The 144,179-nt window shown below is 46.8% G+C and overlaps 7 protein-coding genes, 1 non-coding gene and 1 pseudogene across 9 annotated transcripts; 6 read left to right on the forward strand and 3 right to left on the reverse strand.

The window, feature by feature from the left end:
* The first annotated feature begins 931 nt into the window (after positions 1-931).
* LOC123409597 (splicing factor 3B subunit 2-like) lies at positions 932-23,133 on the forward strand. The gene is made up of 16 exons (XM_045102453.1): positions 932-1,129; positions 1,186-1,283; positions 7,119-7,176; positions 7,351-7,548; positions 7,734-7,841; positions 8,939-9,014; positions 11,129-11,202; positions 14,442-14,456; positions 16,400-16,495; positions 16,584-16,679; positions 16,889-17,007; positions 17,125-17,215; positions 21,908-21,993; positions 22,065-22,158; positions 22,363-22,916; positions 23,028-23,133. The coding sequence occupies exons 1-16, from the start codon at positions 932-934 to the stop codon at positions 23,131-23,133; spliced, it is 2,067 nt and encodes a 688-aa protein (XP_044958388.1).
* Positions 23,134-24,735: 1,602 nt separating this feature from the next.
* LOC123407168 lies at positions 24,736-29,140 on the forward strand. The gene is made up of 12 exons (XM_045100245.1): positions 24,736-25,046; positions 25,126-25,338; positions 25,823-25,906; positions 26,024-26,142; positions 26,227-26,328; positions 26,653-26,772; positions 26,882-26,947; positions 27,340-27,406; positions 27,526-27,579; positions 28,052-28,144; positions 28,429-28,461; positions 28,562-29,140. The coding sequence occupies exons 1-12, from the start codon at positions 24,930-24,932 to the stop codon at positions 28,658-28,660; spliced, it is 1,167 nt and encodes a 388-aa protein (XP_044956180.1). The 5' UTR covers positions 24,736-24,929; the 3' UTR covers positions 28,661-29,140.
* Positions 29,141-30,558: 1,418 nt separating this feature from the next.
* On the reverse strand, positions 30,559-33,052 carry LOC123407167. Its single transcript, XM_045100243.1, has 2 exons — positions 31,814-33,052; positions 30,559-30,885 (listed from the first exon to the last, which is right to left on the reverse strand). Exon 1 carries the CDS (start codon positions 33,036-33,038, stop codon positions 31,818-31,820), a length of 1,221 nt encoding a protein of 406 aa, XP_044956178.1. The 5' UTR covers positions 33,039-33,052; the 3' UTR covers positions 30,559-30,885; positions 31,814-31,817.
* A 33,555-nt stretch (positions 33,053-66,607) lies between these two features.
* LOC123411351 lies at positions 66,608-69,723 on the reverse strand. 2 transcript variants are annotated; one of them, XM_045104283.1, is made up of 2 exons: positions 68,338-69,723; positions 66,608-67,378 (listed from the first exon to the last, which is right to left on the reverse strand). In XM_045104283.1, the coding sequence occupies exon 1, from the start codon at positions 69,710-69,712 to the stop codon at positions 68,342-68,344; it is 1,371 nt and encodes a 456-aa protein (XP_044960218.1). In that variant the 5' UTR covers positions 69,713-69,723; the 3' UTR covers positions 66,608-67,378; positions 68,338-68,341. The 2 variants fall into 2 exon arrangements, with proteins under 2 accessions (XP_044960218.1, XP_044960217.1); XM_045104282.1 differs by lacking the exon at positions 66,608-67,378 and adding an exon at positions 67,440-67,930.
* A 4,203-nt stretch (positions 69,724-73,926) lies between these two features.
* Positions 73,927-74,686, forward strand: LOC123413489 (protein DMP7-like). Its single transcript, XM_045106429.1, has one exon. The coding sequence runs from the start codon at positions 73,930-73,932 to the stop codon at positions 74,650-74,652; it is 723 nt and encodes a 240-aa protein (XP_044962364.1). The 5' UTR covers positions 73,927-73,929; the 3' UTR covers positions 74,653-74,686.
* Positions 74,687-80,691: 6,005 nt separating this feature from the next.
* Positions 80,692-83,015, reverse strand: LOC123411781 (thioredoxin 1-like). Its single transcript, XM_045104744.1, has 2 exons — positions 82,769-83,015; positions 80,692-81,232 (listed from the first exon to the last, which is right to left on the reverse strand). The coding sequence occupies exons 1-2, from the start codon at positions 82,974-82,976 to the stop codon at positions 80,919-80,921; spliced, it is 522 nt and encodes a 173-aa protein (XP_044960679.1). The 5' UTR covers positions 82,977-83,015; the 3' UTR covers positions 80,692-80,918.
* Positions 83,016-83,117: 102 nt separating this feature from the next.
* Positions 83,118-83,189, forward strand: TRNAP-UGG. The gene has a single exon. It is a non-coding gene; the product is annotated as a tRNA-Pro (tRNA).
* Positions 83,190-96,979: 13,790 nt separating this feature from the next.
* Positions 96,980-98,140, forward strand: LOC123412681 (annotated as a pseudogene).
* A 6,990-nt stretch (positions 98,141-105,130) lies between these two features.
* LOC123411717 (NDR1/HIN1-like protein 12) lies at positions 105,131-106,075 on the forward strand. The gene has a single exon (XM_045104681.1). The coding sequence runs from the start codon at positions 105,225-105,227 to the stop codon at positions 105,858-105,860; it is 636 nt and encodes a 211-aa protein (XP_044960616.1). The 5' UTR covers positions 105,131-105,224; the 3' UTR covers positions 105,861-106,075.
* Positions 106,076-144,179: the final 38,104 nt, after the last annotated feature.

Here is a 144,179-nt window from a genome sequence, read left to right on the forward strand (position 1 = left end):
AGATTTTCCTTCCACCAGAAATAATAGGCATCACGTCCACATATGCTTATCCTATAAACAGTTTGACCAGGTGCCTAGCCTATAATTGAGGGAGTGGTTGCACAACTCGCCGAATTATTTAATAATAAAACTTGAATAGATGTTCTTATTGGATTGCATAGGAACCCGTTAACCAGATTCATCCTATCCTATTGGCTTGCTCCTACGTAGAGTGTGGACACGTGGAGATCAGTTAGCCAAGTGGTAGTTACCACTGCTTGTATATATATATATATATATATATATATATATTATTTGCTGGACTGGGGTCTCTCAAAATTATGGGGCCTGTGCGGTCGATCAATTTGGCCTTCCTCGTCAACAAGCCTGCATAAACCTCATAAGTACACTCCATATACGAAATATCTCTCCATGGACCAGACACCGATTCATAGAGGCAAGCGAATGCTTGCGTGTGCATGTCTTCTAGGTTCTCGGTGACCCAGATAAAGACAAACTTGAGTTATCTTGAGGTAAGTCGAATGATCCTTGAGTAGTTTCTCTAGAGGTATGGGTTAAACCAACAACCTAATTAGTGTTTCTTTCCGAGTCATTTGTTGGATATAATAGTTTTCACACGAAAAAAATATCATGTGTGAGATTTCAAGCATATGTTGTCATAGTTCTTATGTCTCCCATACTTCCATTAATATAGGAACCCATTAATATATATATATATTTATAAATAGTCGGTGAAATTTATGGGTTTTATCCTACAAATGTTGTAGCCGATAGATATCGTAAATGTTGGAGCCCAACTTGGATTGGGCCCAACAAACGACCCAAACCCACACACACACACAAGTCATCAAGACCGACGAGCACAGTCCACAAGCTAGAGCAAAAAGCCCGTCTCTCCTCGATCTCGTCGCCTCTACTGACCACGACGATCATGCCCCCCGCCACCCCGACCGCCGTCGCCACCGCGGCTAGCCCCACGCCGCGGGACAGCGGGCGCGGACACCCCCACCGCCTCCGCCGCCGCAGGCCGAGGAAGAGAAGGGCCGCGGGCGCCAATGCGGGGGCTGGCGAGGGCTCCGACGAGAGCGCCCGCCCCGCCTGCCCGACCCCCGCCCGCAGGCGAGCTCCGGTTCCGCCGCCCCGTAATCCGCTCGAGCCGCAGCCTAACGCCATGGCCCCTTGCAGGTGGAGGTTGAGTACGTGCCGGAGAAGCCTGGCCTCGGCGCCGACGACCCCCTCCTCCTCGGCGCCTTCGCGACCGTCTTCGAGAAATTCGGCCTCACGGACCTGTCACACCCTACCTAGGAATTTCAGCAAGAATGCGATGAACTCGTTCACAGATCGAAAGAGGAAAGGGGAAAGTAGCCCCTCTAGGGTTTATATTGATATAAAGTGTACTGTAAAGTAAATAAGCTTCTTAGCAATTCTCAATGCTCATTACAGACGCGAGCACCTGGCTTTATAGCCTGCTGGCCACAGACAACGGCAATCGGCAACGGAACTTAAACAGTAACGGCAAGTGAAACGGTACAGTGACGGCGAGCTGTGCGAGCCGTTGGATTCAAGCGATCTCGGTCGTTCATTAACTGAAGATGGCGCCACACTGGTCTTGCAGGTTCAATACTGACAATGCCCCCGGGAAAGATCGAACTTGTCCTCAAGGAGGTCAGCGATTGAACCAGCGATCGACAGTAGCCTTGAAAAATGCTGGAAACGTCTTCTTCATGAATGCGGCATCTTCCCACGAGGATTCATCCGGAGGTAGGTTTGCCCACTGGACGACCGGCAGGTTGTTGCGAGGAATTTGGCGTGTCTCCAGAACCAGGACTGGCTCGGTGAGGATCATCCCATCGAATCGTACCAAAGGAAGTTCTAAGCAAGGAATCGCCTTAGGTCCCACGTGCTTCTTCAACTGGCTGACATGGAAGACTGGGTGGATGCTGGTGCTCTCTGGCAGAAGGAGCTTGTAGGCGGTAGGCGACGTGTCCCACTTTGGCAATTATGCAGATAGGGCCGTAGTACTTGCTCTGGAGCTTGATGTGGGTACGCAGTCCGAAGGCATTAAGGCGATAGGGTTGCATTTTGAGGTACACCATATCTCCAACTTCCAAGATCTTTTCTGTGCATTTCTTGTCAGCATATTTTTTCATGCGAACTTGAGCAGCAATGAGGTTTTCCTTTAGGTGCTGGAGAAGTGCTTCTCTGTTAGAGAAAAACTGATGTGCATCTGCTGTCATATTGTTAGACAGAATGTTCTCACATATGTTGGGTGGTGGATATCCATAGGCAGCCTCGAAAGGTGTTTTTTGGAGGGAGTTGTGGTATGCTGTATTGTACCAATACTCTGCCATGGCCAGGTGTTTTGCCCATTTCTTGGGCTGCATTGAGCTGAGACAGTGAAGGTAGTGTTCTAGGCATTGATTCACACGCTCTGTTTGTCCATCAGATTCAGGGTGGTAAGCAGAACTGTATCTTAGGTTAATGCCCATGCCCTTAAAGATGTCCTGCCACAGCTGACTTGTGAAGATTCGATCTCTGTCAGATACAATGGCCAAAGGAGGACCATGTAGTTTAATCACATTATCAATGAAGGCTTGGGCAACTGTTTGAACAGTGTATGGGTGAGATAAAGGAATGAAGTGGGCAAATTTGGATAGTCTGTCTACTACCACTAATATAACATCATGTCCATTTGATTTAGGTAACCCCTCAATGAAATCCATGCTCAAGTGTGTCCACACCATATCAGGAAGTGGTAGAGGATCCAGATATCCTGGGTAAGGGCAGTTTTCTCCCTTGTTTTTCTGGCACACTGGGCATGTTGCCACAAAATTGTCCATTGCTTGTTTCAGCCCTGGCCAGTAAAATATCTGTTGATTCTGTGATAAGTTGCTTTTCTGCCAGAGTGACCCCCAATAGCTGATGAATGAAGGGTTGTGGGTAACTTTGTTCTTAGTTCCATGTCCTTCCCCACATAAATCTTCCCCTTGTGCCTAATGATCCCTGAGTGTAAGCTGTTTTGGTTTTCAGCATGGTTTGGTGAAAGTAATAGTCTCTCCAACAGTGCTTGACATGTGTTATCTTGGGTATAAGAGTGTTCAACTGCAGAGATCCATTGGGGTGTAACTACAGAAATAGCCATGATAGAATCTCTTCTAGACAGTGCATCAGCAACAATGTTCTCTTTTCCTTTCTTGTATTGCAGGGTGAAATTGAATTCCAGCAGTTTGAGCATGAGCTTGTGCTGAATGCCTGTGGAAATCTTTTGGTTTGTAATGAATTGTAAACTTTGATGATCAGTTTTGATGATGAGATCATTCCCCAAAAAGTAGTGTCTCCACCTTTTGAGAGCAACAATGATTGCAAGAGCTTCTTTTTCATAAGTTGATAGTGCAGCATTTTTGGGACAGAGAGTGGAACTGTAATAAGCTAGTGGCCTTCCCTTCTACATCATGACTGCTCCTATTCCCTCTCCAAAAGCATATTTTTCCATGGTGAATAGCTCAGAGAAATCAGGAAGTGCTAGTATTGGTGCCTGAATCATAGCTTGTTTTAGGTTAGAAAAAGCAGTGTTTGAAGAGTTGTCCAGTTGAAACTGTCTTTCTTCAGAATATCATGCAGTGGCCTAGAAAGGGTACCAAAGTTCTTAATAAACCTTCTGTAATATCCACAGAGACCTAAGAATCCTTTGAGTTGCTTAACTGTAGTAGGAACTGGCCAATCAGCAACTGCAGTGATTTTGGCAGGGTCAGTTGATACCCCTTCTCGAGTGATGATGTGGCCCAGGTAGTCCACTTGTCTGGAAGCAAACACACATTTAGATTGTTTAACAAAGAGCAGGTGTTCCTTTAGGAGCTGGAGAACAATTTGTATGTGCTCCAAATGTTCAGAAAGGGGTTTGCTGAAAATGAGGATATCATCAAAAAATACCAATACAAACTTCCTGAGATATGGACCAAATATGTTGTTCATCAGAGCTTGGAAAGTCCTAGGTGCATTAACTAGTCCAAAGGGCATCACCAGGAATTCATAGTGACCAAAATATGTCCTAAATGCAGTTTTGGGTATATCTTGCTCATTCATTCTCACCTGGTGATAGCCAGATCTTAAATCCAATTTGGTGAAGTATGTAGCTCCCTGGAGTTCATCCAGAAGATCCTCAATCACAGGTATGGGAATCTTATTTTTTATGGTTGCAGCATTAAGTTTCCTATAGTCAATGCACATTCTCCAGGTGCCATCCTTTTTCATGAGCAAAATTGCAGGGGAGGAATATGGACTTCCATTGGCTCTTATAATCTTATCTCTGAGCATGGAGTCAATTTGTCTCTCCAGATCATTCCTTTGCATGTGTGGTACTCTGTAGGGCCTAGAGTTTGGTGGTACTGCTTGGTCCTTAAGGGGAATCTTGTGGTCATGGTCTCTCTTTGGAGGTAATCCCTTTGGTTCCTGAAAAACTTCAGGGAACTGTTGTAGTACTTCCTGAACTGGTGGTGGAATTTCCTATGGAGCTGGTACTTTGAGAGAAGTGTCCCTGATGAGATGCAGAACATACCCAGATGCCCCTAGAGCTAATAATTTGTCCACTTCATTTGCTTCTATGGGGGTTGCATCAGCTAGTGTGTCACAGGCTCTAATTGTCACTAGAGTTTGCTTATCCATCATAGCAGAAATCTGTCTTGGGTTTTAATGAAAAGCCACAGGGCTATGTTGTTCCATCCAATCACTGCCTAGAACTATATCATGTCCAGAAAGATCCAGTACTCTGAACTGTTGTGTAAATTTGGTATTGCGTGCAATAAAAGTTGTGGGTGGAACATAGGAGCCAGACCACAGTGTCCCTCCTCCAGCAACAGCTACTGCCCTCGAAGTGTCTTTCAAGATGGTACAGTTAGTAGATAGGGAAAATTTGAGGCTGATGAAGGTTGAGTTGCTTCCAGAATCTACTAAAGCAATCCCCTGTTTTCCTCCAATCTGCACTAACAGAGATATAGTGTTGACATCGTCAGATTTCATTGCTTGTGCAGATAGTGTCATACAATTCTCCTCTTGTTGCAGCTGTACTTCCATCTCATGTTCCTTCACCTTTTCAGTATATTTTGCTTGTTCAGTGGGATCTTCCCCAACCAATACATTTAGTGCAGGAGCCATTTTGCATTTATGTCCATGAAACCATGCATCCCCACATCTCCAACACTTACCAGGTTCCCTGGCTCTTTGGTTGACAATAGCAGGTTTAGATTCAGTTGGTTTCTCCTGCAAGGCAGTGGTAAATTTCTGATAACCAGTGGTAGACTTAGTAGTTCCAGAGTAACTAGTGTAGGATTTCTTCTCAGCAGCTCCCCTTTCTAGGCCCACTGCTAACCAATAGGCCTCTGTTAGCCCAGTAGGTCTCAAGGCTCTAACTTGGAACTTGATTTGAGAACGCAACCCATTGACATAGCACCTTACAAACCAACTTTCATCCATGATAGGGTTATCAGACTGGACCTCTACCATTAGCTCTTCAAATTGGTCAGTATATTCAGACAGAGTGAGAGTGTTCTGCTTGAGGGTGTTAAATTTGTCAGTTAGGTCATAAGAGCTAGCTGATGAGAATCTGCGCAAGATCTCTTCACAGAATTGTGCCCAGGTTAACTGCTTTTTAAGGATCCCAGAGCGTCTTAACCAAACATTAGCTCTTCTTGTCACATAAAGATGTGCTAAGTTAACCTTGAATTCAGCTGGTGCTCCAGCCATCTGGAAGTATTTCTCACACTGTCTGATCCACCCTGCTGGGTTATCTCCATTAAAGCGGGGGAAATCCATACATGGACCTTTAGTGATGCTCTTCAGGAATTGTGTACACATCTCTTGGTCATGATGCTTCTGGAAGTCATCCCAGCTCTGACGAACTCCTGGTGGTTGAAACCCATGGAAACCAGGTGTTCTGGCCGTCTTATATGCTGCAATAGGAGTGGCATTTCCCGAGTGTATTTCCACTGGTTGATTGGCTCCGAACCCTGGTGGAATAGCAGGCCTGGGTACCTGGATGGGTGGTAGATGGGATCTGTGCTGCGGCCAGTCTTGATTTTTCCTGTTCCATCACCAGTCGTCGTCGTATTTCTTCAGACATGGCTCTTTCCACTGTTGATGTTTCTTTTTGTGGCAGATCAGGTGATGATTTGCCCTGTTGTGCTGAACTTGAGGATTCCGTGGATCGAAGGGATTTGAGAACATCTGCCATAGTCGACAGGTGTGAACTGAGGGTTGAGACTGCTTTCTGCACTCCATCAAGAACAGAGACCATCGTGTCCTGTTTGAGGTTTATGTTGTGGACGTCTTTCCGCAAGTCATCAACCTCGCCTCTCAGATCTGCAGTTTCTTCCCGATGCTGGATGAATCCGCCCTTCATGGCGAGTAGATCCGCAACTTCCGACTCCTCCAGGGTAGATTTGGAACGCCCCATCGTGATACAGTGGCAGAGAGAGGAATTTTACGGCCGGAACAGCTCCGGTAACCTGATCTGGCACTGAATCTTGCCGCCGCCTGAGAAAAACGCCGCCGAAACAGCACCACCCGTTGCTTGACGTGGGATTTTACTGGAGGAGCAAGGTGCTCTCCAACCAGTCTTGCTCAACGAGCTGCCGTCGAATTAGTCTACCGCCGCCATACCCGCCGACCCCGCCACCATCGTCGCCAAGTCTGCCGAGAACAAGGGAGGGAAGGGTGGGAAATTACTTGTGGTAACTACGATATATCTCTTCTCCGAGGAAAGACAGTGCTCATGATACCAATTGTCACACCCTAGCTAGGAATTTCAGCAAGAATGCGATGAACTCGTTCACAGATCGAAAGAGGAAAGGGGAAAGTAGCCCCTCTAGGGTTTATATTGATATAAAGTGTACTGTAAAGTAAATAAGCTTCTTAGCAATTCTCAATGCTCATTACAGACGCGAGCACCTGGCTTTATAGCCTGCTGGCGACAGACAACGGCAATCGGCAACGGAACTTAAACAGTAACGGCAAGTGAAACGGTACAGTGATGGCGAGCTGCGCGAACCGTTGGATTCAAACGATCTAGGCCATTCGTTAACTGAAGATGGCGCCACACTGGTCTTGCAGGTTCAGTACTGACAGGACCCCGATGTCGCCACGCCCGCCATGGTTTCCAGGGCCGCCTCTCCCCCCGCCCAGGTATCCAAGCCTTCCTCCTGCCTCCCCGTCCATTTCAGGGGAAATTTGGTAGGGTTTATGGTGGGGTTTTGGCTGGTTGTTCTGGCCGCGAGGGTTTGGTGCCTGGAACAGCAAACCTATTCTCTGGTTGAACTGGAGTTGCGACTGAAACGAGCAAAATTTTGTTGCTCGTAGGGCGGGGAGAATGAGAAGGAAGGCGTCGCAGATGCCGCGATGAACCAGGGGCCAGCTGTTGCTGATGCTGATGCCGAGCAGGTGGCCCAAATTAAGGAGGAGGAAGCAGTTGTCTTGTCGAAGAAGCAGAAGAGGCAGCTGCGGAGGATGAATATTGCAATGCTGAAGCAGATGTGCAGCAGGCCTGATGTTGTTGAGGTGCTTTCCCACTTTCAATCGCTCTTCTGTAACACCAATGTCGATGATTCGTTGAACTTTTACCTATTGTGCTCTGCCATACTGCCATCTATGTTGACATGTTGACGCTGTCGGCTAGCTGTGGTATGTTTTCATGAATGTGCTCTTCATCTCACATGTGATTTGTTGTTTGTCTCCCTTGCCAGGTCTGGGATGGGAACGCCCCTGATCCAAAGTTGCTCGTATGCCTAAAGTCCTGCAGGAACACCGTGCCTGTTCTGAGACACTGGTGCCAGAAACGAAAGTACTTGCAGGTTTATCAGTTGTGGAACATTTAAATTTTTTAGTATGGTAACCAAGTTTTGTGAAATTAGTTGCTCGGTGAGTCAGTATGCAGAAGATGGCTGCATTTTCTTCCAAGTCACCCAGGGAGCAGGTGTGGGAGCATGTGCCTCGGGGAGGCTTGGTTGGCCTGTTTTGTCCTACCATAAACTTGTAGTGTCCCTAAGATTTGGTCGCTGGGCCTAATTCCAATATTTAGCATGCTCTGCAATATTTTGGTTGTGCCAAGGCTTTTGTTGGTGCATAGTAGGAAAACTCAACTCATGGGCACGCTTGCTGCTTGTGCCCTTTTTGCTGACATAGCTAAGAGATAGTTGGTTATACTAATTAGTTATTTAATTGAGGCCCCCTTTTGCTGACATGGCTATAGATAGTTGGATGTACTAAATAGTTATATATCTGAGTAACAGGCTTTAAAAATTATTTTTTCTGAAATGTCAATCCAATTTGTGACCCGTTTGAACAGCTATATTCCTTGTGATTTAATCAGTAAATCAAGACCTGCATTGACTATGTTTTGATGAGAAGTAAATGTGGGATCCATGTGCCACATCAACAACTAGAGAAGTTGTCGTTGGCTGCAGTCCAATAATCTCAACCTTACTGGCATTTTGGAGACGTCTTGGTTATGCTTTACCAAATTTGTGGCTTGGCTACTTGGGGCAACAAACCAAACTATGCCCATAATGTCCAACATGTTTCGCCCTTCTTATATGGATGTGTAATTCTTGCAGGGACTGCTGTAACAATCGAGGAGGCTGGAAATGGTGTTGTACTACTTGAATGGTTTCTGTAGTTTATACAGGATTTTGTTTTCTGGTGGGGGTATATAGCATAATTGAATCTTGTGTGCATTCATTTGATGCATCTTGTGCTGTACATATTAGAGTCCATCTAGAGTCCTTGGCTTTTGATATTCCGTGCATTAGAATCAGATCATACTTCTTGAACTGTTATCTTTTTCTTGAGGACTACAAAATTCTAAACTCAAGATAGGATCTAAGACTGCCATATTCACCTATTTCTCTGTTCATATTTTTTGGATTCATGCATTATGTTGCTGTTTCAGGGAAAGAGGGATTTTCAAAAACAACCGTTCAAGCTTCCTGACTTCATTGCTGCAACTGGAATTGAAAAGATAAGACGGTGTTGGCTTTTCGCCACAGGATCGATCACATCAAAATATCACGAACACACGGGATAAACACTTTTAGCCAAGGGTGCGTCTCGCATCCTCTAATGCATCTCTTTATTTCTCATTTTCTCAAGTTATAGTTTTCTCCTTTACAACTCGATACGTTACAAAGCTATAGTCTGTCCATGTATTTATACATGTCCTGTCAAGCTCTTATGGTAAAATCTATCCTAATCTGACTCTATATTCTAATCGGACTCATACTAGTATTAGGAAAGTACAAACCAACTAAACCTAGATTCCTAAACTAATCATCCGGCAGCGTTGATCACACTACTAATCCTAACCGGACTCAATGAGCTAGCCTCGTTTGGATTATCCTACGTTCACCCCCTAATCCAAACTATCATACTCTTTACTCTACAAAACACGTATAAGACCGCATGTTCATCTTGTCATGTCGGTCGCCTCCAGTGACGCGGCTTACCGGACCGCAACTTTTATGTTCTTCAACGATGGCCACCACTTCATCGTCATCTTTTCTCATGCCGACGTGAAAACTGAAACCAACGATTATTCGAACTATCAGCCACGCTGCCACATCTTAGCATGCTACATGCAGACTAAACGCATAGCCTCATGTAGTAACTCGACTTAACTGGACCACACCCATCTTCATGTTGATCTTCATCTTCACGTTGCGACACGGAGATATCCCGCCATCTTGTCTCCGTGCACGTCTTCACCCCTTGGAGATACACCTTCATTGGAGCACCTCGACCATGACGTCTCATGCCTTCACGCCATGAAGATGCATCTCATCGGAGTCCCTCGACCATGACAAACGTCTCGCAGACTAGTACTTGGACCCAACTCCACACCTTATTCTTGTTGTCGGTGACGCATCTTACCAAACAACACTTCGCGTCCGGCGGCAACACAACTCGTCATGTACGAGCAACACATCTTTCCGTACATGAACTCGCCAGAACTTGTTAATCACAGACAGAAACGCAGGGCACAACTTCCCTTTTCCATCCTCTCAAGCTCTTAATTATCCTCCGCCAGTGACGCATCTCAACTGCAGCAGAAGACTCACACACCTGAGGTCTTGGACGCGCCTTACAAGAACTCACGTGCACACCTTGACAACGGCACATAACTTTTACCGTCTCCTCCTTGCACTCCCCAACGATGATCTCAATGAGATTCCTAGTGCCACAGCTTCAGCACCTCCGCAACCATCAAGGATCACCATTTCCTTGCCGACGACAGCATGTCGCCCTACTCCAAGTCGTTCCGTCGAACGACAATCACCTGCCGCCTCGCTTTCGACAAAACCCTCACCGCCTTCTCGTCGTCGCTCCGTCAAACGACTATTGCACAATCCTCCTCGTCGCTACACCAACGACTGTATCGCCCGCCCCGAGGCGCTAGTGGGGTTGCCACCCCGGGGCAAGCACAACCTCACCTCAACCTTGCTCTAATACCAATTGTTGGCTTTTCGCCACAGGATCGATCACATCAAAATATCACGAACACACGGGATAAACACTTTTAGCCAAGGGTGCGTCTCGCATCCTCTAATGCATCTCTTTATTTCTCCTTTTCTCAAGTTATAGTTTTCTCCCTTACAACTCGATACGTTACAAAGCTATAGTCTGTCCATGTATTTATACATGTCCTGTCAAGCTCTTATGGTAAAATCTATCCTAATCTGACTCTATATTCTAATCGGACTCATACTAGTATTAGGAAAGTACAAACCAACTAAACCTAGATTTCCTAAACTAATCCGGCAGCGTTGATCACACTACTAATCCTAACCGGACTCAATGAGCTAGCCTCGTTTGGATTATCCTACAGACAGGTAACTTACTTTCTTGGAGTTGAAGAAAATACATGGTGTTTGTGTTGGTTTCAGTGAAGCTACTATTCGGGTTTATAGGCTGACTGGCTGGTAAATCCAGTGTTATATTGGTAAGCTAGTGTCAGTGTCTGTTCTATCATGGGAAATGTTGCATGTTGGCTCAGTCCTGTGGCAAGTTGGTAAATTTTTGAAACTTGACTGCAAAAAAAGGAAAGCCTAATTGATTTTCTAAATGTTTATGCAGGGATACGTTGAGAAGGAGAACAACAAGGCATTGACACAGAAGCAACACAGACGGATGCTGCCCAAGAGGGGGAATATGGATATTGTAGAAGTTAATCATGTTGTTTTTTTAGGATTAGAAAAAAAATGCCAAACCGAGTCCTAGTAGTATTAGGATTCCTAGTCCTAGCCTATTTCCATAGTCCCTTGTGGACGTGTATAAAAGACACCCTAGGGGTGTTGATTGTAACACCAGAAAAACGAAAAGCAATACAAAGGAAAGGCTCGACACAGGCCTTTAGCCATCAAATCCATCGATCAGTTTTATTCGTGTCGCTAGTTACGCAAGTTCCGTCAAGTAGCCGGCCGAAGCAAGAATCGCGTAGGCACGCCTGTACAGCTGCATACGCACATTCAAAAGCCAACAATTGGTATCTAGAGCCTCGACGATCTACGATCTACAATGACGGACAGCGACGCTGAGTCGGTCAAGTCCGGCAGCGGCAGTGCTAAGGCGAACAAGAACGGCGACAAGGTGAAGAAGGGCGTCAAGTCAGCAACCAGTGGTGGAGGAACGAGCGGCGCCAACGTCCAGGCGCATCGCAACATCCCCATCCAGTACCCGATGCTCACCGACGCCAACTACGGCGTGTGGGCGGTGAAGATGAAGATTATTCTCCGAACCCTTCGAGTGTGGCAGGCAATCACGGACGACGATGTCGATGACGAGTCCGACGAAGGTGCCATGGCCGCCATAGCCCAGTCTGTGCCGGATTCCGTGCTGATGACATTGGCGGAGTTCGAGACGGCAAGAGAGGCGTGGAACGCACTCAAGGAGATGAGGATCGGAGAAGATCGCGTCACCAAGGCAAGGGCACAAGTGCTGAAGCGCCAATTTCACAAGTTGCAGATGGAGGAAACTGAATCGGTGAATGACTATGCCATGCATCTTACTACTTTGGTGGGAGAGATCCGCGCGCTTGGTGCAAAGCTCGATGAGACCGAGATCGTGGAGAAGTTTTTCAGTTTAGTCACTGATAAATTCACGTACATCATCAGCACGCTCGAGCAGCTTTACGACATCGACGACATGACCATAACGGAGGCGATCGGACGATTGCGGACATGGGAAGAGAATGCTCGTGGCTGTCGGAAAGGCAAAGGAGGAGGTAGTGACCAACTCATGTACTCGCGCGCAGATTGGGAGGCCCCAAGTAGCAAAGGAAGGTGTGACGGTGGCGAAGGCTCAAGCAACACGAAGGGCGATGGACAAACCGGAAAAGGCAAAGGAAAAGGCAAACCACAAGGTCGTGGTAAGGCGGGCCAATCTAAAGAGCAGAAACCACGGAACTTGGACTTGTCCGAGGTCAAGTGCTATAACTGCAATAAGATGGGTCACTTTGCGAAGGATTGTCCAAAGCCTAACAAGCGGGAGATCAAGGCAAATTTGGCAAAGCAGGAAGACGAAGGTCCAGGTATTCTGATGGCCAAAGTTTGTGATCTCGCTGAAACGGTGGTTGTGAAACCAAGCCGGAAGGTGCTACTTCATGAGGAAAAAGTGACACCAAAGTTATCCGGTGATCACAACGTGTCGTGGTATCTCGACACGGGTGCCAGTAACCACATGACGGGGTGCAAGGAGAAATTCCTCGAGCTGGAATACGGTGTTGAAGGCTCGGTCAAGTTCGGTGATGGTTCAGCTGTGGAGATTTGCGGGCAAGGATCTGTCCTCTTTGAGGGTCTCACAGGCGAACATCGCATACTCATCGGAGTGTACTACATCCCACGGCTGCGCAACAACATCATCTCTATTGGGAAGCTTGACGAGAATGGATGCAAGGTGAATATCGAGAGCGGAGTGATGACGATCTTCGACAACCTCCGAAACGTGCTAGCTCGTGTTAATCGCACACGGAATAGGCTCTATATCCTCAACCTTGATCAATCTCAACCGGAGTGTTGGCTTGCCAAGAGTGATGATGATTCGTGGTTATGGCATGCTAGATTTGGACACGTTAACTTCTACGCCTTGAAGAAGATGTCAAAGATGGAGATGGTATCCGGGATGCCAGTTATCGACCATGTTGATCGAGTATGTAACGGGTGCTTGGTTGGAAAACAGCACCGCAGGCCATTCCCTGCTCAGTCTACCTATCGTGCAAGTGATGCACTCGAGCTGCTCCATGGTGATCTATGTGGCCCTATCACCCCGACAACTCACGCTGGAAAGAAGTATTTCTTCCTTGTGGTAGACGACTACTCGAGATATATGTGGGTCATTCTCCTACGATCTAAAGATGAGGCGTTTGAAGCGTTCAAGAAGTTGAAGGCTGCAACGGAGATGGAACACAAGCTGAAGGTTCGCGCTCTACGGACAGATCGCGGCGGAGAGTTTACGTCGAATGAGTTCAACGACTACAGCGAGAAGATTGGCATAAAGAGGTTCCTCGCGGCACCTTACACGCCGCAGCAGAATGGGGTCGTTGAAAGGCGCAATCGAACCGTCGTTGACATGGCAAGGAGTTTACTCAAGAGCAAGAACCTGCCGGGGACCTTTTGGGGAGAAGCTGTCTCGACGGCGGTCTATCTTCTCAACCGGGCTCCAACGAAGGCGGTGGTCGGCAAGACTCCGTATGAAGCAATTTACGGACGTAAGCCGAATGTGTCTCATCTACGGACGTTCGGGTGCGTGGCACATGTGAAGACGGCGGAGCCACATCTCTCGAAGCTTGCCGATCGTAGCACCAAGATGGTGTTCATGGGATACGAGAGCAGTTCTGGCACCAAGGCATACCGTTTCTACGATCCACAAACCAAGCGTCTACGGTTTTCACGCGACGTCATGTTTGAAGAAAACCAAGCGTGGAATTGGAGCGCCGCAGCCGACGATGCTCCAAACAGTAACATATTTGCAGTTGAATTTCCAACTGACGATGATGCAGGAGAAGATGTCCAGGTGGTTGGCAAGACGCCGAACCAAGGTGGCCATAATGGTAGTGATCATCATGGTGCCGACACCGACGACGACGTGCATAGGTCGCAAGGAGATAGCGACAACAAAGCGCACGACACGGGTGGAGATCTCGATGACAACATCGACAACGAGGCGCATAGTGACGACGACAATCAAGATGATGGTCATGGTCACGACGACTACGCCGACGACATGGATGTCGATGACACACCAGGGTCTCAGCCGTCTTCCTCAAGTGCATCAACACCGACACAATTTGTGTCGCCTCCTTCGCAAGCCACAACAGATTCCTCAGGGCCTCGTCGCTACAAGACCCTCAAGAAAGTTTACAAGCTCAAGAAGGCACTTTACAGGTTGAAGCAAGCGCCAAGAGCTTGGAACTCAAAGTTAGACCGAAGTCTGGTCTCGCTCGGGTTCAAGAGATGTCCCCTCGAGCACGCAGTCTATACAAAGAACTCCAAAGGCTCAAACCTGCTAGTTGGAGTTTATGTCGACGATCTGATTATTACCGGAGATAGCGTACAAGAAATTGAACGTTTCAAGACGCAAATGAAGAACAAGTTTAGCATGAGTGATCTGGGATTACTCAGCTATTACTTGGGCATCGAAGTGAAGCAAAGCTCCGGGGAGATTTCCCTATGTCAATCGGCTTACGCGGTCAAGTTATTGGACAAGTGTGGCATGTCAGATTGCTACGCGACACAAGTTCCAATGGACCAACGTCACAAGTTGAGCAAGCGTAGCTCAAATCCGCCAGTGGACACCACAATGTATCGAAGCGTTGTGGGTAGCCTAAGATACTTGGTGCATACCCGACCTGACTTGGCTTATTCAGTCGGGATCGTGAGTCGTTTCATGGAGAATCCGACAACCGAACACATGAGCGCGGTCAATCAAATTCTACGCTATGTGAAAGGCACAATTAATCTTGGCTGCACGTATAGAAAGGGAAAGGAAGGATTGATCCTTCGTGGATATTCAGATAGTGACATGGCAGGTGATGTTGATGACCGAAAGAGTACAACGGGCATGGTTTTCTACCTTGGCCCGAATCCGATTAGCTGGAATTCTCAGAAGCAAAAGGTGGTGGCACTGTCTTCATGCGAGGCAGAATACATAGCGGCAAGCACGGCGGCTTGTCAAGCAGTGTGGCTGAGAAGACTCCTAGCTATTCTTGCAAAGAGGGAGGTGCAGAAGGTGTCACTGAAGATCGATAACCAAGCTGCAGTCTCGTTGTGCAAAAATCCGGTTCATCACGAAAGGAGCAAGCACATAGATACCCGGTTCCACCATATCCGGGAGTGCATTGAAGAAGGGTTGATCGAGGTTCAACATGTGAACACGAAAGACCAACTTGCCGATATTTTCACCAAGTCCCTCGGTCGACAGAAGTTCATCGAGATGAGGAGGAAAGTCGGAGTGCAAGAAGTGAAGTCAAGCAACAAGATTAAGGAGGTGAATGTAGAAGTTAATCATGTTGTTTCTTTAGGATTAGGAAAGAAAGCCAAACCGAGTCCTAGTAGTATTAGGATTCCTAGTCCTAGTCTATTTCCATAGTCCCTTGTGGACGTGTATAAAAGACACCCTAGGGGTGTTGATTGTAACACCAGAAAAACGAAAAGCAATACAAAGCAAAGGCTCGACACGGGCCTTTAGCCATCAAATCCATCGATCAGTTTTATTCGTGTCGCTAGTTACGCAAGTTCCGTCAAGTAGCCGGCCGAAGCAAGAATCGCGTAGGCACGCCTGTACAGCTGCATACGCACGTTCAAAAGCCAACAGATATGGATTATCAGGTCAACATACCCACCTGCATATCATAGTAGTTTAGTTATGTTGCCACAGCTGCAAATATGAAGCCATTTGTGGGTTTTGTTTCCTCTGTTTTCTTCCATACAACCATGAGTACATATATTGCTACTTTTTAGTTCCTTCTCTAGTTTTCTTGCTGTGTTTGTATTTGAGGCCCTCTTTTTATACAAACTTAAATCCTCTATGAACCCATCAGAGTAACTCCCTGAGTGCCATTCTATTGTTTTGGGAACTTACACAACTAATAATGTTGATCTGCCCACAGTTATTAGTTTGTACCATGGTTCTCATTCAAGGCTAATAATGTTAGGCATTGTTTTCCACAGGTTTTGCATGATGCATTCTTTAAATATCAAACAAAACCCACATTGACTAGTTATGGTGATCTGTATTATGAAGGGAAAGAGTTTGAGGTACGTAATCTTCAATATTTACACAACAAGAAACAACAGACACCATCCATGAGTCCATATATGGTTCTGATGCTAAGTTCTACTTGCACATTCGACAGCCGAAGCTTAAGGTAATGAAACCAGGTGTGCTATCCGAGGAGCTTAAAAATGCTCTTGGTATGCCTGATGGTGCCCCGCCCCCATGGGTTACCAGGATGCAGGTATGTATTTTCTAATCTATGTTTGTCTGGTTTTCGTACTGACAGTGCTTTCATCATTAGCCAGTTGACCCCAATTCATTTTTTCCAGTTCTTTGGTCCTCCACCCTCTTATCCTTATCTGAAGAACCCAGGTTTTAATGCTCCAATCTCTCGTGGAGACAATTTGGATGATGTGCCGGATGAGGTACCTTATCTAAATTTTTTGCTTTTCACACCATTTAATTATTTGTACACGTTCTTTCTAAACCTGTCATTGTTTCTTTGCACCATATCCCAGTATATGAAAAGGTTTTTTGGATTCCTGCAGCAAGGCAAACCTTGTAAAGAAAGTTAGTTGCAGTGTATTGTGGTTTTCGTGAGCAGAACTAACATTTGCTTTCTGCGATTATCTAGGAAGAACCTCGTGACCGCAGCAAACACTGGGGAGATTTGGACGAAGAAGAGGATGAAGAGGAAGAGGAGGAGGAACTAATTATTCATGAGGAAATACAGTCTATTGACACCATATCAAGGTCTATACTTCTGCCTCTTGTTGCCAGCTATTTTGGTTGTCAGTTACCAGTTCTTATATTTGAATTAAATAGTGTAGTAGACGCTTGAGTATTTGATTTTCCTTATTTCTGGCACAGTACTCTGGCTTGTGTGGAAACACCTATTGTTATTGACCTTTGGAAGTTGAGCAAGGAGCCAGATAACCAAGCAGAAAGGCCATTATACCAGGTAAATAAACTACTCTCTATGATCGAGAAAGTAATTGGTGTTAATCTTTTTTATACTCCCTCCGTTCCAAAATTCTTGTCATACATTTGTTTAGATTTGAATGTATCTAGTCACGTTTTAGTATTTAAATACATCCATTTTTAGACAAACCTAAGACAAGAATTTTGGGACGGATGGAGTATATAATTAAACCATTCTGTTATGAGAAAATTGCCACTATACCACTAATGGAAACCGCAAGTGCCAAAATACCACTATAAAAAACCAAAGTGCCAAAATAACACTGCTCTCTTAGTTTTTCAGACCAGAATAACACTTCCGTTAGATGTCAAACATATTCTGTTAGTCAAACCGTTAGCATCTGTCAGTTTTTTTGGGTATTTCCAAAATGCCCCTGATCTCTAAACCTAGTCCCGTATTCCCCATCGTTCTGCTCCCGGTCTCTATCCATGGCGTGCGTCCGCTCGCCCCGCCGCCCTCCCGCTCGCTCCGCCGCCCTCCCCTAGCTTCGCCCCCGACGACGCCGCCCTCCCGCTCGCCCCCGACGACGCCGCCCTCCCGCTCTCCCCCGACGAGGCCGCCCTCCGCTCGCCCCCGACGAGGCCGCGGCTCGCCCCCGACGAGGCCGTCCTCCCGCTCGACCAGGCCCTCCGCTCGCCCCCGACGAGGCCGCGGCTCGCCCTCGACGAGGCCGTCCTCCCGCTCGACCAGGCCTTCCGCTCGCCCCCGACGAGGCCGCGGCTCGCCCCCGACGAGGCCGTCCTCCCGCTCGCCCCCGACGAGGCCACCCTCCCGCTCTCCAGGGTCCCGACGCCGCCCTCCCGCTCGCCCCTCGACCAGGCCCTCGACGGCCTTGCTGCTGGCCCTCCCGCTCGCCCCTCGACCAGGCCAGCGACGGCCTTGCTGCTGGCCCTCTGGGTGAATATCTGATGCTTTAAATCTGATGTTTTTATTCTAAATGATGATCCTCTGTTTCCATTTTTAGATTCGATGGGCGATTTCAAAGTAGAAATAGATGTTCAATCTTACTTGACGGTTGTAGACGGCAGAAAAGTGTATACAAGGGGCAGAACATGGAATTTTCTGGCTGGTCGGGGCTTGTCCATTGCGCGGATAAAGGAGGTTGTGGAGGGGAGGTACACATGGTCTGCTGATCAGAGAATGGTCATTTGGTATGGATCCGGAGGTAACACCGTCCCATTGATCTCTGAATCAGAGATAGCTCAATTGTTTGACATATGTTCTAACACAAAAATAGTAAGGTTCGGTGTGACCATTGAGAGTAAACAACAACAGAATGAACCAGCCCATGTTATGACCGAGGAGATGGATGATCAGCCAGTTCAGGCTCCATTCTTTGCTTGGCCTAAGCAAGCCTATGAAGGGGAGTACGAGGATGATGAGCCTGTGGGATGCAACGAGGAGAGCACCTATTTGCATGAGGAGAATGTTGAGTCAAAGGAGAATGCTGAGCCACAAAAGAATGTCGAGCCAAAGGCTGCAAGAGTTCCATTGGGAACACTGGATGTGGACAACTCTTATGATCCACAACATGTGCGAGGGGATGATGAGGCTTTACTTGCGAACAATATGGCTCCTACTTATATCCATGATAAAAACAATCCTCGAATTGAAGTAGGAGCCACATTTCCTAACTCTAAAGCATTTAAAGTTGCTTTGAGACAATTAGCAATTAGAGAAGATTGGTCCTTTGGCACGCAGTATAGTGACCCTCAAAGATTTAGGGCTAATTGCACTGATGAGGATTGCCCATGGAGGATACATGCCTCAAAATTACCTAACACAAAAACTTTCATGGTATTGTATAGGAGCTCTCATTGTATAGTGACCCTCAAAGATTTAGAGCTTATGTTATTGTTGATTTCTTTCTTTTTACTGTTGTTTATTTGGCACTTATGTTTCTTAATGTTATTGTAGGTAAAAAAACTCCCTTTTGGCCATACTTGTGGGAGTACCAATTGCAGCAAAGGAATGGCAAATAGAGATTGGCTTGCTGATAAAGGGAATGTTGCACTTGAGGAGAATCCCACGGTGAGTGCAAAACAACTTAGAGAAACTTTGCAAAAGGAGTATGATATTAAGCTTCAGTACACCGATGTTTGGAAAGGAAGAGCTCGTGCAAAGGATCAATTGGAAGGTACATATAAGGAGAATTTCAAGCAATTGTGGAACTTTAGAGCCGAATTGTTGGCAACCAATCCTGGAAGTATATTTGAGATAGACATAAAAACAACTACCAACAAAAGGAGTGACGTTGTGCATGTTTTCAATAGGTTGTTCATTGCCTTCAAGCCATGCATTGATGGGTTCTTGGCAGGGTGTAGACCATATTTGGGGGTTGATGCAACATTTCTTAGTGGGAAATATACCGGACAATTGGCAGCCGCAATTGGTGTGGATGGGCATAGTTGGATGTTTCCGGTAGCATTTGGAATATTTGAGAAAGAAAATATAGAAAATTGGGTATGGTTCATGGAGCAGCTGAAATTGGCTGTTGGAGAGCCACAAGGGCTTGTAATCCATACAGATGCATGTAAGGGGTTGGAGAATGCCGTTTCTAAGGTCTACCCAAATTGTGAACATAGAGAATGCATGATGCATCTAATGCTTAACTTCAAGAAAAAGTTCAAAGGTGACATACTAGATAATATGTGGCCTGCAGCTTGGACCTATGAAGTAGAGAAGCATGCATCTAGGATGGCAGAAATACAAGCACAAAGTGTTGAAGCAATAGCCTATTTGAATATGCATCACAACCGTGTGTGGACAAGAAGCAAATTTTCAGCAATGACAAAAGTTGAGTATGTCTGCAATAATTTGGCAGAGGTCTTCAATACTTGGATTAAGGACATGAAGCAACTTGCACTTGTTGAGCTTTTGGACAACCTGAGGGAAATGATAATGAAATTGTTCGAGAAAAGGAGAGCCGTTGCCGAAACGCTGCTAGGTTACATACTACCTAGTGTGATAAAGGAGTTGAATTTGAAAAGCAAGGGGCTGCACTATTTGGAAGCAAGGGCATCACCAAATATAGCTGAGATTTCAGGAAATGGATGGAGGCACACCGTTAACTTGGAGAAAAACGAGTGCTCTTGTAGAAGATGGCAGATTTGTGGTAAGCCATGCACACATGCTCTTCGGTTCATATTCTCCAAAAAAGCCAAACTAGAGGATTATATTGATGAGTGCTTCTCAGTGGCAAGGTTCAAAGCGGCATATGAGGGAATTCTCATGCCAATTAGGGGTAGGTCCCAATGGCCCAAGGTAAATCCTGGATTTGATATGATCCCTCCCAAGCTTACCAAGAGTGCTGGACGTCCAAGAACTAGGAGGATAAAGAATTACACTGAAGGTGGAACTGGCAGAAAACACAAATGCAAAAGGTGTGGAGCATTAGGTCATCTTCGAAAGACATGCAAGGAGCCAGAGATTGAAAGTGACGCGGACCGAGATGCTACTCCTCCACGGTAATTATTTCATGAGTCAAAATTTCTTTCACTTGCTGCCAAATGTCTTGCATATTAATTGTATTGAACTGTAGGAAAAAATCAAAGGTTGAAGCAAGCATCACAGCTACTTCTTCTCCTAAGACACCAACTAAGCAAGGTACTCAGCTTGGTAGTCCTACAAGTCCAATGACAAGGCAAAGGGCAACAGCTATTGCAATTGCTTCAACACCTCCTAGTGCATCTACAAGGAGCAAAATTGCTGCTCCTAGCCCTTTTCTGTGAGTTCAGTTCATTTGATTGTGAGAAGCATGATTTTTCTGTGAAAACATTCGGATTCCAAATTGCCTTCATCCTGATCTTTACTTTGTTTTCTCTCAAAACAGCAATGCCATGTGAAGGAGGATATCAGGAAGCTTTTGGATGTTGACCGTCCTAGATTATAACTTGTAGTAGATTAATTAGATGTTATGTAATCGGAGTCAGTACTAAGACTGTTTGCAACCGTGTATGCATGCATAGTAGGCACAATGGTGTACAGGAGGTGCTCTTTTGGTATGCTATACTGTGTTGTGACTTATATGAACCATTTTGTGTCTGTTTTCTATGTTGAAGAGGTAAGGGCATTCAAGTCTTTTTCAGATGATGTTAGTCTCAGTTATGAACCAGTGCTATTTTGGCAAGTTGGCTTTTACTAGTGGTATTTTGGCATGTTTGGTTTTGACTAGTGGTAGTTTGGCTATTGGCTCTTCTGTTATAGCACTATTTGGCTTGGCTAGTCGTAGCTATTAATCGAAAGGCTGAAGCCGATCTTTATTAAGATTAGAAAGAACAGTTACAGAGCGGCGATGGACGCCAGGTGTACAAACAGGGCAAGTGCCACAGCGAAGCCTCGAGGCCAAGTGCCTAAAACACAGGACGCCATAAAACAGAGAGCCCCTACCGGCAAGGCAAGCAAGCCATGACTCAGACCTGCTGCTGCAGCACAAGCACAACGTGAGCACGCCATCTAAAAGGCTAGCAGCCTGCCTCACGCCAGGATCGCAGATCCTCAATGATCGCTTCGACCACCCTGTCCGGAGACGATGCGACGCCATCAAAGATACGAGCATTACGCTCCTTCCAGAGATGCCAGTGCACCAGAATCACCACCGCATCAAAGTCCCTCTTAAACCGTTCAAGACGTAGCTATTAATCATCATTACTTTGTTTCTTCACTATGAAGGTTCTTGAACAAAAAGAAGTAAGGATCACCCATAGGGCGTTGTTCGCGTCGAGCCATGCATATGTTTCCCTGGCCAAACCTACCGAGTAATCCTCCCCCGAGTCCCTTCTAGTTTGTTAACCAGGGAATTCACACGCCTCATGTGCTCACTTTGCAGGTACATGCTGGTTGGAGCGCAAGATACACCGTCATCATCAGGCGGCAATTTCAGTGATGGACCTCGGGAGTTGGGAAAGCTTCCAATTGACGAGGTAACTTATCTACTTAAATGTTACTTTTTACACCATCTAATTAATCCTACGTTTCTTTTGGAAAGGAAACCTGCTATTATTTGTTGCCAACAGCCTAGGCACCCAACCCAGTATGCGAAAATGTTTTGGGATTCAGCACGACAAACTTTGTAAATGAAGTTAGTAGTGAGTAGAACTAACATTTGCTTTATGCAAATTATGTAGGGAGAACCTATTGATCGCAGCAAATGCTGGGGAGAACTGAACGAAGAAGAAGAGGAAGAGGAGGAATTGGAAGATGGTAAAATAGAAAAAGGCATTCTAGAAGAAGAGGAGGAGGAGGAACTGGAAGAGGGGGAAGCAGAAGAAGGCACTCTGGAGGAGTTGGACGAGGAGGGGGAACTGGAAGATGGGGAAATAGAAGAAGCTACTCGGCAAGCAGAAGAGGAGGAGCTGGAAGATGGGGAAATGGTACAAGGTATTCGGCAAGAAGAGGAGGGGGGACTGGAAGATGGGGAAATAGTGGAAGGCATTCAGCAAGAAGAGGAGGAGGAACTGGAAGAGGGGGAAATTGTAGAAGGCATTCAGCAAGAGGAAGAGGGAGAGGAGGAACTGGAAGAGGGGCAAATTGTACAAGGCATTCGGCAAGCGGAAGAGGAGGAGGAGGAACTGGAAGAGGGGCAAATAGTAGAAGGCATTCGGCAAGAGGAAAGGCAGGAGGAGGAACTGGAAGATGGGGAAATAGTAGTAGTCATTCGGTCTGGTGACACCATCTCAAGGTAATTCTATATACTTGTGTTCTTCCATTGCGAGTCACCATATTAAATTTTGTTTTCAATCATATATTGCATTAGACACTTGGTATTCACTTGTCCTTGTGGCTGTGATAGCAGCACTCCAGCTGGTGCGGAAACACCTTATGTTATCGACCTTCAGAAGCCGTGGAGGAAGGAGCCCGAGAAGCAGGCAGAAAGGCCATTATACTGTTGGAACTAAACCCGACGTAGTATGTCGCCGTATCCGGATTGTATACGGAGCAGTCTCCTATTAGTAGTAGGATTGAAACTTCTATACGAGGAGGCTAGAGTGGATCGGTCCTAGCTACTATATGTACGCAGCTATACCCCTGTACTACAGATTAAAGCAACAGATATCGACAGGACCGAGACGGTCCTTTAGCTATCAATCTTGTATTCTAGCTTGCGCGTGTCTTGGCGAGTTGCAGCGTCGTTCGAATCAGCCGACGGCTGGTTGTTCACGTATGTGCATGTGCTGCGTACCGTGAGAATCCATCCACCTCCTAGCCAGCCTGCTAGCTCCTCGTGCTTGTACAGCCGGCTGATTGCTAGCTTGATCTAGCTAGCTTTACACTGGGTCGCGGTCGTCGTCGTTCATCGTCGTCGTCGGAAAGTACTCAGCGTCGAGATCGCATATGTACCAACATATACAAGGTGATGTAAAGTGCTCTCTCTGTCAGAGAAAGCAATCAAATGGTGTTGATAATCAACAAAGTGCTCCATGTTTGGGTTTGCTTGCTAGTCGGTGCTGATAATCGTCAATTCGCTGTTTCTTTCTTGCATGTGAAGATTCTTGAGCGCAAAGAAGAAAGTGTTGCCTCTGCCGGGTCGCTGTATTTGTCGAACCACAGGTATATATGAATGCTTCCCTAACCAAGCCCTTATCGTGCAATCCTTCCTTGATTCCCGCTTAGCTTTTGAAATGAAAAACATAGATAAAAGCCATGCGCCGCATGCACGCGCACCCTTGCTTTAATCACATGTACGTGCTGGTGGGAGCGCAAGATAAACCGTGGACATCAACATCATCATCACCAGGCCCTAAAAGTAAAAGGGTGAGCCGATTATTGGAGTTCCCTCCCTCATCGATCGTCTGTTTCTTGCCTGCCGCTGACGGTCACTTGTTAGTTGAGGTTCTGACGTTTCTGCCTTTTCTTTCCAACCCTCGTGCTGCCGCTGCTTCTGCTGCTGGTAAGAAGCAGAGGCTGGATATTGTGGACGTCGCGATCCACCCCGACCAGATCGACGCCGTGGAAGACGCCCTGGCGGCCAAGTAAGGGCAAACAGCCGAACTCATTGGAGCAGATAGATGAGTGAGCCATCGATCAGAGACGCCCCAGATGACTTGGCGAACGTGACCCGCATGTTGCGCAATTTTTTGTTTTAAAATATGTCTATATAGATCCGTACGTAGTTCACTAGTAAAATGTAATGTTTACAATGACTTATATTTAGGAACCTCGGAGGGAGTACATAGCATGCGACGCGATGGCATTTGGCCTACTCCGCTAGACACAAGGACCCATCGTCGTCATTAGCAGGACACGTGGTAGCAGGACACGGCGTCGTTCATACAAGTAGTCGTCGGCTCACTGCCACTGACGGGGACACCTGTCCGTCCCGCACCATCTCTCGCTGCCACTAATAACAAAATTCATTACGCAAGTTGGGCCACCGACTGCGGGCCCGCCACGACAAACCAACCCACTCACGAGCACTGGGATGCCGACCCACCAAAAGTACGGTACGAGGACGTCATTTGTTTAAGCCCAATTCGGACAGACATCGGTCCGATTAAGCATTAGGCGCGCGCCGGACCTCCACCCACCTCCTTCTAGAACCCTCCAGAACCTTCCTTCCCCCGCAGCCCTGCTCCCCCCGAACTCCGGCGAGGGGCGGCGGCGCGCCCCAGAGCCACGGCCTTCGCCTCCCGCGGCGGGGGCGGAGGAGCCAAGGGAGAGACTGCCGGCGGCGGCGGCGGCGGCGGCGCCGGGGATGAAGTACCCGCCCATCCCGCCGCGCCGGGCCGCCTCCTGCGGCTGCGGGTACCTGGCCGCCTTCGTGGCCCTCATCGTCATCACCTCGCTCCAGATCCAGCACCACCACCTCAAGGTCGCCCACCACCTTTCCCTTCCATTTTTAGCTCCCTCCCCTTCTCCCACTCAACTCAATCACTCACTCTGACTCACAGGTGGATCTCGGGAGGTCCGACTACGCCGCGGCCACGGCCACGCAGCGGCGGGAGGGGAACGGGAACGGCGGCAAGCAGGGGACGGCGGCGGCGGCGTCCCGCTGGAACCGGAGGACCGGCGCCGAGGGCCTGCCGCGCGGGATCGTCGAGACCAGCTCCGACATGTTCCTCCGCCCGCTCTGGGACTCCACCGCCAAGCACGCCAGCGCCAAGGTCCGCCCCCGCACCTCTGCCCATCCCCCCCAACTCTCAACTGCTACTGTTACTCTTGCGGTTGCTGTCATCAAATTGCTTGGCTCTCTTAGCTGAAAGAAACTCAACCACACTGAATACATGAACGAACGAATGACACTGTCCCCTTACTAACAGATAATCTACGCCATGCCTCCCGTGCTTACAGTTACCACGACTCATTACCAGTTAGTTTGTTTACTTCGCTGTAAGTGAACTATGCTGAAAAAATGGATCAAAGTATCCACTCAGAATACTAGCTCCACTCACCCCTGCTCTAACTGTAGTTAACATACGGGGTTGCGGCCAGTTCAGTTCAGTTCTCCGACCGTTGCTTTACCGGACACATCCCTGCGTCCTGGCATCATAATTTGCAAACCTCCAGGATCCGCAATTCCAGTTGCAAGCGGCCGACTCGTTGGCCCATCCCGTTGCTAACGTGTGCGCTGCTCATCCATACGTGCAGAATAAGCATGACCAACACAAAGCTCTGTTGGCGATGGCGGTCGGGATATCGCAGATGCAGAATGTGGACATCATGGCTCGTAAGGTCCGTGCTCGTCTCGGCCTCTTCCCTTCCAGCATACAACCGCTTGTGGTTGTTTGCTAAGAGGAAGGTTTTAATCTGTTCTGTTCTGCTGCTCACCACTCTCTTCTTCCTTTTTAGTTTCTCAATGAGAGCTACACGGTCATGCTGTTCCATTACGATGGAAATGTTGACGGGTGGCGTAGTCTTGAGTGGAGCGATAAGGCCATACACATACTTGCGCCCAACCAAACTAAATGGTAAACCCCTGGTAGTTTCCCTCTCTTTTGCTGCATTAGGTAACCACCACTTTTGGAATGACTGTATGTATGTTCCTGCTGCAGGTGGTTTGCTAAGCGTTTTCTGCATCCTAGTGTTGTGGCTATCTACGATTTCATCTTTTTATGGGACGAAGACCTTGGAGTGGAAAATTTTGATCCGAGGAGGTATGGGACACGCCATTTTGTTTCATTTTTTTGAAATCATCTTCTTTTTTAGTTCGCAAATGCTAATTTTTGTGATGGCCTGAGAGTTATGAAACAGCCATTTTGACAATGGTTCAGTTTCTTTTGTTCTAGCTATACAATTATTGTTTGTGAGATATAATTGTTCTTCTGCACATTTTCGGGGTATGGATTTCTTATTGACAACATATATTTGGAGTGGATATTGACTTGCTTTGGTGATCGTTGCTTTTGCGAATATATATCCTGCTGTGTTTTGTATTTTCTATTGAAAGACACCTTCTCTTTTTCATGTTGCTGGTTTAGGTATATTGATATAATGGTTTCCGAAGGCTTAGAAATCACACAACCTGCATTGGATCCTGATCTATCAACAGATATTCACCACAGAATCACAATCCGCAACAAGCTGACAAAAGTGCATAGGTGCTTGCTTGTGTCTTTCTTATTCTCACATCTCAGAATATGAATTATTTTCTCAGTTATTTTTGTATGAGCATTCGCTAACATTTTTAATTCCTCATTTCTTCTGCAGGAGAGTATATGACAATCGTTCAAGCATGAACTGTTCTGATGATAGTAGAGGACCTCCATGCACAGGGTAAAAATTGAAGCTTTGGCATTGCATAGTAATTTGTGTGGCTATTCTAAATTATACTTGGCCATCGTAGTTTGTTCTCTAGACCTCTTGTTTAGCATGTCCAATGACAAAGAGTGTTAATTTTTGCTATACTTTATTATTCTGTGATTGAAAAAGACAGTTACCTTGCAGAGTTACGGTCATATTCTTTGAACCGATTTATGTTTTTATTCAGCTATCGTAGAGCCAAAAATCAGAATACTGCTTTGTTTGATAGCATTCTTTTGTGTGTGTGATCAGCAAAATAAAGTTATATCATCCAACTGATTGATTGTTGAGGAAAATTCTGCTGATCTTGTTCTAGTAAACTAGCCTGATTGATTTCTAGTCTTGTAACTCGCATTCTTTGATAGGTGGGTTGAGGGCATGGCTCCAGTTTTTTCTCGTGCTGCCTGGAAATGTGTATGGCATCTAATACAGGTACGAATTCTGACAATCTAAACTACTCGATAATCCATCATATCGTCTGATCTACTCAGTGTGACTGGAGGATCGTAACTCTTCATAGCACATCCAGTTTTAACGTCTCTAACTTGCAGAATGACTTGATTCATGGATGGGGCCTTGACATGAAGCTTGGTTATTGTGCTCAGGTACTTAAGATAGTTCAAACCCCATGACGCTTTGCTCTATTCAAGCTTTACAACCTATTTCACTTCTTTTTTTCGCATTTCAAGTGTGCCGTGCTATGTTACTTCATTTTATGAGCTGTCTATTTTTTAGTATAAATGTGTAGCTTGTTAGTATGCTCTAGGAAGATTACTCTGTGTTCAGTGTTTGACACCTATGGATCAAACTTAGCTATACATATGCTAACACAAGGATTAGATTTATGGGCTCACAATTACAGCATGGCTTTTAGTCCTCTAGCTGATAGTACTAATGGCTTCTGTCTTGTTTTGCATTATTTTTGTTGCGATGTGTTCTTCTGACACTTTGCAGCTTAATTATTTCTGGTGTTTTAACTATCACCTGCCAGATTAAGATTAATGCTTTATTAGGGATGAGTTTGTAGGAATGATAAGTAACCAAAATACTGATGCATGTAGTGGTATGTGATTTCAGGGTGATCGAGCTGAGAAGGTCGGTGTAATTGACAGTGAGTATGTCGTCCATCAAGGGATACCATCATTAGGAGGACCGTCAGATACTAGCAAGGTCTGTTTGTCGTCATATTTTTTGTAAAATGCCGTAAATGTTTACAATGTGATTTGAAATAAACTTACAGAGAGAAAAAATGACTATTGTTTCCGGATTCATCTCTAAGGTTACAACATCTAAATTGCAACTAACCAACACACAGATTGGATCTTTTAATATGATAATGGGGTATCAGTTCAGATATCTAACTTTAATGGTCATCCTTTTAGCCTTGATTTATCGATGCCTGCAAGATAACTACCAGTATTATCATCTGATCATCAATTTCCTTCTTGCTGCAGTTACCTCGAAGATCTATGGATTTGCGGACACACGTGAGTATAACATATGTTCTCTTCCCTCTAAACCTAAATCAATATGTTTCTCCTACATATTTTGTAACGTTAATTGCACTCCTCTTATTTCAATCAACAGATTAGAAGACAATCGTCAGCTGAGTTGGAGATGTTCAAAGAACGGTGGGAAAAAGCCGTGAGGGAGGATGACGAGTGGATGGATCCTTTTGACGCCTGATTACTTTGGAAGAATTATTATCTGACATGATGATACAAGGCCCACAATACATGGGTGGATGCGTCCACATTCATCATGGCGGTTGGAGCCGAGATCATGTGGGCCTCATAGCAAAACAGTTACTCTTTTGCTGACTTACACACACCACTCTGCCCTCAAGAGCTAGAAGAACAAGTGGGAACGGCGTCGCTAATACATGGAGAGACTGAGCAAGAACCCTTATACCACCAGTGACTGACACAGTATCTTGTAATCTTAATTCGATTCTCCAATCACCGAGGTTGTATAGTGACAATGCATATATGTATGTGCAGTTATTTTAGCAAAATAATTATTTATACTAGAAAGAAAAAAAAGCTTGTCTCATAGTCTACTGTGCCATCTTGACAATAAGCCACGACATGGTTAAGTCAGTTGTAAGGCGGATTGTTTGGCAGAACAATGTGAACGATATGGCGTCATGCAGGCCCTCAGTGATCAGCAGGAGCAGTCTACTGATAATTCTCGTTTTACTGGACCGAGGTTAGTACATGATCACTTTCTTGGGTGTGTTGCTGTGATCACTTACCTGGTAATCCAGCTGCACTTGTCGTGAAAAAAAGATGAAGCAGGAAGCAGCGGTTGATGCTGATCGGGTGTGTTTTGCTGCACTGCCCGCAATCGATAAGTTTGATGCCATGTTATCCAAAAGCAACACTTATGCCCCAGAAGGTACGATGCTGCTCTGTTTTTTAGCCTGATTTTCCCTACAAGTTTTAACATGGATGCTTCATTTCCTACCTCTGGTTGTTTGTTATGTATGACGCTCACGTGCAAGTGATGTGGCGTTGCAGCTCTCTACGGATGGGGCAGCAGCGATCCCTATTGCAGTCTCGGAATAACAAGGAGAAGATAAAGGCTGCTGGAGCAGGCAAAGAGACTGTTCCAAGACGTCCTGCATGTAGAGAGCAACAACAAGATGGTACGGGGAGCGCTGTCGTCGTGCATATAAGAGCTTAGCTACCATGGACGATGGCTGTAACGAGCTGGCATTTCTTGGGGAGTGCCACTAGCTAGGCCTGCGCCGTGTTAGGACTGAAGACATAGATGAGTGAAATAACATGAAGCAGGCTGAATGCATCAAGGTTTGGTTACAGAAATCCTTCGCTTTGACGAGGAGGTTGCTCCTGTAAAACTAGAATTGAAGGGATTAGCATCAGCAGGAAGGAGAAGAACCTTTGCACATGAGCTTTACATATGAGCAAGGATCCCAGGATTGGTTTCTGAAGTCGTATGCAAGTTCCAGTCCGTGTTTGACAGATGATTTGGTTTGATACTGATCATCAATTCATCAGGCAGGCATGCAAGTAACAGAAATGAGAAGCTCTGTAAGCCGATGCCGTCTCCTTGCTGTCTGTGGCCTCTGCGCAGCATCTATCTAGTTGATGCCTTATTAGAATGTGGGTTCCCAAGTTGGTGGTGGTGGAGGAGGATTTGCGAATATTGGTTGAACCGTTGAGAAGATGGTCTTCTTCCAAACTTCCCTGTATCGCACGATCTGCTGCGCATGGAACTTGTACAGAGCCTTGGCGCCATGGAGGAGCTTGTCCATTATTCATCGTCCTTGAACACCATGGAAGCTCAAGCTGGGGTGAGAGCGGCGACCATCCCATCGGCAATATCCATGCAGGCGATGCACTCATACGCAAAATAAAGTCCCATGTGCAATGCAATGCAATGATAGCATGTGATGAGAAATCAACTAGTCCAGTATAACAAAAAAGAAGCTTTGTATTTCTTCAGAATCAACATTTACTCCAACTCGTTACAGGTGTGGTCCAGTCTATAAACCTCGCATTCTTGTCAATAGCAATAGGCGCAGGGGAAGGAAGAGGTCTCCTTTCCCGCAAAAAGGATAATAAAGATTGGAAAGAAGATCTCTTCTCCCTGATGTGGGCCATGAGTACACTGTTAGTACATTACTGAGCGTCAAGATGAAATGAAACATACAAGTTAACGGAACAACAGGACACTTACACGTGCTAACCAGAATTAACACGATGTGCATACATAAGCATACATGGTTCCATCCAGTCCACCAAATAAGAGGAACGAAGCAACTTAATCACCATTGCTGCTGCTGCTAGGCACTCCATCAATTACCGGCCGGCTTGGCACTATGACATGGATCAAGTCACTAACAGTCCAGACAGAGTCAATTGGTCCTGTACCCAGCAGATTAAGCCCTACAACGATGATAATAGTGTGTGGTCAGAAACCAACCACTCTAGTTAATCAGACGCAACGAAAATATATATTTCAGATACTCAAACAGGACACATTCATATATTGTGCTGATGAAAATTCGTTTGGTGCTTCAAACTTCTCTACCCCAGTAAATCAACCATGCATAGGACATGCAAAATACTCCCTCAGTTTCTAAATATAAGTCATTTTAGAGATTTTACTAGAAGACTACATACGGATGTATATAAACATGATTTAGAGTATAGATTCACTCATTTTGCTCCGTATGTAGTCCTTTAGTGAAATCTCTAAAAACACTTATATTTAGGAACGGAGAGAGTAGATGCACGAGGACACGCAAAATAGGAATCCACCATCAACGCATAAACTGCTGTCATGCATAGGACACGACGTATCATATCATTATTAGTGGTGGTGAGCACCATTTTCTTCTTATATAAAAACTGAACCGTGAGTCTCACACTACCAGAATCCCAATGAGCATTCATCAGACATGGCGAGCACAACAAAGCACAACAGCATTCAGAGATAGATGGTTGCCAAGTGTTATTGTTGATCATGAAAGATGGTGCTTGCTGCTACTAATGCCGCGATATATACTCAGTCTTTACACAATCTTATCTAGCTACAAAGGTACTCCCTTCGTCCCATAATATAATTCTATTAGCATACTTTTACTATAAATTAACCATCAGAATATGATCTAAATGCCAATAGGTAACCGAGGATTACAATGCACATGACATAACTTGGACAGCCCCTCTGTAGTGAGGATTGTTTGCTAAGATTAGCAGAATGGCAAAGCAGAGTAACACCAAACTAACTAATACTTGCATCATATAGCAATGTCGACCCTCTATATTTCATATGAACAACAATAGAGGCAAAAACTAGGAGCAAGCTTACCCTTTCAAATGGTTGGTGGAGACAAGTACGGCGGGAAGCCCGAATACAGTTGGTTCCGCGCTGATATTATGTCCCTACCCCGAGAGAAGCGCTCAAGATCCATAGTGCGAAGATTCAGTGAAAAGCAGCCCGCGTCAGGCACTTTATTCGGAGGGAACGAATCCGGGTCGTCTGTAACCACATATAGCAGCAGGTACCCCCCAGCTACACCAACGATCTGGTAGCAGTAATCATGGGACAATGTGACTACCTCTTTCTTTTGCCACTGCCCTGGATCATCCCCAGTGGTAACCAAAATGGAATACCGGAGGCGAGGCACAAAGTGTATGGGAAGTTGGCTGAGAGCGAACATCCCAAGCCTCCCTTCGCTTGCTTCCACAAAGGCCACCTCGTGATTCATGAGGTCAGGATCAAGGTTGACGGAGGAGAACTCCATGGTAGCCGTGTCGAGCAAGAGCAACTTGTTGATGGCACATATCGCCCAACAGAAGGACCCGTGCGCGTAGTAGCACTTTCCGAACGCAGCAGAGGATTGCGCATGGTCACTGGCTCCCGCGAGGAGAGCGGTCCAACCATCAAATGTGACGGTGCGCCATTGCCCGGCATGGGGACCTGATGAAGAGTAGACGTAGAGGACCAAGTTGGTCTGGCATTTGGCCAAGCACATGACTCTGAATCTGAAGGGAGCGTCCGCAGCAGTGTCTGCGCCCTCGTCTCTGACGGCAGGAGCAAGGAAAGGGTCCAAGTGATTGACCAGATCGGACAGGTCCTGGGGGACGGGAGGTAGCAGGAGGTAGCGCCGGTGCAGCGGGTCACAGACGGCGACGTCCCTGACCATGGCACGGCCGTCGGTGTGGACGCAGAGAAGGGCGCGGCCGTCGCGGAAGTCGCAGCGGCGCCAGCGCTGCTCGCGGGAGGGGAGGAAGGAGCAGGAGAAGTCGGTGCCGGCGAGGGTTTGGGCGGCGGCGGCGGAGGGGTGGGGCGCCTCGGCTGGGAAGAAGCGAGCCGAGAGTATACCTAGGAGGGGCGGCGGGTGGAGGGCGCGGAAGCGACGGAGGAAGGAGTGGTCGGCGACGATGCGGCGGAGGGACGGGCCGGCCACGGACGCGCTGGCGAGGTCGGCGGCCGTGCGGAGGCGGAGCAGGATGTCCTCCGTGAGGTGGTCCGGGAGGGGCGCCTGCGGAGCCGCCGGGGCATCGGGGCAGGGCGGCGGCGGCGACGCCATTGGGGTGGAGTGGAGTGGAGTGGGGTGGAGTGGAGTGGAGTGGAACGGAACGGAGGGGATTGATTTTCCTTCGGGGCTTTGGTTTTTCCGTTTATGGAGGTGGAAAACGTACTTCCTCTTCTTCAGGTGAAACCAGCCTTTCCCTTCATGCTGCACGGTCCACGCTTCCTCTTTCCGTGCGCCCTCTCGAACCCTTGGATAAAACCCTAACTCCTTTGATCGCCGTTCCTCCTCTGCTTCATCTCTTTGCCGGCCCTCATGGTCTGGAAGTTGAAACATTGCCACAAGGGGAGGCACGGCCACACGACGTTGGTTCCTCCTTCACCCGTCGTCGCTCCATCAGGGGTGGGGTGGAGTGCAACAGAAGGGAAAGGATTGATTTTGGGTCCTTTGGGGGTTTGACTTTTCCGTTCATGTTGGTGGAAAACGTACGTCCTCTTCTGCAAGTCAAACTCGCCTTTCCCTTCATGCTCCACAGTCCACGCTTCCTCTTCCCGTTCGTCATCAGGCGCACGTGTCTGACCAGCCACCTACTTTCCATCAAACCCATTTAAATTGCACGGTAGGATTGAACCCGTCTATCAAACACACGATCGCCTCCAGCTGCACCTTTTTAATGTGGAAGCCTGGATAAACGTGTCCTCACTCGCGTAAACGTGTCCTTACTCGGTTTACATAAAGTCACTCGGATCGCCTTACGTCAGTCGGACGTACCTCGACACTTGGACCACAACAAGGCGAGTACATCGAAGAGGATGCAACGGCTTTGGACTTAAACTATCACATGAAGTGAGTGAATACATGTGTTACCAGTAACGCATGAGTTATAGCTGTCATTTCCAGTAACTTCCGTAGTTAATGGCATTAACTCACCTTGTAATGAGGCTCGGTCGACCGTGGCGTACTCTATATAAGCAACTCCAGGGCTCTTGCTCAAGGGTCCAGCATTCTGTAATATCACATACCCCATAAGAAAACATCAGCCTCTGGGCTCGAGACGTAGAGTTCTTACCACTCCCGAATGGGGCCCAAACTCCTACATCCGAGTGTATCCACTGCGTTTAGCTAGGCTTTGCCCCTTCATTCGTACCCCCAGTATTATTGTTAGGATCATTCCCACGATAGTTGGCACCCACCGTGGGGCTGCGCATTTAGCAAATTCAGGTCATGTTGACACTCGGCGGAGAGATCCTCTTCGGCTCCCTCAGCTTCGTCGTCGATGACTCAGCGTGGCTGCAAGACGCACCACTGGACACCGATGCCCTTCCCACTCGAGGTACGTCACACTTCAGCAAGGTTGCGCACGGGGTCTTGATCAGGCAGTCATCGGTGTTGTATCATTCTACACCTCCACGTGTCGCCGTTGTCGTGGGTATAAGCCTGACAGTAGATGTGTAGGGTACGAAAAGGATGGGCAGAGTCCCAGCTACGGCGAGGTTGTATGAGTTCAGGCCCCTCTACGGTGGAGGTAATAGCCCTACGTCTCAGTGCTCTGGGAGCTTGTTGTCGAGTGGAATATGGAATACAATGATTTGCTAACCCCTGCACCAGTGGGGGAGGGTGGCTTATATAGAGTGCGCTGCCCTCCACAACGGTTCCGGTACAGGGGTGGAGTAGTGGCGATTAAATGCCTACGTTACAGGTAACGTACGTCCTAAATGCTAATGAATGCACCTGGAAACGTACGACCGTTTCCCTCCACGGGGGTTACGATGTACAGAGTGGAATCCAGTCGGTTAGTTTGATATACTCCGAATGCTAGTCTCCGACTGGATGGTCGAGGACCTGTTACTGACTGGATGATGGGAACTCCTTAGTTCAGTCGGAACTAACTAAGGGCTTTGTCCCTTATGAGGGGTAGTCCTTGGGTAGGACCTACAGGGCAGGCCTATGACCCTACCCTAAGACTATAACCCCATCATTAGTCCCCGAATGGATTGGGGTTGGAACGACGAAGCGATGCTTGAAGTTTGGATCCGACTGGAACGGATGTGACTTTGGCGTTGCTTGCCTCGATCCATTTTATCTTTTCTGACCAACGATCCGAGTGGAAGTAGTTGCGAAACGAACTGTCGGAAACCGAGTGCTTCCAGGGTATCTCTTGACGTGACGAGTCAACTGACAGCGGCGGATTTTCCGGGATCTTCAAATTTCGGTTACCGCGCGCTCAGCGGGGATGACGCCATCGCGCTCGAGTAGCGCCTGACGCCTCGATTCTCGCGCCTTCATCTTCTCCACTGATATCGCCGCGGTTGGTCGAGGGATAAGGCTTTGGGGCCACCTGCCAGTGACGCAGTCGGAACCTTACTTAAACCTCAGCAGCGAGGGTTTTCTCGTTATGCTCGCCGAATCTCTTGCCTTTGCTTGCTCCGCTCCTCTCGCCTTCTCCTGCGCACCCAAGCTTCCTCCTTTTCCTTCTCCTTCGCGGACCCGCAGCTTCCGCCATGACCAAGGGACAGACCAGCAAGCTGGAGGCGAAGAAGAAGAGGGGGAAGGCGGCGGCTCCTGCGCGGCGGCAGCGAACGCTACCGGCGGGGTGGATCCAGGGAGACTTCCTTCCCTCCACGGTGACGGAGGAGGACTTGCTAGAGCTGGTGGAGCACGGGATGATCGCGCACAAGTCCTGGAGGTTGCCGGAGGGCGGTGAGACCGAGCCGGCGCCCCGGGAGGGGGAGCGCGTCCTGTTGCTGAGCCACGTGCATCGAGGTTTCTCTCTGCCCCCTCACCCTTTCTTCAAAGGCATTATGAATCACTCCGGGGCGCAGCTTCACCACTTTCCCCCGAATGCTATAGCCCATCTCTCTGCTTTCATAGTCCTGTGCGAGTGCTTCATCGGCTGTCCTCCCCATTGGGGGCTGTTCAAACATATTTTCTCCTCTAGATCCCAAACTATCAAACGACTTCACCAGTCGGATGATAAGACACACCTTCTCCAGCTCTGCGGAGGCTTAGGTTTCCAGAAAAAGAACAAGAGTAGTTATCCCGCTCTTCAGCTGAGTGAATCGGTTAGGAACTGGCAGTCGACATGGTTCTACTGCCAGGACGTCGCCTGTCCAAATGCCACGACAGGGCTACCTCCTTTTAGCTTAGATTGACCAGCTCCGCCTAAGCAGCTCGCGCTTACGAAGGCGGAGAAGATCAGCATCCAGCCCCTGGTCGACGCGCTCCTGGATGTCGTCAGAAAGGGAGTCACCGGCATAGATTTGCTGGAGGTTTTCCTCGGCCGGCGCATCCAACCACTGCAGGCCCGAGACCATGCCATGTGGCATTACACGGGACCCGAAGACTCCACTCGGACCAACATCGAGTGCGTGACTGGGGAGACAGTGGCGTCGTGGGTGCTCCAGATCACAGGCGCCTGCGAGAACCCCAGAGGGTCTCGGCGAGTGAAGGCTTTCCGCGCGGACAACCCTCCTCTGAACCAGGTGAGTACCATTTGTCGAGTGCGCGTATCTGTCTTAGTTTTATCGCTTTCTTGAATTTTTGTCTGGCGTCTGATGTCGCCGACTGTATTTTATGCAGAAGTGGACCAACTGGTTCTTCCCTGTCTCGAACGGGAACCAGGCCAAGGAGGAGGAGGAGGGCAGCCAGGAGGGCAGCGTGGAGAGCGTCGAGTACGTCTCCGACAGTGAGGAGACGGAGGAGGAGTCTGGTGAAGAAGAGGAGGAAGACGAAGAGCAGGACTCGCCGCCCCCGCCGCCAGAGCACCGGACCAAGCGCCGACATGAACCTGCAGCTCCCTCGGCCCCTCCAGCAGCCTCGAGTGCCCCGCCAACTGCTCCCGTGGTCCCGAGTGCTCGGAGCGCCAAGAGGACCAGGGACACTGCTACTGAACCTGCGGGTCAGCCTTCCAAAGTGGCCAAACCAAGCGGGTCTAAACCTCGGAAGGCTTTGCCGCGGATGAGGGTCGTCGTTCCCATTACTTCGACGTAAGTGCACTGTTCTTCTAACTTCTTCCGATATTCGATTGAACTCCTGTTTGATGGTCGAATGAATTTCACTCGACAGGGTTGCCACCTCTGCCACCTCTCCGGCGCGCTAGGAGGATGATCCCATGGACGCGGACAACGTCGTCTCGTCCCAGCCAGGTGCGTTGTAGCGATTTCGAGAGTTTTATATTACCACATCGCGAATTCTGTCTTCGGTCTTGCCCCTTTCTTGTTCTGAGATCTTGCGCCGTTCGGTCTGGCAGGGGCGATTTATGTGGATGAGGGTGACCAGGAGAGGCCTGAGAAAGCTGCAGAGCCTGTCCTTGAGGCTGTCCCGCCAGTTACTGCTCTCGCCGCGGACGTGTCGCCGACAGAGGCGATGCTGCCGACTGAGGAGGCGCTGGTAGCTGCTGAACCGACTGGGGCGGGTCTTGGGATGCCCAAGGAGCTTCCAATGATGCCAGGCCCGTCAAATGTCGATTTCAACGTCCAGCGCCTCCCTGAGGATCAGGTGGGAGCGGCCAAGGGGGCCATGGTGTAGGCGGAGCTGATGGCGGGTGAAGCCAAGAAGGCGTACGACTCCATCGCATCCTTGTACCAGCGGAGCTTGGAGCTGCGGGATGATATCCGAGTAAGTGGGCTAGTAAGTATTTACTTTTCTCTTGTAACCCACTGGGTGTGCTCGGATACCGAATGATGTTTGCAATGTGTTCACTCTGAGTGAACCCAGTGGGTGTAGTCCCCGAGACTTCTGTCGAGTGCTTGCACCGGCAGTTGTCTTTATGTATATTGTCTTTGACTTGGTCATATTCGTAAATAATGTGGTCGACTGTTAACAGTTGGGGCACTCGGGGTGCACCTACTGTAAGAGTCCCCGAGAGTAATTTTACTCAGGTCGGGTAGTATTAGCCTTATAGGCGTAGGTGTTGTCATGTATCTCAATAGGGCGGACCTGTTTGAGTTGCATGCCAGTGGGGTCACTCTTAGTGAACCCACTGGGTGTAGTCCCCGAGACCGCTGTCGAATGCTTGCGTCGGCAGGGGTCTTAAGAACTTAGACTTGTTATTGTTGTATGTGTCTGATCGTCTCTTGGCGCTGACTGGCAGAAAACTTGCGAGATGGGGACAGCATACGAGACTCTTAGGGCGGAAAAAGTTCAGTTTGCCGGTGAGCTGGATGCGGCACTGATTGCCATGGCTGGAATGAAGGAGGTTCTGGCGGAACGGGAGAAGTCATTGGAGCAGGCTCGTGAAACGAACAAGGCATTGACTGCTGAAGTTGAGAAGATGGGGAAGCAAAGGTCCACGCTGATGGGGCAAATGGATGTGCTGAACAAACGGTGTATAGCGCAGGAGAAATACGTCAGTGACTGGGCTCGGCAGATGATGACGCGTCTGGGTGGTAAGTCCTGTTTTTCCGAGTGTTGTTGGTATGAGCATTTCACTCGGCGCTTATTGTTTGCTTGTCCTGTGTTTGCAGATTTTTGCATGGACGCTGAGGCTGAAGCAGCTGACGTGGAGCGGTTGATGCGTGAGAACATTCCACTCGGTGAGGACGCCAATCGAGATCTGCTCCGAGCGCACATTCGCCTGGGCAAAGTTGGTCCTTTCATCGGTCGACTCAGAGAAGTCGTCGGCCGGATCGACAAGGAGCTTTAGCCTGAAGATGAGTCGCGGCATGAGATGGACAACTTGATGACTCGACTGGAGGAGGTCCCCAACCGAGTGCAGTCATGGAAGAAATTGTTGGGGAACGTCGCATGGGAAACAAAAAATTTCCTACGCGCACGAAGACCTATCATGGTGATGTCCATCTACGAGAGGGGATGAGTGATCTACGTACCCTTGTAGATCGTACAGCAGAAGCGTTAGAGAACGCGGTTGATGTAGTGGAACGTCCTCACGTCCCTCGATCCGCCCCGCGAACAATCCCGCGATCAGTCCCACGATCTAGTACCGAACGGACGACACCTCCGCGTTCAGCACACGTACAGCTCGACGATGATCTCGGCCTTCTTGATCCAGCAAGAGAGACGGAGAGGTAGAAGAGTTCTCCGGCAGCGTGACGGCGCTCCGGAGGTTGGTGATGATCTCGTCTCAGCAGGGCTCCGCCCGAGCTCCGCAGAAACGCGATCTAGAGGAAAAACTATGGAGGTATGTGGTCGGGCAGCCGTGAGAAAGTCGTCTCAAATCTGCCCTAAAAGCCCCATATATATAGGAGGAGGGAGGGGGACCTTGCCTTGGGGTCCAAGGGACTCCCAAGGGGTTGGCCGAGCCAAGGGGGGGGAGGACTCCCCCCCCCCAAACCGAGTTGGACTTGGTTTGGTGGGAGGAGTCCCCTTCCCTTCCCACTTCTTCCCTCTTTTTTTTCCTTTTCCTTTGATTTCTTTCTCTTGGCGCATAGGCCCCCTTGGGGCTGTCCCACCAGCCCACTAAGGGCTGGTGTGTCTCCCCAAAGCCTATGGGCTTCCCCGGGGTGGGTTGCCCCCCCCCCCCGGTGAACTCCCGGAACCCATTCGTCATTCCCGGTACATTCCCGGTAACTCCGAAAACCTTCCGGTAATCAAATGAGGTCATCCTATATATCAATCTTCGTTTCCGGACCATTCCGGAAACCCTCATGACGTCCGTGATCTCATCTGGGACTCCGAACAACATTCGGTAACCAACCATATAACTCAAATACGCATAAAACAACGTCGAACCTTAAGTGTGCAGACCCTGCGGGTTCGAGAACTATGTAGACATGACCCGAGAGGTTCCTCGGTCAATATCCAATAGCGGGACCTGGATGCCCATATTGGATCCTACATATTCTACGAAGATCTTATCCTTTGAACCTCAGTGCCAAGGATTCGTATAATCCCGTATGTCATTCCCTTTGTCCTTCGGTATGTTACTTGCCCGAGATTCGATCGTCAGTATCCGCATACCTATTTCAATCTCGTTTACCGGCAAGTCTCTTTACTCGTTCCGTAATACAAGATCCCGCAACTTACACTAAGTTACATTGCTTGCAAGGCTTGTGTGTGATGTTGTATTACCGAGTGGGCCCCGAGATACCTCTCCGTCACACGGAGTGACAAATCCCAGTCTTGATCCATACTAACTCAATTAACACCTTCGGAGATACCTGTAGAGCATCTTTATAGTCACCCAGTTACGTTGCGACGTTTGATACACACAAAGCATTCCTCCGGTGTCAGTGAGTTATATGATCTCATGGTCATAGGAATAAATACTTGACACGCAGAAAACAGTAGCAACAAAATGACACGATCAACATGCTACGTCTATTAGTTTGGGTCTAGTCCATCACGTGATTCTCCCAATGACGTGATCCAGTTATCAAGCAACAACACCTTCTTCATAATCAGAAGACACTGACTATCATCGATCAACTGGCTAGCCAACTAGAGGCATGCTAGGGACGGTGTTTTGTCTATGTATCCACACATGTAAATGAGTCTTCATTCAATACAATTATAGCATGGATAATAAACTATTATCTTGATACAGGAATTATAATAATAACTATACATTTATTATTGCCTCTAGGGCATAACTCCAACAGTCTCCCACTTGCACTAGAGTCAATAATCTAGCCCTCACATCACCATGTGAATTACATTGTAATAAATCTAACACCCATACAGTTCTGGTGTCGATCATGTTTTGGCCGTGGAAGAGGTTTAGTCAGCGGGTCTGCTACATTCAGATCCGTGTGCACCTTGCATATATTTACGTCCTCCTCCTCGACGTAGTCGCGGATGAGGTTGAAGCGTCGTTTGATGTGTCTGGTCTTCTTGTGAAACCTTGGTTCCTTTGCTAAGGCAATGGCACCAGTGTTGTCACAGAACAAGGTTATTGGATCCAGTGCACTTGGCACTACTCCAAGATCCGTCATGAACTGCTTCATCCAGACACCCTCCTTAGCCGCCTCCGAGGCAGCCATGTACTCCGCTTCACATGTAGAATCTGCTACGACGCTTTGCTTGGAACTGCACCAGCTTACTGCACCCCCATTAAGAATAAATACGTATCCGGTTTGCGACTTAGAGTCGTCCGGATCTGTGTCAAAGCTTGCATCGACGTAACCTTTTACGGCGAGCTCTTCGTCACCTCCATACACGAGAAACATCTCCTTAGTCCTTTTCAGGCACTTCAGGATATTCTTGACCGCCGTCCAGTGATCCACTCCTGGATTACTCTGGAACCTACCTGCCATACTTATGGCCAGGCTAACATCCGGTCTAGTGCACAGCATTGCATACATGATAGAGCCTATGGCTGAAGCATAGGGGACGGAGCGCATATGCTCTCTATCTTCATCAGTTGCTGGGCACTGAGTCTTACTCAATCTCGTACCTTGTAAAACTGGCAAGAACCCTTTCTTGGACTGTTCCATTTTGAACCTCTTCAAAACTTTATCAAGGTATGTGCTTTGTGAAAGTCCTATCACGCGTTTCGATCTATCCCTATAGATCTTAATGCCTAGAATGTAAGAAGCTTCTCCTAGGTCCTTCATAGAGAAACTTTTATTCAAGTAACCTTTTATGCTCTCCAAAAGCTCTACGTTGTTTCCAATCAGTAATATGTCATCCACATATAATATTAGAAACGCCACAGAGCTCCCACTCACTTTCTTGTAAATACAAGATTCTCCAACCACTTGTATAAACCCAAATGCTTTGATCACCTCATCAAAGCGTTTGTTCCAACTCCGAGATGCTTGCACCAGTCCATAAATGGATCGCTGGAGCTTGCACACCTTGTTAGCATTTTTAGGATCGACAAAACCTTCGGGTTGCATCATATACAACTCTTCCTTAAGGAAACCGTTAAGGAACGCCGTTTTGACATCCATCTGCCAGATTTCATAATCGAAAAATGCAGCTATTGCTAACATGATTCTGACGGACTTAAGCATCGCTACGGGTGAGAAGGTCTCATCGTAGTCAACTCCTGGAACTTGTGAAAAACCCTTTGCCACAAGTCGAGCTTTATAAACGGTCACATTACCGTCAGCGTCCGTCTTCTTCTTAAAGATCCATTTGTTCTGAATAGCCTTGCGGCCCTCGGGTAGTATCTCCAAAGTCCATACTTTGTTCTCATACATGGATCCTATCTCGGATTTCATGGCTTCTAGCCATTTGTTGGAATCTGGGCCCACCATTGCTTCTTCATAATTTGCAGGTTCATTGTTGTCTAACAACATGATTGACAAGACGGGATTACCGTACCACTTTGGAGCAGCGCGTGATCTCGTCGACCTGCGTGGTTCAACAGAAACTTGAACTGGAGTTTCATGATCATCATCATTAACTTCCTCCTCAACCGGCGTCGCAACGACAGAGGTTTCCCTTTGCCCTGCGCCACCATTTAGAGGGATGAGAGGTTCGACAACCTCGTCAAGTTCTATCTTCCTCCCACTCAATTATCTCGAGAGAAACTCCTTCTCGAGAAAAGTTCCGTTCTTAGCAACAAACACTTTGCCCTCGGTTTTGAGATAGAAGGTGTACCCAACTGTCTCTTTTGGGTAACCTATGAAGACGCACTTTTCCGCTTTGGGTTCCAGCTTTTCAGGCTGAAGCTTTTTGACATAAGCATCACATCCCCAAACTTTAAGAAACGACAACTTTGGCCTTTTGCCATACCACAGTTCGTATGGTGTCGTCTCAACGGATTTCGATGGTGCCCTATTTAAAGTGAATGCAGCTGTTTCTAATGCATAACCCCAAAATGATAATGGCAAATCAGTAAGAGACATCATAGATCGCACCATCTCTAACAAAGTACGATTACGACGTTCGGACACACCATTACGCTGTGGTGTTCCAGGCGGTGTTAACTGCGAAACAATTCCACATTGTCTTAAGTGAGTACCAAACTCGAAACTCAGATATTCACCCCCACGATCAGACCGTAGGAACTTGATCTTCTTGTTACGATGATTTTCCACTTCACTCTGAAATTGCTTGAACTTTTCAAATGTTTCAGACTTGTGCTTCATCAAGTAGACATAACCATATCTACTTAAATCGTCAGTGAAGGTGAGGAAATAACGATATCCGCCGCGTGCCTCTACGCTCATTGGACCACACACATCGGTATGTATGATTTCCAACAAGTCACTTGCACGCTCCATTGTTCCGGAGAACGGAGTCTTAGTCATCTTGCCCATGAGGCATGGTTCGCACGTGTCAAGTGAATCAAAGTCAAGTGACTCCAAAAGTCCATCAGCATGGAGTTTCTTCATGCGCTTTACACCAATATGACCTAGGCAGCAGTGCCACAAAAATATGGCGATATCATTGTTTACTCTAACTCTTTTGGTCTCAATGTTATGTATATGCGTATCGCTATCAAGATTCAATATGAACAATCCTCTCACATTCGGTGCATGACCATAAAAGATGTTACTCATAGAAATAGAACAACCATTATTCTCAGACTTAAAAGAGTAACCGTCTCGCAATAAACAAGATCCAGATATAATGTTCATGCTCAACGCAGGCACTAAATAACAATGATTTAAGTTCATCACTAATCCCGATGGTAGTTTAAGTGACACTGTGCCGACGGCGATTGCATCAACCTTGGAACCGTTTCCTACGCGCATTGTCACTTCGTCTTTCGCCAGCCTTCGTCTATTCCGCAGTTCCTGCTTCGAGTTGCAAATGTGAGCAACAGAACCGGTATCAAATACCCAGGCACTACTACGAGAGCCGGTTAAGTACACATCAATAACATGTATATCAAATATACCTGATTTTTCTTTGCCCGCCTTCTTATCTGCCAGATACTTGGGGCAATTGCGCTTCCAGTGACCCATACCCTTGCAATAGAAGCACTCTGTTTCAGGCTTAGGTCCAGCCTTGGGTTTCTTCGGCGGATTGGCAACAGGCTTGGCGCTCTTCTTTGAATTGCCCTTCTTGCCTTTGCCGTTTCTCTTGAAACTAGTGGTCTTGCTCACCATCAACACTTGATGCTCTTTACGGAGTTCAGACTCTGCGACTTTCAGCATCGCAAACAACTCGCCGGGAGACTTGTTCATCCCTTGCATGTTGTAGTTCAACACAAAGCCTTTATAGCTTGGCGGCAGTGATTGAAGGATTCTGTCAGTGATAGCTTCTTGCGGGAGTTCAATCCCCAGTTCAGCTAGACGGTTTGAGTACCCAGACATTTTGAGCACATGTTCACTAACAGACGAGTTTTCCTCCATCTTGCAAGCATAGAATTTATTGGAGGTCTCATACCTCTCGATCCGGGCGTTCTTCTGAAAGATAAACTTCAACTCCTGGAACATCTCAAATGCTCCATGACGCTCAAAGCGACGTTGAAGTCCCGGTTCTAAGCCATACAAGACTGCACATTGAACTATTGAGTAGTCCTCCTTACGTGCTAACCAAGCGTTCTTAACATCCTGATCAGCCGTAGCGGGTGGTTCATCTCCTAGCGCAGCATTAAGGACATAATCCTTCTTTCCAGCTTGTAAGATTAGCTTAAGATTACGAGCCCAGTCTACAAAGTTGCTCCCATCATCTTTCAACTTAGCTTTCTCTAGGAACGTATTAAAATTCAGGATGACACTTGCGTGAGCCATGATCTACAACACAAATATATTCAAAGTGGACTTAGACTATGTTCAAGATAATTAGAGTTCAACTTAATCAAATTATATGCTAAACTCCCACTCAAAAAGTACATCTCTCTAGTCATTTGAGTGGTTCATGATCCACTTACACTATCCCAAGTCCGATCATCACGTGAGTTGAGTGTAGTTTCAGTGGTAAGCATCCCTATGCTAATCATATCAACTATATGATTCATGATCGACCTTTCGGTCTCATGTGTTCCGAGGCCATGTCTGCACATGCTAGGCTCGTCAAGCTTAACCCGAGTGTTCCGCGTGCGCAACTGTTTTGCACCCGTTGTATGTGAACGTTGAGTCTATCACACCCGATCATCACGTGGTGTCTCGAAACGACGAACTGTAGCAACGGTGCACAGTCGGGGAGAACACAATTTCGTCTTGAAATTTTAGTGAGAGATTACCTCATAATGCTACCGTCGTTCTAAGCAAAATAAGGTGCATAAAAGGATTAACATCACATGCAATTCATAAGTGACATGATATGGCCATCATCACGTGCTTCTTGATCTCCATCACCAAAGCACCGGCACGATCTTCTTGTCACCGGCGCCACACCATGATCATCCATCAACGTGTTGCCATCGTGGTTGTCGTGCTACTTATGCTATTACTACTATAGCTACATCCTAGCAAAATAGTAAACGCATCTGCAAGCACATATGTTAGTATAAAGACAACCCTATGGCTCCTGCCGGTTGCCGTACCATCGACGTGCAAGTCGATATTTCTATTACAACATGATCATCTCATACATCCAATATATCACATCACATCGTTGGCCATATCACATCACAATCATACCCTGCAAAAACAAGTTAGACGTCCTCTAATTTTGTTGCTGCAAGTTTTACGTGGTGACCAAGGGTATCTAGTAGGATCGCATCTTACTTACGCAAACACCACAACGGAGATATATGAGTTGCTATTTAACCTCATCCAAGGACCTCCTCGGTCAAATCCGATTCAACTAAAGTTGGAGAAACCGACACTTGCCAGTCATCTTTGAGCAAAGGGGGTTACTCGTAACGATGAAACCAGTCTCTCGTAAGCGTACGAGTAATGTCGGTCCAAGCCGCTTCAATCCAACAATACCGCGGAATCAAGAAAAGACTAAGGAGGGCAGCAAAACGCACATCACCGCCCACAAAACCTTTTGTGTTCTACTCGAGAAGACATCTACGCATGAACCTAGCTCATGATGCCACTGTTGGGGAACGTCGCATGGGAAACAAAAAATTTCCTACGCGCACGAAGACCTATCATGGTGATGTCCATCTACGAGAGGGGATGAGTGATCTACGTACCCTTGTAGATCGTACAGCAGAAGCGTTAGAGAACGCGGTTGATGTAGTGGAACGTCCTCACGTCCCTCGATCCACCCCGCGAACAATCCCGCGATCAGTCCCACGATCTAGTACCGAACGGACGGCACCTCCGCGTTCAGCACACGTACAACTCGACGATGATCTCGGCCTTCTTGATCCAGCAAGAGAGACGGAGAGGTAGAAGAGTTCTCCGGCAGCGTGACGGCGCTCCGGAGGTTGGTGATGATCTCGTCTCAGCAGGGCTCCGCCCGAGCTCCGCAGAAACGCGATCTAGAGGAAAAACTATGGAGGTATGTGGTCGGGCAGCCGTGAGAAAGTCGTCTCAAATCTGCCCTAAAAGCCCCATATATATAGGAGGAGGGAGGGGAACCTTGCCTTGGGGTCCAAGGGACTCCCAAGGGGTTGGCCGAGCCAAGGGGGGGGAGGACTCCCCCCCCCAAACCGAGTTGGACTTGGTTTGGTGGGAGGAGTCCCCTTCCCTTCCCACTTCTTCCCTCTTTTTTTTCCTTTTCCTTTGATTTCTTTCTCTTGGCGCATAGGCCCCCTTGGGGCTGTCCCACCAGCCCACTAAGGGCTGGTGTGTCTCCCCAAAGCCTATGGGCTTCCCCGGGGTGGGTTGCCCCCCCCCCGGTGAACTCCCGGAACCAATTCGTCATTCCCGGTACATTCCCGGTAACTCCGAAAACCTTCCGGTAATCAAATGAGGTCATCCTATATATCAATCTTCGTTTCCGGACCATTCCGGAAACCCTCGTGACGTCTGTGATCTCATCCGGGACTCCGAACAACATTCGGTAACCAACCATATAACTCAAATACGCATAAAACAACGTCGAACCTTAAGTGTGCAGACCCTGCGGGTTCGAGAACTATGTAGACATGACCCGAGAGGTTCCTCGGTCAATATCCAATAGCGGGACTTGGATGCCCATATTGGATCCTACATATTCTACGAAGATCTTATCGTTTGAACCTCAGTGCCAAGGATTCGTATAATCCCGTATGTCATTCCCTTTGTCCTTCGGTATGTTACTTGCCCGAGATTCGATCGTCAGTATCCGCATACCTATTTCAATCTCGTTTACCGGCAAGTCTCTTTACTCGTTCCGTAATACAAGATCCCGCAACTTACACTAAGTTACATTGCTTGCAAGGCTTGTGTGTGATGTTGTATTACCGAGTGGGCCCCGAGATACCTCTCCGTCACACGGAGTGACAAATCCCAGTCTTGATCCATACTAACTCAACTAACACCTTCGGAGATACCTGTAGAGCATCTTTATAGTCACCCAGTTACGTTGCGACGTTTGATACACACAAAGCATTCCTCCGGTGTCAGTGAGTTATATGATCTCATGGTCATAGGAATAAATACTTGACACGCAGAAAACAGTAGCAACAAAATGACACGATCAACATGCTACGTCTATTAGTTTGGGTCTAGTCCATCACGTGATTCTCCCAATGACGTGATCCAGTTATCAAGCAACAACACCTTGTTCATAATCAGAAGACACTGACTATCATCGATCAACTGGCTAATCAACTGGCTAGCCAACTAGAGGCATGCTAGGGACGGTGTTTTGTCTATGTATCCACACATGTAAATGAGTCTTCATTCAATACAATTATAGCATGGATAATAAACTATTATCTTGATACAGGAATTATAATAATAACTATACATTTATTATTGCCTCTAGGGCATAACTCCAACAGAAATCTGCGGCTCGTTGTGGTGCAGACGTTGCCCTGTCCCTGGTCCGAGTGCATTGCAAGGAGGTGCGCGAGGAGAAGCTGAAAGCATTGAAGGTCGCCAACACGAAGAAACTTCGATTCGAAGACTTCATGGAAACCTTCCTTGAGAGTGCCACCCGCATCGCCGACGGAATCGACCTGGACACATTCGTGGAGCCCTCCAGTCCTGGCGCCAATCCGGACGACGCCTAAGAAAACTTTATCCTCGGTATGCCGAGTGTTGATTTGTAAGAAACTTTGGCCACTGCTGTTGGCCGTCACAATCTTGGCTCGGTGTGGGTAAGCTTGATCCACACCGAGCCGACTATCTTTGTTTGAACTTCGAATTTGAATCACATCGTTTGCTCTTCTTTTGAAATTTTGGCTCGAGTTTTTGTTTGGCGTTTCTTGGTGAAGCCAATGGCAAACATGCAGAGCATGTAAGTGTCAGTTGTCTTGACATCTGCATGAGCCTCTGTGAGGGTCTTGTGGGGTTTCCGATTGGATCACCGAGTGGATCGGTAGGATGCACTCAAAGGTCAAAGGGTACTTGGGCGATACGGGATCGCGGCTATGTTGTCGAGTGCGACTATCAGGTCGTGCTCGGGGCGAGTTGTTACTCGTGTAGTTGTCAGTTGTTTTGACATCCCCATGAGCCTCAATGAGTGTGTGCTACTCATGTAGTTGTCAGTTGTTTTGACATCCACATGAGCCTCAATGAGGGTTGATACTCATGTAGTTGTCAGTTGTTTTGACATCCACATGAGCCTCAATGAGGGTCTGCTACTCATGTAGTTGTTAGTTGTTTTGACATCCACATGAGCCTCAATGAGGGTCTGTTGAGTCTCCGAGTGTATCTGTAGGATACAGTCGAAGGCATCTGAGTGCTTAGGCGATTCGTTATCGCGGCTAAGTCTGCGAGTGTGACGTTAAGTGCACACTCGGAGAAAGTTGATACTTAGGCGATGCTGGATCGCGGCTAAGTCCCCGAGTGTGACGTTAAGTGCACACTCGGAGAAAGTTAATACTTAGGCGATTCTGGATCGCAGCTAAGTCCCGGAGTGTGACGTTAAGTGCACACTCGAAGAAAGTTAATACTTAGGCGATTCTGGATCGCAGCTAAGTCCCCGAGTGTGACGTTAAGTGCACACTCGAAGAAAGTTAATACTTAGGCGATTCTGGATAAGTGCACACTCGAAGAAAGTTAATACTTAGGCGATTCTGGATCGCAGCTAAGTCCCCGAGTGTGACGTTAAGTGCACACTCGGAGAAAGTTAATGCTTAGGCGATTCTGGATCGCAGCTAAGTCCCCGAGTGTGACGTTAAGTACACACTCGGAGAAAGTTAATACTTAGGCGATTCTGGATCGCAGCTAAGTCCCCGAGTGTGACGTTAAGTGCACACTCGAAGAAAGTTAATACTTAGGCGATTCTGGATCGCAGCTAAGTCCCCGAATGTGACGTTAAGTGCACACTCGGAGAAAGTTAATGCTTAGGCGATTTTGGATCGCAGCTAAGTCCCTGAGTGTGACGTTAAGTGCACACTCTAAGAAAGTTAATACTTAGGCGATTCTGGATCGCAGCTAAGTCCCCGAATGTGACGTTAAGTGCACACTCGGAGAAAGTTAATGCTTAGGCGATTCTGGATCGCAGCTAAGTCCCCGAGTGTGACGTTAAGTGCACACTCGGAGAAAGTTAATACTTAGGCGATTCTGGATCGCAACTAAGTTTTTTTTTGAGACCGGAGTCTGCGACCGCGGAAGAACTTTGAATCTGCAAAAAACTCAATCTGCTTTATATTATTTCACCAATACTTGTTCTTTACATTGCTTCAGTCGACGGTCACGTGTAGAAGCGCTTCAGGAGATCTCCGTTCCATGCTCGCGGCTCGTCTGTCTCCCTGTCGACGTTGTAGAGTCTGTATGATCCATTGTTCAGCACCTTGGAGATGATGAAGGGTCCTTCCCAGGCAGGAGCCAACTTGTGAGGTCTTTGCTGATCCACTCGGAGCACCAAGTCGCCTGCTTGGAACGTACGACTCCTCACGTGTCGCGCATGAAAACGCCGCAGATCTTGTTGATAAATGGTTGAGCGAGTCAGTGCCATCTCGCCCTCCTCCTCTAGAAGGTCCACTCCGTCTTGCCTTGCTTGTTCTGCTTCAGCTTCGGAGAAGAGTTCGACTCGTGGAGCATTGTGAAGTAAGTCACTCGGAAGGACTGCTTCTGCTCCGTAGACGAGGAAGAACGGTGATCGCCCTGTAGATCTGTTCGGGGTTGTGCGAAGACCCCAAAGCACTGAAGGTAGCTCGGTGACCCATGCGCCAGCGGCATGTCCCACCTCTCACAGGAGTCGGGGCTTCAAACCTTGCAGAATAAGTCCATTCGCCCGCTCTGCTTGTCCATTGGACTGAGGATGCGCCACGGATGCAAATCCACTCGGATACCTTGGCTTGCACAGAAACCTTTGAATCTGTCCGAGTCAAAGTTTGTCCCGTTGTCCGTGATTATGCTGTGAGGTACACCGAATCTGGAGATGATGTCCCTGACAAACTTGATGGTTGTTAAGGCGTCGAGCTTCTTTATGGGCTTGGCTTCAATCCATTTTGTGAACTTGTCGACTGCCACCAACAGATGTGTGTATCCCCCTTGGCCTGTCCTGAATGGACCGACTGTATCTAATCCCCATACTGCGAACGACCACACAAGAGGGATAGTCTTCAACGCAGATGTTGGCTTGTGGGACTTGTTGGAGTAGAACTGACAGCCCTCACATCGGTCGACCATATCTTTAGCCATTTCGTTTGCCTGCAGCCAGAAGAAGCCAGCTCTGAATGCTTTGGCGACAATTGCTCTTGAAGAAGCATGATGACCACAGGTTCCCGAGTGAATTTCTTCCAGGATCAACTGTCCCTCCTCAGGGGAGATGCATCGTTGAAGGACGCCTGAAATGCTTTCCTTGTACAACTGGCCATCAATGACAGTGAAGGATTTTGACCTGCGGACTATCTGGCTGGCTTGGACTTTGTCTTCTGGTAATTCTTGCCTCAGGATGTATGCAATGAATGGCACAGTCCACTCGGGGATGATAGCAAGAACTTCCATGACCAAATCAACAACAGCAGGGACTTCGACTTCTGTCGGATCTGCGGAGCTCTTTCTTTGTACTGGTTCCTGTGTGAAGGGATCTTCTTTAACCGAGGGGAGGTGGAGGTGCTCGAGGCAGACGTCACTCGGGATGGGTCTCCGAGTGGATCCGAGTTTTGCCAACTCATCAGCTGCTTGGTTTTTCAGTCGCGGAACGTGATGAAGTTCCAAGCCTTCAAACCTTTTCTCGAGCTTCCTCACCGCATTGCAGTATGTAGTCATGGTGGGGTTCCTGACGTCCCACTCCTTCATCACTTGATTGACCACCAAATCCGAATCGCCGTAGACCATCAGGCGACAGACGCCGAGTGAGATGGCCATGCGCAATCCGTAGAGGAGAGCTTCATACTCTGCCTCGTTGTTGGAGGAATCAAAGTGTATATGCAGCACGTACTTGAGTTTGTCGCCCTTTGGCGATATGATCACAACGCCAGCGCCGGAGCCATTCAACATCTTGGACCCATCGAAGAACATTGTCTAATGAGCCGAGTAGATGTGGGTCGGTTGCTGTTGTTCTACCCATTCTGCTATGAAGTCAGCCAGAGCTTGAGACTTAATAGCTTTCTTGGCCTCGAACTTGATATCGCAGTACAACATCTCCATTGCCCACTTCGCCACTCGGCCTGATGCGTCCCGATTGTGGAGGATTTCCGACAACGGAGCATCAGAAACGACAGACACCGAGTGGTCTTGGAAATAATGGGCCACCTTCTTCGCAGTCATGTAAATCCTGTAGATAAGTTTTTGATAGTGGGGATACCTCTGCTTGGAAGGGGTCAGGACTTCGGAGACGTAATACACTGGCCGCTGAACTTTGTATGCTTTGCCTTCTTCTTCTCGCTCGACTGTAAGAACAGTGCTGACGACTTGATTTGTAGCCGCGATATACAGAAGAAGGGGCTCTTTACTGAGCGGAGCAGTAAGAACCGGCTGGGTGGAAAGTAGGACTTTGAGGTCGTCGAATGCGACTTGGGCTTCATCTGTCCACTCGAAAGTATCTGATTTCTTCATGAGTCGGTACAAAGGAAGTGCCTTTTCGCCGAGTCGACTGATAAACCTGCTCAAAGCCGCTAGGCAACCTGTGAGCCGTTGAACATCGTGTATTCTGACCGGCCTCTCCATTCGGACGATGGTCCCGATCTTTTCGGGGTTGGCATCGATCCCTCGTTCGGAAACGAAGAAACCGAGTAACTTTCCGCTGGGAACGCCGAATGAACACTTTGCGGGGTTGAGCTTGATATCGTACCTACGAAGGTTGGCGAATGTTTCTGCCAAGTCAGTCAGCAGGTCGGAACCTTTGCGTGACTTGACTACGATATCATCCATATACGCCTCCACATTCCGACCGATCTGGTCGAGGAGGCATTTTTGGATCATGCGCACGAAGGTAGCTCCTGCATTCTTCAAACTGAATGGCATAGTGATGTAGCCGAAGCACCCGAATGGGGTGATGAAGGCTGTTTTTAATGCATCGGGGCCATACAGACGGATCTGATGATAGCCCGAGTAGGCATCAAGAAATGACAAACGCTCGCAACCTGCAGTCGAATCGACAATTTGATCGATGCGGGGGAGCGAAAATGGTCTTTCGGGCAGACCTTATTGAGGTGCTTGAAGTCGATGCACATTCGGAGCGACTTGTCCTTCTTGGGAACCATGACAACATTGGCGAGCCACTCGGAGTGGTGAACCTCGCGAATGAAGTTGGCCACCAAAAGCTTGGCTACCTCTTCTCCGATTGCCTTCCTCTTGTGCGCGGTGGACCGTCGCAGGCGTTCTCGGACAGGCCGAGCGGTGGGATCCACATGCAGTCGGTGCTCAGCCAACTCCCTGGGTACACCTAGCATGTCAGAGGGTTTCCATGCGAACATGTCCCAGTTCTCACGGAGGAATTGGGTGAGCTCGGCTTCCTATTTAGGATCGAGGGTGGTGGAGATATTCGTCGGGGCAGCAGTGTCGTCCGTCGGGTGGATGTTGACCTTCTTCGTCTCTCCCGCCAACTGGAATGCAGACTCCGAAGCTGGCTTCTTCGAGCGCATGAAGTCAGCGGGGTCGACTGTTTTCTTGTATTCGTCGAGCTCGAGGACGACCATCTGCTGGTCCGCGATTCTTGATCCTTGCTGCAGACACTCTTCGGCCCGTTGTCGATTTCCCGTGATGGTGATCACACCTTTCGGGCCTGGCATCTTCAGCTTCAGGTATACGTAACACGGACAGGCCATGAAACGCGCATACGTTGGGAGGCCCAGAATTGCGTGGTAAGCACTCTGGAAGTCCACCACTTCGAACATCAGCTTTTCCTTGCGGAAGTTCTTGTCGAAGCCGAAAACGACGTCCAACGCGATCTGGCCGAGTGACTTGGCCTTCCGTCCAGGGACGACTCCATGGAACTGCATGCTGCTATCGCTAAGTTTGGACATCGAAATGCCCATCCCCTTGAGAGTGTCGGGGTACATGATGTTCAAGCCGCTGCCGCCGTCCATGAGGACTTTGCGCAGTCGGACTCCTTCCACCACCGGGTCGACGACCAAAGCCTGTCTCCCTGGGTGGGTACATGTGCTGGATGATCCGACTGATCAAAGGTGATCGCAGTCTGAGACCACTTGAGGAACTTGGGGTTGGCAGGGGTGGCCATGTTCACCTCCCTGTTCACCAGCTTCAGTCGACTCTTGCTCTCAACGTCAACAAAAATCATCAGTGTTGCATGGACTTGGGGGAACAGATCGTCCTTATCCTGCTCATCCTGTTCATTGTCCTTTTCACTCGGTTGCCCTTCGTCGAACCCCTGGATTAGGAGGCGACACTATCGAGTGGTATGCTTCGGATAAATGGGGTTGCCCTCTTCATCCTGTTGGGTAACGTAGCATAAATTCAAAATTTTCCTACGCATATTCAGATCTTCCTATGGAGAGACCAGCAACCAGAGAGGGGTAAGAGCATCTTCATACCTTTGAGGATCACTAAGCGGAAGCGTTGCTAGAACGCGGTTGATGGAGTCGTACTCGCAGCGATTCCGATCTAGTGCCGAACTACGACACCTCCGCGTTCAACACACGTGCAGCCCGGTGACGTATCCCGCACCTTGATCCAGCAAGGAGGAGGGAGAGGTTGGGGAAGAACTCCAGCAACACGACGGCGTGGTGTCGATGGAGAGACGAGGTCTCCCGGCACGGCTTCGCCAAGCACCGGCAAAGAGGAGGAGGAAGAAGAGCAGGGCTGCGCCGAGAGAGAGGAAAAACCGTGTATCTCAATGGCCAAAAGTGCCCGATATATGTAGGGGGACGGGAGAGGGGGTGCCACCCCTAGGGTTCCCACCCTAGGGGTTGCGGCAGCCCCCCCAGATGGGAGGTGCGGCGGCCAGAGGGGGAGGAGGGGGGTGGCGCACCAACTGGTGGGCCTTAGGCCCACCTGGCTTAGGGTTTGCCCCCCCTTTTCTCTCCCCTACGCATTGGGCTGAGTGGGGAGGCGCACCAGCCCATCTAGGGGCTGGTTCCCACCCCCACTTGGCCCACCTTATCTCCCGGGGTCGTTGCCCCCTTCGGTGGTCCCCCGGGGCCACCTCCGGTGGTCCCGGTGGTCCCGGTACGTTACCGATGACGCCCGAAACACTTCCGGTGTCCGAAACCATCCATCCTATATATCAATCTTTACCTCCGGACCATTCCGGAGCTCCTCGTGACGTCCGGGATCTCATCCGGGACTCCGAACAACTTTTGGTAACCTCGTCTAACAATTCCCTATAACCCTAGCGTCATCGAACCTTAAGTATGTAGACCCTACGGGTTCGGGAGACAGACAGACATGACCGAGACACCTCTCTGGCCAATAACCATCAGCGGGGTCTGGATACCCATGGTGGCTCCCACTTGCTCCACGATGATCTCATCGGATGAACCACGATGTCAAGGATTCAAACAATCCCGTATACGATTCCCTTTGTCTGTCGGTATAGAACTTGCCCGAGATTCGATCGTCGGTATACCTATACCTTGTTCAATCTCGTTACCGGTAAGTCTCTTTACTCGTTCCGTAGCCCGTCATCGTGTGACTAACTCCTTAGTCACATTGATCTCATGATGATGTTCTACCGAGTGGGCCCACAGATACCTCTCCGTCACACGGAGTGACAAATCCCGATCTTGATTCGTACTAACCCAACAGACACTTTCGGAGGTACCCGTAGTGCACCTTTATAGTCATCCAGTTACGTTGTGACGTTTGATACACCCAAAGCACTCCTACGGTATCCGGGAGTTGCCCAATCTCACGGTCGAAGGAAAAGATACTTGACATTAGAAAAGCTTTAGCATATGAACAATACGATCTAGTGCTATGCTTAGGATTGGGTCTTGTCCATCACATCATTCTCCCAATGATGTGATCCCGTTATCAATGACATCTAATGCCCATGATCAGGAAACCATGATCATCTATTGACTAACGAGCTAGCTAACTAGAGGCTTGCTAGGGACACATTGTGATCTATTTATTCACACATGTATTACTGTTTCCTGTTAATACAATTATAGCATGAACAATAGACGATTATCATGAACAAGGAAATATGATAATAACCATTTTATTATTGCCTCTAGGGCATATTTCCAACAGTCTCCCACTTGCACTAGAGTCAATAATCTAGTTACATTGTGATGTATCGAACACCCATAGCATTATGGTGTTGATCATGTTTTGCTCGTGGAAGAGGTTTAGTCAACGGGTCTGCAATATTCAGATCCGTGTGTAATTTACAAATATCTATCACTCCACTCTGGACATGGTCCTGGATGGAGTTGTAGCGGCGTTTGATGTGCTTCGTCTTCCGGTGAAACCTGGGCTCCTTGGCTATGGCAATGGCTCCAGTGTTGTCACAGAAGAGTGTCATAGGACCCGATGCGCTTGGAACCACTCCAAGGTCGGTGATGAGCTCCTTCATCCAAATTCCTTCATGAGCCGCTTCTGAAGCAGCTATGTACTCCGCTTCACATGTAGATGCTGCCACGACTTCTTGCTTGCTGCTGCACCAGCTCACTGCCCCACCATTCAACACATATACGTATCCGGTCTGTGACTTGGAGTCATCCGGATCTGTGTCGAAGCTAGCGTCGACGTAACCCTTTAGGACGAGCTCTTCGTCACCTCCATAAACGAGAAACATTTCCTTAGTCCTTTTCAGGTACTTAAGGATATTCTTGACCGCTGTCCAGTGTTCCATACCTGGATCACTTTGGTACCTCCCTACCAAACTTATGGCAAGGTTTATATCAGGTCTGGTACACAACATGGCATACATTAGAGAGCCCACGGCTGAAGCGTAGGGGACAGAACTCATCTTCTCTCTATCTGCTGCCGTGGTCGGCGACTGAGTCTTACTCAATCTCATACCTTGCAAAACTGGCAAGAACCCTTTCTTTGAGTTTTCCATATTGAACTTCTTCAATATCTTGTCAAGGTACGTACTTTGCGAAAGACCTATGAGGCATCTTGATCTATCTCTATAGATCTTGATGCCTAATATGTATGCAGCTTCTCCAAGGTCCTTCATTGAAAAACTCTTGTTCAAATAGGCATTTATGCTCTCCAACATCTCTATATCATTCCCCATCAATAATATGTCATCCACATACAGTATGAGGAAAGCTACAGAGCTCCCACTCACTTTCTTGTACAGACAGGCTTCTCCGTAAACCTGTATGAACCCAAACGCTTTAATCACCTCATTAAAGCGAATGTTCCAACTCCGAGATGCTTGCACCAGCCCATATATGGAGCGCTGGAGCTTGCACACTTTTTTAGCACCCTTAGGGTCGACAAAACCTTCTGGTTGCATCATATACAACTCTTCCTTAAGGTTCCCGTTAAGGAACGCTGTTTTGACGTCCATTTGCCAAATTTCATAATCATAAAAGGCGGCAATTGCTAACATGATTCGGACTGATTTCAGCTTCGCTACGGGAGAGAAAGTCTCTTCGTAGTCAACTCCTTGAATTTGTCGAAAACCCTTTGCGACAAGTCGAGCTTTGTAAACGGTTACATTACCGTTTACATCAGTCTTCTTCTTGAAGATCTATTTATTTTCTATGGCTCGCCGGTCATCGGGCAAGTCCACCAAAGTCCATACTTTGTTCTCATACATGGATCCTATCTCGGATTTCATAGCCTCAAGCCATTTGTTGGAATCCGGGCCCGCCATCGCTTCTTCATAGTTCGAAGGTTCACCGTTGTCTAACAACATGATTTCCATCACAGGGTTGCCGTACCACTCTGGTGCGGAGCGTGCCCTTGTGGACCTTCGTGGTTCAGTAGTAACTTGATCCGAAGCTTCATGATCATCATCATTAACTTCCTCTACAGTTGGTGTAGGCGCCACAGGAACAACTTCCTGCGCTGCGATACTATCCTGTTCGAGAGGGGGTGTAATTACCTCATCAAGTTCTACCTTCCTCCCACTTACTTCTTTCGAGAGAAACTCTTTCTCTAGAAAGGATCCGTTCTTGGCAACAAAGGTTTTACCTTCGGATCTAAGATAGAAGGTATACCCAATAGTTTCCTTAGGGTATCCTATGAATACGCATTTCTCCGCTTTGGGTTCGAGCTTTTCTGGTTGAAGTTTCTTCACATAAGCATCGCAGCCCCAAACTTTAAGAAACGACAACTTAGGTTTCTTGCCAAACCATAGTTCATACGGTGTCGTCTCAAAGGATTTAGATGGTGCCCTATTTAAAGTGAATGCTGCAGTTTCTAATGCGTATCCCCAAAATGATAGCGGTAAGTCGGTAAGAGACATCATAGATCGTACCATATCTAATAAAGTGCGATTACGACGTTCAGACACTCCCTTGCGTTGCGGTGTGCCAGGCGGCGTTAGTTGTGAAACGATTCCACACTTCCTTAGGTGTGTGCCAAACTCGTGACTCAAATATTCTCCTCCACGATCAGATCGTAGACATTTAATTTTTCTGTCACGTTGATTCTCAACCTCACTCTGAAATTCCTTGAACTTTTCAAACGTCTCAGATTTGTGCTTCATCAAGTAGATATACCCATACCTACTCAAATCATCGGTGAGGGTGAGAACATAACGATAACCACCGCGAGCTTCAACGTTCATTGGACCACACACATTAGTATGTATTATTTCTAATAAGTCGGTTGCTCTCTCCATTATTCCAGAGAATGGAGTCTTAGTCATCTTGCCCATGAGGCACGGTTCGCATGTGTCAAATGATTCAAAGTCAAGAGACTCTAATAGTCCATCAGTATGGAGCTTCTTCATGCGCTTAACGCCGATATGACCAAGGCGGCAGTGCCACAAGTCTGTGGGACTATCATTATCAACTTTACATCTTTTGGTACTCACACTATGAATATGTGTAACATCACGATCGAGATTCATCAAGAATAAACCATTCACCAGCGGAGCATGACCATAAAACATATCACTCATATAAATGGAACAACCATTATTCTCTGACTTAAATGAGTAGCCGTCTCGCATTAAGCAAGACCCTGATACAATGTTCATACTTAAAGTTGGTACTAAATAACAATTATTAAGGTTTAAAACTAATCCCGATGGTAGACGTAGAGGTAGCGTGCCGACGGCGATCACATCGACCTTTGAACCATTCCCGACGCGCATCGTCACCTCGTCCTTGGCCAGTCTCCGCTTATTCCGCAGTTCCTGCTTTGAGTTGCAAATGTGAGCAACAACACCGGTATCAAATACCCAGGAGCTACTACGAGCGTTGGTAAGGTACACATCAATAACATGTATATCACATATACCTTTAACGTTGCCGGCCTTCTTGTCCGCTAAGTATTTGGGGCAGTTCCGCTTCCAGTGACCCTTTCCCTTGCAATAGAAGCACTCAGTCTCAGGCTTGGGTCCGTTCTTTTTCTTCTTCCCGGCATCTGGCTTACCGGGCACTGCAACAGCTTTGCCGTCTTTCTTGAAGTTCTTCTTACCCTTGCCTTTCTTGAAACTAGTGGTCTTGTTGACCATCAACACTTGATGCTCTTTCTTGATTTCTACTTCTGCAGACTTGAGCATCGAGTACAACTCGGGAATGGTCTTCTCCATCCCTTGCATGTTGTAGTTAAGCACAAAGCCTTTGTAGCTTGGTGGGAGAGATTGGAGGATTCTGTCAATTATAGCATCATCCGGAAGTTTGACTCCAAGCGAAGTCAGACGGCCGTGTAACCCAGACATTTTGAGTATGTGCTCACTGACAGAACTGTTCTCCTCCATCTTACAGCTAAAGAACTTGTCGGAGACTTCATATCTCTCGACACGGGCATGAGCTTGAAAAACTAGCTTCAGCTCCTGGAACATATCATATGCCCCGTGTTGCTCAAAACGCCTTTGGAGCCCCGTTTCTAAACTGTATAACATGCCACACCTAACCAGAGAGTAGTCATCACTCCGCGTTTGCCAGACGTTCAGAATGTCCTGGGCTGCTGCGGGAGCGGGAGGGTCACCTAGCGGCGCATCAAGGACATAAGCCTTTTTAGCTACTTCAAGGATGAGCTTCAAGTTGCGAACCCAGTCCGCATAGTTTCTACCATCATCTTTCAGCTTGTTTTTCTCTAGGAATGCGTTGAAATTGAGGTTGACGTTGGACATCTACAATATTTATAAAGACAACTTTTAGACTAAGTTCATGACAATTAAGTTCATTTAATCAAATTAAGTATGAACTCCAACTTAAATCGACATCCCTCTAGTCATCTAAGTGATACATGATCCATGTTGACTAACCCGTGTCCGATCATCACGTGAGACGGACTAGTCACCATGGTGAGCAACTTCATGCTGATCGTATTCAACCATACGACTCATGTTCGACCTTTCGGTCTCTTGTATTCGAGGTCATGTCTGTACATGCTAAGCTCGTCGAGTCAACCTAGGTGTTTCGCGTGTGTAAATCTGGCTTACGCCCGTTGTATGCGAACGTTAGAATCTATCGCATCCGATCATCACGTGGTGCTTCGAGACAACGAACCTTCGCAACGGTGCACACTTAGGGGAATACATTCTCGAAATTTTAAGAGGGATCATCTTATTATGTTACCGTCGTTCTAAGCAATAAGATGTAAAACATGATAAACATCACAATGCAATCATATAGTGACATGATATGGCCATTATCATCTTTGCTCTTTCGATCTCCATCTTCAGGCATCACATGATCATCATCGTCACCGGCGTGACACCATGATCTCCATCATCGTGTCTCCGTGAAGCCGTCATGCCAATTACTACTATCACTACTACTATAGCTAACCGTTAGCAATGAAGTAAAAGTAGTAAGCACATGGCGTTGCATCTCATACAATAAATTAAGACAACTCCTATGGCTCCTGCCGGTTGTCATACTCATCGACATGCAAGTCGTGAAACCTATTACAATAACATGATCATCTCATACATCATACATGCAACATCACAACTTTGGCCATATCACATCACATGTCAAACCCTGCAAAAACAAGTTAGACGTCCTCTAATTGTTGTTGCAAGTTTTACGTGGCTGATTTGGGTTTCTAGCAAGAACGCTTTCTTACCTACGTGACAGCCACAACAATGATATGCCAAAGCTATTTACCCTTCATAAGGACCCTTTTCATCAAATCCAATCCGACTAGAGTAGGAGAGACAGACACCCGCTAGCCACCTTTATGCACGGTGTGCATGTCTGTCGGTGGAACCAGTCTCACGTAAGCGTACGTGTAAAGTCGGTCCGGGCCGCTTCATCCCACAATACCGCCGGAAAAGAATAAGACTAGTAGCGGCAAGCAAATTGACAAATCATCGCCCACAACTTTTGTGTTCTACTCGTGCATAGAATCTACGCATAGAAAACCTGGCTCGGATGCCACTGTTGGGTAACGTAGCATAAATTCAAAATTTTCCTACGCATATTCAGATCTTCCTATGGAGAGACCACCAACGAGAGAGGGGTAAGAGCATCTTCATACCTTTGAAGATTGCTAAGCGGAAGCGTTGCTAGAACGCGGTTGATGGAGTCGTACTCGCAGCGATTCCGATCTAGTGCCGAACTACGACACCTCCGCGTTCAACACACGTGCAGCCCGGTGACGTCTCCCGCACCTTGATCCAGCAAGGAGGAGGGAGAGGTTGGGGAAGAACTCCAGCAACACGACGGCGTGGTGTCGATGGAGAGACGAGGTCTCCCGGCAGGGCTTCGCCAAGCACCGGCAGAGAGGAGGAGGAAGAAGAGCAGGGCTGCGCCGAGAGAGAGGAAAAACCGTGTATCTCAATGGCCAAAAGTGCCCGATATATATAGGGGGACGGGAGAGGGGGTGCCACCCCTAGGGTTCCCACCCTAGGGGTTGCGGCAGCCCCCCCCCCCAGATGGGAGGTGCGGCGGCCAGAGGGGGAGGAGGGGGGTGGCGCACCAACTGGTGGGCCTTAGGCCCACCTGGCTTAGGGTTTGCCCCCCCTTTTCTCTCCCCTGCGCATTGGGCTGAGTGGGGAGGCGCACCAGCCCATCTAGGGGCTGGTTCCCACCCCCACTTGGCCCACCTTATCTCCCGGGGTCGTTGCCCCCCTTCGGTGGTCCCGGTACGTTACCGGTGATGCCCGAAACACTTCCGGTGTCCGAAACCATCCGTCCTATATATCAATCTTTACCTCCGGACCATTCCGGAGCTCCTCGTGACGTCCGGGATCTCATCCGATCTCCGAACAACTTTCGATAACCTCGTATAACAATTCCCTATAACCCTACCGTCATCGAACCTTAAGTGTGTAGACCCTACGGGTTCGGGAGACAGGCAGACATGACCGAGACACCTTTCTGGCCAATAACCATCAGCGGGGTCTGGATACCCATGGTGGCTCCCACTTGCTCCACGATGATCTCATCGGATGAACCACGATGTCAAGGATTCAAACAATCCCGTATACGATTCCCTTTGTCTGTCGGTATAGAACTTGCCCGAGATTCGATCGTCGATATACCTATACCTTGTTCAATCTCGTTACCGGTAAGTCTCTTTACTCGTTCCGTAGCACGTCATCGTGTGACTAACTCCTTAGTCACATTGAGCTCATGATGATGTTCTACCGAGTGGGCCCAGAGATACCTCTCCGTCACACGGAGTGACAAATCCCGATCTTGATTCGTACTAACCCAACAGACACTTTCGGAGGTACCCGTAGTGCACCTTTATAGTCACCCAGTTACGTTGTGACGTTTGATACACCCAAAGCACTCCTACGGTATCCGGGAGTTGCACAATCTCACGGTCGAAGGAAAAGATACTTGACATTAGAAAAGATTTAGCATATGAACAATACGATCTAGTGCTATGCTTAGGATTGGGTCTTGTCCATCACATCATTCTCCCAATGATGTGATCCCGTTATCAATGACATCTAATGCCCATGATCAGGAAACCATGATCATCTATTGACTAACGAGCTAGCTAACTAGAGGCTTGCTAGGGACACATTGTGATCTATTTATTCACACATGTATTACTGTTTCCTGTTAATACAATTATAGCATGAACAATAGACGATTATCATGAACAAGGAAATATGATAATAACCATTTTATTATTGCCTCTAGGGCATATTTCCAACACATCCATCTTCGTATGAATCAGACACGGCTGGTCCAGGATGGGATTATTGAATTGCTTCTTCTTGGGGGTGAACTAAGCCTTCCCTTTGCCCTTGAACTTGGCGTTGGTTATAGCTGCAGCCTCTGCATGCGGGGTGGACGGAGTTTTCTGCTTCTGCTTCCGAGTGTTATTCCCATCACCATCGGCGACTGTCTTGTGCTTGCCGCTTCGGATGCGGTCTTCTTCTTCGCCATTTGCATAGCGAGCCGCTATCTCCATCATCTTGCTCATGGAGATATCGCCTGTTAGGCCGAACTTCAGGTACAGATCCCTGTACCGCACGCCTGCCTTGAACGCGCAGATTGCTTGATGCTCTGTGACGTTCTCCACCGTGTGGTAGAGAGTTGTCCAACGCTGAATGAAATCACGCAGGGGCTCATTCTGCTTCAGGACGCAATGCTGGACTGTGAACTGACCGATGCGTGTTCGCATGAACAGAACTATTGTGGATCATGTTGTGCGACTGGGAGACAGTCGAATTCTGCTGCTGCGCCGTGTGCAACAGGGCGCGGATTTGCTCGATCCCCCTGCCAGCCTCTGAATCAGTCGGCTGAAGGGAATCGGCTATCTTGGCAGCCACAGCCAAGTTGAGGAGGGGTGTGCGGAACAACTCCACGTTGCTCCGTCGAGTGTGTCGACTGGCAGAACGTCGAGGCGGACGACGTGCGCCGGACGTTTCGCCGATCTCGTGCTCGTTCCGGCCAGCTTGACGGGGATCTTCATGGGAGTTGGCCATGTGTACTTCTGCTGCAGGCCCGCGACCCGCGTACTCGGAAGGAAACTCAGTCGGAACCGAGCCCGAGCGCTGGGACGGCGGGGCAACCACAACCGACTCTAGGACCGCCACATGTGAAGACGCGTTCTGGCGCGCCTAGGCGTGTTGCACCCAACGCTGGAGCCGCGGACGGCGGGACCGCTTGTTGTGGTGCGTGACGGCGGTGTAGGTCGACACCGGAGCCGACTGTTGGAGAAGAAGAATGCCGCGGACGCCGGCACGGAAGTGCGTAGCCCCGCGGCGGGGAAGCGCCTCGACGTCAAGAGGGGCGTCCCGAAGCCATGCCGAATCGTCGACGATGAAGGAGAGAGCGCCGAAGAAGATCTCGTGACTCGTGCTCGAATCTCCACCGGATGACATGACGAAATGATGTAGTCGCAAACTCGCCGGAAGTCGCTTAGACGCCAGCCCCACGGTGGGCGCCAACTGTCGTGGGTATAAGCCTGACAGTAGATGTGTAGGGTACGAAAAGGATGGGCAGAGTCCCAGCTACGGCGAGGTTGTATGAGTTCAGGCCCCTCTGCGGTGGAGGTAATAGCCCTACGTCTCAGTGCTCTGGGAGCTTGTTGTCGAGTGGAATATGGAATACAATGATTTGCTAACCCCTGCACCAGTGGGGGAGGGTGGCTTATATAGAGTGTGCTGCCCTCCACAACGGTTCTGGTACAGGGGTGCAGTAGTGGCGATTAAATGCCTACGTTACAGGTAACGTACGTCCTAAATGCTAATAAATGCACCTGGAAACGTACGACCGTTTCCCTCCACGGGGTTACGATGTACAGAGTGGAATCCAGTCGGTTAGTTTGATATACTCTGAATGCTAGTCTCCGACTGGATGGTCGAGGACCTGTTACCGACTGGATGATGGGAACTCCTTAGTTCAGTCGGAACTGACTAAGGGCTTTGTCCCTTATGAGGGGTAGTCCTTGGGTAGGACCTACAGGGCAGGCCTATGACCCTACCCTAGGACTATAACCCCATCAGCCGTGGTTCGTCGCAAGCGCTCCGAGCGCTTGCGACTGCAAGGGCGGATCAAGCATGCAGTGGCCCACCAGGCCACCTCTGGACTAGTGGCCATGCTCAATTCGGATGAGCTCACTATCAACCTCTTCCCGAAGTCAAGCGATGGATCAATCGGCGACTCCGACTGTGAAAGCAGGGGAGGGACCGCGGAAATATTGATGGCCGACACGGCTAGGGAGGAGGCCTTGGATTCGCCGCGAAGAACTCTCTCGGACACGCCGACGAAGAGCGTCGTCACGACGACAACATCCATCACGCCCCGCAGCCGCTCACCGAGCAGCAACGGGAGGAACTTCGTTGGAGGAGCGAGCCGCCACCACCTCCCATCACCGTCGAGGAGGAGGATCTCATGAGGCGGGTGCTCCAGGACTTCGTCCAGGAGCACGACAAAGCCCAACGGGAGGGCATCAAAGAGATGATGGCCCTCTCCGCCACCAGTAACGTTACCATCCCCCCGAAGTTGTGGGTCAAGGAGGAGCCCATGGTGGAGGTCAAGGAGGAGGCCACCGACGCCGCCTTTGTAGCATTGGTGGGGTAGTCCCAGACAATTGTGCTATGCACATCGAAATACGTGCATGTGCCGTCCATGTGGGTTGGCGCCTACATGTGGTCGCCGTCCCCGCCAAGCACTTAGGTGGTGCAAGCGCCTCCGACCTCACAGGGCCCGCCAGCCCACCTCTGGCAGCCATCAACGTACATCAACCTCACCATGAACGACGATGGCAAGGACTGAAGACGACAACGACATCAATAACGGCCACGATGGCGGTGGCAAGCGGCAAACTCAAGCGTTTTCATGCTTTTTATTTTTAGTTAAGTTTAATGAGCGTATGAGACTTGTGTGGATGTTTTCAATTTTAGTAATGTTTAATTGAGTTTATTTTATGTTTCAAATGTGTGGACGTTTTTTTCTTAATTCCAAGCCAAATTTTTTGAGATGCGGCCGCCCGGTTGGATGAGGGCATCAAAAACAAGACACGGCCATCCTTTTTTCGGCCAAAGCGGACACAAATCCAAACAAATTGGAGGCATATTTGGGGTCTACGGTTGGAGTTGGCCTTAGAGAGCAGGCAAATATACTCTCCCTGTTTCAAAATAAGTATTGTGGGTTTTAGCTCAAATTTAATTTTTTTAAAACAACGACATTTATTTTGAAACGAAGAGAGTATGTTTTCTTTTGCAAAACTTTGATTTCATTATATTCTCATGGTCTTATATATAGTACAGAGGAAGTATCATTCTTCACCTGCCAAATGTGTGGACGTTTCAAATGTGTGGACGTTTTTCTTTAATTCCAAGCCAAAAATTTTGAGATGCGGCCGCCCGGTTGGATGACCACGTCTGCGGGCATCCAAAACAAGACACAGCCGTCCTTTTTTCAGCCAAAGCGGACACAAATCCAAACAAATTGGAGGCATATTTGGGGTCTACGGTTGGAGTTGGCCTTAGGGCCAGTTCTTTTAAAGTTCAGCTTATGCATAAGCTGCGATGGGAATAAGCTTCACAAAAGCTGCCGTGGAAATAAGTCAATGAAAAAAAGCCATCCAGTTTCTTTTGTCTAGCTTATGTTCCCAGATCTACGGTGAAAAGTCTATAATACCCCAGCGGCGGCGGCGTGTGGAGCTGGGGCTACGCCCGAGTCGGAGGAGCAGCATTGGCTGGAGGAGCAGTGCCGACGGCTGAAGGAGCAACGGTTGGGCCCGAGTCGGAGGAGCAGCGACGGTGGCTGGAGGGGCCGGACTGGAGTGGGTCGCCGAAGGGGCCGGACCGGGCCAGGAGCTCGCTGGGAGGAAGGGGACGTCGGGCTCAAGATGAGGAAGGGAGTGGGCGTGGGGCTCAGGCCAAGGGAGGTTTCGAGGCCGCGGGATCTGGCGACGACGGCCGAACCCTAGAGAGGGAAGAGGGGTCTAGTGCGGGAGGAGGAGGGGTCGAGTGTGCGGGCTCGAGAGGAGACTGGTCGATCGGGTCGAGTGCGGTGGCATTTTCGACGTAATAACATCAAACAATAGGGCAAGTATGCTATACCCTTTCGCTGTAAGTCAATAAGCTGCGGGAAGCCACTCCACCCCAGCTTTTTTTCATTGTGAAGGAGAGGAAGGTGAAAATAAGCTCAAGTGGCTTCTCAAAAACGAGTTCTTTTGCACTTCTAGCTTATTTTGACAATAAGCTCAAATAAGCTGCAAAAGAACTGGCCCTTAGAGAGCAGGCAAATATACTCCCCCTGTTTTAAAATAAGTATTGTGGGTTTTAGCTCAAATTTAATTTTGTTAAAACAACGACACTTATTTTGAAACAGAGAGAGTATGTTTTCTTTTGCAAAACTTTGATTCCATTATATTCTCATGATCTTATATATAGTACAGAGGAAGTATCATTCTTCACCTTGCTCACTCAAATCACCCGCAACATTCATGTGGTGCCCTTGGAAATCTAGGAATAATGACGAGTTATTTCAAAGGATTAAAACAAGGCTCCTCAACCAGTAATTGAAAACTACAAAAGCAGGGTTAGGAACTTGTGTACAGATCAAATAAGATCGGAAACAAAGAAATGACAGCTGAATTATTTCCATGCCATTCCAGCTCTTCAAGCGGAACCTCAGGACAAAGCCGGGTCTTCCGGAATTTAGAGGCCTATTGATAGACTTGTGTACCATTACATATCCAGATTCAGTTCAGGTTTTCAATGTCTCAAGGGCATATGGCATTGAAGCTCACACTTTAGCTCAGCTGGCGATCAATCAATCAGGAAAACTGTAGCTAGTCATAGACTTGGCTGCAATAATTCTGATCTACTCCGTATGTCCCTTGATTCAGATTATCCCAGATGTGCTATAATTACAGGAAACTGCAATCCTACATGTAAACTGTATGCAGATTGAATGAATGGGACTACAGGGACTCTTGTTTGTATTAAGAAAAAGATTCAACAACCAGTCTCTCCAGGCCAAACAGAACTCGGACGAGTCAGACTCCCCGCCGATCATCCAGATTAAATTCTGGCAGTGTCGGTGTCTCCATTTTCAGATAATAAGCAGATTTGACCGTGCTGGTGAACCTTCCATTTTATCAATGACAGTAGGCAGAGGTGGAGGAACCCTGATGTGATCGGGGAGTGCATGTAAATTACTAAGCATTATGATGAAATGGAACATCAAAATTAACGGAACGGCAGGACCCGCACTCACCATGCAAGGATTAACAGGGTGTTCATACATACATGTTCCATCCAGTCGACCAAATGAACGCACCCACTTAATCACTACTACTACGACTAGGACTAGGTACTCCAAACGTTACTGGACTGGGGCACTGCTAGCGGTTTCCAAATGGCCAAATAACAACAACAAGCAACAGAGACTACATGGACGAAAATGTACAAATTAACCACCATGCCAAATCAACCCATCTAATATATATGAGGCAGGTTGGCCGGTGGACGACACATCTAATATGAAAGCACTGAAGTTGCACACGTGCCAAATCAACCAACATCTAATATATATGTATGCATCCCATCAAAAGGATCGAAGGCGAGACTTAAGAAGCCGAACACAGGCAATTGCTTGATGTATGTGTCATCCTTCTTTGCAATGATCAACCAACAGCCAGCCAGACACAAAGTAAGTCCCATACGCAGTGGACTAAGCCCTGCAATAATAGCATGTTTCATGTGATGTGATGAGAAACATGCTCTCGTTAAGTAGATGCAACGATAACAGCTAGTTTCAGAGGCCTCACTAGACACAAACTTTTATCACTAAGATTGTTTGCCCCACATACACGCTATATTAGAAGTAAACCCAAACGTACCTGGCGCCCTGTGTCTTCAAACTTCTCTACTCAAGTTAACTAACCACGTAGTTGCAGTTCAAGGACGGACATTTTACTGGGTATAAGCATCAGCGTGGAATCGGAAACACATGGATTTTAATTTAAAGCTAATCATCTATCAATTTTGGATGCTATACTAGCCAATACTTGCGTCATATTGCAGTGTCGATCCTACCTATATGTGGTGGCATGGACAATACAGGCAAAAATAGGAGCAAGCTTACCCCTTCAAATAGTTGGTGGAGACAAGGATGGCGGGAAACCGGCATACAGTAGTTGGCTCTTCAATGGCATTATCCACCCAGTCTCACAGAACCTCTCAAGCTTCAAAGTCTGGAGATCCAGCGAAAAGCAGTCCGGCTCGGGCAATTCAAAGGATGACTCCGGGTTGTATGGATACCCATGTAGGAGTAAGTATCCCCCAGCTACACCAATGATGTAATAGCAGTAATCATGGCGCAACGGGACTACCGCCTCCATTTGCCACTGCCTTGGGTCGTCATCCCCAATGCTAACCAAAATGGAATACAAGAGGTGATATATGGAATTGCGGCTGAGAGCAAACATCCCAAGCCTCCGTTCCCTTGCCTCCACAAAGGCCAGCTGACAATCCCAGGGACTGGGCGGGATGTCGACGGAGGAGAACTCCATCGTAGCAATGTCGAGCATGAGCAACTTGTCGATCAGAGGCATCGCCCAACAGAAGCATCCGTGCACGTAGTAGCGATTTCCAAGCACAGTGGAGGGCCGTGCGTCTTGGTCGCCGCCGTCACCGTCACCCATTCCTGCGGCAAGAGCGCTCCAGCCATCAAATGCGACGGCGTGCCATTGCTCTTGCTCGGCACGAGGGCCCGATGAAGAGAGGACGAACAGGACCAGCTGCGACTGGGTTTGCGTCTGTTGGTACTTGGCCAAGCACATGACTCTGAATCTGAAGGGAGCATCGGCGGCAATGCCAGTATCCTGCTCCACGCCGGCGGGAGCAAGAAAGAGCTCCCAGTGATTGACCAGATCGGACAGGTCCTGGGGGACGGGAGGTAGCAGGAGGTAGCGCCGGTGCAGCGGGTCGCAGACGGCGACGTCCCTGACCAGACGACGGTCGCCGGGGGCGACGTAGAGGAGGGCGCGGCCGTCGCGGAAGTCGCAGCGGCGCCAGGGCTGCTCGCGGGAGGGGAGGAAGGAGCAGGAGAAGTCGGTGCCGGCGAGGGTTTGGGCGGCGGCGGCGGAGGGGTGGCGTGGTTGGGCCGGGAGGAAGGGGTCCGAGAGTATACCCAGGAGGGGCGGTGGGTGGAGGGTGCGGAAGCGACGGAGGAAGGAGTGGTCGGCGATGATGCGGCGGAGGGAGGGGTCGGCCATGGAGGCACGGGTGAGGTCGGCGGCAGTGGGGACGCGGAGGAGGATCTCCTCAGTGAGGTGGTCCGGGAGGTTCGCCTGCGCCTCAATGGACGGCAAGGCGTCGTCTCTGCAGGGCGTAGCCGCCGGGGCAGCGGAGCAGGGCGGCGGCGGAGGGGCGTCCGGGAAGGGCGGCACCGGCGACGCCATTGGGGTGGGGTGGGGTGGAGTGGAGTGGAACACACGAGACTGAGATTGATTGTGCATTGGGGATTTGTTTTCCCGTTTCTGCTGGAGGAAAACGTATACCCATTTTGACGTCTCCTTCCACTAGGATGGGAACTGGGTCCCATTTAATCCCATTAAAACCCACTTATTATCTAGTACTCCCTCTGTTCCTAAATATATGGTTTTTTTAAGATTTTTTTAATCAACTACATACGAAATAAAATATGTGAACCTATACTCTAAAATATGTCTATATACATCCATATATAGTGTCTTAATAAAATGTCTTAAAAGACTTATATTTAAAAACGAAGGGAGTAATTCAAAAGTTTGTTTTTCTTAAAAAAAAAAGAACTATGAAGCTAGAAAAAACTAAATAAATGGGACTTGTGGCTGCCATTTATTTGCCAATTACATCCCTACCTTCCACGCATCAAGATAAATCCTCTACTTGTTTTATAGTAACATAACAAAATCATATACACTCTTTGTTGTTAAGAAAATATATACTCCCTACATTTTCAAAACACAATGCGAATTTATTTCTCAAGAAAACATTTCACTAATACATTCTTTGGCGGTATGAGGTCTACATGACAGGAACTGTTGTCATTAGATTCGCTTTCACAGAGTTTTACGAGTCTCGTGATACATAGTCCGAATTTTAGACGAGCGATTATTTATCGAAGGCTACCACGCCCAATCAAACCATGAATTATAGTTTTGAGCATGGTTTTCGACCAAGCCTCGTAGGAGAAGAAACACATAGGAGAGCGATCATGACAAGGAACACTTATATCTTCGGCAACCTACCATTGCTTGTCGCTGCCATGTGATCTTCCAACCATCCTCATGTCGGTACAACGCAAACCTGGTCAAACGGGTCGGGATATTCAGACCGGCCCAAAAGAACGCAGACAAGGCATGCCACGGGCCAGGCCCGACACATGCTAATTGGGTCATGCGCACGCAGCCCACCTGGGGCCATGTCTCAGCCGCAACCTTCAGCAGGAAGCCAGCACGGCACGATCCAATTAGTTTTTTTTACATTTTTTATTCTACATAATATTCTATCAAATTTTATCCCACGTAATACTCTACCAAGGTTTATCCCACATAATGTTCTGTCAAAATTTACATTATTTTAACATTTTTTAGCCTTTTTCTTTTTTGGCCTTGTCTACAAAAAAATGCAAAAAAAACTGTATAAACGGGCCAGCATGCCGAAAATGGCCGGCGTGCCTGAGCGAGACGGCCCAGCTAGCCCCCGTGCCATGCTTCGGCCGCCACCCTCAGCACACGGACCAGCACAACACGACCCGATTAGCCTTTTTAAGTTTTTTATTCCACGTAATACTCTACCAAATCTTATCCCGCATACGAGCAATTTAAAAGGAATTTGCGAGATTCTTTCTTGACCACGTCATACCTAAAGACGGAGAATATCATGTGGATTTGTGATCCGATCTTAGGTAGATGATGTTAGAGATTGTAAAAGATGTTATATTGTATATATGTAGTAGCGTCGGATAGATATACAAAAACTTGTTGTTCGATCAAGCAAGGAGAAAGAGATGTCACTTCTCTCTATATATATTCAACGTGACGATCTTGTGTAATTAATGGTTTCCTTCATTTTCTTATTAGCCAGCGTCAAGTTCTCTCTATATGTATAGTAGCTAGCATCGACCAAGTACGGAGAAAGAGAGAACACTTCTCTCTATGAGTTAGCTAACATATATGAAACCCCTAAATTAACCCTCCAAAACCCCAAGTCCCCCCCTTCAAAAATAAAACCCCCAACTCCTGCCAGATGCTGACGCGTGGATGCCCTTTGGTCCCGGTTGGTTGGTGTGACCAACCGAGACTACAGGTCCTCCTGCTTGGGCTCCCCGCAGCGACCACGTGGAGACCCTTTTGTCCCGGTTGGTAAGAGAACCCGGACTAAAGGTTTTGGGCTTTAGAGTCCCGACCCTTTAGTCCCGGTTCCAGAACCCGGGCTAATGGGCCTCTAGAACCGAAACAAATGGGTCATTTTCTACTAGTGTGAGCCGCCTGCCTGTTTGGCTGGCAACCCATTCATTCATATAGGCCACAATGCCATGGCTTGTGGTATCTTTGTCCTGCTTATAAATAATGAACACAAGGGCTAGATGTACCTAAATGAAGTTTAATGATGCTCATGAGCAGATCCACACGAAGCAGAGGGGAGGTGGAGCTGGCCGGTAACTGGGGAAGGAGCAGAGTGGAAGGAGCTCCAGGATGCCGTCTCCGCAAGATGTGGTATTGTTATGACCGGTGTACACCACAGCCGGAGGAGGCCCAATGTCGCCTGTAGTTAGGGGCTTGGCCTAACTTATCGTATTTTTTAGTAGCACATTAGGGATTATGTAAGCTCATGTAAAGACTCGTTTTAAGGACAAGAAATAGCAATTATTATTACACATTTCATGGAAGACCCGCCGAATCCGTGGAAGCTTAATTGAAGGAGAAGGATCCATGTGCTGGAATCTGGGGGTAGCTACCTGTGTATTAATATAAAAGGACATTGTCACCCGACCTAGGTAGTGTATGTATCAATTCATTTAAATATTTGGTACGGGTGCAAGTTGCATATATATATATATATATATAAGTCGTTGACGCAGCATAACTTGGTCATATCTTTGAAGGTGCCATTAGATGAACGAAAAATGTAAGAAAACAATCCATGTGACGAGCTTTCACACATCTGTCGATAATCATGGGTGATGAAGAAGCAAGCTCCACTAGAACCAAGCTGCAATTAAGCTACGTACGAAGCTAGCTAGTGATCAGATCACTCCCACACAGATCAGATAACCTTCAGAAAAGAAAGATAATGGCAACATTGCCCAACGATCATATTGCCGTCGACATGGAGGCTAACGATTGGTGTTGTCGGTGTCGGTGATGGGCTTTCTGGCCACGGATGGCCGATTTGGCGCAAGTATTCATACAACTTCATTCGGCCACTACAGTGTGGTTTGAGTCGATGATCGCCCACAGCAAACTCGGAGTCGTTTGCTCATGATTTAGGGTTTATGCTATGTGATATCCAAGTTCCATAGCATGTTACATGACACAACAAATAGACGCCTGTGTTGATTCCTTGGATCCATCGATTGAGTAGGCATTCAAATAGGTTAGTTATTAGGAAGTCTTACCTTGGCTGATCGGGAACCAGGCTTGTTTGCTTAACAGATATACGTGTATCATGTACTCTACATCTTTTATCAGGTGCTCCTTATATTATTTCTTGAAGGAAGTACTCGTTATATTCTTATAATTACTACTCGTGGTAAGGAGTACGAATGTACGATGCGCTTCCATTGTTGACGAACTGTGCCGTCGTCACCTAGTCTTTTGTCGACCGTCATGTGGCACACGTCATGCATGTATCTACAGCTTGTTAATTAGCATGATCAGTTTTCATCTGCGCTGCTCTAAAGTCTAAATCATACACATAGGGGGCACATTATTGGCGTATATTGATTCCTTGGAGGATCATTCATATTGATTCCTTGGAGGATCATTCATCAGCTGGCTACCCCAGATTTCATCATTGCACATTTTCTGAAGATGCCATTAGTTGGACTAGGAATCCATGTGATGTGACGCGCAGGTTGGCCTTGGCGTTGCACCAAGTTGCACATTTCTTAGAAGGCTCGAATCCTTGGAAGTTTTGCATGTGCAATGCAATGCAATACTTAACTACTCTCTTCGTTTCTAAATATAATTTTTTTAGACGTTTCATTAAGGATTATATATGGATGTATATAGACATACTTTATAGCGTAGATTTATTCATTTTGCTTCGTATATAGTCCTCTAGTGAAATCTCTAAAAAGACTTATATTATGGAACGGAGGGAGTAAAAGAGAAGAATCCGTGTGCTGGAATATGGGGGCAGCTACTTGTGTATCAATCTAAACATTGTCATCACCAGACTTAAGTACGATGTATATATAGCTCGAGTAGTATATAGCTAGTTGACTTTGCACAACTTGGTCATATGTTTGAAGGTGCCAATACATGGAAGAAAATGTAAGGAAAAAAAATCCATGTGACGAGCTTTCACACATCTGTCCATAATTAAGCATGGATGAAGCAGGGGCAAGCTTCACCGGCTGGCCTATAAAACTAGTTGCCATCCCAACCGAACGGATCCAACCAAACAGCAATTTAGCTAGTGATCACCCACACACATAACAGATCACCTTCGAAGAAGAAAGATAATGGAAGCAGCAGCAGCACCCGCCCCACATACGGCCATCGGCGTGGGGGGTACGCCGGTTGGTGCTGTGGAGCCGGGGGCTGATGGCAAGACCTGTGTGACCCAGAAGGTGCTGTCGGTGTCGGCGAACCTGGTGCAGCTGCTGCCGACGGGGTCGGTGATGGCGTACCAGATACTGGCGCCCTCCTTCAGCAACCAGGGCAAGTGCTACCCATCCAACTGGTGGATCACACTCGGCCTCGTCGTCCTGCTCGCCGCCTCCTGCGTCTTCTTCGCCTTCACCGACTCCGTCATCCACAAAGGTAAGGTGTATTACGGAATTGCCACGTACGAGGGTCTCAACGTATTCAACATATCAAAGAAGGATCAGGACAAGGAGTTCGAAAGCATCAAGCTTGAGCTCAAGAAGCGCCATATCAAGAAGCAGGACTTTGTTCACGCCTTCCTCACCGTCGTAGTCTTCCTCACCATGGCCTTCAGCGACGTCGGCCTCCAGAACTGCTTCTTCCCCAAAGCAGGCACCGACGCCCAGCAGCTGCTCAAGAACCTGCCACTAGGAATGGCGGTCTTCTCCAGTCTAGTCTTCACCATCTTCCCAAGCAAAAGGAACTTCATCGGATGCAACGACCCAAACAGTGACAGTCACATCGACGTCGCCAAAGTCGTCCCTAAATCACCATCCAGTTCCACTGCTACAACTCGGTGCCCTACATGTCCTCCCTAACCAACTTACAGAAAATGTATTGCGTCTTCCATTTCCGTGTCTAGCTATTGAGAAAATAATTGTTACTTCTATTTGATTCCGATTGATTCATCATATATTGATCGAATACTTGCACATTGATTGTCAACTAGCAACTCCACAAGATCTCTTCCGTGGAAAAAAGGAAAAAAACTAGTAGTAGTTTTTGTGAAAAGTAGCATTAAGCATATGCTTGTAGCAGGGATGCGTTCATGTTAATATAGGCACAAGGGTTTGCAAGAGATATACATCAAGAGATTAGATCTAAACTTAAACAACTCAGATCCTAACTAACCTATGGGTTATCACCAGCTGGCGTATACGGTTTATATCTACACCATATTATACATCATCTAACACTCCCCCTCAATCACAACTCGCAAGGTTGAGATTGTATCGAAAGATGCTAACTGCTGCACTGTCAATGGTTTTATGAAACCATCTGCAACTTGATCACCAGTAGGTATGAACTTGATGTTCAACTGTTTATTGGCTACCCATTCACGAACGAAATGATAGTCAATCTCAATATGCGTTGTCCTCGCATGAAAGATAGGATTAGCAGACAAATATGTAACACCAAGATTATCACACCAGAGTGATGTCGTCCTGGGATGTTGAATCCCGAACTCTGTCAACATATTTTGCACCCATATTACTTCAAGAGTAGCATTAGCTAAGGCCTTTTATTCAGCTTCTGTGCTCGACCTTGAGACTGTAGCCTGTTTGCGAGCTGTCCACGAGACTAAGTTGCTCCCCACGAAAACTGCAAATCCTCCCGTGGACGTGTTGTATCCTTCATCGGTTGTCCAAAAATGCGAGAGTTGGGTTGCCTGTGCAGCGCAAGAGTGATATGTTTGGATGGGGTTAGTCAGGGCCAGTTGAGAGGGAACAGTATAGTCAAATTACCATAAAAACCGCAGAAGCTGCCCATGTTGCATCAAATGATCCCTTCTTGTTCGACAAGTTGATGAAATGTGTAGACAAGATAATAGCGAAGAAAAAGATTTTTGAGAAAACTTTGACTAATTGTTTCGCGGGCCGTATGAGGTTTACATGGCAGGAATTGTTGTCACTAGATTCGTTTCCAAAGAGTTTTATGAATTTTCAAATAGGTTTACATTGCAGGAATGTTTAGACGAGCGATCATTTATTAAAGACTGTCTCGACCTATGGAACTATAAATTATAATTTTAAGCAGACCACAGTCGATCAAGCCTTATAAAAAAAGAAACACATAGGAGAGCCACCATGACAAGGAACATCCATATCTATGACAACCTTCTCACAGTCTATCGCTATCGTGCCATCCCCCACCATTGTCATATTGATGCAACAACGGTAGATGTGGTGGCATCCCTCCACCCCTCGCCGCCCACATGGGCAGCACCGCCAACACAAGCCTCCCAACAAGCACCCGATAATTGAGTGAAACACCTACGCTCACCGATACATCGGTCATATGGGCATCACATCAATAAAGAAGGTGTGGCCACTGCACTACAAGGAAGGAACAAGACTCCTTTGTTGTCAAGCTGTATGTTTCCAAGTCACTTCTGCTCAGGGTCTAAAACTTGTAGCTACTTTGCTGTCAAAGATGCACCACAGACAACTTGCCTCTAGCGAAGATCTACCAGGACAAAGCCGGGACATTGACAGGGAAAATGAAGCATGCAGAGAAATAAAGAGGGATCGCAAGTCACAAGTTAAAGATCATTGGATCTTTTTGCTTCATCATGAAGACATAGGTGTTTTTAGTTTTATGGCATTTTATCTAGGAGAGAGGACTAGGTCCTATGAGAGATTTTTTTTCTCTGGTTTATATGACATATATTAACTTGACATGATCTATTAAAATGATGATGGGTATGGTGTTTTTTGTTTTATAACATTTTAACTTGGTATGATTAAAATGATGAGATGATTAAGAAGATGATAGATTATATGACATATATTAAATTAAAGTGGATGGATGCAAGTGATCAAGTTGAATTAGAGAAAAATATGATATTACGAGCATCGTATTTTCCTTCAATTCAATTTGGTCTCTTGCATCCATCTACTTTAATCTAAATATTGTTTCTTTCATAAATTTTATTAATATTGAACATTAATATGTATAACCATGTAAAAATACAATATAAATATAGAAAAAGATATACGCGCGATTAGAGTGGTGCTGGTTAGAAAAGCATGCTGATAACTCAGTTACCAGTAGCGCTCGCCATCCGACACTACTCCTAAGAGTTAACTGTAATGTCGTAGTACTAGCGGGGCCACCCACGCTACTGGCACGCCTTCGACTCGCGCTACTGCTAGGGTTTTCCCTCGTAGTGCAGGCCTACTTTCTGCTCCGGCCGCCACAACATAAGACCCCTATGCGCCTCGAGTTAGGCGTACCTCCAGCTCTGGCCGTCACCAAGCAGGACCCTTGAGCACAGTCGACCACAGCTGGGATTCCGAGAGGTGAGAAAATGGTGGCGACGGTGCTGCCAGATGTGTGTGTGTATGCGGGATATGGATAAGGCTGGGTATGGACATGGGGTCGTGGTGTTGTACCCAGGCTAGTAAAAAGGGTACCGCATATATGTTGCTTATTGCGACAAAGGAGTCATGGCATCACACAGGGGGTGCCTCGCCTAGTCCGGCCCATTTGATGTGGCTCTGCAAGTCGTGGCTTCGCACAAGGGGCGCCTCGCCTAGGCCGACCCATTCACTATGCGATAAATTCAAATTTTTATAAAGTATTCAAATGCAGTTTTTGGAAAAGAATTAGTTTTAGAAATGTAAATATTAGTTGGGAAACTTAAATTTGGAAATTTCTAATTTCGTCAGATTTTCAAATTTTCACAACATTATTTGTAAAAGAACACAAATTTTGATACATGGAGAAACTTTTTGAAATTTCAAACAAAATGTTGAAAACTCAAACTTTTTCTGAAATTCGTAAACATTTTTTGAAACATGAACAATTCTCTTAAATTGCGAACAAATATAAAAAAGAGTTTTTTAAAATTACTGGACACTTTTTTAAACACAATCATTTTATGAAAATCATGAACAAATTTTGTGAATGATACTATTTTTTAAACACGAACAAGTTATGAAAATCATGGACAAAATTTCAAAAGGAGAACAATTTTTGAAACACAATTATTTTTATGAACTCATGATTTTTTAAACAAGAATATTTTCTTAAATCCCTGAATTGTTTTCACAACAGGAACATTTTTGAAAAATCATGCAGCTTTTTGAATACGAGAATAATTTATCAAACACGATTTTTTTTGAAAAAATGAGCACATTTTGAAAGCAAGGTCATTTATTTTAATTCTTGATTATTTTGTGAAGCATGAACATTAAAATAAAAATTATGAACAAAAGTTTCAACACAAGAACATTTTTTGAAATTAAGAATAAAAGTGGGAAAATGTCAGAAAAAATAAATAGGAAAAGGGAAAAAGAAAAAAAATGGAAAGGGGGATAATTAAAATTAAAACAAGATCATTTTTTGAAAAACAAACACATTTTTAAAGTTATGAACCATTACTGAAAAACGACCATGTTTTTAAAGCAAGAACATGTTTCTAAATTTAAAAACAATTTCCGAACACAAACTTAATTTAAAAAAGATAAAATAACCTTGAAATAAAAAAATGAAAAAAAAAACAGAAAATGAAATAAAAGAGAGGAAAAAGAAATTTGAAAACAGGAACAAAATCTGGAAAAATGATCAAATTATGATATATTAATATTTTTAAATGCCAGAAAATTTGTTGAAAAAAGATATAAATATGAAAAGAGAAACATTAAAAAAAGGAAAAAGGAAAAGAAAGTAAAATAAAAACAATAGGAATAGAAAAAGAAAAAGAACAGAAAAATAAAAACAAAAATAGAAATGAAAACAGAAAACCGGTTCAAAAACTTCTAGAAGGTTCCCAAACCAGTAAAAAAATGACTGGGAATTCTCTAGAAGGTTCCTAAAACCAGAACCTTGAAGCATAAAGTATGCTACAATTGGGCCGGCCCAAATTGCTCGCTAGGTCGTCTCACCTGTGTGCTTCACCGACTGTTTGACGCAAAATGCATCAAATAAGGTTTTCTAGTAAAAATAGTTCGTGTAAGATTCCGTGGATAACTATCTGATTACGTGGATTGGTTATTGGGCCTAGTTGGCTGGGCTTTCATATGGTTAATTCGGTGATTCGGTTAACTGAGTCTGATGACCGAGTTTACTGAAGTAATTTCGGTTTCTCAAGTTTGCTAACTGATCGAACAACCGAAGTGTCGGTCCTCGGTTAATTTGGCTTCCATTATGTTTTTTTTGGCTCCGGTCTTCGGTTTTCGGTTTTTATGCCCACCCTTAATTTGTTATGGTATTGTGGGTGGCCATGTGACCTGCAATGTTGTATGGTGCCGAGTGCTGGCTGACTAAAAAGCGACATGTATAACAGTTAGGTGTGGAGGAGATGCTTAAGTTGAGATGGATGGGTGGCCACACAAGGAAGGACCGAATCCAGAATGATGATATACGAGATAGAGTTGGGGTAGTGCCAATTGATGAGAAGCTTGTCGAACATCATCTAAGATGGTTTGGGCATATTTAGCGCAGGCCTCCAGAAGCCCCAGTGCATAGCGGACGGCTAAAACATGCGGATAATGTCAAAAGAGGCCGGGGTAGACCGAACTTGACATGAGAAGAGTCCGTAAAAAAAGATTTAAAGGATTGGAGCATCACCAAAGAACTAGCCATGAACAAGGATGTGTGGAGCGTGCTATCAGTGTGCGAGAACCATGAGTTGGTCGCGAGATCTTATGGGTTTCACCTTTAGCCTACCCCAACTTGTTTGGGACTAAAAGCTTTGTTGTTGTAGTAGTAGTAGTTGTTTTTGTTGTGGTTGGGCATGTGCCGACCTATCTAACTATCTCGTGCAATTATGTTAGGAATTAGTTGGTCCGTAGAGTAGAGTGGCGTGGCCTACAGTTTGTTTGATTGTTATAATTGGCGGGTGACCTACATGATTCAATATATGTCGAAGCTAAGGGGCGAGGAGGCTGAGAGGTCCATTGGAACAAAACAATAATAATCGCATGTCACTGAATTAGGGAGGGTAACATGTAAATTTTATGGAAAAAACGATATGTTTAGTGCCTTGTGTGAAAACAACAAATTTAGTGCTCAAAATCTTGCTACTTTAGGGAATCAGTTTTTTTTTCTCGGGGCACAAAAATGTTTTCTTTCTGTATGGTAACCTGAGAAGCACATAAACCGTTTTATTTTGCAAAATTGCTACTCCCTCCGTTCGAATATACTTGTCGAAGGAATGGATGTATCTAGATATATCTTAGTTCTAGATACATCTATTCTTATCCATTTTTATGACAAGTAATTCCTGACAAAGTGAGTATAAATCATCAACATAAGTACTCCTATTGTTCCTCCGGGGAGCCATTTTGTCTCTCCACTTAGCCCCGCTGCAGTAGAGGTATGGCTCACATGTAAGCAGCACAATAGTGCCAGTAGCAGTCCATCTAAACCCTACAATTGGAGTCACAAAACTTTCGGGTGTCTTTGATTTGCAGATTTTGAAAACGCGAGAATAGAAAAACTGCATGATGACAGTAATTAATTCTGCATGATTGAATTAATTATGAAGAAATTTTCCCATGATGCAGTTCAATTTTTTTTGAATCAAAGAGGCCCTCGGGCATTGTAGAGCAAAGAATTAGAATGGCTCATTACATATGAATTTATGGATTTTAATGCGGATTAAAAGATACCCCCTCAACGAAAAAAGGATAATATTGTCTTCGGTATCCAAATCAATGTACTCAATACATTTGATCTGCAGGCTAATACAGCGATAGCCTTTTTAAGTAACTTTAAGATTCGTGCGAACTTTTAAGGGGGGTGTACCGAGGCAAAACTCATGAATATATGATTGACTTGCAGTACAAGGTACAGTCACCATTATATAGCGTCCAGAAAAATGTCACCATCAGATATACACGAAAGCAACATACATATGGCCCAACCAACAGTAGTCAGCCATTCAAACTGGTTATCCTCTTGCAGGCTTAATGATCATCAAATCATAAACAGTGACAGCAAATTATTCCCGTGTGCACGCAAACTCAGTCAGATTTCTCAAAAATAAAATAAAATCATGGAAGCAGAGCTAGAATGCCAGGCTCGTTGCAAAATCCTTTCACTCGGATCAGCATGTACTATGTTACTGCATGTAGGCTCACAAGAACCTGTCGACCGTGGCGGCCAATGCTGTGTCTGCGATGGCGCCGATCACCGTCTCCTTCCTTTCACCGTCCTTGAAGATGAGGATGGTGGGGATGCTCCTGATGCCATATCTCGTGGCCACCTCCTGGTTCTCGTCCGTGTTCACCCTCAGACATCTCAGCCTGCCGGCGTAGGCCTTGGCCAGGTCTGCGATGATGGGGTGCATCAGGCGGCAGGGGCCGCACCATGGCGCCCAGAACTCGACCAGCACCGCCGTCTCGCACCCCAGGACGACCTCGTCCCACGTCTGCTCCTCTACATCGCCCACTGCAAGTGCAAACAGGCACTTAAGATCAAAATGAAGAACCAATTTGTTTGTTTCTTGTTTCAGAAGAAAAATTCAACCAATACTCCAACTGGGCAAACATGCAGGCACGCTATTTTGTGCATGATGCAGTTAACCATCTGCGGATCAAGAATTCCAGATTCTGGATATGCATATACGGATATACCATCAACTGGGAGCTAGCAATCAAAGATAAGCGACAATAGCTAAGGCATGCCGCAGGTTTATGTTGCACTAGGATTAGTATGTTTACACGAGAAGCAGAAGTTACTAGTTAATTATAGTGTGAAAACTTACTAGTTCACTGTGACACTACAAGCAGAGGACATAAACAGTATCTTTTTATGCGTTACATACTACTCCAGTTGCAATTTAACCCAGAACTGAGACCTTGTTTAGATACATCTTAATGAAATACGCTAGTGCGAAAATGTATTAAAGCATCAACGTGTTTACCCCAAAAGCTGAGACCCTGTGCAGTCGTGTAGATAGGAACAGAAAATGCTAGTGAACTGCATTACTACGAAGGGGCACAAGTTTGTTTGCTCTATTTCTTTGTTTAGACGAGAGGCAAGTTGGCATTGCCAGTTGCTGAATGGATATATGAATAGGAGCATACCTGCACAAGTGTACGGTTACAGGTTCGTACGAGCAACATCTCAGTTCTGCCGAGAATACTGCTAAACATGGCAAGTTGAACAACAGCGTAACTGTGCCTAGGCTGGTCTGTCCACTACCACTAGGATGTAGCAAGCTAGTCCTATACTCCTATCAGTAGCTGGTGGAATCACATCACACAGTAACCTGATGCCGTTAATCATGTATGGATCGAGAATGTGGATTCTAGGTATATTTGGATGACATTGACCGGAGGCTAGCCATCGAAGGCAAGCGAGAAAATGCTAAAAAACATAGTATGTGGCAACACATAGATCACCAGCACACCACCCTGTTAAAAAGCTTGCTGCTAGTTCAGTTTGACACTAGAAGCAGAGGACAGAAACATGAGCTTCTTATTTGTTACGTACATACTAGTACTCCAGTTGCAACATAACTCGAGGACCGAGACCTTGTTCCGATATAAAATGCAGCGGAGTAGACCAGCAATGAAATGTACCAGAGCAGCAATATAACCCCAAAGCCAAGACCTTGTGCGGAGCGTCCAAGGAAGAGGACGGGTCGCTGACTGCACATAAGTTTTGCTGTGGTTCATTTATTTGGACGAGATGTGGGATGCCACTGCTAACTGCTGCACAAGTGTATTGTGTATCTTGCAATTGCAGGCTTGTATGGGTGGAATTCCAGTGTTGCTGACAGCAAGCTGTGGAGCACAAGTGCGTGTGGCTAGTTACGCTGGTCAAATCGGCAGGAAGCTGCTCCGATTCCTGTCTATCGGCCAAGCATGTGGTAGCGCAGATCCCATATACAGCACTGAGGATTGGTTCGTCACGCGGCGCGAGTATAGCCGAGAAGCAAGCAAGGAGTTCTTATCTGGGACTTGTGATAATCTGACGTACCGTGGTCGGCGGCGGAGGGGCCGGCGGCCTTGCAGCAGGCGACGCGGCGTCCGGGACAGGCGGAGGCGGCGACGGCGCCTCCGGTCAGCGGCCGCCGCCGCGGCTGCGGGGGGAGGAAGGAGGAGGAGGAGGCGCGGTGGAGGGGGTTGGTTGGGCGCCGGGCGGTGGAGGTCCCCGGAGAGGGCGATGTCGCCGTCGCCGCCGGCATGGGGGATCTCGGACGGGAGGGGGAGAGAGAAGGTTCTGGAAGGGAGGACGGGTCGATCCAACTCTGCTGTACAAATCGTCATGAGAGTAATATTGCTAGTATATAATTAGTAGACTGCTTAAGAGAATTCAGCATCAAGTTGGGCGTTTGGTCTAGTGGTATGATTCTCGCTTTGGGTGCGAGAGGTCGCGAGTTCGATTCTCGCAACGCCCCAACCATTTTCTTATCATTTCATCTTTTGGGCTTCACCCTTGTCATTTTTTGGTCTAGTGGTATCATTTTTATTTTATTTTTAAAGTATTTTAAAATCCGGCTGTTTTTTCTACCAATCAATCACGACGCCGATAGAATGTATAAACTATCGTCATGGTCAACTGCAGTAGGCATTGTCGATATTAACATAGTCAACTGTCTACGGTCGCGATTCGTGGTTGTAGCCCAAAATCCCTATAGATAGCCCCCTTCCTCCGAGTTAAGCGATTAGGTGGGGTTGGGCCACGAGTAGGCATCGGCAGATCCATTGGTTCCCAACCAATTTACCACCTCTCTCATTTGATCTCGTGCTCTCTTCCTCATCCAAACTCCTCTCAAATCGATATCATTTATTAGGTGAATCAAAGCCCTTGCATACCTTGAGGTAACCTCTTTCATCCCGCACACTTTGCGCATCATAACTACTTTGTTGAAGGTGTGCGTCCAACATATACATGTCGTTCGTGGGGAGTCCTTCCGTCGTGGCATGGCATACAATTAACCGCATGGACTCCTTCCATTAGGTGTTTTATCACAATCTGGTAGAGTGGTGGTGCTAGAGAAGGCTATACTTGCATATACCTCGGTGTGTCGAGTTCGTTGATGTAGCTCTTGTACTACACCGTTTTACTTACCTATGAATCCTCCAACATTGTTTGGTCAGTATGCAATGCTTAGGAGGTGATAAGGATCTTCAATTTAGACAAAGCCATCAAATTCCCCATGGCTTCACTTATAGACTCCCACTTCCTCACCGATCGAGAGGCCCAAACACATCCACCCATCAAGGATCCGTTGGTAATCTTCTAACATTTTTCACTTAAGGTGGACCATCATTCTTACATAGTTTGACTACATCATCGAGCGCAATGTCTGTATTCAATAGAAAGTTTGTTTGTCACATACAATGGAAAAATAATACGAGACTAGTGCAATTAAATTACTTTTTACATGCTAGTATAATTTGGCTATAGACCATTCAATAGAAAAATAAACTCCTCCCAAATGTGGGCTCGGCAGGGACCTAGCACTACAAGAAATATGATCGATAATGGCCCACCATTTTGGTCAAAGAATCATCATTGGTATCATGTTACGACCTTTTTTTGACCAAATTCAGAGGGTCAACAGTTGGCCGTCAAGAACGAACAACCATGACCTTTTCAGTATTTTGGTCAAGTATTCTTTGACCAAAAATAGTTCGGCCTTCAACTCCACTACAAATCCAGTTGCAATGAAGTTTCATCCAGTTACAACTCCAGCCCTAGAACCTAGTAACTATTACTAAAATGAGCACATAAAGAGAATGAAAGATGCAATGAAGCTTCATCTCAGTCAAACATGTTACAATGACTAACAGTTAACTGGTCCTACATTACATTGTGAAATGAGCACAATATGTGATTTGACTTGTAACTATATTCATGTGTGTATACTAAGTGTGGGTGATACAATTGAAGCCCGAGCTGCCATATCTTCTTTATTGCTCCGGAGGAACGAAGGAACATGTGTAGCAGTCTCCATTATCTTCCCAGCCCAGGCCGATAAATTTTCATCTAAAATTCATGTGCACACATTCAAAATCAAAAGATACAGTATAATGTAGGTATCAGTTAGAAAGTTACTGCATGAATGCAAACACCTTTTGGGTGACTCATCAGCACTCCAATCTATAGAAAAGTTTGTCCTACCAGCACTACAACTACATAACAGGGCCGTACATGGTTGTATCACTGAAGAGTTTGTCCTATCAGTCAATTCGTTGAAATCCTAGAATGTGCAGTGTTTTGAAACCATGATACAGAAAATATTTTATCAAGAAGTTTATTTTCTACATGTTTGTTCTAGGCACGAACAATATAAGCTGGAGACATGGAAATGCGCCTTAAATATGATCACCAGCAGCCATCAATGTGGTACTGGAAAACTTAGCATTTAAAAGGAGATTCAGTCTACGCTCTATAGACTATAACTTCTCCAAATTTGCATATCTAGAAAAATGATAGTCTGACGGAAAATACAGTGAATTGTGGACATCAACAAAACTGAATCAGTGGTACTCGTCGGTTATCAAAAAAGGCTGAGTAAGGATGAGCTAACCGAGAGGAGGAGATACAAGTAGGCAAGTAGCTCGTTGTGTTGGCTTCCAAAGCATAAGGTGTGGGGTGAGCCAAGAACCCAATATGTAGTGCCCCAAGAAGGACGGACCCTGACAGTTCCCTAACGTTCTTGGCGGGGACTTACAACATGCCATGGAGCATGCAGGATGAAGTGTGCGCATGGCGGCGGCGGTGCTTGTAGATGGAACACGCCCTCCTGCTGCCGTCGCCGTCCCATCCGTGCCATGCTGTAGGAAAGGGAACGAAACGAGGAGACGGTGAGGTGAGGTGGGGAGGAAGAATCTGTGCAAGGAATGAGTGGAAGTACCAACCTGGGATAGCCTGGTGCCGAATCCGCAGGCTGCTGGACTCGTCGTCGCCGGAGATGAGGTGGCGGCCGAAACCCTAGCTAGCCACGGGGAACAATGGAGGGCGGGAGGGCGGATTCTAGACGAAGGGGAAGGAGGCATGGAGCTTGGGGAGCTCGGGGAAGTTCTTTCCGTTGTTGGAGCTCACTGGAATAGGCCGGCGTGGGTGGTGGCGGCGGCGAGGGAGAGGGGATCGTGGAGAGAGAGGAGCGAGGTTACGAGACAGAGAGAGGGGGGGGTTACGCTGGAGTTAGGTGGGCTCTCTCTCTCGTGGCCTCGTGGGCTCCTATTTTTTTCCTTTTCTCTATGGATGGATGGAGGGATGTGGGTGTGGAGAGCTAGATGGATAGATGGATGGATATGCGCCACGTCATCGATCCGTGGAACAAATGTTTCCACCAATAGGAATCAAGCTCATGCAATTGTGTTCATCTTTTTATTTTTCTTCTAATTTTTTCTACCCTCTTGACCAGGAGGGCAAGTACTAACTGCATGCACATCGATGAAGGATTCGTCGGCCTCGTCTAGGACCACGTGAACCCGCCCGACTGCTACCACACGTGAATATCAGGTGGATGTGCGGCATTTCATCGATCTAAGGCATAAATGTTTCCACGAATGAGAAGTAACCTATTGTGTGGCTGTTTCCACCCTCGAGTGAAGACTACGGTGCCGTTCATGAAGGGGGTCACACTCTGGAGCCACGTGGCGGGCGTCTAAAGCTATTTTTGCCATTTAAAGAGTTTTCTGCCGAATCAGAAGGAAATCAGATGGAATCAGAAGGAAATCTGTCAAACAATTTTGCACAAGGGTGCATCTTGGAATGGCAAACAATGTTGCTAAAGGGAGTTTTTATTTTCTTTGGACATAAAATTCATTTTCCATTTGTAGCCTTGTCGACACCTATACAAGACACATAGGCGAAATTGTTGAGTTTTCTGCCCCAGCCACCTCTTTTTAAGCCTATGACCTTCTTAATTTTGTCATGAACGACCTATAATGCGGGCATAAATAGAGCTACACATGTCAGTGACCTTTTTGGGCAATGGGATTATGACCTTCTTGATAGAGATGGTCAAAAATTTCTACGGTTTGGACCCTCTTAGACACCTCATGACCTTTTTGTAGATTTTAGTCATAGATCTATGACCAATAAAACCGTCGTCAATATTTTTTTGTCATAAACGAGCTTATTTCTTGTAGTGTAGGGACTGAAACAAATATGGTGGTTCTGTGCATTTGGCTCCAATTTTTTGAAAGCCCAGGACAACAATCTCCCAAATAGAAAAGTCTTTCCATTCAGTGTCCTTCTATTTAGACAATATAAGCGATGTTAGAAACTTTCGCGTTTATATTAGATTCAAGTCGATGATTTTCTTAATTATGATCTCATTTGATTCCAAAGTCTTCTCATAGCTAGATAATAAGTACAACCAAGTTGATGTCACTTAATACCCTAAAAAAGTTGATGCCACTTAATAATGTGTCAATATCAGTACTATCATGTTCAGACCCGCAGACTTCCATTAAATAATTAGAAGGACCTCGATTCATTCCCAAGTATAGGTCTATGAAAGTCTTGTTAACAAATTAATGATCGGCCAGTTTATCCAGAAATGGCTGATATCTCAAGCCGATACACGGCTTGGAATGTCTGTTGTTCGAACAAAGATGGGGCATGCTCACTCATCTTATCCTAGGGGTGGTTACACTCTTATTATATTTGTGAAGCCATGATTGGTCAATATGCAGCGAGGTCATCTATCATATCTATGTCAACCCTTGTCCATATATACATATAGACCGACACTGCGTGGAGGTACACACGCAAAGCAAAATCATCCTAGATGACAATCTTTGCTTGCTTGTTATGTAATGAACTTATGAATTGCCAGTTGTTATGTTGCTTTGGTGGGATGCCAAACTTTGCTTTGTTATGTAATGAACTAGACCATGTCCTGGATTGTGACTTGTTCCTATGTGTGGCTGTTTATGTTCTAGCTAGTTGATGCCATGAGTTAGTTATATGTAATGAACAACATCATGTCCTTGTTATGTGCTAGTTGTTGTTATGAAGTATGAACTGCATTGCACCATGTCCTTGCTTTTGTTTTTTGAACAACACAACATGTCCTTGTTATGTGCTAGTTGCTTTTATGAAGTATACACTGTCATTGTTACATTTCGCTGGGTGGACCGTAGTTGTTATCTGTCAATTGACTTATATTTGAAATGCTAAATAGGGCTTAGCGGAAAGTGCCCTTCTACACCCAAGCTCAAATGAACATGGATGAATGGTAAATTTGAAAAATATATTGAAAATGTTAAAAACATCTATTTTTTACATCAAACTTTGACAAATGTTTTAAGAGCTCATAAAATTTCAGTATGAAATCACATTTGTTAAAGTCGTGTCAAAAACAAATAAATTAGTGCCTGAAAATGCTTTTGAAATTAGCATTTTCAGAGTTTCAATTTTGTTTTTTCGGGTGTAAAAACATCAAGTCTGGGCTCATCTCGCTATTGGGAAATCCAAATGGATAGTTTTCCAGTTTTTCAGCACATAGTCTATGCAATGTATATACCCGCTAGATATTGGATATTTATGTTCTTCTTCATATCAGAAGGACATGTTAATATTTCTTCAAAGTCAAACATATCGATATGACTAATTTGTACAAAGTCAAAGGTGAAGAAGCGTCATCAGTTAATTTGACCACGCAACCGATGCACAGGTAGCACTAATGAACAATCACCCGCATGCAATAAGCCAATAACTACTACTACTACCAGTATCATGTGGCTTCACCGGACGCCTAGCTATACAAATAATAGAGCGAATGGGCGCGCCTCGCACCACACACGTACGCATCAGAAATTACAAGTGAGCCGAGCGAATGGCAGCACCCAGCCATGCCATGGATGACATCGAGGCAGGGCATACGCCGCTCATCAAGCCGGTGCGGACGCCGGCGGCCGGGGTCGACAAGCCGATTCTGGCGGCGACGGCGAACCTGACGCAGCTGCTGCCATCGGGGACGGTGATGATATACCAGATGCTGGCGTCGTCCTTCAGCAACGGGGGCAAGTGCTACAGCAGCAACTGGTACATCACCATGGCGCTGCTCGTCGTGCTCTCCCTCTCCTGCTTCCTCTTCGTCCTGACGGACTCCTTGGTCCACAACGGCAAGCTGTACTACGGCGTGGCCATCTGCGGCCGCCTCAACGTGCTCAACCTTTCCAAGGGGGAGGAGGCCGAGGAGTTCTCCGACATCTTGCCGGAGCTGAAGAAGCGCCGCCTGAGGGGCCAGGACCTTCTTCACGCCTTCCTCGTGGTGCTCGTGTTCTTGGCAATGGCGTTGACCGACGTGGGGATTCAGAACTGCTTCTTCCCCAATGCCGGGGAGGAGGCCCAGCAGCTGTTCAGGAACCTGCCTCTGGGAATCACCGCCTTCGCCAGCGTGCTCTTCAGCATCTTCCCCACCAGAAGAAAATTCATCGGCACCAGCAATCACACTGCTTAGCGCCGGGCTCGGAAATGTTACTCCTATGGTTTGTAATAGTGTGGGTCCATTGACATGCATGTGACTCCTATGGTTTGTAACACCTGCACGGGGTAGCAGTTATAAGGTAATAATTATTGATAAAATCTATTAAGATGTAAAATGCTATGTTAAATTGCAGCTGCTATACAACTGGGCGGATGCTAAGTTATTCAAATAATGATACTCCCTTCATTCACAATGCCACCGAAGTGCCGCCACCGTCCAATCCAAAGATCAGAGTTTTCCCTGATGAGAGCCGCGGCGACGCTTTCAAGAAAGGAACTAGCTTCGCCGCCACCGGTCTGTCCGAAGATGGAACTGGTTTTCACCACGGTCAAGGCTCATCGCCACCGACCGCCACACCCCGGCTGACACGCCGCCCACACGATCATGGTCACCGGGCAACACCAAGCCACGGGCTCTGCCGAAGAGCACCGCGCAACCACCACCATGGTTGCTGCCCCAGCATTCAAGACCTTGACACCACCTCACCCGAGATACGCCGCTGCCCAAACTAAAGAGACGAATGGAAAGCTCCTGCCTTTCCCACCCCTAGGCTTCCCCTAGTACTGAGACCCAATAGGCTGCCATCGAGTCATCCTTCAGCACCGGCGCGAGACGAGTTCGGTTCAGCACACTCACTACCAGAAAAACGTACTACGCCTACGGCTTATTCTATGCCGACGGCTTTTTGTCGGGGCCGTCGGCATAGTTGGCATTATGCCTACGACTTTCTAAAAGCCCTCGGCACAAAAAAGCTGTAGGCATATCTACATCTACGCCGACAGCCTCCGTCGGCATAGCAAAGGCCATCGGCCTACAGAATAGTAGGCCTACGACCATCGTCGGCGTACATAGGCCGTCGGTATAGACGTGGGGCCGGCGACGGGCCCCGGTCCGGGGGCTGACGCCGTCGAATCTATGCCGACGGCTGGACGTCTGGCCGTCGGCATAGATACACAAAGCCACGTCATCGATCCGGGGCGCACCAACCAGCATATATGCCGACGGCTGCCGTCGGCATATCTGCCACGTCATCGATCCGCAGCGCGTCGACCACCGGCCCTGTCCGTATCTATGCCGACGGCTTTGCCGTAGGCATAGTTTTTTTTTCCTTCTTTTCTTTGCACCATGTGTGTATATATATATATAATTTGATTAACTTACATGTACCATGTGTAAATATAAATGTATTATTATTTTTATGAATATATATGTACTTTGTACTTTTTTCGAATACGTTAATGATGTGTCGTCATTTTCTTTGAATATAGGTCATGTGTAAACAGCTCTGCCTACAGAAATATTGTGGTGGTTGCAAACACCCTACACGCGTCTTCGGGATGTGACCCCCCTCACGTCCGGGGTGTGCCCCCCTCACGGAAAGTCAAAGGCTAGATCTCGTGTTCAATCGTTACACGGTTAGGCGGGCCGGGGGCCCTGGGGTAGCAGTGGGACCAGAGCGTCGCACCGGGCCCTCATACATGTCGTACGGGGCTAAGGTAAGTCCGATCAAGTGGCTGTCGGGGGTAGCTATGCCATGGAAACATCGCGTCGGTTCCTCGTGCATGTGTGAAAGTGATCTGACATGCGTAGACGCCCGTCGCGACGCTCCCGTGTGTGTCCCCCTTCATGTACGACAATGTCGTCGTCACTTTAAGGGGAGAAATAGTCGTGTCGGGTCGACATGGAGGGAACCTAGTGATGGCTTGGACTCAGACAATGTTCTTACATGTTTCTTTGGGTTGACCTATCGAAACGAGGTGGAAGATTCCACTGGTCAAAGCCCGTCCGACGCAAGTCAAAGGCCTAGATCTACGGGTCAACGGGGCTAGGGTTAGTGCGATCGGGTGGCTGTCGGGGGGTAGCTATGCCACCGAAACATCGCGTCGGGTCCTCATGCATGTGTGGAAGTGATGTGACATGCGTAGACGCCCGTCGCGGCGCTCCCGTGTGTGTCCCCCCTTCATGTACGACAATGTCGCCGTCACTTTGAGGGGGAAATAGCCGCGTTGGGTCGACATGGAGGGAACCTAGTGATGGGTTGGACTCGGACCATGTTCTTACATGTTCCTATGGGCAGACCTATCGAAACGAGGTGGAAGAGTCCACTGGTCAAAGCCCGTCTGACGTAAGTCAAAGGCCTAGATCTACGGGTCAACGGGGCTAGGGTTAGTCCGATCGGGTGGCTGTCGGGGGTAGCTATGCCACCGAAACATCGCGTCGAATCCTCATGCATGTGTGAAAGTGATGTGACATGCGTAGACACCCGTCGCGGCTCTCCGGTATGTGCCCCCCTTCATGTACGACAATGCCGCCGTCACTTTGAGGGGGGAAATATCTGCGTCGGGTCGACATGGAGGGAACCTAGTGATGGGTTGGACGGAGACCATGTTCTTACAAGTTCATATGGGCTGACCTATCGAAACGAGGTGGAAGAGTCCAGTGGTCAAAGCCCGTCCAACGCAAGTCAAAGGCCTAGATCTACGGGTCAATGGGGCTAGTGTTAGTGCAATCAGATGGGTGTCGGGGATAGCTATGCCATTGAAACATCGCTCGGGTCCTCATGCATGTGTGAAAGTGATGTGACAAGCGTAGACGCCCGTCGCGGCTCTCCGGGGTGTGCCCCCTTCATGTACGGCAATGCCGTTGTCACTTTGAGGGGAGAAATAGTTGTGTCGGGTCGACATGGAGGTAACCTAGTGATTGGTTGGACCCAAACCATGTTCTTACATGTTTCTATGGGCTAATCTATTAAAATGAGGTGGAAGAGTCAACTGGTCAAAGCCCGTCCGACGCAAGTCAAAGGCATAGATCTATGGGTCAACGATGCTAGGGTTATTGCAATTGGGTGGCTGTCGGGGGTAGATATGCCACTGCAACATTGCTCGGGTCCTCATGCATGTGTTAAAGTGATGTGACATGCGTAGACGCCCGTCGCGGCGCTCCCGTGTGTGTCCCCCTTCATGTACGACAATGTCGTCGTCACTTTGAGGGGGAAATAGCCGTGTCGGGTCGACATGGAGGGAACCTAGTGATGAGTTGGACTCAGACAATGTTCTTACATGTTTCTATGGGCTGACCTATCGAAACGAGGTGGAAAAGTCCATTGGTCAAAGCCCGTCCGACGCAAGTCAAAGGCCTAGATCTACTGGTCAACGAGGCTCGGGTTAGTCCGGTCGGGTGGCTGTCAGGGGTAGCTATGCCACCGAAACATCACGTCCGGTCCTCATGCATGTGTGAAAGTGATGTGACATGCGTAGACGCCCGTCGCTGCTCTCCAGGGTGTGCCCCCCTTCATGTACGACAATGTCGCCGTTACTTTGAGGGGGAAATAGTCGCGTCGGGTCGACATGTAGGGAACCTAGTGATGGGTTGGACTAAGACCATGTTCTTACATGTTCCTATGGGCTGACCTATTCAGGGGAAGGCCCATGGCCGCTATCCGTGTTTCGATGGCTTGATCACTCCTTCAGTCTCTTACACACAAGTGCGGGCTACCAATCCGAGCCCGTGCATCAGTAAGGGGCGTCCGCAACCTCCCTCAGACCCCCAGCATGATGTAAGTAATTATCCCCTTATGATCTTTCTTTCTCACTTTTTTAGTTTATTTTCAACATTGTTCACTTACAAACAACCTAATTTTTGTAGGCATACATGGCCTTTGTCGAGCGTAGGAATCTCGAGGTGCAGGAGTACATGCGCCTAATGAAGGCAAACGTGAATTACAATCGTGAGATGATGGCGGTTTTGCCCTCTTCAAACCAAGCTAAAATTTGCACTTTCATTCCTTCTGACCTTCTAGTTTGCTTGGTTAACTAACATCCAGGCTATAGTGACGTCTTGGAATAACCGCGCGGAGCCACCACAAATGGGACCCCACCACCACCTGCTGGAGAACCCCCACATGTACCCACGTTCGATGAATGGGTGGCACTATGCTGTCAGACTCCGGTTAGTACATTTACCTAACTATTGACAAACTAGCTCTCGTTCAATCAACACTATCATATTATATTTATCCTTACAATCTTTTCTCAAACATGTAGGGGACTGGTGACTCGACTGCTGCTTCGTCGAGTTTTGATGATGTTCTTTAAGTTTCTACTTGTGTTCATTAGATGATGTTCTTGAGATAATCATGATATGTGTTGTCATATTGAACTTTATGTGATATTTGTGAGATGATGATGTTGAACTTTATGTGAGATGATGATGATGTTGTTGAACTTTATGTGAGATGATGATGATGTTGAACTTTATGTGAGATGATGATGATGTTGTTGAACTTTATGTGAGATGATGATGATGTTGGACTTTATGATGATCTTAGTGTGATGTCATATTTGTTGTCATATTATTGTGTTGATTTTGAATGAAATTGTCAAAACAGGAAATATATAAAAAAAACAGAGTGTAACTATGCCTACAACTTTGCTGTCGGCATAGATATGGCCAAGTAGCCAGTTGCTGCCACGTGGCACATCTGTGTCGACGGCTAGACCGTCGGCGTATAGGTATGCCACCAGCAGCCGACACGTGGCGCATCTATGCCTACGGCCTAGCTGTCGGCATATATTTACGATCTATGCCGACGGCATTGCCGTAGGCATACATGAGCCAATAGTCGTTAAGAAGGACGGCCGGCGCAGGACATCTACAATCTATGCCGACGGCCTGGCTGTAGGCATAGATGCGCCACGCGTCACTTCGCTGGACGGCCGGTGGAGTAACGGCGTTGTTAGAAACCGTTTCATGAAAAAATATGCCGAGGGTCAAACTACGCCGACGGCTGTACGAAAGCCGTAGGCATAGATAGCTATGCCGACGGCCGTGGCATCTACGCTGACGTGTTCTATGGCGACGTGGATATGCCGACGGCTGCCGTCGGCATAGAGCTATGCCGACGGTAGGAGGACTATGCCGACGGCATCTGACTGTAGGCATAGTTGAAAATTCTAGTAGTGACTGTGGGAGACGAGGCCGGTCCTGCCGCGAGGCGAGCAATGAACTGCACTCGGAGAGGGCCAACCCTTCGACACAAGTAGAGCCCGAACGCCGAGGAGATGAAGCCAAGGTAGACATGGTCCGACCGTAGACGAGCCGACCCCGGAGTAACCGGCCGTCACCGCGGGCAGAGCTGCCGAGCTACCATGTACCGTCACGCCATCGGTAGGCCACATACGTGCGCCAAACCTCCCCGCGCCTCCGCCCACAGCCCGAGCAGCAGCCACACCGGGCCGGTGCCCCAACCCGCACCGCCAGCCAGAAGAGACCAGATCCGGCTGGCACACATCGCCACCATCGCCACTAACCCACGTCACCGACCGTCGAGATCCACACGGGCTAGGATCCTCTGCTGTAGCGCACCTTACTGTACTATCACTGTCGTCCGGTCCCATATGTCATCCGCACTACACCCTACAGTACTGTACTGTACAGGATCTCAACCCGATCCACACGAGATCTTGCGGCATCCACAATCAACTTCCGCAGAACCGACCACGAGGTGCAGCGGCAACCACATCCACCACCAGCCGAATTCGCATGCAAGCCCACATGCGCGGCCGCTGTCGAGCCCCAGCCTCCCGGAAGGACACCAGGAGCCCGCCGGCGCCACCCCAGCCATGCTCGTAGATATGAAGCCGCCCGCGCAGCCACCACAACCAGGCTCCAGGCTACGTTGCCGTCGACTGGAGGCCAAACGCCATGCCATTGCGCCTCCTGCACGGGTCGTGCCTCCGCCTGGATGCGTCGTCCCTCGCCACCCACCGCCAAGCGAAGACGAGAAGCAGCCCCGCCGGCGCCGGCATCGACCCTCGGGCGGCGATAAGGGAGGAGGCGGTGTCTCCGGCGGCGGCGGCTAGGTCTCCACCCATGACGCGCGTCGCGGAGCGTGTCCGCTGGAAGACGAGCTAAAGGACATATGTCCCCAAACATATATTTTTCTTCCCACCTCTTTAATTACTGTAATATATTTGTCACATGTCACAAAAATAAAATCTTGGAATTTATTATTAACTACAAAATTAATGGTATATTCATTTACTACGAGTACCTCCGTCATGTTTATCGGCCCCCCTCATATTTGTGCCAATCTTTGACCATGTATAAAGCTAATAAAATACCATCGCAAAAAAGCTAATAAAATATTAATAACATGATACAAAAAGTATATTGTTGGATTTGATTTCAAAGAGCTTTCACATATTATAATTTTCGTAATGTATAGTTTCTATTTTATTAGTTAAAATTATGATCAAACTTTAGCTCAAAATAAGAGGGATTTTAATAAACCTGGACCTAGGTAGTAATAAATAGGGAAACGGTTGGGAAGGACGAACTGGCCGAACGCTCTGGCCGGCCATTTTCCCACGCAAACATAAAAAAGGCAACACGTGTACTTTATCCTTTTCCCAACGTCCATGTCCGTTCTTTTCTTCTTCCTCGTGACTTTCCCTGGCAGCAAATTCCATGGATCCACACAGCCTCAGCTCCTGCCTTCTATGCCGTTTGGGCCCCTCTTGAGCAACGCTGACGTGTCATTTCCCTGGTCATGCTCGTCGCCATGGCCGCGCTCTTCGTCATGGCCACGCCGTCCTCCCATGGTTGTGGTGAACCGGCGAGGTTGTTTGATGGAACCGACAAGGTCGATTTTTGCTACAACCAGGCAAGGGGGGAGCTGCAACCATGGGTACAAGAGCTGGAACCGTAATCGAGCGGAGCTGCAATGGCGGTCCGGTGGAGTTGCATGGCCATCACGATCATCATCGAGTTTTGCTACAACCGACGTCCAAATTTGCTACAACCGGCGTCCAAATTTTTTATAACCGTCCACTAAAAAAGCTGCATCCAAATTCATCAGAGTTGCAACCCGAGTTCGTTGGATTTATTTTGCTACAACCGATGTCGATTTTTGCTAGAACCGGTATCAATTTTTGCTACAATGGCTGCAGACGGGCCTTGTAAAAGTTATAGCCGGTACCTGTAAAAGCTACAATCGGTGTCGAGATGCGACGGTGTTGAGCTACAACCGGCGAGCTATGGGCGGTGGGAGGTGGTGGCGAGACAGCAAGCTGCAACCAGTGAAAAAAGTTGATGGCCTCCATTAGAAATGCTTGAATGACGGCGGCAAGCCGCGGTGAACCTCGACGATGTGTTACGGGGAGGCGAGGGATGTGGCCGGAAGGACTTCGGGGGGACGAGTAGCTGGTGTTGCGAGGAGCGGCTACGCCGGGACGAGAGGATGGGAACGTGGCTGTTACCACGGCTCGCCTGAGCGCACGCATTCCGTGACGGAGACAAAGATATCTTGTGTCAAACGAATCTGAAATTAAAGAACGAGTAAAGAAGAAGATGACATGAGCGGCAAAATCCAACGGCTGTTGCCTGCTGGATCGGACGACTGCGCGATGACCGACCGAAACGATTGGGCCGTTGCGTCGACGAAGAGTACTGTCCTAACAAATAACCCACATAGTGGTTGAATCTAAAAATACGTGTGCACCATGTAAATAGGGACAGAGGGGTAGTACTCTCGGAAGAGATTCCTATGCACCCGTATTCTGTAGTTGTGGCATCATGGGCGAACAAAGACAAGATTGATGTTGATGTGGCAAGGTATGGTTGACTTTAAGGGTTGACATCCCAACAACCACATTCTCAGAACGCAATGCCCAACAATTGCGACAAAATGAAATCTATATATGCACAGCTACGCAATCGTTGGCAAGCCACACATAGGTCACAAAAAGCAAGATTATTACTCGAAAAGAAATGAAAGGGAGCCTCTGCCATGAGTTGAAGAGTAGCCTCTCGGCAGCCGAGGTGTGGGAGGTCTATGGAGGCGTCCTTTTGGGCCAGTTGATACCTCAATTGCTTCCTGATGTGCTCTCCAAGGTCGAGGTTGTGGTTGGAGATGGTGGTGTTGGAACAGTCTTGCGTCTCACCTTTCCTCCAGGTTAGGCCATGTTTGATAACAAAGTAGTAAAAAAACTAAAGTATTAAAAACTGCAGTAATTTTACGTGTAGATAGAAAATATCATGGTTTTAATATAACAACATTTTTTACAGTATTCACAATGTAGAGAAACTGTTTGATTACGCCACATATTACTGCTGTTTAGATCGAGCAAGTACACAGAAAGAAGATAACGACGTCCCACCCCTTCTTTTCGCCTTCTCTGTTTTTTTTAAAAAGGTCTGGGTTTTTTTTTATGCAGAGAAAAAACCACAGTTTTTTCAATACTGCAGTTTAAAATCACAATTCTTAGAGGCAACCAAACACCTCATTGTAAATAAAACTATGATAATCTCCAAAACTGCAGTATTCTAAAAATACTACGAAAATTCTTTGTTATCAAACAGGGCCTGAACCCAGGCCATATACTTCCGGTCAGCAAGGTCTTGCTCCCTCTCGGAATATGCACCCAAAAATCTTAGCTTCAGGCTGGTAATTATTTTAATTTTTGGTGATTAATGCATGCTAGGAATCCCTGGCCTGGAATACCAGAAAGAAAAGTTCATCAAGATTGACAATTAAAACTTTGTCAAGGAGGCACTGGTGATAGAAGGAGGTCTCCTCGATCTGGGATTTCTGAAGTATTTGGTGCGATTTGAGATTGTAGGGGATGCAGATAAGACATCTACAATAAGATCAACAGTGGAATATGAAGTTCACGACGAGCACACAGGCAACGCATCCTTTGTCACTACCAGCACTTTTGCTCGTATTGCTGAGGCCATCACAAAGTACATCAAGGCGCAGAAGGGAGATGAGCAAACTTCGTAAGAAGAAAGCATCCCACCAGCTGGTTGATGCATAAAATAAGTTAGAGTGGCTTCATGCTTAATCTGATTCACTACCTACATTTGTCGTATGTTTACATGCTTTTGTCATGCATAGTGAAGTACTCCCTTCGCTAGTAAATATATGTCTTTTTTAGAGATTTTACTATGGACTACAAACAGAACAAAATTGGTGAATTTATACTTTGAAATATATCTATATACATCTGTATGTAGTTCATCGTGAAATTTCTAGAAAAACATGTATTTAGGAATAGGGATTTAAACAAAAATAACTCAACTACCCTATTTGTTACGTGAGACACAAGGAAAGCTCACGAGGCACCGGTTGGTTTACAACGACCGAACCTAGGTGTTTTAACATCCTTCCTTAAACTGAAGTGCTTGAACTCATGGCAGAGGCTCCCTTTCATTTCTGCCTCAGTTTGTATTCTGAGTCACCGGTTTGTATTCTGCCTCACTGCTTGATCGTGACACCATTGCCTGTTTCTTTGCACACCATGAGATTAAATTTGGTCCAAAGAAGATTGCAAATCCACCTATTGACCTTCTATCATCCAAGCATCTTGCCTAGTCAGAGTCAGAGAAGACACTAACAAGAGTGGATAATGATTTGCTGAAAGTGAGTCCAACACTCAAAGTATGCTTAACATATCTCAATATTCGTTTAGCAGCAGTCAAATGTGTTGTAGTAGGTGCATGAACAAACTGCATACTTTATTTACTGCAAAAGAGATATCAGGCCCGATGAGCGTTAAGTATTGCAGTGCTCCTACCAAACTCCTGTACCTTGTGCCATCCTCTTGGTTCAAGGGCTCACCCTCTACAAGAGATGGTTTTTCAGAGCTGGAGAGTGGTGTTGGAGCTGCCTTACAACCAAGCAACCCTGCCTTGCTCAAAAGATCAGTTGCATATTTTTCTTGAGATAGATGAAGCCCATCTTCTGTGTTTCTCTTTACCTCAATGTCAAGAAAGAAGTGCAAGTCCCGTAAATACTTGAGTGCAAAATCTGAATTCAAATCTTGTAATAGAGTGTTAACTACGTTATTGAATGAACTGGTAATAATGATGTCATCAACATAAATGAACACAAAAATGATAGTATTGTGTGAACCTTGGCTTATCAAATGATGTAGCTTTGACAGGGTGAACCTGGGCTGCCCACGTCATTTACTTAGGAGACGAGCACTCCACTAGGCTGTTTCTGAATGTCTCATTTTTGTCTCCTGTAGTAAAAACTTGGCGATGCTCACAACACGGGGTGATGTCGTGTGGTGGTGTCGAGCGTTGGCATATGAAGGCACAACATCATCAACTCTGCCTCACCTCTTCCACTCAATCGTAATGTCCGAAGGTAATTTTATTTTTATCCTTCCTATTGATGTACTGTTGTGCAGCCCGATTCTTTTAATTTTGCCTTTTTATTAGTTTAGACCCATGTTGGGAAAACTTCTAATTAGGTCTTACGTTTTGTACTAAATGGAAAGGTCAAACTATGTGGTTAAGTAGTATTTTGGTACTTCTCTCAAAAGGTTGTATTTTGGTAGTACTCTGTTTTGGAGAAGTTTTTTTTAATGTAATTGATGCTAGAATGTATTTTGTAAGTTGATACGATCAATCATGCTACAAATTGCAACCTTGTGTCATACTTCCGTATTCCAAAAACAAAATCATATCATTTTGTAGAAACCCTCAACCTCCCACCTCCACGCGCGACCACCACCACCACCACCACCACCATGAAATTCTTCCAAGCTCCACCATTGTTGTCACCATAGGTTACATTTTGTTCTGGTTTTGAAAAAGAGGGAACCTAGAGAGGCTAGATTTTGTGCAATGTAATTGCTAATATATTCTATGAGAAGCTTCAGAAAGGCTTAATGAGCAGTTCGAGAAGCACATGCAGAATACTAACTCGGGATTTTGACTTGCAGATGTTCTACAATGAGATGCGGTGCTTGTTTAGAACCTTTTGATAGCGAAAACTTAATACTAAGTAGAGATACTATTTGTGCATCCAAATCCTTGACCCAAGTTTCATCCATGAGATTCCATCGTACCTACCTATATATGGTATTTCAGTGTCATTTCAAGTAAATTTGCATGTGCCACCTCTAAAACCTTCAACTAAACATCTGTTTTGTGTGCCCGTACCGCTCGTGGAGCGATCACGACGGTCAATATCTTTCATGCTAAGCGGGTTATTATCATGATCAGTGTTTATTCACTTGTCATTGCACGAGAGAGGTTGGTAAAAAAGGAGGCCCCGTCCTGCATAATAATAACCCCCCCTAGAAAGTTGATTGTTTGGAGGACACCCATGGATACGGCTAGCCATGGAATGTGTTTGAATGGCCGAGGGGGAGTAAAATTTCAATTCTGTTTGGTAACCTCCAATAATGTGATTAGCGTAGAAGATATTGTAATCCCACATTGTAGCGTTGATAGGAAAGGCACACAACCCAAAATATATTCATCTTTGTTTTAAAAAATGAGCTCTGGCACCTCTGCAAATCCCTCCTTCCCTCTCCAAAGGGACAATCTATTTACTTTTATGTTATTTACTTTCATGTTATTTACTTTTCATGTTGAGCTTGGGGATTCTGATACGTCGCCAAAGTATCGATATGTTTTGAAGCATTCATGCCATATTTACATATGTTTACAATACTTCTACATGGTTTTGATGCATGATGACCCACAAGTATAGGGGGTCAATTGTAGTCCTTTCGATAAGTAAGATTGTAGAACTCAACAAGTAGCAGAAGGAAATGACAAGCAGTTTTCAGCAAAGTAATTTCTACAAGCACTGAATTAGCGGTAACAAATTGTTTGATAGCAAGATATTTGTAACAAGTAACGAGTAACAATAGTAACAATAGGTGCAGCAAGGTAGCCCAATCCTTTTGTGGCAAAGGACAGGTCGGAACAATTTCTTATAATAGGCAAAGCGTTCTTGAGGGCACACGGGAATTTCATCAAGTGACTTTTTTCATGTCGGATTAATTCGCGTTCGGTACTTTGATAATTTGATATGTGACTGGACCAATCCTAGGGTGTTGTTCTTACTTTAACAAGCCTCCCACTGATGATTAACCCCCCCCCCCCCCCCCCCCGCGCGCGCGCGCGCAAGCAGCCGCGATTATGAGAAAAGTATTAATAATAAATTCTAACCATAGCATTAAACATAGGGATCCGAATCAGCCCCTTACGAAATAGCGCATAAACTCGGGTTTAAGTTTGTGTCACTCTCCCAATCCACCATCTGATAACTACTCCACAATACATTCCCTTAGGCCCAAAGATGGTAAAGTGTTATGTAGTCGACGTTGACATAACATCACTAAGGGAATCACAACATTCATACCATCAAAAGATCGAACGAATATCAAATGAATACTTGCAACATGACTTCTCGCATGGCCCCAAGAACAAAAGTTACTACTCACAAGTAATAAATATGCTCATTATCAGAGAGGTATTAAATAGCATATTGGATCTGAACATATGATCTTCCATCAAATAAACCATAAAACACCAACTACAAGATTTAATCAACACTACTAATCACCCCCAAGTACCAATCTGAGGTTCCGGTACAAGATTGAGCACAAAAGATGAACTAGGGTTTTGAGAGTAGATGGTGCTGTTGAAGATGTTGATGAATATTGGCCTCCGCAAGATGAAAGGGGTTGTTGGTGATGACGATGGCCTCGATTTCCGCCTTCGGGAGGGAAGTTCCTCCGGTGGAATCACTCCACTGGAGGGCAAAAGTGCTCCTTTCCTGGTTCCGCCTCGAGACGGTGGTGCTTCGTTCCGAAAGTACTCTCCTGATTTTTCCAGGTCAAGAGTGAATATATACCAGAAGATGGTCGCCAGAAGTGGACTAGGTGGCCCACTACCCACCAGACCGTGCCAGGGGGCTGACGCGTCCTGGTGCCTAGTGGCCACCTGACAGACCCCTCTGGTACTTTTTTCCTCCAATATTTCTTACTTATTCCATAAAACATCCGTGTGAAGTATCAATTCATTTCGAGATGTGCATAATAGGTATATCTGACATAGCTTTTTCAGGTCCAGAATTCCATGTGCTGACATTCTTCCTCTTGGTGTAACCTTGCATATTATGAGAAAAAAGGCATTAGAATTACTCTATAAAGTGGTATAATGCATAAAACATCATAAATAATAGTTTCAAAACATGATGCAAAATGGACGTATCAACGAACTTCATATGATTTAATTGGAACTAACCGAGCCTAACATTGTTTTCAGAAAAATTACCATGGTGCTATTTTTTCTAGTCGGAAATAAAAGTCCTCGGAATCACCTGAAACTTTTCAATGATTTTCTCTGGAAGAAATAAGAAATATTGGAGTGAAGAACAACCAAAGGGGGGCACCAGGTACACCCAAGCCATCAGGATGCGACCACCCCTTGCGGACCTGTCCTTATTGCTTGGGACCACCTCGTAGCTCTGTTTGATGTGATTTTAACGCTGGAAAATCCTATATATTGGGAAACCTCAATAAATTAACCTAGAACTTCCGCTTCGCTGCCGCAAGCCTCTGACCAAACAAAACTCATCCAGAGCACTGTTCTGACACCCTGGGTCGCAATCATCACCAGAGGCCATCTTCAACATCACAGCGGTGTCCATGACAAGGAGGGAGTAATTCACCCTTGTGGCTGATGGTATGTACTAGTAGCTTTGTGTTTGATATCTCTGTCCCTCTCTCTCGTGTCCTTGAGATGTCACGGTCTTGATGTATCACGGGTTTTGTTAATGTAGTTGGGTCATATGGTGTTTGTCTCTTGCTATCTTGATGTGATGAATTGGATTTTTTCCTTTGAGATTTTGTTATGTCGGATTGAATATTGAATTTAAGATCACTTGATTTATGTCTTGCATGTGGATATCCGGGGTGAAAATGGGGCGTTCTATTGATTCACTTGACATATGTTTTGGTACTCAACTTGCGCATTCTCATGGAGGCAATGGAGTAATCTATGCATATGAGTTGATACACGTCCTTGTCCTACTTTCTCCGATAGAAATCTTGGGATACTCTTTGAAGTTCTTTGTGTTGGATTGAATATGATGAATCTAAAATTGTTTGATGCATATCGAATAATTAACCCATGGATACTTAATGTGACATTGGAGTATCTAGATGACATTAGGGCTGAACGATGTGTATCATATGTGTTATTTTAGTACGAACTCTATGGATGTTTGTGATATTTACAGGAATAAATCAATATATTGGTAGGAAAGAATAGCTTTCAGAGGTAGTTCTACTACATACCTACAATGATTTCATCTTATGTTCTCCGCTACTTATGAACTTTGGAGTGATTCTTTGGGACACACTGAGGGATGATCATATGATTCTATTATGTTAGCATTGTTGAGAGATTGCACTAGTGAAAGTATGAATCCTAGATCTTATTTTCAAGGATTGCAATACCTTTATATTCTTGTATCACCATCTCTTCGCCGAACTACTGCACATATACAATTTCCCATTGTATTGTGTGTTGGGGACACAAGAGATTTTTGTATTTGATTGGACAGTTGTTTGAGAGAAACCATCTTCATCCTACACTTCCCACAGATTGATAAATCTTAGATCATCGACTTGAGGGAAAAGTGTTACTATGCTACAAAATTCTGAGTTTGAAGTCCCAGCAAAGTCAACAAGAATAAAGTTACATAGTAGACATCAACCGCCCGCGCGTTCGCATCAACCACCGCCATTTCCTCCGCGAGATAGGCCTCAGCGTCCCTTATCCTCTCCATCCCAGGGCGGGCAGCCCGTTCCCGGTGGGGCTCGAAGTTCGCAGGACCAGTGATGGGGAAGGAGAGATTTTCCGCCTGCCGGGACCTCGGTGATCCCGCCTCAGAGGAACCGAGCGCCCGTTGAGAGGACGCAATATATGGAGTCGCGGCGGACAGATCTTGCCGTCGGCCGGACGCTGTCTTCGTGGGAGCGATGGAGTGCAATGCGAACCGCCATTACCTCCTCCAATCCGCAGGGGACGATCCTTTAGTCGATGGACCCGAAAAAACCTGTTTGAATGATCGGATTAAATATTGTTTTTATGATGGATCAGTGATCGGATCCCAAACATTTGAAACGGATATAATAGACAAGATATAATGGCCCTTCAGCATGCGCCCGTGGGTATATGGGTATCGGATTTGCAAGTCGGTACTGTAGACGCTGTCAGCTCCGTGACTCCGTGTAGCCGTGGGTTGTCGGCGCGCACATGCATATATGCACGCCAACGAACGCGGAACACGTTAACGAATGGGGATATCTCAAGTTTCATGTTGATTTAGCAAGAACGTCATGTTGATTCTTGGTTCTGCTAGGTGAGATCCTTCCAAGTCGAGTACGTATCTTCACTTTATCTGTTTACTCACCATTATCACGTACCTTGACCAGTCAACCAAGAGCAGCTTGGACTCATTGACCACCTGCCGCGATTTAAGACACATATCAAACCCGAAAATAAAGACATTAAACAAATCGTCGTTACCCCGCAAAAGAAGAAAACAAACGTTGTTCCGTTACGTCGGAATCGGCGACATGATTGGCACCTTCTACTAGTTGTACTTGCACAAATACATGCGCAGTACACATCCAACGAATCGAGTCTGCGTTACGTGCCAAAGATTCTGCACTGTCTTGTCTGTGCTCGTATTCTCCTCTCTTCTCTTTCTCAGGACCCAACGCAACGATTTTGTTTCATAATCCATCGATCGACCCACTACGTGCCAACTCTGCTTTTCAATCGTTCCTGTCTGCCTGCGTACAAACCCTATGCTAAGCTCCAAATAGGTTCAAGGAGCTAAGGAAAAGAAAACACAAAAGTAGGTTTACGTTATGATCGTCTAACGAGAGTTAGTAGCTAGGCACGTGGTGTTTTTTTTTCTTGAGATGCAGGTAGCTGAGCAGTCCCCACCATGACCGTGGGATTGAGAGGAGAGGCCAAACCCTAAGCCCAACTTGTACTCCGTATTGTGTCCAAAACCTCTTATATTACGGGACGGATGGAGTAGACACCACAGCGCCCGCACCACACCTCCTTTTCCCCTTCCTCACTTAAGAGAATAAGAGCTCATCGGAGACACAAACGCAAACCAACCGATCAAACTGCCAGCTAGCCATGGGCAAGGACTGCGGCAACCACGGGGGCGACCACCTCCGGAACGGCTGCCGGCGCCTGCTGGCCGTGACCCTGAGCCTGGCCTTCACCGTCGCCGTCATCGCCCTCATCGTCTACCTGGTGCTCCGCCCAACCCACCCGCACTTCTCCCTCCAGGACGGCTCCCTCCGGCAGCTCGAGCTGTCCAACTCCTCGGGCCTCCTCTCCACCTCCCTCCAGGTCACCGTCGCCTCCCGCAACCCCAACGACCGCGTCGGTGTCTACTACGACCGCCTCCACGTCTACGCCTCCTACAAGTATCAGCAGATCACGGTCGCCGCCTCGCTCCCGCCGGTCTACCAGGGCCACGGCGACGTCGACGTATGGTCGCCGGTGCTCGACGGGCCCAACGTCCCCTTGGCACCCTACCTTGCGAGCACCATCTCCCAGGACTGCCTGGCTGGCCAGCTCATGCTCCATGTCAAGATAGACGGCCGCGTCAGGTGGAAAGTCGGCAGCTGGATCTCCGGCCACTACCACCTCTTCGTCACCTGCCAGGCCTTCCTCACCGGCGGCGGCGGCGGCGGCGGCAACGGCGCATCAGGGGCCAGCGGGTTCAAGTTCCACAAAACCAATGGATGCCGCGTAGAGGTCTAGTCGCCGGTGAGAGGTTTCTTCTTGGATTGTGTCCATAGTGACCGCACAGGCACAGATCGGTGTTAATAATTACTCTATTATGTGTGGTTAATTATAAGTGTAAAGCTGGGGTGCATGGTTTACCGTTTACGTAGGGCAAGTTAACACGGTGCTTTATATGCCGCCTTCATAGCAGGTTACTCTTCTGTTACTGTTACACAAAGGTTAATTGTCAATAAATCATTTTTATGTCACCCAAAAAAAAAAAAAATTCGTGTGCCACAATTATTAGGAGAAAAAAGTTGCGTTTTTTGGGTTACTCGCAAAAAAAGGTGCTTTATATGCCGCCTTCATGGCAGGTTACTCTTCTGGTTTTTTTTTGCGCACAGGGTGATTTTATTCCATAGGTATAGAATTACAATCTTTAGCAACCAACATGGTGATGCATGGAGGCGGTCTACCCAACCAACAAGCAGTACTATCTCCACATCTATCAAAGTTTGATAAACAATGAGCAACTCTATTTTGTTCCCTACTAACTTTAAGAGGAAAAACCTCCCTATCCAAAATAAATCTCCTAATCTCTGAAACTAAGTGACCATAAGCCGATCTATCAAAGGAATCTGTAGTAATCATCTTGAGTGCAACCGCACAATCAGATTGCAACACCACCGGGAATGGAGAATGAGCAGTCGCCAGCTCAAGCCCTTCTTTTATTGCTTGTAATTCTGCCTCAAGAGCCTCGTTGCAATGGAACAATTTACGATAGGATGCAAAGATAACGGTCCCTATATCATCTCGGAGAATCATACCTGATCCCGCTGACCCATCCAGAGGGTTATAAGAACCATCGACAGACAAGGCAACCACATTACTTGCAGGGGCTGGCCATGGCCGAGCAGGTTGTATAGCTGACGAGGCCAGGGGAGGTGCACACTCCATGACAGGTGTTTTGCCTTTCAAAATCTCCTCAACACTTAGGAAGATATTCTTGTAGGAATTGTAGTAGCTTGAGAGAAAAGAACATGAAATATCGAGCGGAGGTATCGGTTTGCCATGTATGATTTCATTTTGTAGGTACATTCTCCAAAGCACCATAATAATTCTGCTTCTAATAGATTCCTGCGCCTCCATCAGCATATGAAGCAGCCACTCCGTACCTGTGCAAGTAATATGCATCCGAGAAGGAAGTGGCCAGAACGATTGCATTGAATCCCATAGCCTCGCAGCATTAGGACACATCAGAAGGGCATGAAATGATGTTTCCTCATCACGCCCACATAGGGCACAAGTAGCCAAAGTGCCCATATGTCTCCGATTTTTCTCTGCCGAAGTAGGAAGAGAACTAGAAATAACCTGCCAAGCAAAGTGACGCATTTTTGGAGTGGCTGCGATGTTCCAAACCATTTTCCACAGAGACCTATCGCCGGACGGTGCTGAGGAGGACGCACCTGGGTTAATCTGGCTCCAGCATGATGACATAGCAAAGTGATAAGCAGTCTTAACAGAGAAGTTACCAGATTTATCCCATGGCCAGGAGATAAAATCCTCCATTTGGCGTGTGGAAGTACGAATTTTCAAAATAGAAGCAACATCCGTCGGGCAGAAAAAATGCTGCAGTAAATCAGACCTCCAATTCCCATAAGCATCGAGGAAATCCTTTACCTTGTTAAGGCGACAACTTTGCTTTGGAAGAATAGGAGTGAAGGGAGGACCACGAGGAATCCATGGGTCTCTCCAAACACGAATTTGTGCACCATTACCAACCCTCCAGATCATTCCTTTTTTCACCAAAACCAGACCATATTCAATTCCCTTCCACACCGCCGAAGAATTGGACCGAAACACCGTATCAACCAGGTTGTCATTAGGAAAATATTTCGCTTTTAGAAGTCTAGCACACAGTAAATCCGATGTAGTTAGAAGCCGCCAAGCCTGTTTAGCTAACATGGCTTAGTTATAAGCGTACATGTCCCTAAAGCCTAGGCCTCCGCGAGACTTACTACTACACAAAGGTTAATTGTCAATATACAACGAAGAGAAAGAAGTTGCATTTTTTCGGTCCATAATTTATTTGTCACTCCGTATTTTTCGCCCATCACTCTAAAGTTTTCCTGTCTTGCGCACAGTGATGTGTGCATGTTCCGCCTCATGTAAATTAATAAATTATCTTCCTAGTTTTTTTTATCACTTGATAATCATGGGACGATGCACACGAGTTGTTTGATAACTCTAGTAATACTAGAATTTTGAAGTTTTGTTTGGTGCTTTGGTGGCAACAACCAGATCCTAGCTAGCTAGGCAGCTCTTCCATGGCATGAGACTAGAAGGGTTGTCCCCGCTTTGCCGTGCCATTTAATTTGTTGGGATTCTTCAATTTTTTTACTCGCTCTATTTTGAAATATATCATGTATTACTTTTTTTAAAAGCCAAGCCTTTTTAAGTTGATCAAATTTATAGAGAAATATATGAAAATTCATAATATCAAATCAGAGTTATTTGATTCATCATGAAACGAATTTTCATATTTATTGTTTAATATTTTTTATGTTGCTATTTTTGGGTTTGAAATTTGTCAAAATTAAAGAAATTTGACTTTTCAAAAATCTAATAACCCTTATATTTTGAAACTGATAGAGTATTTAGTTTGACCGGTGGGGGAGGCAATGGAGTATGTTTTATGTTTATTTATAAGGAGGTTATTTGGTGGGTCTTTTACGGTGTAATTCTATGTTATCCGCTAATCAATCCATATTTATGCGGGGATATTTTTTCCGGTTTTGCTGAAACTCAGCTAGCTGAGTTTTAATTTTGGTCGCAGTCACTTCTTTTGATCGTACATGGGCACGCACCAGATTATGCTGTCGTTGTTCATTGTATCGTCCGAGCAAACGTTGCTTCGGTCTCGTACATCCGGGAGCCCATGAGTGTTGTCCTTTGCTTTTTTGTCTACAGAGCTGGGCTATGTGGGCTTTTTATGATCCAAGCTGTTAATCGTTGTTAGCTGCTTGCAGTCCTCTTTTGAATTGTAAAGGAGGGCAGCTCATGTCCGTCATTGCTAGGTTGTTTGCGTGTTATCGTCATTTGCTCAACTTTTTGAATCATGTTATTGTCATCTGTTGACCGTAGCTGCCAGGGTCATCTCTTTTGTAACGACTTTCCTTTCCATTTTTTCTCTCCTGATTAATTATTGTTTTTTTTATTTTTATATTTTTATATTAATGACATTAATATTTAAAGTCGCGTCGCAACTGCAAGATTTGAAATGTGTACGCAACTGCAAATATTTGAAGTCGGGTCGCAACTGCAAGTATTAAAAGTCGGGTGACAACTGCATGTATTTAAAGTCGGACCGCAACTGCAAGTATTCAAAGTCGGGTCGCAATTGCAAGTATTCAAAGTCTAATCGCAACTGCAAATATTCAAAGTCAGGTCGCAATTGCAAGTATTCGAAGTCGGGCCGCAACTGCAAGTATTCAAAGTCGGGTCACAATTGCAAGTATTCAAAGTCTAAACGCAACTGCAAATATTCAAAGTCAGGTCGCAATTGCAAGTATTCGAAGTCGGGCCGCAATTGCAAATATTCAAAGTCGGTTCGCAACTACAAGTATTCACAGGCGAGTCGCAACTACAAATATTCAAAGTCAAGTCGCAGTTACAAGTATTCATAGTCGGAACGCAATTGCAAGTATTTATAATCGGGTCGCAACTACAAGTATTAACAGGCAAGTCGCAACTGCAAATCTTATTTGTGCAGCAACTATATGAAAAAGCTAGAATCAAGTTATTTTTTACTAAGAAAAAAACAAATTATTACATCACAATTCATACAATAAAGACACACTACTTCTTTGTACAAGAATGTTTAGTGGTCAAAATAGTTGAAGCTAACATGCCATTACGTAACTTTGTTTTGCTTATTCTTTTTTTTCTATCGACGATTTCTTTTTTAAAAGATACGACGTGCAACAACAAGAATCGAATGAGTAATTATTGGGCCGGTTAGATGGGATTCATAGCAACAACAACCAAAAATATGACATGTGAGCCCAAAAGAATAAAATGATGGACTAAAGAAAACAAAAGGAATAAATACAAAATACAATAATATTATGTGAATGAAATCATAGAAAATCTCAGCTAGCTGAGTTCTAGGCACTCCCTATTTTTTCAGCGTTGGTTGCATGCATGTACTATATTCATGTTGTAATACCATATGGTGACGCTTTTTTATGGGTGATAGGAGTCTGCAAGGGATTGATATGGTTTTGTAGGCCAGTTGCTGCTAATTGATTTAAAAAATCGTTGACCTGATCAAAATCATAAATCGACTAAAAAATTGAATACCTCAATCCAATGAAAAAGCTTTAAAATCAAGGAGCATAGAGAATTAAAACAAGCACCTAATGGTTTCAATGGTATATTTTTTGCTCCGGATGTATTCGCGCACGTTGGTTAAATTTGTGATCAAATTTAAATCTTAAAAAAACGCGAGCACACTACATTATGAAATGGAGCGCGTACTAGCTAACACCCTTGTACCGTAAGATAAAAAATGAAAAGAGAGAACAAGCACTTAGATAGGTAGCAACCAAAGTAATATTATTGTTCAATTGGACACATGCAAATGTAAGACGAAGACGACGACATAAACTCAGGATGCACACGGAAGCGTCCGCTGCTTTATTAACGTGCTGCTCTGATTAATTATCCTTAGACGGACCCTAAACATGACTATCAACTGAATCGACATAGTAATAGACGACATATAACGATAATAAACCTAGTTACTTCATCCCCGAATCAGAACCCACCACCGCCACATAGGAAGCACGTGACCTTAACCGCACCATGCTGCTTGAGCTGACCATGTTGACACGCGCAGAGCACACTATCTGGACTTGTTTGCTGCTCACTGGCTTTTTCAGGGTCTGGTTGGAATTGCAGTTCATGATCTGGAGTTGGTATGAAGTCCCCATGGAAACTTGGCGTTCCAAATGGATCAAGAGTCTGTTGGTGTGAAAGCTGACACTCGCTGGCGTGCTCCATGCCACCGGCTAGAGGGAAGAACAGAGAGTGGTCTGTGTAGCCTAGATGCTGCTGCCACCACCCAAGCATGGGTTCTTGATCAGTGTGGTCCTGAAAGATCATGGTGTTGAATGGGTCCAGCTGATGATGAACCGGGAACGGATTCTCAAACTTCAGATGCTGTTGCTCTTCCAAGCCAGCCTGCAGGTAACCTTGCTGGTGTTGCGGATTCAACGGCAGCTCCCCGGGTGCTCCGCATGCCGTCTCTTGCGGCGCGGGGGCGTCAAGGTAATGCTGATCTCCGTATGGGTGTTCTTGCTGCACAACGACTTGGATCATAGGGGTTGTCCCGTCCAGCGCCATGATCTCTTCATGCAAAGCATGGTGACGACTTGTCAACAATGGTGGCGGTTGGGAGGATACGTCAGGTGTGGTCTCTTGTTGTTGCTGGGTTTTATGTGGCTGGGAGGGGTCCGTCTTCTCCATCTTGTGCCTTTTGGTATTGCGCCCCTTTCTAGTGCCTCTTGCCGCCATCTTGCCTGCGCTGCTAGTGTGTTCTTCCATCTTGCCTGCTGCCCGTTTGATGCTTTTGGCCCAGTTTTGCTTCTCCTGTATTGTGCACAAGACCCACTGATCCAGCTGCAATGCAGCCAAAGTAAAAGGAACATGTGATGTAAGTAGTAGTAGTATTTATGATTGGGACGCCCACATACACATCAATACACTTCTAGCAGTACTCCATACACTTCTCGCACTTAAATTAAATGCCATGAGATTAGCAGTTTGGACATTGACATATGAAGTAATGTGTTTATAATTTATAAATAATGAAACCCTATAAAATATGATACAACGAATGCAGTGTCGAGATGAATTTATACGTGTGATTTTCAAATAGTCAGCCACTCGACGTTCTAAAAGGTGTCGATAGTGAAAGTTGCAAGTGTTTGTCTAGACTTAATAATGTTCCAAACAAAGTCTTTTTTAACTAATAAAGCTTAGATTTGTTTTGTTGAGGAAATTTACTATGGCCATAAAAAAATATATTCAAATTACTTGAAACTCGTAATATATGTAATACCTCATTATGGAATGGTCTTATGGAATTATCATGTATTTATACATGAAATCGTGAGCGATACCATGAATAAACGGAGGGGAACATGGTGTAGACCACAAACCCTAATTTTCTTACACCGACTCAATTAAAAAACAAACATCTGAAGCAGAACTACTCAGAGAACTACTATGATCGACCAGACACAAGGGATGATTTGATATACAGGTCATCATAGACAAGTACATCACCTCGGCGCCAAAGTATAAGATGTCTTTGCATGTCAAATTTGAACTGCAAAATTTACTTTGGAACCGAGATAATGTAAACATTCCGTTCGTCATCCTACTATTCAAAGCTTTGATAATTTTTGAAAAAAAAAGGTAGGTAGCAATGCGTGTTGACCTACGTACCCCTTCCCTGCCTTTCAAGATAAATTCGTTCATGCTCCACCTGTCACGGTGGCCGCCCTTGGTTTCGTAGGTGAGGATCCTCCTTGTGCCGATGGTCTCGCGCGTCTTGGTATGCTTGATGATCCCTGGGCGCCCCGTCGCCTTCCAGCTCGCCTTCACGTTGTTCAGCTTCCGGCGCGGCTCGAGGTTCTTGTTTGCCGGAAACTCGGTTCTCTTCGTGAAGAAGAAGTACCTGCCCTCCCCGTAGGCCTTGCGTTTCTCTAGGTAGGTTAAGATGAAACCAAAATTATTCGACCACACCTTGATTCGTTCACAGCGATAATTTACTGGGAAGCACCTCAAAAACAAAGAATTAATCCGCTGGGAAGGAAACTTAGATGCATAGGACTCGATTTCATTCAACATTTGACTGAATTCATTACTAGCGAATATAAATTATGGTTGATTTTTTCAATCTATCGAATAAACTAATCAAGAAGTTGATATGTAGTATGATTACATACGTACCGACGAGCTCATCGGGGTCCCAATCAAGGATGTTGACGTCCATGAAGACGTCGAGTGGTGGCTCCCGTCCGTCGATCTTGGCACGGAGGTAGACGTCGAGGAGCTCCTCGTCGGTTGGCCGGAAGTGGTATCCTGCCGGGAACCGAAGTTGCGGCACCAGCTCTTCCTCCATGTTTGCCCCGGCCGGGGTCCTATAGCCGGCGAGCTCTATCCGTCAGTACAAACAGGGACAGAGGTTACCATGGATCGATTTTGGCAGGGAGAGACTCACGTACCTACGGGGAAAGCTAGCTAGGTACGCACTCCGTAGGTAATTTAGCTTATAATAAGCTAGCGATGAACACGCCGGAAGGCTGATTCACGCACACGAGGACTCGGTGGATTTGATATTGACGGGACTCAGCGCGAAGTTGTATCTAATAATGGAAACTAGTTTGGGAGTTGTATCAGGTTTTTCTCATTGAGCTGGTTTCTTGGACATGACGCACATGTGGGGTCGGTTGAGCGCTAGGGCCCACAAGACAAACTGATTTATGGTTGAACATTGTTTTTTTCTTTTTTGGGCTGGGGTTGAACATTGTTTGTTTGGCCGCGCACGTGCTACATCATATTAGAGCGGATGACTTGCATGTCATCCTAGACCATCGACCTCGAAGATCAGAAGAAGCAGCTGTATACTGATAATTCTTGTGTTACTGATCCGTGGTTGGAGCATCGACAACGGGCCGACCCAAACGATTTTGTTTGCTTTTTGTCCGTTTGGGTCGGCCAGGCAGACACGAACGTCCGCTTCGACGTTTAGGTCGGCGCATGTGCCCAACGCTGGCTCGATCCATTTTTACCGGCGTGCACCAAACATGCATAATTTAAACATTAAAAAGGCCGGCCACGAAGGCCGACGAGAGTTCATGCGTTACATTATTAAGGAAAAAAAAACCTAGGCGTCCTCGGCAGCGGCGGCGAGGTCGGGCTGTGACGGAGCGGGGGCGGGCTGTGCCGGCGCGGGGGCGACGTCTGGCTGTGCCGGAGCGGGGGCTGGCTGTGCAGGTGCGGGTAGTGCTGGTGTCGGCGGTGGCGCATCACGGGCGTGCTCGTGTGTCTCGTGCATCGCCGTCTTAGCTTCAAGGTAGGCGGCCTCCTCTGGAAGAAGCGCTCGGGATGGACGCTGAGGGTGTTCTCGAAGAAGCCGGGCGTAGCACGGGCACGCTCGTGCGCCTGGTGCATCGCCCTCTTAGCCTACAGGTAGGCGACCTCCTGTGGCAGCATCGCGCGTGCATAGACGACGAGGTTGTCGCCGTTATCCATGGTGTTGAAAATATGCTCTAGATGTAATAATAAATTGGTTATTATTATATTTCCTTGTTCATGATAATCGTTTATTATCCATGCTAGAATTGTGTTGATTGGAAACTCAAATACATGTGTGGATACATAGACAACACATTGTCCCTAGTGAGCCTCTAGTTGACTAGCTCGTTGATCAAAGATGGTCAAGGTTTCCTGGCCATAGACAAGTGTTGTCACTTAATAACGGGATCACGTCACTGAGAGAATGATGTGATGGACAAGACCCAAACTATGAATGTAGCATATGATTGTGTCAGTTTATTGCTATTGTTTTCTGCATGTCAATGTATCTGTTCCTATGACCATGAGATCATGCAACTCCCGGACACCGGAGGAATACCTTGTGTGTATCAAACGTCGCAACGTTACTGGGTGACTATAAAGGTGCTCTACAGGTATCTCTGAAGGTGTCTGTTGGGTTGGCATGAATCAAGACTGGCATTTGTCACTCCGTGTGATGGAGAGGTATCTCGGGGCCCACACGTTAATACAACATCACAACAAGCCTTGCAAGCAATGTGACTAAGGAGTTAGTTACACGATCTTGTATTACGGAACGAGTAAAGAGACTTGTTGGTAACGAGATTAAACTAGGTATAGAGATACCGACGATCGAATCTCGGGCAAGTAACATACCAAAGGACAAATGGAACGACATACGGGATTAACTGAATCCTTGACATAGAGGTTCAACCGATAGTGATCTTCGTAAAATATGTAGGAGCCAATATGTACATCTAGGTCTCGCTATTGGTTATTGACCGAAGAGTGTCTCAGGTCATGTCTGCATAGTTCTCGAACCCGCGGGGTCTACACACTTAAGGTTCGGTGACGTTTCGGTATAGTTGAGTTATATTTGGAGTCCCGAATGAGATCCAGGACGTAACTAGGAGCTCCGGAATGGTCCGAAGGTAAAGATTGATATATAGTAAGTCTTGTTTTGGTCACCGAAAAAGTTTCGGGCTCATCGGTAGTGTACCGGGAGTGCCGGGGGCCCACCGGAAGGGGTGTGACGACCCAAGAGGCGCATGGGCTATGAGAGGAGGTGGATCAGCCCTTGGTGGGCTGGCCTAAGTCTCTCTCAAACGCCCATGAGAAAAGGATAAAGGAAAAAGGCAAAAAGGCCAAATTAGGAAGGAGTCCTAATAGTATTCTACCTCCCTTGTGGGAGGTGGATTCCCCCCTTGTGGTTCGGCCGAACTTCCTTGAATTGGAGGCCAAGGCTGCCTCCTCTCCTCTCCTCCTCGTATATATACTAGAGGTTTTAGAGGTGAAAGATAACCCTAATTACCATGGATAGGTATTGCGTGTGCGTAGGAAATTTTTGTTTCCCATGCTACTTTCTCCAACAGTAGCATCATGAGCTAGGTTCATGCGTAGATGATATCTCGAGTAGAACACAAAAGAGTTTGTGGGCGTTGATGTTCAATTTGCTGCCCTCCTTAGTCTTTTCTTGATTCGACGGTATTGTTGGATTGAAGTGGCCCGGACCAACTTTACTCGTACGCTTACGAGAGATCGGTTTCATCGACTGACATGCAACTTGTTGCATAAAGATGACTGGCGGGTGTCTATTTCCTCAACTTTAGTTGAATCGGATTTGACCGAGGCGGTCCTTGGAGAATGTTAATTAGCAATTTGCATATCACCGTTGTGGCTTTGCGTAAGTAAGATGCGAGCATACTAGATACCGATAGCAGCCACATAAAATATGCAACAACAAATTAGAGGACGTCTAACTTGTTTTTGCAGGGTATGCATGTGATGTGATATGGGCAAAGACATGATATGATATATTGGATATATGAGATGATCATGTTGTAATAGTTAAATATCGACTTGCACGTCGATGCTACGGCAACCGGTAGGAGCCATATGGTTGTCTTTAAACTAACGTTTGTGCTTGCAGATGTTTTTACTATATCGCTAGGTGGTAGCTTTAGTAGTAATAGCATAGATAGCGCGACAACCTCGATGGCGGCACCATGATGGAGATCATGGTGAGGCGCCGGTGACGATGGAGATCATGCCGGTGCTTTGGTGATAGAGATCAAGAAGCACAAGTTAATCCTTTTATGCACCTTATTTTGCTTAGAACAACGATAGCATTATAAGGTGATCCCTCACTAAAATTTCAAGATAAAATTGTGTTCTTCCCGACTATGCACCGTTGGGACAGTTCGTCGTTTCGAGACACCACGTGATGATCGGGTGTGATAGACTCAACGTTCACATACAACGGGTGCAAAACAGTTGCACACGCGAAACACTCGGGTTAAACTTGACGAGCCTAGCATGTACAGACATGGCCTCAGAACACAAGAAACCGAAAGGTCGAGGATGAATCATATAGTTGATATGATTAACATGGAGATGTTCACCACTCAAACTATACTCAACTCACGTGATGATCGGAGTTGAGTTAGTGGATTTAGATCATGCGTGTCGTGGTTTTGTCACGGTAGATGTACTCGTGAAAGGACTTAGTACTGGAGCCATCGCACCTTGGTGGCGACTCAAAGGGGTTAAACGGGAGGAACACGGCGATTTACCCAGGTTCGGCCCCTCGAGAGGAGGTAATAGCCTACGTCCTGCTTTATGTGCATTGATGTGGATTCGATTACAAGGGAAGCGTGACTCGCCTAACCTAGCACTCGATGATTTTTAACCTGCCTCTCCTCCTTAAGACTCGCCTTTATATATAGGTCGAGGCCTTAGGGTTTACAAGAGTCCCTTCCTCCTTACAAATTGTGACCATCGTAGTCTCTAAGTCGCCGTCCTTCAAAACCCGGAGACCTTCCAAAAATCATAACTGTCCTGCGACCTTGAACCGCTCAGGCTGAAGCCCAAGTAACCCAAAGGATGAATCACCTTACTGGTAACCCGGCCCATCTTGGGCGGGTCACTTAATAAGTAATATCCCCAACATTAGGCCCCAAATTGACTTGAACTTTCACGCCAATGCTTCCGCTTAGTTGAAGGTGATTCACTCCTTCGTCTTTCTCCATACGCCAGAAATTGTAACTCGCCATCTGGCACCGAAAAAATCTTTGAGTCGCCAAACCATTTCCTGTTGGCATCTTTTTATCCCTCGATTCTCGGGAAAATTAACATAATCCCAACGGATCTTTAGTGCATCATTATCCCAAAATCTTCGGACGCCATCATGGCGAATCTTTTATTCCCCAACGGTTCCCGCTCACGGCGCCTCGATTCCAGCGCCCGTCCTGATAAATAGACGGAAGGGACAGGGCTGGCGCTCCCCACCTACCAGTCTCGTCAGTCCCCCCATTACCACAGCAAAAAGGCCTCATCGCTTCCCGAGGGCTCCGCCGCCGGTCGCAACTTCCGCCCTCGTCCGAGAAGTTTCAGCACCGCCCGCAAGCCGTTGCCGTGGTCAAGCTTCGCACCTCGGACGATCCATCTGCCGCCATTGTCCATCGCATCATCACCGACCACCTCGTTGCTCGCCTCGAGCTCCGCCGCCGCCGAAGATCTCTTCGTTCGTCGGGACCCCCGCGCTTCTCCAACGATCTCCGTCACCGCCGGCCTTCTTTGATCGAGAGCATCAGGTTAGGCCTTTGTTCACCTTCTTAGGAATAGGTTCATTCCTTGCTTGTGTTTTCGCCATTGCCGTAGCTTCGAAGCTTTTCGCTCACAGTCATTTATCTCCCTTGAATCGATTAGTCCGAGCACCGATAGGGTAGCCAGTTCCCTGAATAATTTTAATTATCCGTTGTACTCGCAAATTTTTGAACACAATGTCTTCTCCAAACGAGGGGCGTCACCTGATAATAAATTGTTCGTGCTCAGTTATATTCGTAGGTTTTCACATCTGTTTGGCAGATCCATTCCTCATTTACTGTTTTGCGAAAAATTGTTTGTAGCCTTCATCCCCCCTTAGTGCTTTGGAACGAATAGATTTTACCATCCGCAGAAATATAGCCTTTGGGAATAACCCTACTTCCATAAGTCTCCACAGCAACCCAACCCGGCCTCTTGGTCTGGCGGGTTAACATGAACCGATTCCAATTCATACAGTAGATGTCCAAGACATGTAATATCATACCTTTACCTACTTGTAGCATGGGTGCCGTCTTCAAGAGCGATTGGCTTCCTACCAAGGTCGATGACGCTGTCTTAGCTAATTACGTGAAAGCGGGCTGTTTGGATCCTCAAGATGTCATTGGATGGCGCACCGGGTTGGGGGAAGATCTCCCTAACCCCAAAGAAGGGGAAATAGTAGTTTTTGTGGAACACTTGGAACGGGGTTTTAAGCCGCCCGGATCAAAATTTCTTAGGGACGCTTTGACCTTCATGAACGTCCGACTCCAGGACCTGGGACCCAATTCCATAAGCAATTTGAGCCAATTCCAAGTCCTTTGCGAAGCTTATCTGCGGATCGAGCTTTCCGTCCCTCTATTCTGGCATTTTTTTCATCTGAATCGCCAGACGGAATTCCACAATGGCCCCAATTTGGAACTCGGCGGCGTCAACGTCCAGCGCCGTAGGGATAGTCCGTTCCCTTCACTCATCATGCCTAGCCATCCCAAGGGCTGGGGCGAATGTTGGTTTTATTGTCAAGAAACGTCCCCTGCTGGTGAGAATAAGCTTCTGGGTTACAGGCCAACCCGCCTTCCGGTCAACTTCAAGCTCCCCGACAAGCTCACCGAGGAAGAAGAGTCGGAGTTCATCCCAATATTGTCTGAACTGAGATCCCTGACGAACAATGGTCTTACCGGGGTTGACCTGATCCGCTGCTGGGTCGAGTGGCGGATTCTTCCTCTGAGCCGCCGAGATGGTCTGATGTGTGAATTTGACGGCACTCTGGATCATCCTCAATGCTACTTTCACACAACATTAACAGAGAAAGACATTGTTTCCATCATCAAAAAGCTGACCGGCGAGCCCGCAGGAAAGTGCGGCCAAATCGGCCTTAAGCCCTTTTGCAAGATTAACCCGGCGCCCAAGGTAACCAAAACTGACCCGCCCTTGGTTTTTATCCCTTCTGTTTTATTGCCATTATGATTTCATAATATATACCTTTCCAGAAAGGCGATAAGTTCTGGTCCAGGAGACCTAAAAAGCAAGCCATGAAAACTGCTAAGCCGCCCTCTAAGAAAGCCAAGGGCAAAGGTAAATCTGCTGCGGCTGAGCCATCTGAAGTCGACGAATCTCAAGTCGGCGATGCGCTTTGAGAGGTACCAATCCGTCCTCTTTTCACTCGCCACCTATTACTTTTGACCTTTTATTTATATCTTTCTCTCTTCTTGTAATAGAATGAAGATAACGAAAGCCAAGAAGACTCTGTTGAGGTAATTTCTGTTTCCTCCGATTCATCTCCTTCTCCACCTAAGCCGGCCCGGCGAATATGTGGGAAAGTCCCCTTCTCACATCCAAATGCTCATTTGGACCCAAATTTCTTACTGAAGAAAACACAGCACGCCCAAACCGGAAGACACGAAGTCACTCTGGCGATCTGATATCTGGTTTACCAGCAACAAACAAAAGAAAGCCAAGCGAGGTACCTTTTTTATGAGTAACCATTATTCGTGCTTCTTTGGATCACATTTGTAACCCGCCTGTATTATTGATATATAATTCTTGCAGAATTCTCCTCCCACTTCCGGCGACTCAGTGATGTCAACACTTTCACCGATGATTCGAGTTCCGGGGTAAGTCTCTTGCCTTGACTTTTGAAAGTAACGATCTTTTCAATTCCTTAACGTGCTTATTCCCTTTTGTTAGGGCACAAGCCAAGAAAAGGAAAACCAGTGGATCAATTCCTGATGCAACTTCAGAACCTCCAAAGAAATCAACTCCGACTCAAGACGATCCGGGTCATGCTGAGCCTGCAATTCAAGTGGATCTTCCTGAGTCGCCGAAAGAAACAACGGATGCCTCTAAATCGCCGAACCCATTGATGACAACAGAAGACCCAGATGCTGTAGTCATTACTGGTTCTGGCTTTTCCAAGCCGGCAGCGACAGTTCTGTCCAAACACGTAGCATCCTCCTCTCAGGCCATTCCCGAGTCTGGGCTCTCCAAGGCGAAACTTTCCGACTATGCAAATCTGGAGTTTAAGGAACTCTGTTCTGGCTTTGCAAGTCGCCTGGAGGCGAGCTATGAGATGGAGAGAAATCTGCTAAAGATGTTAAACAACAAACATGAGGTAAACTTTGTTATACTTTATACTATTCTCAGTAGCCCCCAAGGGCCGGGTCATCAGTAAAAAGATGAGCCGGGTCTTGAAAATTTAGAAAAAGCTTCGCGACCAGTAACCCCCAAGGGCCGGGTCATCAGTAAAAAGGTGAGCCGGGTCTTGAAAATTTAGAAAAAGCTTCGCGACCAGTAACCCCCAAGGGCCGGGTCATCAGCAAAAAGATGAGCCGGGTCTTCAAAATTTAGAAAAAGCTTCGCGACCAGTAACCCCCAAGGGCCGGGTCATCAATAAAAAAGATGAGTCGGGTCTTGATTTCTGTATAATTTCTCCTGAAAAAATTATACATTAGCCCCCAAGTGTCAGGGATATTGCTTTGCAGTAATTCTGAGACTTGTCTTTATTTTAAACTTTCAATAGGAAAACCTTGCTCAGACCGAATTGGCACTGGACGATTTAAGGAAAAACTTAGCCGAACAACAAGAGTCCCGAACTCAGTCGGAAGAGAAGTATAATTTGGCTCTGGCCGAACTGGAAAAACTCAAAGCCGAGTTAGAAAAAACTCAAGCTGACCAAAACGCCGCTTTGAAGAGAGCAGAGAAAGCTGAAGCGAAGCTGGCAACTGTTCAACAGGAATTATCCGGCTTAAAACGTCATATCTCTAACATGACGCAAGCCATCTTTGGTAAGCCTTACCTAAATCTTCAACCTTATCCCCCCTTTTTTGTACTCAAATTTCTGATGTTAAGTCACTAATTATCAAACTCCAGGTCCAAGAGTCGCCAACCTGCAAGAAGACTGTGTGTTGATGCTGAAGGCGATTTATACGCTGACAGAGCAACTGTACACAGGCAGTGTGTTGACCGTCAAAGCTGTAATGGGTGCCAAAGAGCCTATTACTTCCATCAAGAAGGTACTTGGGTGTCTGTCCACACTTCCTCCCCAGATTGGCGAGTTAACTCGATCAGCCGCCCGGAAAGGTGTCCTGACTGCCCTGAGCTGCTGCTTAGCGTATGCCCCGGAGATCAATCTAGAAGAAGTAGCCGCTGGATTCCCTCAGCTTAAAGACGATGGATCGGAATTTGTTGAAGAGGATTACCAGAAAGTTGTCAAGGATTCTCGGCTGGCTGCAACTCGACTCGCCGCAAGCCTTGACTTAACGAAGTACCAGGCGGCTTACGACAGTAAGAATAAGAAAGTCAGCCCGCCAACCTTCGTGGTGACCAACCTGATTCCTCGGCGACCTAAGAATCCTTTCGACTGGGAAGCAGACTTGGCATCAATTTTGACCGATGAAGACGACTTTGCTACTTTGGCCAGATGCAATTGGGTGTTGGGCGATTTACAAATCGAAGTTGGTCAGAGCTCACGCTAGGATTTGGCGAAGTAGACGTTTCTGAATTTGGCCTGCGAGCCATGTAATAGTCAATACTATTTTTTTGATGACATCTCCTGCGAGAAAAAACCCTTATATCGCTTTTTAAGGCGACTTGAAATATTTGGCCCGCCTTTACAAGAATCTTCTATAATGCTTAATCCGCCAAGGATGAAACCAATCTTAGCACCCTCCTGTTGTAAACTTTGAAAACATCACCTGTGAAAACAAATGAACTACGGGTAGATTCAACAAGTATGTAGAAAGGGGAAGATCATAATAAAAGTAACTTCGTCGGCTCATACGGTCGCGACAGGGGGAGGCGAGTCAGAAGACTCGTGCACCCATCCTAAATACAAGTTTCGTCGGCTCATACGGTCGCGACAGGGGGAGGCGAGTCAGAAGACTCATGCACCCACCCTAAATGCAAGTTTCGTCGGCTCATACGGTCGCGACAGGGGGAGGCGAGTCAGAAAGCTCGTGCACCCACCCTAAATGCAGGTTTCGTCGGCTCATACGGTCGCGACAGGGGGAGGCGAGTCAGAAAGCTCGTGCACCCACCCTAAATGCAGGTTTCGTCGGCTCATACGGTCGCGACAGGGGAAGGCGAGTCAGAAAGCTCGTGCACCCACCCTAAATGCAGGTTTCGTCGGCTCATACGGTCGCGACAGGGGGAGGCGAGTCAGAAAGCTCGTGCACCCACCCTAAATGCAGGTTTCGTCGGCTTATACGGTCGCGACAGGGGGAGGCGAGTCAGAAAGCTCGTGCACCCACCCTAAATGCAGGTTTCGTCGGCTCATACGGTCGCGACAGGGGGAGGCGAGTCAGAAAGCTCGTGCACCCACCCTAAATGCAAGTTTCGTCGGCTCATGCGGTCGCGACAGGGGGAGGCGAGTCAGAAAGCTCGTGCACCCATCCTAAATGCATGTTCTGTCGGCTCATAAGGTCGCAACAGGATGACACAATTTGCACTTTTTAATGAAGAAGCCCCCAAGTCAGAGAGTGTTTTATTACTTCATAATGAAACTGAAAAACTTACAAAACGTAGAGCTTTAAGAGCTCAAGTGTAGTAAGGCCGTAAATGAGCAATATTCCAGGGGCGAGTTGATTCAGCCTCTGTAGTCGGTCGATTAGGCCGAAGATCCATCAAATAGTAAGAGCCATTGCGGAGGTTCTTGCTGACGACGAACGGCCCTTCCCAAGGGGGTGATAGCTTGTGCATGCCTGCCCGATCTTGTATCAGACGGAGTACCAAGTCGCCCTCCTGAAAAGTCCGACTCTTAACCCGGTGACTATGGTAACGCCGCAGATCTTGCTGGTAGATAGCCGAACGAGCCGCAGCCAGGTCACGCGCCTCTTCCAAGGCATCCAAGGAATCCTGACGCGCCAGCTCATTATCTTGCTCCACATATGCGGCGACTCTAAGAGAATCATGTCTTATGTCAGTAGGGAGGACAGCTTCTGCTCCATAGACCAAAAAGAAAGGAGTGAACCCCGTGGATCGATTCGGGGTGGTCCGAATGCTCCACAAAACCGAAGGTAATTCTTCAACCCAACACCTTGGAGTCCTTTCCAGGGGAACCATGAGCCAAGGTTTAATCCCTCGTAAGACTTCCTGATTCGCCCGCTCTGCTTGCCCGTTGGACTGTGGGTGAGCAACTGCAGAAACATCAAGCCGGATATGTTCTCGACGACAAAAATCCAGCATTGCTCCTTGGGACAAGTTAGTGCCATTGTCCGTGATAATACTGTGCGGATATCCAAAACGGAAAATCAGATTTTTCAGAAATTTGACCGCTGTCTCTGCATCGCAAGCTCCAACAGGTTCCGCCTCAACCCATTTGGTGAACTTATCAACTGCCACCAATAAGTGAGTTTTCTTGTTGGAGGACATTTTAAAGGGACCGACCATGTCCAGCCCCCAGACCGCGAAGGGCCAAGTAATGGGAATCATCCTCAATTCTTGAGCCAGCACATGAGCCTGTCTCCCATATCGTTGGCACCCCTCGCAACGCCGTACTATGTCTTCTGCATCTGCATGAGCCGTCAGCCAAAAGAAACCATGTCGAAAAGCCTTTGATACCAAAGAACGTGACCCGGCGTGATGCCCGCAGTCTCCAGAATGAATGTCATTTAGGATTACGCATCCTTCCTTGGAGGAAACGCACTGCTGAAAGACCCCAGAAGCACTCCGTTTATATAACTCGTCATTAATGATGACCATGGATTTGCTACGTCGAACGATCTGGCGAGCCAAAACTTCGTCGGTGGGTAACTCGCCGCGAGTGAGATAAGCCAGATAAGGAAGAACCCAGTCCGGAGTGACATGGAGAGCCGCCACAAGCTAAGACTCGGGATCTGGTATCACCAACTCCTCCGTGGGTACAGTCACAGACGGTTTATGCAAGATATCCAAAAAAACATTAGGGGGAACCGGTTTTCTCCGTGAGCCGAGTCGCGAGAGGGTATCAGCTGCTTCGTTGAGTCGCCGATCAACATGATCCACCTGATATCCATGAAAATAGCCCGCCACATCAGATACAGCTCGTCTGTAAGCCGCCATCATAGGATCCCGAGAGTCCCAGGTACCCGAAACCTGTTGAGTCACCAAATCTGAATCCCCAAAACATCTGACTTGGGTTAAGTTCATCTCTTTTGCCAGTCGCAAACTGTGAAGCAGAGCTTCATATTCCGCCGCATTATTCGTGCAGGGAAACATGAGTTGGAGAACATAACAGAACTTATCTCCTTGAGGGGATATCAGCACCACACCAGCCCCCGAGCCTTCCAACTGCCTGGATCCATCAAAGTAAATAGTCCAATAGGTAAGGTCAGGCCGATCTTCCGGAGCCTGAAGTTCCGTCCAATCGTTAACGAAATCAACTAGTGCCTGGGATTTGATGGCTGTGCGGGGGGTATATTGTATGTGATGAGATCCAAGTTCTATTGCCCATTTGGCGATTCGCCCTGTTGCCTCCCGATTTTGGATGACGTCACCGAGGGGGGCGGAACTGACCACAGTGATCGGGTGCTCCTGGAAGTAATGTTTAAGCTTTCGACTCGCCATGAACACCCCATAGACCAGTTTTTGCCAATGCGGGTATCGCTGTTTGGAAAGAGTTAACACCTCACTCATAAAGTATACCGGACGTTGCACCGGGTATTCCTTTCCTTCCTCCTTTCTTTCGACGACCACAGCCACGCTGACCGCCTTGGAATTTGCCGCGATATACAGGAGCATAGGTTCCTTTTCAGTTGGGGCTGCCAGGACCGGCGGGTTAACCAATTGATGTTTCAAGGCCTGAAGCGCCTCGTCTGCCTCATCTGTCCATACGAATCGGTCGGATTTCCTCAACAATTGGTAAAGCGGAATCGCCTTTTCCCCAAGGCGGCTCACGAAACGACTTAGAGCCGCAATGCGGCCCGCCAGTCGCTGAACTTGATTAACATTCGTCGGCTTCCCGAGAGAGGTAACCGCCTCAATTTTGTCCGGGTTAGCCTCGATGCCGCGCTCTGATACCAAGAAACCCAGTAGTTTTCCTGCAGGTACACCAAAAACGCACTTGGTAGGATTTAGCTTCACCTGATATACTCGTAAATTATCAAAGGTTTCCTTAAGGTCTTCCAAAAGTGTCTCCCCCCGGCGGGTCTTGATCACAATGTCGTCAACATAAGCATGGACGTTGCGGCCAATTTGGTTATGAAGACAATTCTGGATGCAGCGTTGATAAGTCGCCCCTGCGCTCTTGAGTCCGAACGGCATGGACACATAGCAAAAGGCCCTGAAGGGGGTTATGAAGGCCGTCTTCTCCTGATCTTCCACGACCATTTTGATCTGATGATAACCTGAATAGGCGTCCAAAAAGCACAATCGTTCGCATCCCGCCACCGAGTCAATGATTTGGTCGATGCGGGAAAGAGCGAAAGGATCTTTGGGACAAGCTCTGTTGAGATCCGTATAGTCAATACACATACGGAAAGTGCCATTCTTCTTGAGTACTAACACCGGGTTAGCCAGCCATTTGGGGTGAAAAAGTTCCACGATGAACCCGGCGGCTAAAAGACGGGCAACTTCTTCTCCAATCGCCTTGCGTCGCTCCTCGTTAAATCTGCGGAGGTACTGTTGGACAGGTTTGCATTTTGGGTCAATATTAAGGTGGTGCTCAGCGAATTCTCTCGGTACACTCGGCATGTCAGAGGGCTTCCATGCGAAGATGTCCCGATTCTCACGGATGAATTCGATGAGCGCGCTTTCCTATTTGGGGTCCAGACCCGTCCAATGGTGAACTGCTTGGATGAATCGCCAGGAACGAAATCGATTGTCTTAGTATCATCCGTCGGTTTAAACTTGAGGGGCGACTCAGAATCTATAGTCGGCTTCTTGAGTGGTGACATGTCTGCCGGGTCAACGTTGGCCCGATGATGTTTGAGCTCTTCCGCCGCACAGGCGACCTCCGCATAAGCCGCGTCCCCTTCCTCACACTCCTTTGCGATTCTTCTATCTCCATCAATCGTGATGGGTCCTTTAGGACCAGGCATTTTGAGCTTGAGGTAGACGTAGCACGGGCAGGCCATGAAGCGGGCGTAAGCCGGTCGTCCGAATAGCGCTTGGTACGGGCTTTTTAGCTTGACCACCTCGAAGATTAGAGACTCCGACCTGTAATTCTGCGCAGTTCCAAACGCAACTGAGAGCCTGGCCCGGCCTATGGGATAAGCCGACTTGCCCGGGACAATGCCGTGGAAAACCGTGGTTGAGGGCATCAAGTCTTTCTCCGATAGATTCATCCTCCGGAAGGTGTCGAATTATAGGATATTAATGCTGCTGCCACCATCCGTTAATACCTTTGACAGGGTGTAACACCCCACTTGGGGAGCCACGACTAATGCCAGGTCGCCCGGGTTATCTATTCTGGGCGGGTGATCCACTCTACTCCATGTTATGGTCTGCTCGGACCAGTGGAGATATCTGGGAATCGCCGGCTCAGTTACGCTGTACGCCCGGTGATTTACCTTTTTATCACGCCTGCAAGCATTAGTGGTGAAAACGTGGTACTGCCCATTACTTAGCTGTTTGGGATTGTTGCGGAAGCCCCCGTTGTCATCCTAGTCCTGTGGAGCCCCCTGAGGGGGGGCTGCTGGAAAACTCCCGGCGGGTTGTACCGCCGCTGGTGGTGCACCGGGTACTGGCCGCCGCCTGGTTGCGGGCCTCCCTGGACCCCCTGTTCGGGAAAGCCGCCGAAGGGGTTCTGCCTTTGGTTGGGCGCGGCGAGTTGGTCCTGGCGCCGGTTCGGATCATCGTTTTGGCTCTTCTTGATTGCCTCCGCCCGAAATTCTCGCATCACGAAACAGTTCTCCCAAGAGTGGCCCGCCGGGCCGTCGGCCGTGGCGTGGTGCGGGCAAGGGCCTTTGAGTAGCTCTTCATAATTACGCGGCCTTTTCCCACTGAAACCTCGATTCTTCTTTTTGCCGTCATTGGCATTGGTGTTGGCAACCAAATCCGAGGGCTCCTCCTATGGCCTCCGCTTGCCGTTGGTCCCCTGATTGTGAAGGTTGCGGCCCTGGAAACGGGTGTGATTTTTTGTCGAATCGCCCTTTTTGGGCGAGTTACCCTTACCATCCTCGCCGGGATCCTTGGTATCATCAGCCTCGGCATACCTAGTGAGGGTGTCCATCAGTTCGCCCATGTCCTGAACTTTCCGTTTGAGTCGCCCCAATTTCTGGACCAACGGTTCATAGTGGCAGTTGTGCTCGAGGATAAGCACAGCTTGTGCTGCCGTGATACCATCTGATGAATGGATAATTTCTGCGACCCGCCGTGACCAATGGTGTGCCGACTCATCCAGGCGTTGTACGCAGTGTTGTAAGTCGACGATCGTCATCGGTCGTTTACAGGTTCCCCGGAAGTTTTTGATGAAACGCTCTTTCAGCTCGGCCTAGGACTGGATAGAATTGGGAGGTAAGTTTTTCAGCCAAGTGCGTGCCGATCTCTTGAGCATCATGGTGAATATCTGGCGCAAACCGCCTCATTTACGTCGAGCATGTCCATGGCAATCTCATAGCCCTCGATCCATGATGTTGGTTCGAGATCTGGTGTGTAATTAGGCACCTTTCTTGGTTCTTTGAAATCCTTGGGCATTCTTTCGTTCCGAAGGGCTAGGGACAAGCACGGTACCCCAACTCGTCCTCCGGTCCCTGCGAGGGGGGCCTGGGTATCTTGAATGTTGGGGAGATCTCTGCCCGGCGGGTTCCGCTCGGGCGGGTTGTCCTGCGGGAAGTGTCGCGGACCACTGTTTACGGCTGGCGGATCCTCCGGCCTACTCCTGGTGTAGCTCGGCTGAGGGGTGGAGTGCAATCTCTCAAGGCTGTGTGAGAACTGTGCGTTTTGAACCACCGCTGTTTTCAACATCTCGATGGCGTTCCTTGCTTCAATCTCAGCTGGGGTGTTGCCGTGAATCGGAAGAGACTCCAAATGGCGAGTTGCGGCAAGCACGTTATCCACCGGGTTGGAGAAGTGGCCTTGAGGGGTCCGGAAACGAGGAATTTGACCCTCAGTCGGCTGAACCGGCGGGTTAGGTGGGCGGTCCGGCCCTCCTGCTGGGGCAGCTCCCATCCCAGGGGTTCGAGGAGTGTCGAACAGGCGGGTCGGGTTGAGGTCATGGGGTAGGCGACCCTGGTGTCTCCGCTGATGGACGGCGTCGGACGCGCGCTGCTGTCTTTCGAGCCGCCAATTGTCCGTGTTCAATCGCATCCTTTCGGCCGTGATTTTGGCTTGTCGAGTCTCGATCCTGGCGGACTCCATCTCAGCATCCTGATGGGCCTTTGCCACCGCCTCTCTCAGCTTTGCTAACTCTGCGTTTATCTCCTCTTGGTTCTCTGGCGTGAGGGGAGTTGACATTAGCCTCGTGATTTCCGCCGCTAAATCCACCAGGACTGCGGACGCACTTCTGGATGTCCCGCCGGTCCCATCGCCTCCGGTGGGGTTTTGTGCGGGTTGAGTTGCCCCAGCCATGTAGATGGCGATCTGGCGGTGGGTTCGATCAAGGATTTCCGGATCCATGGCCAGTGACAAGCCTCCGAGACCGTCTCCATGGAGAGACCGGATGGAATCTGAATCGCCCATGGATGATTCATCGTCAGAGTTGACCGGGGTAACCTCCTGAGTCGCCACGTGTTCTGGCTCCTCCGATCCCTGCGTGAACCCCACAAAGACCGGGTGAGTTAGATTCTGTGCTATGACTGGGCGGACGTACCTGGCCGGCTCGACGATGTCGGTGGAGATGTCCGGCTCAGGAACGGATGATCCGATCATGCCGATGAAGACATTGATCTTGCCGAAGGGGACCCTGTAGCCTGACTCGAGAGAATTCGCTTCAGGTCCCCATCGTTGGTTGTCGATGTAGGTTATCCCGCGGCGGCTCCGTGTCATGAGTGCTGTCGCATAATTCCCAAACCCTGGTAGGGCTCCCTTTGAGAACTCAACTCCACCGTGCGTAGGCCCCACGGTGGGCGCCAACTGTCGTGGTTTTGTCACGGCAGATGTCCTCGTGAAAGGACTTAGTACTGGAGCCATCGCACCTTGGTGGCGACTCAAAGGGGTTAAACGGGAGGAACACGACGATTTACCCAGGTTCGGCCCCTCGAGAGGAGGTAATAGCCTACGTCCTGCTTTATGTGTATTGATGTGGATTCGATTACAAGGGAAGCGTGACTCGCCTAACCTAGCACTCGATGATTTCTAACCCGCCTGTCCTCCTTAAGACTCGCCTTTATATATAGGTCGAGGCCTTAGGGTTTACAAGAGTCCCTTCCTCCTTACAAATTGTGACCATCATAGTCTCTAAGTCGCCGTCCTTCAAAACCCGGAGACCTTCCAAAAATCATAACCGTCCCGCGGCCTTGAACCGCTCAGGCTGAAGCCCAAGTAACCCAAAGGATGAATCGCCTTACTGGTAACCCGGCCCATCTTGGGCGGGTCACTTAATAAGTAATATCCCCAACAATGCGCCACTCGAATGACTAGAGGGATGTCTATTTGATAGGGAGTTATTAGTAATATGACTAGCTAAACTCAATTATCATGAACATAGTCAAAATGTCTTTGCAAATTATGTTGTAGCTTGCATTGTAGCTCTACTGTTTTTGATATGTTCCTAGAGAAAATTTAGTTGAAAGATGATAGTAGCAATTATGCGGACTGGGTCCGTAAATTGAGGATTGTCCTCATTGCTGCGCAGAAGGCTTATGTCCTTAATGCACCGCTCGGTGTGCCGAACCTCGAGCGTTGTCTGTGGATGTTGCGAACATCTGACATACACGTTCTTGATGATGACGTGATAGTTCGGTGCGCAATTTTTAATGACTTAGAATTGATACGCCAAAGACGTTTTGAACGTCATGGAACATATGAGATGTTCCAAGAGATGAAATTGGGATTTCATGCTCGTGCCCTTATTAAGAGGTATGAGACCTCCGACAAGATTCTTTGTCTACAAAGTAAGGTAGAAAAGCTCAATCATTGAGCATGTGCTCAGATTGTCTGAGTACTACAATCACTTGAATCAAGTGGGAGTTGATCTTCCAGATGATATAGTGATGGTTCTCCAAAGTCACTGCCACCAAGCTACTAGAGCTTCATGATGAACTATAACATATCAAGGATAGATTTGATGATCCTTGAGATATTCGTGATATTTGACACCATGAAAGTAGAAATCAAGAAGGAGCATCAATTGTTGATGGTTAGTAAAACCACTAGTTTCAAGAAGGGCAAGGGCAAGAAGGTATACTTCATGAAACGGTAAACCAGTTGCTGCTCTAGTGAAGAAACCCAAGGTTGAACCCAAACCAGAGACTAAGTGTTGATGTGATGAGGGGAAGAGTCACTGAAGAGGAACTACCCTAGATACTTGGTAGATGAGAAGGCTGGCAAAGTCGACAAAAGTATATTGTATATACATGATATTGATGTGTACTTTACATGTACGCCTAGTAGCACAAGGGTATTAGATAGCGGTTCGGTTGCTAAATGTTAGTAACTCGAAATAAAAGCAACGGAATAAACAGAGACTAGCTAAAGGCGAGGTGACGATATGTGTTGGAAGTGTTTCCAAGGTTGATGTGATCAAACATCGCACGCTCCCTCTACCATCGGGATTAGTGTTAAACATAAATAATTGTTATTTGGTGTTTGCGTTGAGCATGAACATGATTAGATCGTGTTTATTGCAATACAATTATTCATTTAAAGAGAATAATGGTTATTCTATTTGCTTGAATAAATATCTTCATTTGTTTATTGAATCTCGATCGTAGTGATACACATGTTCATAATATTGATGTTAAAAGATACAAAGTAGTAATGATAGTACCACTTACTTGTGCCACTGCCACTTGAGTTATATTGGTGTAAAATGCATGAAGGAGCTCCATGCTGATGGATCTTATTTGTACTCACTAATTTTTGAAACGTTTGAGACATGCAAACCATGCCTATTGGTATAAACGCATGAAGAAACGCATGCAGATGGATCGTTTGGACTCACTTGATTTTGAATCACTTGAGGCATGCAAATCATACCACATGGGCAAGATGACTGAAGTCCTCGTTTTTCAGTAAGATGGAGCAATAAAGTAACTTGTTGGAAGTAATACATTTTTGATGTGTGCAGTCCAATGAATGCGGAGGCACGCAGTGAATATCGTTATGTTCTTACTTCACTAACGATTTGAGTGGATACAGGAGTATTCGCTTGATGAATCACAAGTCTGAAATATTGAGAAGTTCAAGCTATTTCAGAGTGAAGATCGTCGTGACAAGAGGATAAAATGTCTACGATATGATCATAGAGATGAACATCTGAGTTGCGAGTTTGGTACACAGTTAAGATAATGTGGAAATTGTTTCGCAATTCATGCCACCTGGAGCACCATAGCGTGATGGTGTGTTCGAATGTCATAGCCGCGCCACATTGGATATAGAGCATACTATGATGTCTCTTATCGAAATACCACTATTGTTCTGGGTTAGGCATTAGAGACAACCGCATTCACTTTAAATAGGGCACCAGGTAATTCCATTGAGATGACAACGTATGAACTATGGTTTGGAGAAACCTTAGCTGTCGTTTCTTAAATGTTTGGGGCTACAACGCTTATGTGAAAAAGTTTCACTCTGATAAGTTCGAACCCAAAGCGGATAAATGCATCTTCATAGGATACCCAAAACAATTGGGTACATCTCCTATTTCAGATCTGAAAGCAAAGTGTTTGTTTCTAGAAACGGGTCCTTTCTCGAGGAAAAGTTTCTCTCGAAAGAATTGAGTGGGAGGATGGTGGAAACTTGATGAGGTTAATGAACCTTCACTTCAACCAGTATGTAGCAGGGCGCAGGAAGTTGTTCCTGTGGCGCCTACATCAATTGAAGTGGAAGCTGATGATAGTGATCATGAAGCTTGAGATCAAGTTACTACAAACCTCGTGGGTCGACAAGGTCACATACTGCTCCAGAGTGGTATGGTAACACTGTCTTAGAGTTCATATTGTTGAACAACAATGAACCTACGAGCTATGAAGAAGCGATGGTGGTCCTGGATTCTGATAAATGGGTGGAGGCCATGAAATTCGAGAGAGGATCCATGTATGAAAGCAAAGTATAGACTTTGGAAGAACTACTTGATGGTCGTCAGGCTGTTAGGTACAGATGGATCTTTAAAAGGAAGACAGACGATGATGGTGATAGTTACCATTAAGAAAAGCTCGACTTGTCGCAAAGATGTCTGCGACAAGTTCAAAGAGTGGACTATGATGAGACTTTCTCACTCGTAGCGATGCTACAAGTCTGTTGGAATTATGTTAGCAGTTGCTGCATTATTTATGAAATATTGCAAATAGGATCTCAATACATTGTTTCCTCGACAGTTTCCTTGAGGAAAGGTTGTATGTGATACAACCAGAATGTTTTGCCAATCCTAAGGATGCTGACCAGTAAGCAAGCTCTAGCGATCCTTCTATGGACTAGAGCAAGCATCTCAGAGTTGGAATAAATACTTTGATGAGTAATCAAAGCTTTTTGGATTTATACAAAGTTTATGAGAAACTTGTATTTACAAGAAAGTGAGTGGGAGCACTATTGAATTTCTGATGAGTATATGTGGTTGACATATTGTTGATTGGAAATGATGTAGAATTTCTGGAAAGCATGCAGGGTTGTTTGAAAAGAGTTTTTCAAAGGAAAACCTGGATTGTGCTACTTGAACATTGAGCATCAAGATATATGGAGATAGATCAAAACGCTTAATAGAACTTTCAACAAAATGCATGCCTTGACAAGGTTTTGAAGGACTTCAAACAGATCAGCAAAGAAGGAGTTCTTGGCTGTGTTGTAAGATGTGAATTTGAGTAAGATTCAAAAGTTCGACCATGGCAGAAGAAAGAGAAAGGATGAAGGTCGTCCCCTATGCATTAGTTGTAGGCTCTAAAGTATGCCATGTTGTGTATCACACCTGATGTGTGCCTTGCCATGAATCTGTTAAGGGGTACAAAAGTGATCCAAGAATGGATTACTGGACAACGGTCAAAAGTTATCCATAGTAACTAGTGGACTAAGGAATTTTTCTCGAATATGGTGGTGATAAAAGAGTTCATCGTAAAGGGTTACGTTGATGCAAGCTTTGACAGTAATCCGGATGACTCTGAGTAGTAAACCAGATTCATATAGTGGAGCAGTCATTTGGAATAGTTCCAAATGGCGCGTGATGGCAATATCTATGGGATGACATAGAGATTTGTGAAGCACGCACGGATCTGAAAGGTTCATACCCGTTGACTAAAACCTCTGTCACAAGCAAGACATGATCAAACCCCAGAACTGTATGGGTGTTAGATTCATTACAATCACATAGTGATGTGAACTAGATTATTAACTCTAATGCAACTCGGAAACTGTTGGAAATATGCCCTAGAGGCAATAATAAATTGGTTATTATTATATTTCCTTGTTCATGATAATCGTTTATTATCCATGCTAGAATTGTATTGATTGGAAACTCAAAAACATGTGTGGATACATAGACAACATATTGTCCCTAGTGAGCCTCTAGTTGACTAGCTCGTTGATCAAAGATGGTCAAAGTTTCCAGGCCATAGACAAGTGTTGTCACTTGATAACGGTATCACATCACTGGGAGAATGATGTGATGGACAAGACCCAAACTATGAACGTAGCATATGATTGTGTCAGTTTATTGCTACTGTTTTTTGCATGTCAGTGTATCTGTTCCGATGACCATGAGATCATGCAACTCCCGGACAGCGGAGGAATACCTTGTGTGCATCAAACGTCGGAACGTTACAGGGTGACTAAAAAGGTGCTCTACAGGTATCTCCAAAGGTTTCTTTTGGGTTGCCATGGATCAAGACCGGGTTTTGTCACTCTGTGTGACAGAGAGGTATCTCGGGGCCCACTCGGTAATACAACATCACAACAAGCCTTGCAAGCAATGTGACTAAGGAGTTAGTTACGAGATCCTGTATTTCGAAGCGAGTATAGAGACTTGCTGGTAAAGAGATTATACTAGGTATGGAGATACCGACGATCGAATTTCGGGTAAGTAACATACCGAAGGATAAAGGGAACAACATACGGGATTAACCGATAGATTTCTTCGTAGAATATGTAGGAGCCAATATGGACATCCAAGTCCAGATATTGGTTATTGATCGGAGAGTGTCTCAGGTCATGTCCGCATAGTTCTCGAACCCGGAGGGTCTGCACACATAAGGTTCGGTGACGTTTCGGTATAGTTGAGTTATATGAGTTGGTGACCGAAGGTTGTTCGGATTCCCGGATGAGATCCAGGACGTCACGAGGAGTTCCGAAATGGTCCGGAGGTAAAGATTAATATATAGGAAGTCCTGTTTTGGTCACCGACCATCGGGAGGGGTGTGACGACCCAAGAGGCTCATGGGCTATGAGAGGAGGTGGATCAGTGATATGTCTCCATCGTATCTACTTTTCCAAACTCTTTTGCCCTTGTTTTGGACTCTAATTTGTATGATTTGAATGGAACTAACCCGGACTAACGCTGTTTTCAGCAGAATTGCCATGGTGTTGTTTTTGCGCAGAAATAAAAGTTCTCAGAATGACCTGGAAATTTCCGAGGATTTTTTGTGGAATATATAAAAAATACTGACGCAAGAATCAACCGGAGGCATGGAGCAAGGAGCCCACAAGCCCAGGAGGCGTGGAGCAAGGCGCCGCCTCCAACTCCACCTCTACTTAGTCCCTTTCACCAAGAAAAAAATGAAAGAGAAGAGTTCATCGTGTTTTACGATACGGAGCCACTGCCACCACCTGTTCTTCCTCTAGAGGGCAGATTTGGAGTCCGTTCTAGGCTCCAGAGAGGGGGAATCGACGCCTTCGTCATCATCAACCATCCTTCATCGCCAATTCCATGATGCTCTTCACCGTTCGTGAGTAATCTCATCGTAGGCTTGCTGGACGGTGATGGGTTGGATGAGATCTATCATGTAATCGAGTTAGTTTTGATGGGGATTGATCCCTAGTATCCACTATGTTCTGAGATTGATGTTGCTACTACTTTGCCATGCTTAATGCTTGTCACTAGGGCCGGAGTGCCATGATTTCAGATCTGAACCTATTATGTTCTCATCAATATATGTGTGTCCTTGATCCTATCTTGCAAGTTGTAGTCACCTACTATGTGTTATGACCCGGCAACCCCAGAGTGACAATAGCCGGAACCACTCCAAGAGATGACCATAGTATGAGGAGTTCATGTATTCACTATGTGCTAATGCTTTGTTCCAGTTCTCTATTAAAAGGAGAACCTTAATATCCCGTAGTTTCCATTAGGACCCCGCTGCCACGGTAGGGATGGACAATAGATGCCATGCAACGTTCTTTTCATAAGCACGTATGACTATATACGGAATGCATGCCTACATTACATTGGCGAACTGGAGCTAGTTACATATCTCCCCATGTTATAACTGTTGCATGATGAATGTCATCCGGCATAATTATCCATCACCGATCCAATGCCTACGAGTTTTCCCTACTAGTCCTTGCTACGTTACTTTGCCGCTACTCCTGTCAATGCTGCTATTGTTACCGCTACTGCTGTCATTTCTGCTACTGTTACCGTTGATACTGTTGCTATCACAGTACTTTGCTACTGAAACTTTGTTTTAGATACTAAGTCTTTCGGGTGTGGTTGAATTGACAACTCAACTACTAATACTCGAGAATATTCTTTTGCTTCCCCTTATGTCGAATCAACAAATTTGGGTTGAATACTCTACCCTGGAAAACTGTTGCGATCCCCTATACTTGTGGGTTATCAAGACCCCTTGGTGGGCTGACCTAAGTCTCTCTCAAGGGCCCATGCGAAAAGGATAAAGGAAAAAGGCAAAAAGGCCAAATTAGGAAGGAGTCCTAATAGGATTCCACCCCCCTTGTGGGAGGTGGATTCCTCCCTTGTGGTTCGGCCGAACCTCCTTGGATTGGAGGCCAAGGCTGCCTCCTCTCCTCCTCCTATATATAATAGAGGTTTTAGAGGTAAGGGCTAACCCTAATTGCCACGTGCTCCCTCTACTTCTCTTTAGATCCATTCTTCCTCTAGATCGTTTTTCAGCAGTGCTTAGGCGAAGCCCTGCTGGATTAGTTCACCACCACCACCAGCACGCCGCCGTGCTCGAGAACTCATCTACCTCTCCGCCCCATCTTGCTGGTTCAAGATGGCAGGGATCGTCATCGAGCTGTACGTGTGCTGAACGCGAAGGTGCCGTCCGTTCGGCACTAGATCGGGATGGATCGTGATGGGATCGTGGGATGGATCATGATGAGATCGTGGGACGGGCTGCGATTTGGATCGCGAAGATGTTCCACTACATCAACCGCATTATATACGCTTCCGCTTAGCAATCTACAAGGGTATGTAGATTCACTCTCCCCTCTCGTAGATGATCATCACCATGGATACAAATTGCGTGTGCGTAGGAAAATATTTGTTCTCCATGCTACGTTCCCCAACACATGGCTGCTGGGTCGTGACGAGGAAACAGAGGGGTGGCGAGATGGGGACGGGGAGGTTTCTGGAAGGAGATGGCCGAACCCCCCGCACGCTCGGATTAAAAAAGGCCGGGCGCGGTCGCTGACGCATGGGCCCGAGGATGGCGGCCATCATTAATTATATTGACCGCGGTGGTTGGGGCGGACACTAAGGGGGCGCACGCGCTTCCGCTTTGCGTCCGTGCTGACGCATTTCAGTCCCAAATTTGGGCCGGAAATGGGTCGCCGCGGACGGTAAGCGGACGCGTTTTGGCAATGCGTCGGCGCGTTGAGCCATCATTTTTGTCCGCGCCGACCCAAACGGACAGTGGCGGACAAAATGGGTCACCCTATTGGAGTTGCTCTTAGAGCATCAACAATTGTGCGTCTCAAACCCCCTTAAATGTCGAGGCACAGTGATCCGTCAAGAAAATAACCTAGACGGGTGCCTCAAACGTCCTGACTGATCGACACGCTTGATATTCAGGCCAAATCTAGGACGGTCCGGGTGGGATCGGGCGCGTCCATCATGTCGGACTGGCGTTGGGGTCCCAAAGGAAAACATCTGAAACCCGAGGTCCGACGAGCGTCTCCTTCGGTGGGGTGTGAATGTGGTGTGGCACCGCTCTAGCTTGCCGCCCGAGGGCCAATGTCCGGATATTCCTATTGAACCTTTCCCCAAACCCTAGCCAGAACCATCTCCTCCAACTCTGCACCGCCAGCCCGAGCCCATCCACCTCTCTCCCTCACCAACTTACTCTTCCCTCACCGTCCTGCTTCACCATGGCCTGACAGAAGAAGATGACTTATGCTATGCTAATGCCGTAGTGCCGACTCCACAAGTTGGAGGAGATCCGGGTGAGGCGTGCCGCTCGGATATAGAAAACGAGGTATATTTTCTTGGACTTGGAATACTGGCCCAAAATCGACACGCCTCCTAGCCTTGATCAAAAGCATATCACAAAGAATATCCTTGATAGTTTGCTTGGAACATTGATGAACATGACGGAGAAGACCAAGGATGGGTCGAAGGCAAGAAAAGACTTGAATTTTTGGATATCAGGAAAAATCTCCACAAGCCCGGTAAAAACTCGTCGGAAGAGACGGAGACGAAGATGGAAATGGAAGATAGGGGCAAAAAAAACAAGAAGGGAGAACAATATTGCCCCCCTCTTGCTTCAAGTGCCTTGCTGGAATAAAAGTTAGTTCCAGATACTATGGGAAGGTAAGAAGATATCTGGACACCAAGAAAGAAAGGTTCAGCAGGATGAAGTCACATTACTGTCACGTGATGATGAAGTAGATACTCCAGATTGCACTTACAGGTATTTTGGACACACAAGTCTGTGACACGCTTACTCATCCATGCCACATTTTCGACGCTTTCTATCGAAAGTTAGTCAGTGTGAAGCAACTCAAAAGGCTACATGAAGAGATCGTTATCATACTATATGAGCTAGAGACACTAGTAGAAAACAGAGCTTTGTTCCACGTCTTGAAATCCTATTAGTCCCGGTTCACATACGAACCGGGACCTATGGTGAATTTGGTCCCGGTTCGTGAGGCCAGGGCGACGGCCGGGCATAGTGGGACATTGGTCCCGGTTCGTCTCACCCCTTTTGTCTCGGTTCCAGTCAAGAACCGGGAGTAATAGGTCGGCAACCGTTCATATCCCCTTTAGTCCCAGTTGGTGGATCAAACCGGGACTAAGGTGTGGTGGCGGGCGTTCGAGAAACCGTTTGTATGGACCTTTAGTCCCGGTCGGTGGATCAAACCGGGGTGGTGACCCTTCGAATCACCCCATTAGTGCCGGTTTGTCGTCCAACCCGAGACTAAAGGTCCAAACGGTTCGCCCTCCCACTTTGTTTCTAGCGATGAAAACTCCAACCGAAGCAGAGTCTCTCGCCATTCTCTGTTCTTCTCCTCTCCTCTGTTCTTCTTCTTCCTCTCTTCTTCCCCTCTCTTCTTCCATTCTTCTTCCACCATGAAATATCTAGTCGGAGAGGTGCGCGCACATGGCACGACCTGGCTCACGTGCGGGTACACGAACGAGAGTAGGGTGGTGCCAAATTTTCTGTCATGGTTCCGGGAGTGGCTTGACGCTGCGCCGGAGCATGGGGCGTTCTTGGGGCTTGATGTGGAGTTCACGCCCAACCATCAAGGTATTGTCGTCATCCAGCTGTGTTTCAAACAGCATGTCTCGATCTTCCAATGGGCGAGGTAAGTTTTGTGTCTTTCTTTGATCCAAGGATATGAAAATTGCATGTATTGATCTTCTCTAGGTTCCATTTCATAGCAATATGGAGTTTCTTTATATGTTCCATTTGGTAGCAATATGAAAATTGCATAGGATAGCAATATGTGTTACAACATTGGATATATTGATCTCCCTAGGTTCCATTGGATAACATATATGGATCTCCCTAGGTTCCATTGGATATATTAAAACATAGGCTTTCTTTGATCCAAGGATATGAAAATTGCATGTATTGATCTTCTCTAGGTTCCATTTGATAGCAATATGGAGTTTCTTTATATGTTCCATTTGATAGCAATATGAAAATTGCATAGGATAACAATATGTGTTACAACATTGCATATATTGATGTCCCTAGGTTCCATTGGATAGCATATATTGATCTCCCTAGGTTCCATTGGATATATTACAACATAGGCTTTCTTTGATCCAAGGATATGAAAATTGCATCGGATAGCAATATGTTACAATATTGGAATCCTATAAAGATCAATTCATAGGATATGAAAATTGCATAGAATAGCAATATCTTCCATTGGAATCGTTATAATAAATTTCTCTTTAGTTGTATTGAAACATCTTTCCTTGTTGCAGCAGTATCAAACATTTGTTTCATTTCAATTTGTTGATGTTGCAGTAGTGACAAGCAATGTCTAGAACTCATGGACTTCCTTCACAGCGGCATACGTTTCACTAGCGTTGACATAACGAATGATTGGGACAAATATGAGGCGCAACTTCGGTATTGAGATACCATCTGCATGCCACATTGATCTCCAAGGCCTATTCCAGCTTGATTATCCGAGGACTTCAATGGCTGATATGGCTGTCGCGTTGATCGACGAGGAGTACCATGATATGAAGAAGGCTTTCCCGAAGGTTCAACACAAGAAGTGGGGGAAGACCCCACTTGACCCTATCAACCTTGAGTATGCAGCAAAAGATGCATACATTGCATACGAGTTGTACCGTAAGATTAGGACTATGAGATATGGCCAGGGTCACCTCGAAGAACCAACTTTGGTACATTCTAATGCAGATTCAAATTCAGATGAATAGTGTTTAGAACGGCGAACACTTGTATATATATGTATGCTAGCTATTATTATGTACTGCTTGCATGTATTATTATGTACTGCTTGGACCAATTTATATATATCTAGTTTTTGTTTGTGCCATTATATAGAGTTTCCAAATTTGAATGGTTATTTAGCCCTTTCTTTATTCATCACCACTTTAGGTATTGTTGTGAACTAATTCTTTATTCATATTGGTGTAATATTTAATGTATTCAAACTTCTCCATGGTTCGTACCCCCCGATACAACCCACAGATACATGGATATAAGCAAACAACACAAAGAAATCAAAATCTGTCAAAAACATATAGTCGGAAGTAATATGTATAATTCGAATACTTATGTAACTCCAAAAATTATGAAAAATTAAGACAATCTGGGTAATTTGTATATGAATCTTGTGTAAAAAATTGAGATCAAAAGCACGTTCTAGTGAATTTAAAAAATTCCTGGACTGAGGTCGAAATTTTCTGTTTTTTCACCAAAATTAAATTACAAACACCGTAGACCATCGCAAAGGTCTTACTTGGCGCAAACACAAAATGCTATGTGGGTGAAATGATGATACCATGCCAACTTTCAAGATATTCAGAGTTCATTTGTAGTGCTTTTCAATTTCTGGGTCATTGAGCTCAAAAAAAATCAGTAAATGCATGAAAAATACCAAATGAAGTGAGAAATAGTTGAAAATTGATGATGTGGCCTTGAATGGTGCATTTTGAACACACAAAAGGTCTGGAGTTCAAATAATTCCAAAAAATGAAATCCCTTTTGTAACAGATGAATTTTCGTATGAAACCCTAATACTTCGAAAGAGATTGTCCGATTTGTACATGTAGTGCGTCCGGTTTTTACCGCAACCCTCTCAACTTTTTAGCACATGCTATGTGGGTGAAATGATGATACCATGCCAACTTTCAACCTATTCAGAGTTCATTTGTAGTGCTTTTCAATTTCTGGGTCATTTAGCTCAAAACAAATCAATAAATGCATGAAAAATACCAAATGAAGTCAGAGATAGTTGAAAATTGATGACGTGGCTTTGAATGGTGCATTTTAAATACACAAAAGGTCTGGAGTTCAAATAATTCCAAAAAATGAAATCCCATTTATAACAGATGAGTTTTCGTATGAAACCGTGATACTTCGAAAGAGATTGTCTGATTTGTACACTAAGTGCGTCCAGTATTTACCGCAACCCTCTCAACTTTTTAGCATATGCTATGTGGGTGAAATGATGATACCATGCCAACTTTCAACCTATTCAGAGTTCATTTGTAGTTCTTTTCAATTTCTGGGTCATTTAGTTCAAAAAAAAAATCAATAAGTGCATGAAAAATACCAAATGAAGTCAGAAATAGTTGAAAATTGATGATGTGGCTTTGAATGGTGCATTTTGAACACACAAAAGGTCTGGACTTCAAATAATTGCAAAAAAATAAAACACTCACTGAAAAACAATAAGTAGGAACAAAAAATTGTATTCATTAAAAAAATATCAACTAAGGGGCCACCACGACGTGAATACGACTAGAAACCAAACTAGAAAGTTGGGCCAGGATCGAGGCCCGCAAAAGGACCAACAGGTGTTGGAAATATGCCCTAGAGGCAATAATAAAATGGTTATTATCATATTTCCTTGTTCATGATAATCGTCTATTGTTCATGCTATAATTGTATTAACAGGAAGCGGTAATACATGTGTGAATAAATAGATCACAATGTGTCCCTAGCAAGCCTCTAGATTGGCTAGCTCTTTGATCAATAGATGATCATGGTTTCCCGATCATGGACATTGGATGTCATTGATAACGGGATCACATCATTGGGAGAACGATGTGATGGACAAGACCCATTTCTAAGCATAGCACTAGATCGTATTGTTCGTATGCTAAAGCTTTTCTAATGTCAAGTGTCTTTTCCTTCGACCATGAGATTGTCCAACTCCCGAATACTGTAGGAGTGCTTTGGGTGTATCAAACGTCACAACATAACTGGGTGACTATAAAGGTGCACTACGGGTATCTCCGAAAGTGTTTGTTGGGTTGGTACGAATAGAGATCGGGATTTTTCACTCCGTGTGACGGAGAGGTATCTCTGGGCGCACTCAGTAGAACATCATCATAATGAGCTCAGTGTGACTAAGGAGTTAGTCACGGGATGATGTGCTACGGAACGAGTAAAGAGACTTACCGGTAACGAGATTGAACAAGGTATAGGTATACCGACGATCAAATCTCGGGCAAGTTCTATACCGACAGGCAAAGGGAATTGTATACGGGATTGATTGAATCCTTGACATCGTGGTTCATCCGATGAGTTCACCGTGGAACATGTGGGAGCCACCATGGGTATCTGTCACGCCCAAGATGCAACCCTATCCTCAATTTGGCACGAAGGCCTCGTCAGGGATAGAAGCGCATCTCGTCGTGTCGCAAGAATGGATATCGTTACAAGTACATGTACTGAAAAGATGAGATATATATAGAATTGGCTTACACTCGCCACAAGCTACGTCAGAGTCACATCAGTACATTACATAATCATCAAGAGTAAGAGCAGGGTCCGACTACGGACGAAAACAAATGAGAGAAATAAGAACGACGTCCATCCTTGCTATCCCAGGCTGCCGGCCTGGAACCCATCCTAGATCGATGAAGAAGAAGAAGAAGCAACTCCAAATGAACAATCAACGTGCTCGCGTCAAGTAACCTTTACCTGTACCTGCAACTGGTGTTGTAGTAATCTGTGAGCCACAGGGGACTCAGCAATCTCATTTCCAAAGGTATCAAGACTAGCAAAGCTTAATGGGTGAGGCACGGTTAAGTGGTGAGGTTGCAGCAGCGGCTAAGCATATGTTTGGTGGCTAACTTACGAGTACAAGAAGTAAGAGGGGGAAGATCTACGCATAGCGGACGTGAACTACAGATGATCAAATGAATGATCCTGAACACCTACTTACGTCAGACATAACCCCACCGTGTCCTCGATCGGAAAAGGAACTCACGAAAGAGACAGTCACGGTTACGCACACAGTTGGCATGTTTTAATTAAGTTAACTTCAAGTTATCTAGAACCCGTGTAAAACAAAGTTTCCACGTTGCCACATAACCGTGGGCACGACTTTCCGAAATATTTAACCCTCCAGGGGTGCTCCAACTAGTCCATCACAAATTACCACAAGCCGCATAGAAATCCTCAATCACGAAGCTCGCGATCTCGTCGGATTCCCTAGTGGAAAACCTCAACTCTGAGATTACCCAAAGCATCACCGGAATCCCGATGCACAAGATATCTCGTCAAAGATAAAACTAATCCAGCAAGGCCGCCCGACGTGTCGACGAACCCGATAGGAGCCGCGTATCTCGTTCTCAGGACACGACGGATGGAACTAGCTACAGGTGCCAAACCTCGGGTTTCCCTGCGGTGGCCCCGCAGGCAGACCGTCTGGGACCAACACCATCAGCACTGCCCCCCCCCCCCCCCGTGTTTATGTAAAATTACTCCTCGGGTAGCGCTAACTCCCTATGCATTTCAATTTATCAAAACTATTATGTTGGGCAAATGTAGAACCAAAGTTGGGCCTTGCCAGACCAGCTTTAATCTAAAACGAATTATCAAGGGGGTCCCCATAACAACCACGATCGTGTTAGGAGCGCTCAATTATGGAACATAACACCGGTAGCCGAAACTAAGGGGGCAAAGGTGGAACAAAACACCAGGCTAGAAAGGCCGAGCCTTCCACCTTTTACCAAGTATATAGGTGCATTAAATTAAATAGCATTAATATGGTGATATAACAAGGAACCCATGCTTTCACATGGAAGCAACTGCACCTGCAACTAGCAACGCTATCAACAGGGTTAAGCAAGCAGTAACATAGTCAATCAGTGGTTTGCTAGGTCGAACAGGTTGAGGGTAATCATGGCATTGTTGAGAGGCTAATATTTAACATGTGGTAGGCAACGAGACATAGTCGATAGAAGCGGTAAAACTAGCATGGCAATGATAGTAATGGTATCTGGGGAAATGATCATCTTGCCTGAGA

This window comes from Hordeum vulgare, chromosome 7H, assembly GCF_904849725.1.
Source record: "Hordeum vulgare subsp. vulgare chromosome 7H, MorexV3_pseudomolecules_assembly, whole genome shotgun sequence".
Lineage (NCBI taxonomy): Eukaryota > Viridiplantae > Streptophyta > Magnoliopsida > Poales > Poaceae > Hordeum > Hordeum vulgare.

What these genes read in the sequence shown, in the direction of transcription:
- LOC123407168 (XM_045100245.1), top strand. Translation starts at nt 24,930, where the DNA reads ATGAAGTACCCGCCCATCCCGCCGCGCCGGGCCGCCTCCTGCGGCTGC. An exon ending in TCCAGCACCACCACCTCAAG is followed by an intron (nt 25,047 to 25,125) that starts GTCGCCCACCAC and finishes TCTGACTCACAG; the next exon opens with GTGGATCTCGGGAGGTCCGA. An exon ending in GTGTATGGCATCTAATACAG is followed by an intron (nt 27,407 to 27,525) that starts GTACGAATTCTG and finishes TCTAACTTGCAG; the next exon opens with AATGACTTGATTCATGGATG.
- LOC123407167 (XM_045100243.1), bottom strand. Translation starts at nt 33,038, where the DNA reads ATGGCGTCGCCGCCGCCGCCCTGCCCCGATGCCCCGGCGGCTCCGCAG.
- LOC123413489 (XM_045106429.1), top strand. Translation starts at nt 73,930, where the DNA reads ATGGAAGCAGCAGCAGCACCCGCCCCACATACGGCCATCGGCGTGGGG.
- LOC123411351 (XM_045104283.1), bottom strand. Translation starts at nt 69,712, where the DNA reads ATGCACAATCAATCTCAGTCTCGTGTGTTCCACTCCACTCCACCCCAC.
- LOC123411781 (XM_045104744.1), bottom strand. Translation starts at nt 82,976, where the DNA reads ATGCCGGCGGCGACGGCGACATCGCCCTCTCCGGGGACCTCCACCGCC. An exon ending in CCCCTCCGCCGCCGACCACG is followed by an intron (nt 81,233 to 82,768) that starts GTACGTCAGATT and finishes TTGCACTTGCAG; the next exon opens with TGGGCGATGTAGAGGAGCAG.
- LOC123411717 (XM_045104681.1), top strand. Translation starts at nt 105,225, where the DNA reads ATGGGCAAGGACTGCGGCAACCACGGGGGCGACCACCTCCGGAACGGC.
- LOC123409597 (XM_045102453.1), top strand. Translation starts at nt 932, where the DNA reads ATGCCCCCCGCCACCCCGACCGCCGTCGCCACCGCGGCTAGCCCCACG. An exon ending in CCGCCCGCAGGCGAGCTCCG is followed by an intron (nt 1,130 to 1,185) that starts GTTCCGCCGCCC and finishes GGCCCCTTGCAG; the next exon opens with GTGGAGGTTGAGTACGTGCC. An exon ending in AGAAACGAAAGTACTTGCAG is followed by an intron (nt 7,842 to 8,938) that starts GTTTATCAGTTG and finishes TTGCTGTTTCAG; the next exon opens with GGAAAGAGGGATTTTCAAAA.